This window comes from Ochotona princeps, chromosome 7 (genome assembly GCF_030435755.1).
Source record: "Ochotona princeps isolate mOchPri1 chromosome 7, mOchPri1.hap1, whole genome shotgun sequence".
In the NCBI taxonomy this organism is placed as follows: Eukaryota; Metazoa; Chordata; class Mammalia; order Lagomorpha; family Ochotonidae; genus Ochotona; species Ochotona princeps.
Window position 1 is genome coordinate 47,904,653 of NC_080838.1, and position 144,179 is coordinate 48,048,831.

The 144,179-nt window shown below is 40.1% G+C and overlaps 3 protein-coding genes across 6 annotated transcripts; 1 reads left to right on the top strand and 2 right to left on the bottom strand.

Moving 5' to 3' along the window:
- Positions 1-5,906: 5,906 nt before the first annotated feature.
- MTTP (microsomal triglyceride transfer protein) lies at positions 5,907-77,301 on the bottom strand. 4 transcript variants are annotated; one of them, XM_058667009.1, is made up of 19 exons: positions 77,251-77,301; positions 55,931-56,118; positions 55,147-55,213; positions 54,250-54,393; positions 47,820-47,927; positions 46,079-46,195; positions 45,676-45,815; positions 43,716-43,866; positions 41,166-41,323; positions 37,613-37,781; positions 34,108-34,215; positions 25,521-25,733; positions 18,965-19,176; positions 17,168-17,265; positions 16,947-17,068; positions 15,656-15,883; positions 10,783-10,907; positions 8,484-8,654; positions 5,907-6,981 (listed from the first exon to the last, which is right to left on the bottom strand). In XM_058667009.1, the coding sequence occupies exons 5-19, from the start codon at positions 47,847-47,849 to the stop codon at positions 6,813-6,815; spliced, it is 2,211 nt and encodes a 736-aa protein (XP_058522992.1). In that variant the 5' UTR covers positions 47,850-47,927; positions 54,250-54,393; positions 55,147-55,213; positions 55,931-56,118; positions 77,251-77,301; the 3' UTR covers positions 5,907-6,812. The 4 variants fall into 4 exon arrangements, with proteins under 4 accessions (XP_058522992.1, XP_058522993.1, XP_058522991.1 ...); XM_058667010.1 differs by having other exon boundaries at positions 55,124-55,213; XM_058667008.1 differs by having other exon boundaries at positions 55,108-55,213.
- A 1,446-nt stretch (positions 77,302-78,747) lies between these two features.
- On the top strand, positions 78,748-94,997 carry TRMT10A (tRNA methyltransferase 10A). The gene is made up of 8 exons (XM_004594306.3): positions 78,748-78,902; positions 83,767-83,960; positions 85,114-85,276; positions 85,675-85,746; positions 87,158-87,232; positions 89,532-89,681; positions 93,994-94,099; positions 94,549-94,997. The coding sequence occupies exons 2-8, from the start codon at positions 83,776-83,778 to the stop codon at positions 94,815-94,817; spliced, it is 1,020 nt and encodes a 339-aa protein (XP_004594363.1). The 5' UTR covers positions 78,748-78,902; positions 83,767-83,775; the 3' UTR covers positions 94,818-94,997.
- A 6,216-nt stretch (positions 94,998-101,213) lies between these two features.
- Positions 101,214-121,394, bottom strand: C7H4orf17 (chromosome 7 C4orf17 homolog). The gene is made up of 9 exons (XM_012929557.2): positions 121,285-121,394; positions 119,786-120,005; positions 117,032-117,244; positions 116,244-116,308; positions 112,722-112,865; positions 109,184-109,265; positions 104,744-104,933; positions 103,690-103,733; positions 101,214-101,553 (listed from the first exon to the last, which is right to left on the bottom strand). Exons 2-9 carry the CDS (start codon positions 119,910-119,912, stop codon positions 101,366-101,368), a joined length of 1,053 nt encoding a protein of 350 aa, XP_012785011.2. The 5' UTR covers positions 119,913-120,005; positions 121,285-121,394; the 3' UTR covers positions 101,214-101,365.
- Positions 121,395-144,179: the final 22,785 nt, after the last annotated feature.

The window sequence follows — 144,179 nt, forward strand, 5'->3', positions numbered from 1 at the left end:
TTGCAGCTTATTGCTTGGTGCCACAACTCAACACTGCCTGGTCCATTCCCAGATCCAGCTGTCAAGTGGTTCAGCAGGTATCAAGACCTAGCCTAGCCCAGCACGGGCTCCCGCACATGCCAGTGTGCTATGGCTTGGTTTGGCCTGGCCTTGCCTAATCTCTGCCACTGTCACTTCCATCCCCCAGAGTCAACCCACATACCTGCCAACAAGTTAAGCAACCTTGCCTAACCTGACCAACATCCAGCCCTGACTCACATGCTCACGACTGGGAGTGATGGCCTACCAAGGGAGTTCCCTAAGTTTCCCACCAGGTACATTCACAGATCTCACATGTGTCAGCGAGTGCTAGGCCTTTACCCAGTATCATCTGTCCTCTCCGCCCACCCCACCCCAGTATTAGCTTTTGCATGTGCTGGTGGACATTGCAGCTCAGCCTGCCCCATACCCAATTCCGGGGTGTGTCTATGGGTACTACAGCTTGGTCCAGCCTGACTTGTTCCCAACCCCAGTGCCCATGAGTGTAGATGAGTCAAGCCTTACTTAGCCCATCACCACCCCCAACCCTCAAGCAAGCAGCTGGTATGGCAGTCCCACGGGGGTGAGTCCATGATCCCTCACAGAAATCTGTTCCCAGCCCCGTTCTTTTGTGAACTGGTGTCATGGCCCAACCTAATATGAACCACAGTCTGCCCATCACCACCCCCAACTCTCAAGCAAACAGCTGGTATGGCAGTCCCACAGGGGTGAGCCCATGATCCCTCACAGAATCTGTTCCCAGTCGCAATTGTTTTGTGAACTGGTTAGTGTCATGGCCCAACCTAACATGGTCCACACTCTGCCCTGACACTCACTGGTGGGCCCAGAGGTGGATCCCTTCCACGTAGGACCCCCAGCCATAGCTTTCATGTGTGCCAGTAGATGGTGATTGATACCAACCAGCCCAGCTCTGGTATCCCACATAGGCGGGTGTGTTGGTTTGGCTCCAAAAGGTCCTCTCATTTCCCTCTTCTAAACCACCTAGTCTCAGCCCCCTCATTTGCCTGCAAGTACAGTAGCCTACTTGATTAAAGTCCCCCAGAAGTCACTGCTCACCTGACATGCTCTCCCTCAGCAGTCCTCCCTCCCACACACCTATAGACTCACTTCCCTGAGCAATCCACAGTACCCTATACCCACAAGACCCTGTGCTCCTAAGATCCCCAAGCCTGGTCCTTTGGTGCTGTGCTGTGCAGCCTGGGACCCTGTCCACGTACATTGGACCCAGACACACTCATGTGGGTCCCCAGACCCTATCTGCTATAATGCAGGCATCTGCCCCCCCATGTATCTTTAAAGAAAAAATAAAATAGAATAGGTAACTATGCTGGCACACTGAGATAGTTAACACAAATTCTGCATTAACCAGATCCAGAAAGCCTGCCACCTATTGGCTACTTTTCTCCCAGCATTTTTTTTTTTTTTTTTTTTTTTTTTTTTTTGCTACTACCACCAAGATCTGCACCTGCAGCGGCTCCACCCAGGCCCGCGGCCTAGGCTTCAAGGCTCACCGCAGTGGCCCTTCTATTCCTCCCAGCATAGCATCTGCACTTCCGCGGGTAGGTAGGGATGGGCAGGCTGCCCCCTCTCCACTCTCTTTCTTCGTTCTGCCATCTGCCAGCGACGGCCGGGTATGGGTCCGACGCTCCAGCACTATCCATTTTCAGGGCTAGTTGATCCGGCAGGTGAGTTGTTACACACTCCTTAGATTCCGACTTTCATGGCCACCGTCCTGCTGTCTATATCAACCAACACCTTTTCTGGGGTCTGATGAGCATCGGCATCGGGCGCCTTAACCCGGCGTTTGGTTCATCCCGCAGTGCCAGTTCTACTTACCAAAAGTGGCCCACTAGGAACTCGCATTCCACGCCTGGCTCCACGCCAGCGAGCTGGGCTTCTTACCCATTTAAAGTTTGAGAATAGGTTGAGATAGTTTCGGCCCCAAGACCTCTAATCATTCGCTTTACTGGATAAAACTGCGGGGTTGAGACAGCGCCAGCTATCTTGAGGGAAAACTTCGGAGAGAACCAGCTACTAGATGGTTCGATTAGTCTTTCAACCCTATACCCAGGTCAGACGACCAATGTATCAGCACCGCTACGGACTTCCACCAGAGTTTCCTCTGGCTTCCCCCTATCCAGGCATAGTTCACCATCTTTCGGGTCTTAACACGTGCCCTCGTGCTCCACCTCCCTGGTGCAGCAGGCGAGAAGGGCCGGTGGTGCGCCCTCAGCGGACCAGAGAGGCCTAGGGATCCCACCTAGGCTGGTGGGCGGGCCCCTGGCCCTTAACCTTCATTGCGCCATGGTGGCGCATTGTAATACTTGCCTAGGTACAATGCAAGCTAAGCAGTTGCCCATAGTTGGGGCCAAAATTATATTTCTATATATTATCAATGAACAATTGAAAAACCACAATTTCATTTTTAATAGGACGGAGAATAATAAAACATTTATAATAAATGTAGCAAAAGAAGCATAAAATTTATATCACACAGAGTAAAAGAAATGAAAGATTAATACATCCATCTCAACTATATAAACATCATCAAAAATAAAATAAATGTGCTAAATAAAATATAAATGAAAGATTAAAGAGAATGGAAATGTGTCTCATGTTCATGGAACAGGAGAAAATTTAATTAAGATGTAGATACTCTCCAAATTTATGCACAGGCTCAACACAAGATCTATCAGGAGCTCAAATGGCTTTTTTTTCAAAGTTGCCAAGTCAATGCTAAAATTTATATGGAAACTGAATGGGCTCAGAACAGCCAAAACATTCTGGAAACAAACGCAGTTTGTAGACTTACACTTCTTTATTATAAAACTTACTCCTTTTTTTTTTTTTTTTTAAGATTTTATTATTATTGGAAAGCCGGATATACAGAGAGGAGGAGAGACAGAGAGGAAGATCTTCCATCCGATGTTTCACTCCCCAAGTGAGCCACAACGGGCCGGTACGTGCCGATCCGATGCCGGGACCAGGAACCTCTTCCAGGTCTCCCACATGGGTGCAGTGTCCCAAAGCATTGGGCCGTCCTCAACTGCTTTCCCAGGCCACAAGCAGGGAGCTGGATGGGAAGTGGAGCTGCCGGGATTAGAACCGGCGCCCATATGGGATCCCGGGGCATTCAAGGCTTTAGCCGCTAGGCCACGCCGCCGGGCCCTATAAAACTTACTCCTAAGCAACAGTAATCAACACAGTATGGGACTGGCGTAAACACAGGGTTTAATGGAACAAAACTGACAATCTAGAAATGAATCTTCATATTCACGGTCAATTGATTGTCAACAAGAGTGCCAAGATGACTCCAAAGGGAAAAATCTTTCCAGGAATCATTTCTAGAACATTTGATTTGGAAATATATGTATAGAGGAATGATTTTGTCCACTATCCAATGCATGCTATACACAAAAGTTTAAAATGGATCAGATATCTACATGTAAGGGCTAAAACTATTCGACTATATTTCAAAAAAGTTATGGGAAAATGGAATTAAAAGATAAGGGATAATTAAAACAGCTTTTTAAATGCACATGCAGTTTTCATAAGAATTTTGCTTATCAATTTATTTTTCATTATTCAGTTCCATAGGCACATGGATTTCCCCTTCTGTCCCATAACCCCCACCACTATTTTTCTCTGTATTATTAACAATAGTATAGTCCTTCAGCAACAGTCATAAATCCATTATTCTGCTATTTAAGTGTATCATGATATTGTAGGTGTAAGACAATGGTACCAAGTCCAGCATCCTATTATCAAGACATATTTAACAGTCATATTTCATCTCTACTTCTGAACAAAAGATATATCTTTTTTTGCTGCTTAATATTTCTTTTTATTTTGCTTTATGACATAGCTTCATAGGCTCTGGGATTCCTCCAATCCCTCCGAAAAGCCCTCCCCCCATATTGAATTCCTCCATATTGTTACAGTAGTATAGTTCATGTCCAGTCATGATTCCTTTATTGTGGGCATGGACCATGCAAAGAATCCAGCATCTTATTATCCAGATAAATTCAACAGTTTCATTGGGAGACCATCCCTGGTCTGAAAGTAGAGCTGGCAGAATATCATCCCCTCCTATGGAAAGCCACTACCCAACTTCAACAATAATTCACAACATCGTGAAGTTAATTGACATGATACTGAGTTATCAATATGTTAGAACATGCAAGTTAAACGACGTATCTTAATTTCTTGGTTTTAAAAAAAAACAAAAACAAGACAAGCATTTTCTAAAAAAAGAAGAAGAAGAAGAAGAAGAAGAAGTGAAGAAAACATAGGAGTAAATAATGTAATCTTGAATTTGGCCATGATGTTATCAGCATGGCACTAAAGGCACAAACAAAGAAAAACTAACAGAATTTCACTAAAATTTCAAACTCACGTGTTTCATAGGATATTATTTAAAAAGTGAAAAGAGGGGCCTGGTGTTGTGGTATAATGGCTAAGCTGCCACCTGTGGTCCTGGCATCCCCTATGATCACCAGTTTGAGTTCCGGGCTAACTCTCCCTGTGATCCAGGTTCCCAGCTCCCTACTATTGGTCTGGGAAAGGTAGCAGAAAATGGTCCAAGTGTTTGAGCCCCTGCCACCCCACATGTGAGATTCAAATGAAGATCCCGGTTCCTGGCTTTGGCTGGCTCAGTCCTGGACACTGTGGGCCATCTGGGGAATGAAGCAGTAGATGGAAGTGCTCTCTCTCAGTTCTCCATGTGAGCATTTAATTCAATCAATCAGGTCAATATTTTGGAAGTAGCAAAGTATTTATGTTTGGGGCACCCAATCTGTCATGTTTAAGGAAATTATTATGCTACATTTTACAGAGACAGATATGCCTTGCTAAACATCTCCTAGCTAAAGTTCCTTAGACACTGTATCTTCCATCGATGTTCTAGACCAAGTTGCCTTCCTTACACCCATGCCTCAGACTTTGATTCTTTCTCTTTGTCAGTAATAGCAGTAGGGTGTCAGTTGGGAGCCATGAAAGTGTAATGATAATTTGTTCTCCAAGTCAAAGCTCCTTAAGAGAGTCTGATTGCTGCTACTTTATGTGGCACATCTTCCCAAGGGCTCTGGCCTCTCAGGTATGGTCTACGTTGCTACCAAATCCTAGTTGTGCCTGTGCCTGAGTTCAGCAATTGCAAGTGCTGAGATTCGAATGTGTCCTAGAAACTGAATCCCCATACACATGGTAACAATATTTGGAGGTGGGCTTTTTGGGAGGACATTAGGAGTAGATAAGGTCATGAAGGTGGAACCTCTGAAGGCCAATTAACTGACTTTTAAAAACACAGAGATTGAAGCTTATCCTTGTTCCATTAAGCCCTCTGCCATGCTATGATATAGTAAGGAGGTCCTCAGTTAGACACTGTGCAACCTAACACTTAGACATAATCCAATCTTTAGAACCATGGGATAAATAAACTTCTTTAAAATCACCAAGACTGTGATGTTCACTATGTTAACATATAATAGACCATGGTGGCAAAGAGCAGAGGAATGCTGAGTTTGAAGTAATGAAAGATAAAAGAGATTCAGTAAGATTTCCAATGTTTATTTCATCACACTTCCATTTTTGAAATTACAAACTAAAGTGGAACCAGCAAAACATCTATTTTATGTCTATGCTGAATGGGCAAATGGACACCTGTTATTTGCTTGAGGTTGATCTCAGTAAACACATCTGTTTCATTATTAAATATTGGAAAATGTTCATCATGGTTGTTTTAACTCATGCAAAGACATTCTTCTCTCAAAATTCATATTTTAGAAGCCCAAATCCACTGTTTTTTTTTTTTTTTTTGCAAGCAATAACTTCTCAATCTGGCTATTGTGCAGGTGGTAGTCAAACAGGCTAAAGTTTCTACCATACAACAGCAGAGACAAAGTGATGATTATACAGAGATGTGTTTGACAATGGACAGTGTACCTACCATATTACAATCACAAATACACAAAGTATTAAGAGGTATTACAGAGTTTCTGAAAGACATTTTTTTAGAATTCCTAGCTGCTCAGCCCAATGTTGCTGTAGCACTGGAGGTAGAGAGGTCTGATCTGCTATAAGGCAACCTCACTTTGTGGGCAGCAGAAGGGGGAGATCCTAAGTCTTAATTCTGGATGACTTCTATCTGACTGCTTAACAAAACTAACAGTAACAGGAGACATGCACAACAACTCTGGAACTTGCTACCAGAAGTCTTGCAGAAATCTTGAGCCCTCTCTCTCCCACAACCCCCAAAAGAGGGAGGGCAACAGAGTAGAGGGAGGTAGAGGAGGGAAGGGGGAAGGAAGAGCGAGGAGAATAAAACAATGATCTCTCCTCTCTTCCAAATAGTCTATACATTTATTTGGTAGAAAGCAAAGCATGCTCAAGGTTTTGCCAAGGGCTTCATATACATTGATGGATAATTATAGAGCAAAACTGGATTTTCCTGAGTATCTGGGATTTTGGTTTTGTTTTAACAAATGTCAGTTTCCTCTTAGAACAGAACCAGTTTCCCTCTGCCCAATGGTATTTGGGAAAAGCATCAGAAGGCTAAGAATATTGCTGAAAGTGTCCCATAATGATGAAAAGTGACAGTACAGGTAGTATGCTACAGGACCCAAATTGAATCAACTGAAGTATTTTATAGCTTTTTACAAAAACCTTAAATATGGGTAAATATGTAAACACTTTGCTCTTAGAGAGCAAGTACTCAGACATGTCACATTATATCCCTTTGGGGGAGACAAATTCAAGTGAAATATCACCGGTCAGTTTTAAAACCATCCACCAGTACTATCTGGTTGAGGGGCAAAGACCAACTTGCACATCTCAGAGTTCTCCTGATGGAGCGGGAATTCACATCCAGGCAGCACAGTCTCTTTGCCTCTGCGGGAGATGTAACCACGGCCCGTGGACAGCCTTTCATATTTGGTCTCAAGTTGCCTGCATAACAACAGCAGTGATAACACAATTACACATATTAACATCACCCCACACCTGTCCTACCCAATTTTCTGAGGATGCACTTGAAGCTTCTATTCCAGAACAATCTGAGAAAGGACACGTGTGCCAGGCACTACAGTACAGTTCTATTCCCATGAGGGAGGTGACTTTCTTCTATCCAGATTATATCAACTCTAGTTCAAATACCTGGAATGTGGAGTTTCGCCATACAGTTTTTGGAGAGCCATTAAGCTTTGCAATCTTTGCTATGTCTGCCACCTCTCATTCCAGAAACCCCACCTTGGAGACATTTCCCTTCTAAAGAGGTAAGGTCAGTCAGAGGAGGCTGAGAATGTGGCCAAACATCCCCAGAGTTCTGGTTCTAGTGATGTGTGGAACAAACCAGTACCTTGGGGCTGGGTTGAGGCTCACTCCACCTGCATTACTGGAAAGTTGATTTTATTTTGAATGCATTTATGGATATTTTTTTCTAAACATACATGAACATACAGCAGTGACAATACCTACTTTAATTATATTTTATCAGTTCTTATTCTATGAAAATATAACCTACTCATATGAGGGTACTTAAAAAGTTTGGGGAAAATGTGCATTATCTTTTTTTTCCCATGAATTTTTTGAAGTGTTTTTATATTTGTACTGAGATCATGGATGTATTTTTACATGAATCACAACATGTCAGTGAAGTGAAAATCTTAATTCTGATTTATTTATCAATGAAGATGATACAAGGTATGGCTTGCTATTTTAAGTATAAGGGTTATTTTTACAGCTAGACAGTGCTTGTCAAGGAGACCTTAACTAGTACTGAAAAGTCTGCTACCCAAACCCAAAGCATTCTAGCGCAATACAATAAGTACTGTTTCAAAGGCAATTGCCAGATCGAAGGGACACAGAGTAAATGAGGGCTAGGCTCTAGATGGAAGAGATGTAGAATTATACATCTGGTTTTTAAGATACTAGGAATTGTGTAAAGCAATTTTTAAATATTCAAAATTCTGAGCACTGAAATTTGAAATAAAACTTAAAGGAGGTTAAGCTCTTGTTATAAGGAATGCCTAGAAAATTGAGAATTCATTTGGACCCTTAAACAATGGTAAATGGATTTGCAGGTGTTTTGTTGAATTTTCTGTCCAGGAGACAATTGTGAAGTTACCAGCTGATACAGGCACACGTCATATTTTAGCTCAAACTACCTGGCAATTCCTATATAAATCAAACACTCTTGTTTCCTTGATAAGTTCTTTCTGAATTAGAATATGATACTATCTCCAAGAATAAACAGAGTAGCGATTAGATTTTCTTGGTATCCTAGGAACTGAATTACTAATGATATCAGTATTTTTTACTCCTTTGAGGAAAATTCATCTTTTAAGGTTTCTATTCCTTTCTTCTTTACCTTCAAGAGATGATTGAAATGGACTGCAAGTTCCTAGGGAGATGGGGTTGACCCTGGACCATTGCGTGAACCCCACACCTACCTGAAAGGAGCTTCAGCCTTGTCCATCTGCATACACACTAAGAACGGGTACTGAGAAAACTGCACCGTGGAGGTGAACAACAGGCCAGCTTCTGTTTCTGTGTTGATTTCCAGGCCGGCTTTCACAAAGGAGGAGTCCACTGTGATGTCGCTTCTTATGGCCACAGCCACCCTAAAGATTTGATGTTAACAGGAGACCTCTGTAAACATCACATTTCAACTGAGTCAAACCCACAAATATAATTTCACAAGGTCTGAGCTCCTGATGCTGTAAGGAGACATGTGAAGATCTGAGATGTGACCTACATGCACTTAGAGTTCTGCTGATGATCAGGACCTCATTGGTCCCAGAGGCCCGGCAGTGAAGTTTGCCATTCCCTGAGCCCTTAAGTTTCCATCAGCTACTACAGCACTTGATACAAGCATCCCCAGGACTAAAATAAGCCTAGTTCTCTCCCCAGATAGAAATAAGTGGCTTATCTTGGTCTAAATTCACCAAGAAGACACCTGGTGTTTATAAAAATTTCTTTTTGACTATCTCTGTGTTGGCTTCACTATAGCTATTTCAGTTACTTTCCTCAAATGGTCTTTCAAGACACTTCAAATATATTTTGTTTCAAAGACCCAGTCTTATCGTGGGCATTCATGGTGGGCTCTCCAGAGAAGGATACAGACAGGAACGGCCAGGTTACATGATGTGAATAATGATGAGAATTAACCCCACAACTGCTCATGAATGAACTTTCAATTAAACTGTGGAAAATCACTGCCATGATCCATCAGAGCCACACAACTACACTCTTTAAAAGGGTTACAATTCCTCTCATCAAATGAAGACCACTGCTCTGCTGACATCAGTGAGTACGTGGGTCAGAGGTTTAGTCTCAGAATCCCTTCCAGTACATTCTGATGCCTTATACTCCACAAAGGCTTAAGGAGAACAAAACAAGCAAGCAAATATATATGTGTACATACACAAATGAATGAATGAGTAACTGAAAATGAAAAATGAATTGATAACAGTAGTGATAATAGTAGAATATTGTGTTCTTTGTTTTAAAAAAAATCCATATTTTTTGTTATTGTTCCTGCTGTTGGTTTTCTCTGAAAATTATTCAAATGATTTTAATTTGAAGTAATTCCTGTTTAGAAAATACTTTAGTAATAGTGCCAGGATAGTTGATACAAAAAGAATCCCTACATTATACTTCTAGTTCCCCTGATAGGCAGTTCTGCTTTTCCTTTTGTTAATTCCTTTCAGTGCGTGTGTGGCGTTATCCTTAATGTTACATAGGCCATTTTTTGGCTGTTTGCAGTTGCTTCATTCAGAGTTGAAAATACATTAACAATTCTAATTTTATCTTTCATATCTCACTTTTACTCTACATTTCTAAATATCCAAAAAGACAAATCAATTGCATTTCCGTTTCTTCAGTTTTGTAACACACAGAATGTTAACTATCACCTTGGTTCATGAACATTTTTTTTTTACACTTTAAATATAGCACATTCACCTAGTCCCCTGGGTAAGTTAGAAAAACTAAAGAATCTCAGGAAAAAGAGGAAGGTGGATGAAAAACACACACGCTCCTCATAGTTAAGACTTGGATTCTGCACAGAAGAGATCATCTTTTAACTTTTATCCCCGAAGAAAGCAAAAGAGGAAAAGCTTTAAATCCCAAGAAGAATAATAAAGTAAAAATGTTTGCTTCAAAACAAGATTTCTTATCAGTACTGTTTCCAAGCAGGAAGGTTCTGGATTGAGTTGCAGTAAACCTTGTGTATTCCCCTGCTCAAAAGTGACAGTGACAGAATGACTTCCCACAGTGAGTTTTAATGACAACAAGTGGATAGAACAGATTTTGAAAAGTCAGATAGTTAGAGGCCAGCACGAGGGCTCATCTGGCTAATCCTTTGCATGCAAGTGTTGGCATCCCATATGGGCACCGGTTCATGTTCTGGCTAGTCCACTTCCCATTCAGCTTCCTGTTTAAGGCCTGGGAAAGCAGCAAAGGATGGCCCAAAGCCGTGGGACGCTCTACCTATGTGGGAGACAAAGAAGTGGCAGGCTCCTGGTTCCTGGCATCAGATTGGTTCAGCTCTGGGCGTTGTGACTATTTGAGGAGTGAACCAGCATATAGAAGATCTTCCTTCCTCTGTCCCTCCTTCTTTTGTAAAAAATTTTCCTTTCCAATAACAATAAATAAACTTTTAAAATGGGGGTAAGTCAGAAGCCTAAACAAGTCCCAAATTGCATCTCTGCATTTTTTTGTTTAGAGCATTAAACATATTGTACTTACCGGTTTTTCACTTGAGTTTTGGACTCACGATACCACAGACTGAACTCCATAGCACCTGAAATATCAATAGCTAGACCACCCTGGGCCTCGATATTGGCCTTCAATCCAGATTGCAACTGAAGCTCCTAGAAGCAAAAATAAAATCAATAAAAATTATACATGGGTGTATATATAAGATAATAAAAATAAGATTGACTACAATGTACTTACTACCATTCCCCTAGCCTGCTTCTCAACCCTGCACAAGTCACATCTTAGCCCATACTGTAGATAATGCCATTTGAGTCCTGTTGCTATTGGAGTCTTTCTTTACGCCAGCATTCTATTCTAAGCTTGATCACTAAAAGTAGTCTCTGCTGATTTGCCAATTTAATTAGTCAATTAGAACTATTAGGGAAGTGAAGTATTAACTGAGAAGGGGTTTTTGCAAATAGTGCCTCTGATCGGGAGAAACAATGGTCCTTAGAATATGGCCCTTTACAGAACAGCACTTGCATCACTCAGGTTAGAATTGCAGACTCTCAGGGTCCTCACATCTAGTGAACTAGAGACTATGAGAGCAGAGCCCTCGGGTGATGCACCCAATTTAAGCATCAAAAGACAAGGGAAAATGAGAACATCATGAGAAATCCAACAACAGCTTTTGGGAGCGGGAGGGGAGCTGGACAAAGTGATCCCTTGAGGTGTTTTAGCACTTCTTTAGTTACATGCAGTGTTAAATACAGAGAGCTGGGCCCAGCGTGACAGGATCCTCACATGGGTACAGGCTCAAGTCTCGGCTGCTCTACTTTCCTTCCCCCTGCCTGCGACCTAGGAAAGCAGTAGAGGATGGCCTAAAGCCTACCCTGCTCCTGCATGGAAGATCCAGAAGTCCCTAGCTCCCAACTTCATGTTGGTTAAGCCGAAGTTTTTGCAGCCACTTAGGGAATAAACCAACAGATACAAGATCTTTCTCTGTATCTCCTTCTGAGTCCACATCTGCTCTTCCAATACAAATAAATAAATCTTTAAAAAAATATATATATATATAGCTTAACTGGCAAATAAAACATAGGATAAAAAAATCATGGTGCCTTATACAAGTTGCAGAAATTACCTCAATTCAGCTAGCAAAGGAGGAGGGAGACAATTGAGCCAAGCCCTAATACCCTACTCTTTGATATTTGAAATGATATTGAATTAACAATCAATTTCCACATGAATTCAACAGCATCTTCCACAGGGACAGTAATCATTTACAAACACAGACCATCCTCAGCGATTTTGTGTTTGTCTGAAATCCATTGTTTTGTGCTGTTTGCCTGCATTTAGCCTTCAATTCTTGCACTTTGCATGTACATTAGCTGGGATGCTATTGGCTGAAAAAAATGTTTCAGCTGGAATAGAGTCATATTGCCTGGGGACAGTGTTGGGTGGAAGTGATAAAAATTCTTAGAAAAAAAGGCTCAATATCCTTACTTTTGATATTCCTCCAAAGATCCTCAGTTTCGGGCAGCTGGCAGCATAACCACTTTTTTATGTAATCACTCTACTCAGACCAAACCAAACAAAACAAAACAAAAAAACCCTAAATGTGCTCATCATAAATGTTATGACTTTACTTTATTGCAATAACTATGCTGATCTTTCTAAATGTTCTCCTTCCTTAAAAAAAAAAAGGGGCAGTAACTTCTGGGAAAAGGACTTAGTTTATTACCAGGTGAGCTCAAAAAGTAGTATTTTGGCACAAAGCTACTGAAGGACACTCTAGGAGGGAGATATGAGATTCTCACTGCTGTGCTCATGACAAATTAGGAAATAGCCCTTACGGATGTATTAAGTCCACAAAAAAATACAGTTGCTATAGCACACAGAGAATCTCATGCATTCTAACTAATGTGAAGAAACATAACTCCTCTGGAGAAAACCATAGTAGCCATACCTACATTTTAGCCTATGTTTGCGAATCACAGAACCAAGAGATCAGAACTCCCTGAAGCAGTATTTTATCTGTGATTGTTCTTAAAAAATATGCTCTGTTGTTAGCCCTGCCTCAGAAGTATTCCTTTGTTTGCATTTTTTCCTTTCTTCCCAATTTGAAAATCACAACCTTCTTAGTCCACCCAGCCCAGCAGAGTCCAGCGATGCAGACCATGGCCTATTCATGGATCATATGTTAGGCGCATGTCAGAACACAGCAAGGATCATGGAAAAGAACATTTCACATGCTTCAGACAGTGTGCCATTTGTGGGTACAGACCATTTCCATTGCACTGCTGGTTGTGAGGTCTGCCTTAAGCTTGTGGAAAGATTGCATTTCTTCCATCCAAAAGGACCTTGGAAGGAATCTTACATGCAGTTGGAGAGGAATTTTCTTGGGCATTCTTATTAAACCTAGAACACTGACTCCCTGCAGGAATGCTAAATCAAAGTTTTCTGTATGAAAGGGGCTAGTTCTAACTAGTGGGGTAGTTCTAACTTGTCAGACTGTCACTATGTGAAAAAGTTCTACATTTTGTAATTTATTTAGCCTTTTACCACGTTTCCTTGATAGGCAGTATATCTGAAGATTGGGTGGAAAAATCAGGCCCACAGGCTACATGTTGGACTCAGAATAAATATCTAGACTATCTCTAAGGTGGAAACTCTTTTTACTACCATACAAAACTATCACAAGCCCGTAACTTTCTCTTGGTATGCAAAGAATAACGTTCTAAGAAATATTTCAATAAAGAGCCCAGGCCATGTTCTTGTTTGACCCAGAAAGGGCATCTTTATTCAGATTCCTACCTACGAACTAGAATTTTGCATTTATAGCTAATGTGATCTCTCTGGTCTCAAAGGTGTTTTTTACTGCTCAGACAAGACATCTTGAGAACTCATCCCATTACTTGCATTGAGGATGGAATTCTCTTCACTGCCTAAAGAGAAGCCCCTTGTTAGACTGACTTTACCAGACAGCCTTCTCTGAAGAGTAATCCAATTAGTCAAAGACAGAGAGAGATAAAGAATATGCACACAGTAATTCCATCTGCCCTGGTGGCTGTGACACACTGCTCACTGCCAATATTTCCTTCAATGTCAGCACTTGACCTAGAGTGGTATGTGCCTCTGAAGCTAGGATGGCATTATTGGAGTGCTCTGCAGAGCCAGGGGCCTTACACGGCTTATTTGGATAATAGCCTCAGATCTGCCAAAAACTCCAACCTGACACATGCAGATGCTCAGGTTCAACAGCTACGGGATAAAATTTCCTATGGAATATGCCTTACCTTAGGTGTGCCAGCTTAACATGTAGAAAAAAAAGTCAAAATAATCCAAATTTAGTGTTAGTAAATTATGGCCTGAAGAGAGCCTGACCCACCTGCTGTTTTTGTCAATAATCTCATTGGAACACAACTGTACTAATTTGTTTCTATTTTGCTAGTAGTTGTCTTTGCTCTATAAGAACAGAGTTGTGGGGTTGGCGTGATGGTTCCCTGGTTAATCCTTCTCATGCAAGTGCCAGCATTCCATATGGGTACCAGTTCATGTCCCAGCTGCTCTACTTCCTGTCCAGCTCCCTGCTCATGTCCTGGGAAAGCACAGGAGGATGGTCTAATGCCATGGGATCCTGTCCCTGTCCCTGTGTGGAAGACCCAGAAATGTCTAGCTCCTGGCTTTGGATTGGCTTAGCTCTGGCCATTGCAGTCATTTGGGGAGTGAACCAGTGGATGGAGGATCTTCCTCTCTTTGTAAATCTGCCTTTTCAAAATAATAAGGAAATTTTTTTAAAAGAACAAAGTTGAATGATTACTTAGGAGAGTATGCAGGCCTAAAGTGTACAAAATTTACTTCCTTCCCTTCACATCATAAACTTGCCAACCCAGATCTGGAATACTACTTATAGCTGCAAAATTGTATAGCCTAATCCAAAACATCAGGCATGGTTAATGAGCACCTGGCACTCAGAGGTGGGGTTGAACTTTGTCCCCATGGTCCCCATGGTCTACTTCTTCAGTATTCAGTATTCTATGGCTGTCCTTAGAAAACTAAAATGGAATTATGTCATGTAAACTCAATAATTTGAGAGCTGTATTTCAAGCTGACTGGAGGATCAAGGGACATACTGGTTTCCTTTTCAATCATAATCATAGAAACAACTCTGATCAGAATATGCCTATGCTCACTGCAAAACTATAGTCACCAGCTTCCCTCCTAGTGGGTACAGAGAGCCATATGATACAGTTTGGGTCAATATAATTTTAGACAGGGCTTCCAAAAGAGTTCTTTAAGAAGTCAGACTTTGTGACCCCTTCACCTTCTCACCTATTCCCTTCTTTATGACACTGAGGATGCAGTGCTAGAAGTGAAGCAGCCGCTTGGTCATCATAGGGCAACAAGAGATTAAAAGTCACAAGAAAGGATGGCTGAACTGAAGGAAAAGTATGTGAATTCTGATGCTAGCTTAAATGTCTATACTCAGCATGAACTAACCACTCCCGAATATTTATCACATGACAAAAACCAAACTGTTTTATCAAGCCATTCTCAATTGTTTTATCTTCCTAATCACAATTATCAATTCCCCAAGAGCTACACCCTCTCTACTTTGATGAATCCTTAGTTGTCTTCCAAATTTCCTGTTTTTGTCATCATTGGCATTTTCTATTTGCTTTGAAGCAAGAAGCTTAATCAGCCAATAAATGCAAAAAAAAAAAAAAAAAGAGTGCTGTTCACATATAATAAAGGAGAAAAGCAGAATGGGCAAAATACCAAAGAGGATCAAAAGCTTAGTATGTGAACTGTATGACAAACAGTACTTGTCTTGTATCCCTCTAGCATACAGCACACTTGAAAATGTTCCCAGCATATGTTAGGTACTCGGTAAATACCTGAGGATGGAATGAATTACCTGTGAATGATCTATTAGCAGAATAAGTCCTTTCACGACACTGACAGGGTCACCAGACACTGACAACATTTTGGACATTAAATCGCTGTATCCGTTGAAAAAAGTGACAGGTCTGAGTTGAACATCAAACAGGATGGCTGACATGCCAGCATAGGAGTCAAGGTTTTCCTCCCCCTCATCAGGAGTGGCTGCTATTAAGGCCTCCAGCCCTTGGGCTTCAATGACCACCTAAGAGAAAAATCAGCACCGTGTTTAAACAAGCCCCCTGCCTGCTCTGCAAGTGATAAATGAGGCTGCTGAGCTAGAACTTTACAAGGAGTCAGAAACACAAAGATCTGTAGCTGCCTTGCAAAAGCAACAACAATAAACTTCTGTATTTCAATATAGGTGAGTTGGCTTTTTTTCCCCACCATTCAATCCTCAGAACCACTTCTTTGAGGTTCAGATATGACCCATTTTGTGCATGAGGTGCAAAAACACCTCTGGTTCATCCAGGTAGTAAAAGCAGATGCAGAATGCAAACTCTCGACTGCAAAAAGACCACATGCCATTCCATTTGGTGATGCCATGCAGGGGCAGAGATTATCTAGCAGAGGGCCAGCTAATGCCCTGCAAATAATTCATTATGGCCTTATTAAGCCAACTGTATGCAGGACCTGAAAATTAATGAATCTGTAACAGGCTAGTTTTTAAGCTTTTAGTGGCTCTCAACAGAAAAAGGGTTGCTGATCCATATTAAGCCTCTTCCTCTTCCCAGGACTGTCCTATATAATGGATCGATTGTCTTGGAGGGCCTCAGAAAGGAGATAGGGAGGTGTCAGGCCATCAAGTTAAGCCTGCTGCCTACTAATGGCATGGACCTCTCCAAATTGCAACTCAGATCTTTACATGTCGATCAGTGGGATGGGGCTCACACCCTGAACGGTACCACACAGAAGAATCCTACATATCCCCTGTACTCCTCACCCAGCCCCTTCACTGTGGGTGTTTGGCATCTCAGATGGCACATCAGAAAACAGATGGGGATTCCTCAGCACAACAGGGCATGGTATTCCGAGGACATTGCTATCAATGGGTGTGGTCATGTAATACTGATGAGAACTCAAGGTTTTACAGCATTGAAAGTTTAAATGGCTTTATTTAGAAGGCTACAAATGATGGAATTGTAGGCAACATGTTGACAGCAGTGACCATTAGTTTATTCTAATTACTATTTGCTTATGTATTTTATTTTACCTCAGACTAATGTCTTACATACTTTATTAAGCAAAATCCATGGAAAATGAATTACCTGGCTACCATGAAGATCAGCCTTCCCAAGGTACTGAAAGATGTTCAGGTTACTTCTCCGCAGAATGCCCGAGCCAGAGTACAGAATGTCAAGGCTGTACGTGGATGCTGAACGAGGACTACCTAATGACAAAGCAACACAACCCCCATGATTCAATAGCAGTTTCACAACACCAAGTGGATGAGGAGCATGGAGGAAGGGGCCCTGTGTGTGTTACATACGTTCTATGTAGCCAGTGTAGGCGGAGGAGGAGCCACTCTTGGAGAAGCGATCATAATTGTGTGCAACCATTTCTTTCAGAACGCGGCGGACCATTTTGCTGCAACACATAGGAAAGAAAAGCTGCACATTCATGGTAGTGGCTGGTTCCCAAGTCACCTTTGGAAAAAACCCAAATCCTCAGTGGAAAAAAAAAAAAGCGGGAGGGTGCAAATGTTTCTCATGCCTCTGTAAGGCTCGGGGAGGTGCCAGCTAGAGCGTGAGCATCAGGATTAGGGCTTTCCCATTCATTCCTCAGACATTTGAAATTCACTTTGGTATCAAAGTAGCATCAAGGAGAAGCTGCCCAGCGATGAGAAGGGTTCAGCACATGGGTGATGGGGCCTCAGGAATGGGAAACACATGTGCTGTGGAGCTTCATGCTTCTGGTGTTGGACAGTAAGTACATTCCAGGAAAGTCACACCAAAGTCCTACTTTTCTGCATCCTCCAATGTTGTCACTGGCTAAAGCATGTGTGAATATATTCCGAGAATTTCTCCTAGAGCTATGCAATTTTCAAATACATTAAGAACTCTGTAAAACCCCATGGAAAAAGACTGGCATTTGTGGCACAACATGTTAGGCCACTCCATTCCACGGTGTCATCCCATATTAAAGTGCCAGTTCAAATCCCCGTCGTTTTGCTTCTGATGCAGGCCCCTGCTAATGCATATAGGAGGCAGTAGATGATGATCCCTACCACCCATGTGGGAAACCTGAATAAAGTTCCTATGTCCCGGCTTCAGCCAGACCTAGCCCTGAGTGAACCAGTGGCAGGGAATCTCTCTCTCTCTCCCTCTTTCCCTCTGTTTTTTTCTCTCATCTGTCTTTGTCACTCTGCTTGTCAAACAAATAATTTTAAAAATACTGTTAAAAACATACAGAAACCATTGTCTTCTCTAAATCCTTACCCCATGCCTGCATATTTTCTATGAAATTAGTGTTGAGATCTTCCCACCTCTGATCACCTAACACTAAGAGTACCACAAGCAAGAAAATTATAGAAGAACAGCAAAACAAATATTAACTCAAGAAATCTAGACCTGGGTTTGAGGTAGAGAATTTTTGACAGGTAGCGTGGTAATTTTATGTGCCCACTCCTCTCCAACATTGTTCCCAGAGATGTAATGCTGTGCATGTAACTCAGGGGAAAAGCACATTCCTTTTAGTTTTGTCTTCAGTTTCAGTGAGGAACAGCTTTGTGGGAACCACTTTGAAGAGTACTATCTATCAGTAAATCTGGGAAGAGAGCCTAGGGAACTAGGTGGAAGTTAATCCAGCAAGAGTAACAGAGAGATGGAGTGTGCTGATCAGACTCTGCATTAGAGAAGTGCTAAACTATGGACCAGGCCTGTGGTTTTCAACTTAAATGGCAAATTCATTTGATCTGTGATAATTGGGGCTTTGAGGAATTCTGCCATTTGAAAAGCGAAGAAAGAAGACCACTTGGTGAGACCTTCACATCATTTTCTTGTGTTATTTATAAAAATAGTCCTGTTGAAAATGTAGTCAGTTTAAAACATTACTAAAGTTTGGCAATATATGTATCTATCAAACTGACTAGATTACTTCAAATAAAAATCATAGCCAAGATTCCATATCATAGAGACAAAGTAAACCTGTTTTACATTTGGCTTGCTTTGGTTTTATATGATATAATGCAGCATAATAATCATACCATCACTATTAATTACATGTGCTCTACATCAATAAATAAATAAGTTCAAATAAGCAGAGAGACATGGACAATGTGTCATACCTTGCAGGCATTTCAAAATGCAGGATATCTTGAATAAAAGCAAGCATGTATTTATTCATTTCTTTGGGAAGCTCCCCAATGGAAAGCAGGATGTTTTTTACTTCCATGTATGATGGATTGTTCTTTAAAATGACAGCAGCTGCCGTGGTACGCACAGTCTTTTCATGGACTTTATAGTTTTGGTGGTATATCCTGTTCAAGGTCTTCTTCACCTGTTCATCAAATACTCAAACTTAGTGTACATCTAGTCCATTAAAACTGATCTTATAAACAACTGATCTTATAAAAGCAATAGTGGATATTCACAAAACTATGCATTTCCCAGGTTTCTTTTCAATTAGATTGGGACTGTGTGACTAGGTCTGTCTTGTGGGCTATGAACAGAGCCAGTGTGGATTACTTATAAATTGAAGCCAAGAAGAGCTGTTGTACTGTCTTCCATCTCTTTCTCCCATGCTTGTGGTGAACTGGTGTCCACATATGCTTTACCCAAATAAGACACAAAACAAAGAGAGGGCAATTGGAACAGAAAATAAGATGCCCTTTGGGATGTCCACATCTCATATTATAGTGCTTGTGTTCAAATTCTACCTTTACTTCCTATCCAGTTTGATTCCAATAGGTACTTTAGAAAACAGTAGGTGATGGTTCAAATACCTGGGTCTCTGCAACCCGTGTGGGAAACACAGATTGAAACATTTGGCTTCCTTTAGACCCAGCTCCAGCTGTTGTGAGCAACTGAGGAGAGAACCAATGGACAGATGCTATCTCTCCTTCTGTCTCTGCCTTTTAAATAAGTCAAACAAATACACTTAAAATAATTAAATATGACATAGCATTGGAAATAAAATTCCTTTGATTAAGTGCTGAGATTTCAAGGTTCACTTATTATAGCAGTATAACCTGATATTGAGAGTTTATTTGGTAAAAGGAATTTGAGGGGAGAAGACAATATGAATGAATATTTCTATATAGTGAAGCACCTCAGAATCTTTCCTTTATACTTTTTTAGTATAATTTTTAATTATTCTTTTTAAAAGACACATTTATTTGAGATGCAGAGACAGAAGGAAAAAGAAAGGTAGTTAGTTCCCATCTGCTAGTTTTTTCTCCAAATGCCCACACCAACTAGGACTGTTTCATACTGAAGCTGAGAAATAGGAACTGAACATGACACCTACATGGGTGACAGGGACCCAAGCCTTTGAATCAGGACTTGTTGCCTTCCAAGATGCACATTAGCAAGAAGTTGAAATCAATAAAGTGCCAGGACTTGCATCCAGCCACTCAGACACGGTTATGTGGACATACCAAGTGGCATCTTAGCTACTACACCAAAGCAGGGCAAAGCATAATGGCAAAGTAAAGTGGAAAGTACAGAGCATTTCTGAGTAAACCATACTACTACATGTACATATCATGTCTCTTGGTAACTTGCACCCCAGTTTTCATGATTTGAATGTGTTTTCTAAAGGTTCAAGTGACAGAAGCTTGGTGTCGGTATGGTGGGTTTGAGGTGGTAGTACCTTTAAGATGGAAGGTCTGAGAGAAGGTAATTAGGTCATGCAGCACCTCTGAGAAGTGATTAGTGCAGGTCTTATAAGGATTGAATTCAGTGCCAGGAGCGTGAGATGTTATACAATATCCTTGCACCTCCCCTGAATCCTGAATGCTGGTAGCCAGTCTCAAACTTGGCTTCCACCATTGTAATGTTGTCTCACATGAGGCCAGAGCCACACAGATAGATACTATGCCCTTGACTCTGCATCACTGTGACCTAAATAAATACCTTTTCTTTATAAAGTACCCAGCCTCAGGTATTTTGTTATAGTGACAGAAAATGAACTCATAGTTCATTTTGATGAACTATTACATTTGATGGTCCTATATAACACATGTATGTAACATTATTTCTTCCTAAGAAGTGTATTACAATGAAAATACTCTAAAATAATCACATTTTGTGATAACAAATAATTTTGTTGGTTATTAGTTTTGTCTATTAATATGCAATGATAAGGTTTATACCAGGCACTTATAAACATTTCTTATAATTCTATTCACCTTTGCCTTTTCCTATCTCTCTGAAGTGTTAACATTATGCTTAGGTATGCAGGAGCTAAAAAATTCACCCAAGAATAAACAACTGGGAAAGGACAGAGCAAATATTTATATATAACTTTGTCTTAGTCAAAAGCCTTGTACTCCTGTTGTTAAGCTTTGTCACTGACCAACTTCATCACAAAACCAGTGTGAACATGTTTAGATACAAACTGGAAACAGCATTTGCAGTGTTTAACACTATTCAGACAGTTTATCTTGATGTTACCAAACATTCTCCTAATAAATATTTAATGTGTGGGGGCTGCAGGAGAGAGCATCTTGCTCGGATCCCAATCCCAGCCAACATGTGCTCATGCTGAGCTGGGCCCGGGCCCACCTGGATTCAGGGGCTGCTTCCTTTCCGGTGAGTATACCGAGAGGGGGGGTGTCTCTGGGACTGCATGGGTCTGGGGTCACCCACCGCCTTCATTGGGCAGTGGACAGGATTGGGGTGGGGCACAACCTTGGGCCTGCGGGTTTAAACTTCAGCAGCCAGGAGGCTGCTGGGGGCTGCAGGAGAGAGCGTCTTGCTCGGATCCCGATCCCAGCCAACATGTGCTCATGCTGAGCTGGGCCCGGGCCAGTGCACCAACTGGCGCCAGGCTGTGCCTGCTGGCCACCTGGCCAGGGAGCTCTGGAGTAATGGATGTTCGAATCGCTGCTTAGATAGCTCTAGGCTGACCCCACTGTTTCTGGGACCTGAGTCAATCGTAAAGATTCCCAATGCCAGTAACTCTTCCTTTGAAGAACTTCTAATCACTTAATAATGCTGAGCTTTGAACACCTATCATGCAAAAGATAAGCTCCGGCTTGTCTAGCAGGATATTTTTTTGCCTGACATGATGATGGTTCAGGAGACTGGTCACATTAGGCAGGGCCATAATATTAACTAACACTCTAGAACTTTATCCTGGGGTGGATTCTGTGCAGGATGTGTGGGCCACACCCTGTAGAAAGTTTAGCCCCACTGGTAAACCTAAAAGTTTGGGTGGTTATGGACTAAGCTAGGTGTGACCAAGGAGCCTGCCATCAATCACAGGCAAAGGGACCCGCCACAGACTGGACTGGGCAAGGCAGCAGCACCCAAATGTGCATCCTGAATAGGTTGTGGGGTGGGCCGGGCTGCAACATTCACCAGCTCATACAAGGCCAAATGGGAGGCCAGAGTACACCGGGCACTGGCCTAAAAACCAATGGCATGTATGTAAACTGGGTCTGGGAGTGGATCAAGTGAAGGAACTTGGGAAGCTCCCCTGGCGAGTCATAGCTCTCGCTGGTGAACACGTCGTCCAGATCTGGGGGTCGGACAAGCAGGGCACAGTAGCTCCAAAATGTGTAAATTGGTAATGGAACAGAATGTACTGGGCAGGACTGAGCAAACCTTTGCCTACAAGCAAAACTAGAAACCAGCATGGAGCACAGGTCATACCGAGCTAGGCTCTTGCACCTACTGGTCCTCAGAGCAACCACAGGCAGGTGTATTATTTATGGCTAGGAACGGGCCCAATCGGGGAGGTAAGGGGACACCCTAACTGGGTTGAGGTTCCCACCAAGGGGCGCATGTGCTGGAATGGGGGCTGCGTTCTATCTAGGAAACAGTTATAGTCACCCGAGGCACTAGTGTGGGCTGGGATTGGATGCACCAGGCCAGTTCAGATCCCAACACCATCTGGTGTCATGGAGAACCAGGGTAGATGTGGGACTGACTAGGCTGGGTCTCAATCCCCTACTGAGCCATGTGTGAGATGTATGTGGGTATGGACGAGCCATGGCTGGGCTGAAACATCCAACAACAAGAACCAGAATGGGGTGAAAGCCAGCCAGGAAAAGCCACTGTTCCTGCTAGGACAGGAGGTGAACTGGGTAGGGTTGGCTCAAGGACCCCCTGGCATGCGCAAAATCTGGCATTGGGAGGGGTTCTGATGGAGGAGCCTGGGCAACTCCTCTGGCAGGACACAGTCCCTGCAGGTAAGCGCAAGAAGCATGATAGGAAACAGCCCTGAATAGGCCATGGAAAGTTTCCCACTGGCACACATTTGGCATGGGTCAGGAGCAGACCAGGCTGAATCAGTTCATGTCATCCACTGGCAAATCCGATCACCAGAACAGAGTGTGGGATGAGCCGGGTTTGGTTGCGACAAAACAAGTACACATTATGGAATACCAGGGCGTGGTTGCCTGTACTGGATATGAATGCAGCACCCAACCAGCACACGTGAGATCCAGGAAGGGAGGGGCAGAACTGGCAGGGGGATTAAGGGGCTGGTCCCCTTGCTGGACAGCTACTCCCACTGGAGAGTGTGGGCTGGGATAGAGACAGACCAGACTAAGCAAGGCTACAACACCTGTGCGCTGCATGTGGACTAGATCAGGGAAAAGCCAGGGTGGGCTGATTATTCCTGTGGGTGCAAGCATAAATTAGAGTGGGTGAGGGATGTTTGGGCATAGCCGCAGCATCAGCTGGCAGGAGCTGGCACTGGGGACTAATTCTGTCAAGTCAAATCACAGAACCACCTAAAGAGTGCATAAACCGGGACAGAGAGACCTGGGAGGGAAAAAGTGGGTTCCCCCTTCTTGGGTCACTATTCTCATGGGAGGGCATGAAAACTAGGACGGGGGCTGGGATGGCTAGATAGAGAGGCACTCAACAACATCTGTGAGGGCTGGATGGTTGAGTTGGTTAGATAGAACTAAGCTTTAATACCCATTGACAAGTACCAGAGCCAAATGGGATGTGGGACAGACTGGTCTTCTGCTACACATACTGGCAAACCAGGGTAGGGGGCGGGCCTGGTGGGGGTTATTGTGGGTCGCCCCAACTAGGCTGCAGCTCCCACTGGTTGATGTAAGGGCCGAACCAGACTAGACTGCAACACCCATTGGTTCCAATACAACTCGGGACTGAAAACAGAACCAACCCAGCAATTGAAACCAACAGCAGATCGGGGTGATGGACTGTGCCGGGCCCTGTGCTTGCTAGAACATATAAGAAACTAGTCTGGGAATACCTCAAAGTTTCTTTGGAGATCTCCCCAATCGAACTGCTGGACTCAGAACTCTAACCAAGAAAAGACAGAAGACAGAACAGGTCAATCATTCATCTCAGCTATATGTTGGCAGCGAAATACTGGGCAAACGGAGACTTTATGATGGACCATATCAGTCAGTGGACGACCTCATCGAGCGAAACTGGCAGCGATTCATAACTGGAGAACTATTAAAACCACTTGAGCAAATATCTCAGAGCATGCCCCACATCCGGGACTTGGGGTGGGTGGGAAAACGGGTGGAGCTTCTCCCTCAATATCCCCCTTTACCTAAGATACATGATGGAAACAATACGGACATAATGGTATTACCCACTTCCCTATACCCCCTGAAGCTTTTTTTTTTTGTTCTTTAACCGTAATTAACTATGTAAAGACTGTCAACATAAATACAATAAAATAGATTAAAAAAATAAATATTTAATGTAGGTGTACACGTAATGTAAAAGTCAAGATACTTTTGAGTGCCATGTTTGTGACAGAGTAGGTGAAGTTGCCATTTAAATTGCCAGCATCTGTTGTTGTTGTTGTTATTCTGATTCATACTGGCTGCTGACCTTATTTCGTGGCTTCTCATTTAAGGGAATGTGTAGTGATGGAGTAATAGAGACTACCATATCCCAACGTGGAGATACAATGTAATACGTGTTTCTGCTTCCAAATAAAAGATGGACTGTGGGAAAAGTGTAGAGAATAGGATGCTGGACTGTTTGACATTGTCTGTACCAGCAATGTTGGGACTCACTTAAATAACAAACTGATGGAATCATGGTTCCATATGAAAAACTATACTATTGTAACAATGTGGGGAAAAATCAGTCAGGGATGGGATTTTGAGGGGGGTGGGGAATCCCAGACTCTAAAAAATTATACCATAAAATTCAAAAATTAAAAATAAGAATTAAAAAAATGCCAACATCCTATACTGAATGTCAGCTCTAGTATAGGTTGCTCTGAATCGGATCCTACCCCCTGCCACAGTAGGGGAGGCAGCAGAGGATGGTTCAAGTGCTGACATGCATATAGAAGACCCAGAATGAGTCCTAGGCTCCTGGTTTAAGCCTAACATTGCTCAACTGTGGCAGCCACTTGGGGAGTGAAGCAACAGAGAAGATCTCTCTCTGTCACTCCCTTTCTGCTTTTTTGTTACTCTGCATTTCATGTAAATACATATTAAATGCCTTTTAAAAAAATTCTTGAAGAGAATCTATTTCTTTTAATAAGAGACATGCTTCATGACATTGGATATTAACTCTTCAAAATATCAAGCTGTTTTTTAAAAAGCAACTAAAGAGCTACTGCTAAGCAGGGGAGACACTGAAAATAAAACAGAATGACTTGAGAGGAATTTGCTTTTGACATGTTTCTGCCTTCTGTTAATGTTGCAATATTCAGGGTGGTTTTACCTCATCAGTTATGAAAGGGACATCATATCTCTGGAGAGCGGTGGTAGCCAGGTGACTGATGGGGCCCTCCCCTGCCTCTGCATACTTCAGCAGGAGTGGGATGCCTTCTGGAAGCAGGGCATTCTTCAGAGCTAGCAGATACATCATGGTGTCCTCTTTCTTCTTTGTTTTTTCCAGTCCTTCCAGAATTAATTTCTTGGCTTCAACGACTGCCTATAAAGCAACACATCTTAGACATGTGAATGACTATACCTAAAACAAAACCTAGGCAAGAAAACAAACTAAAGGTTCAGAATGTTTCACAGTTGTAGCCTGACTGAGGCATATAAACAAGCGGATCAACTTGATAAAATGTAATGTTTCTTTTTTAAAAATTTGCATACTCTTTTTTTTTAAGATTTATTTTTATTGGAAAGTCAGATTTACAGAGATAAGGACAGACAGAGAGGAAGATCTTCCATCCATTGACTCACTCCCCAAGTGGCCACAATAGCTGCATCTGAGCCAATCCAAAACCAGGAGCCAGGAGCTCCCTCTGGATCTCCCAGATGGGAGCAGGATCCCAAGGCTTAGGACCATCCTCGACTGCTTTCCCAGGCCACAAGCAGGGAGCTGGATGGGAAGTGGAGCTGCCGGGATTAGAACCAACACCCATATGGGATCCTGGCAAAGTGAGGAATTTAGCCACTAGGCTACTGCACTGAGCCAAAAATTTGCATATTCTTTTTTCAAAAAATATTTATTGTTATTGGAAAGCCGGATATACAGAGAGGAGGAGAGACAGAGAGGAAGATCCTCCATCCGATGTTTCACTCCCCAAGTGAGCCGCAACGGGCCGGTGCGCGCCAATCCGAAGCTGGGAACTAGGAACCTCTTCCAGGTCTCCCACACGGGTGCAGGGTCCCAAAGCTTTGGGTCGTCCTCAACTGCTTTCCCAGCCCACAAGCAGGGAGCTGGATGAGAAGTGGAGCTACCGGGACTAGAACCGGCGCCCATATGGGATCCCGGGGCTTTCAAGGTGAGGACTTTAGCCACTAGGCCACACCGCCGGGCCCAAATTTGCACATTCTTAAGAAACAATTAATGAACACATTTACTTTCCAACATATTACAATATGTAAAACTATTTTAAAATTTACCTATAATTGATTATTCAAAAAACTCCCTATTCATTGAATTTCTTTTTGTTAATTCATTTTCTTATTTTAAAGGTAAACTGAAATAGAAACAAAGTTATAGACAAAGATAAAGTGAGACAGATTTTTTTTATCCAACTGGTTCACTCCTGCAGATGGCTGTAACAACTAGGCTGGAATGGGCCAAAGCCAGGATCCAAGAGCTCCACGTGGATGGGAACCAAGCACTGGAGTCATTACTTCCTGACTCCCAGCATCTGCATTCTCAGGAAGCTGGATGTGATGCAAAGCTGGGACTCAAACACAGACACTCCAAGGTTCTGAGGGTATTTAAAGCCAGATCTTAACCACTGAGGCACAGCTTCCCCCATTTGCCTCCTCATTTGCTAACTGCATTGTTAATTTCGAAAGTAACAAACAATAGACTATAGGTGTCATCCCACAACTTTTCTCAGCATTTACAGCTCAAACACAAAGTCTGGTTCTCATTGTTTTTAAAGGATTTATCTCATTTATTTGAAAGGTAGAGGGAGAGAAAGATGAAAGTGAAAGAGAAAGAAGCAAAAATTCAAAAATTGAAAACATTTTATTATTATCACATACCTATGTATAGACAGGCATTCTCTGATTGTGCAATTTCTCTGGGCAATAATGTGAGAAAACCTAACACAACTGCATTGTCACCCAGTGCATCTAGCCTTGAAACTATAGCTCCATGAATAAGACAGAAATATGTGCCTAAGATAATCCATTTTGGCATTATTTGTACAATATCATACATAGGAAATACTGAATAAATCACAATTCATAGACATTTGGAGTCCTAATCCCATGGTGTGTCTATTTCCTTTTAACCACTTTCACAGTTCCTGCAGGACAGTATACCAAATGCAGATTTGCAATCAGTATGAAGTTGGGGTGTTCTCTAGGACTGAAATAGTGACAACGTATCCACATTGGCCTTGCAGCAAAATCCAATTTAGGATGCCATCTAGTGCTAAAATAGCAGAAATGTCCAAAGCTCAGAGAAAATAAATGGACTTCTTAGAAGTTTGGAAGAACAAACACAAAGTCAGCTCATGAAGTTCATAAACTAAAATCAATCTCTCAATGTACAGGTGATATCATATGTCAAACAGCTTGAAAACATACACAGAACTATAACTTCAACTAATGAATGAATAAAGATGCCAGAAACCAAACACTTACAAAATATTTCAATTTCAAATATTCTCAAGGAAAATTAATTTTAACAGGACACAGAGAGTAAAATTTAACATATTAACAGGGAGCTATGAGAGATGAAAGTAATGCCACAAAGCAAAGCAAAACAGTAATCTTTCGACTGAAAAGTACACACAGAGAAAGCAGAAACACCCTGGAAAGCATCTGTATCAGAACAGATTGAGCAGAAGAAAGAATCAGTGAGTTGGAAGATAGACTGTTTGAAAATATTCACTGGAAAAACACAAGCAAAAAGAAACAAGAGGAATGAAAAAAAAGGTGTACGGAAAGTCTGAGAAAGCATAGAAAGCAAATATCTAAGTAGGGATTCAAGAGAGACTTGAGAAAGGCAAAAGGGCTAAAAAACATACTCAAGCAAGTAATAACATATGTCAAAGATCACCATTTTTATTCACTCAAATTTATTCTACCCAAGACCTATAACCAAGTTCTCCAATGCTTAAAAAAAAAAAAGACGCTTACAGCTGCAAGATAAAGGAAATAAATGACACATAAAGAGGTTCTATTTTGCCTGACTCTGAATTCTCAGTAGGATCCTTACAAGCCAAGGGAGAGTAGGATATTTTCATACTGTCGGGAAAAAAAAACTACCAGATAAGAACATTGAACCCAGCAAAAAGACATTCCCAGACAAAGATAGAATTTATCACCACCAAACATTTTTTTATTAACTATATTTATTTTGATGATAGTTAATTAGATGATAAGGGTCAAGAGCTACAAGATGGGTGACATCATCATTTTCACATTCACTTTTTTTCTTCCTGTATCTGGGGAAAGAGGGGGGTTGGGACAAGCAGAGAAGCCACACCCAGCCTCCTACACTGCACCCTGGGATGGAGGACAGCCACCTGACACAATTCTTATAAGAAATACTAAATAGAATTCTTCAAACTAAAACAATGAGACAATAATGGAAAGAAAATACCAGGAGGTAGCAAACCCATTGGCAATTATGCAAATTTAGAATGTTCTAGTATAGTAAATAGCAAATGCAAACTAATGTTCATATCAGAAGTCTGAATACTAAAACAATTTTTAATAATTATATTAATGGACACTAAATATAGAAAAATTTCTTATATTTGGAAGGTAGACTTAGCCAGAGAAGCAAGATAGAGAGAGAAAGATTTTCTATATGCTGGTTCACTTCCCAAATGACTGCAAAGGCCAGAGGTAAAGTGATCCAAAGCCAGGTACCAGGAACTTCTCCCAGGTCTTCTGCATGAGTGTAGGACTTGAGTTATCCTGTGCTGTTTTCCCAGGTCATAAACAGGCAACTGGATCATAAATTGAGCAGCTGGGATTAAAAAATACTGGCACCTATATGGGATGCTGGCACAGCAAGTTGGGGATTAGACTGGTAAGCCACTGTGGTAGCCCCACAATATAGAAAGATTTAACAGACACTAAAAACTCAAAATGTGAAGAATAGAGTACCTCTGTAGATTTATTCATCAGTATTGTTTTAAAGATTTTTATTTTTATTGGAAAGGCAGATATACAGAGAGGAGGAAAGACAGAAAGACTTTTCAATCCCCAAATGGCTACAATGGCTGATCCAAAGCCAGGAGCCAGGAACCTCTTCCAGATCTCCCATGCGAGTACAGGGTCTCAAGGCTTTAGGCCATCTTCTACTGCTTTCCCAGGCTATAAGCAGGGAACTAGATGAGAAGCGGAGCAGCTAAGATATGAACCAGTTCATGGGATCCTGGCACTTGCAAGGTGAGTATTTAGCCGTTTAGCTAATGCTCCAGGCTTTATCAGTATTTTTCTCTTTCTTTAATATTTATTTTATTTATTTGAAAGTCAGAAATACAGAAAGATAGATCTTCCATACACTGATTTACTCTCCAAATGGCTGCAAAGGCGGAGACAGGGGTAAGCTGAAGCTAAGATCCAGGAGCATCTTCTGGGTCTTCCTCATAGATGCAGGGATCCAAGCACTTGGGCCATTCTCTGCTGCTTTTCCCAGGCATGTTAGCAGGGACTGGGTTGGAAGTAGAGAAGCTGGGACTCAAAATGTGCCCACATGTGGTGCCAGTACTGCAAGATGGTATTTTGATGAGCTATGCCATCCTCTTTCTCTTCCTTCATTTCCCTACTTTTGTCACAATTAACTTTAAGCTGTTATCACTTCAAATTGCTTATGATGTTCAAAAGATGTTTTTGGTAAGCCTAACAAAGGAAAAATTTATAATAGGTTTACCATAAATATAAGCAAGAATCCAAACCCACTATTGTTTACTTTCAAAGGAACATTGTGAAGGGAGGAAGAAAGGAACTTCGCTAAAACTGGAAAATAAATATCAAAATGCAAGCAGTAAGACCTTATCTATTAATAATTACCCTAAGTGTGGATAGATGAAATTACACAATTACAAGTTATAGTAATTGAATGAATTTAAAAACAAGACCCAACCATGCGTTACTTACAAAAAACTCTCTTTAGGTGCCAGTGATGTGACTTAGCAAGTAAAACCATTGACTGTGGTGCCGGCTTCCCCCAAGGGTGTAGTTTTGAATCCCAGAAGCTTCACTTACCTTTTTTAAGATTTATTCGTTTTTATTGGAAAGTCAAATCCACAGAGAGGAGGAGAGACACAGAGGAAGATCTTCCATCCGATAATTCACTTCCCAAGTGGCCACAACGTCTGGTGCTGTGCCAATCCAAACCCAGGAGCAAGGAAGTTTCTCCAGGTTTCCCATGTGGGTGCAGGGTTCCAAGGCTTTGGGCCATCCTCGACTGCTTTCCCAAGCCACAAGCAGGGAGCTGAATGGGAAGCAGGGCTGCCAGAATTAGAACTGGTGCCCACATGGGATCCCAGCGCTTTCAAGGCGAGGACTTATGCCAGGCCCAATGCTTTACTTATAATCTTGCTCCCTGCTAACATGTCTAGAAAAGCAGTGGGAAATGGCCCAAGTCTTTGTGTCCTGCACCCATATGGGAGATCCGGAAGAAGTTCTTGGCTCCTGGCTTAGGATGGGCCCACCTCCAGTCATTGTAATCTTTTGGGGAATAAAATGGTGAATGGAAGAACGATTTAAGTAAATCAAATCATAACTGAAAAGAAAAGACATTACTCTGAAATACAAAAGAGTTAGAAATAAGTATAAGCAATTACATGGCAATAAATTCAACCTTAGAACCTCAATGGACCCTAAAGAACAAAAACAATCTTGAGCAAAATAACAAAGTAAGAAGTGTAACACTATGTCATTTAGCTACAATAATTAAAACAGCATAGCATTGGCAGAAAAACACACAAACCACTATACAAGAATGGAAATCTTGGAAGCGAACACATCTACAGGCAGCTGATCCTTGACAAAGCTGTTAATATTTCATATTGGAAGAAGAAAAGAATTATCGATAAATAGTACCCGGAAAACTGGGCATTCACATGCACAGAACAAAGCTAAACGCCCTATCTCTTACAGTGTACACAGTCAACTCAAATTTTAAAGATCTAAATATTAGACCTAAATCTTGAAACCACCAGAAAAAATATTAGAGAGATGCTTCATGCCATTGGAATAGAAAAGGCTTTTTTTCTTTGAAACCAAATTCCAAAGCATTAAAAACACAAGCAAAAAGACAAATGAGATTTCATCAGAACAATGAACTTTTTTAAGGTAAAGGAAACAAGTAACGGAGTGAAGACAATGGGAAAACATACTTGCAAGCCATACATATCTCGCAAAGGCTTAACATCCATTCTGTATGATGAACTCAATGCCAAAACCCCAAATAATCTAATTACAAAGTGGGAAGTTGGTCGAAGCAAACCTTTATTAAAGGAAGAAATACACATGATCATCAGTTATATGAAAATAGGCTCAATATCACTAATCATTAGGGAAATACAAATGAAAACCACAATGTAGTATCACCTTTTCAAGTTAGACTGTCTGCAATAAAAAGGCAAAATATAACAAGCACTGATAAGGATGTGGAGAAAAGAAAACTCTGGCATATTGGTGGTAAATTTGTAAAATCATTGTAGAAAAAAAAACCCTGAAAATAGAACTATCACATGAGCCAGCAATTTCACTACTGTGTATATATCCATAGGAAATTTGCCAGAGACATTTGAAAGCAACACTATCTACTGCAGCCACAAGAAAAACACAAGTACCCATACACTAGTGAGTGGGTAAAGGAAACATGGTACACATTCACAAGAGAATGCTATTTAGCCATTAAAAGGATGACATCTACAGACCAGTGTTCTGATGCATTTAGTTAAGCCAGTTTTTATAACATCAACATTTCATGTCAGAGTCAGTTCAAGTCCCAACCCAACTTCCTGCTAAGGAGCCTGGAAATGCAGTAGAAAATGGTCCTCCCTTGGTGTTCTGCCACCCATTTGGACCACCAGGATGAAAGGGTTCTTAGCTCCTGGTTTTGACCTAATCTAGATGTGCCTTGTATGGCCATTTGGGAAGTGAGCTTGCAGATGGAACATCTCTCTAGTCCTGTAAAAGTTAAAACTGGGTTGATAGTTAGCAGAGACCATCAAGGGTAGAGGGGAGGGAAGAAGGGAAAAGGTTATTTGACAGATTATAAGTTGTAGTTGATAAGAATAAGAAGTTATGGTATTCTATCATATACTAGTGTGCCAAAAGTAATAACTAATAGTACACTGTATATTTCTCTTAAAACATTATGTGAAAGAATTTTTGTTTCTGCCATAAAAAATGTTTGCAATGGAAATGTTTATCCTGATCGGACATTAAGCAATGTATACATGTTTCAAAATATCAAACAGTAATTCATAAGCATGTATAATTTTAACATGTCAGTTAAAACTCTTAAAATTTACTAAAAAGACTCTGCTTAAAATAACTCAAAATGGAAACAATACACCAAAACATGGTGCTAAATGTTCACATCTAACAAAGAGAGATACGTGTTTTGGTATAACAGTTAAGATGCCCACATCCCATATCAGAGTTCCTGGGTTCAATTCCTAACTCTGCTTTTACGGTTGCCTGGTGGTGTGCATCCTGGGTGGCAATAGGTGACTGCCACAATACTTGGGTTCCTGCCACCCATAAGTGAGAACTGGATTGGATTCTGGGCTTTTGGCTTCAGTACTGCCCAGCCCCAGCTGTCGCAAGCATCTGTGCTATGAGCCAGTGGATGAAAGATTTGTCTTTCTTCCCCTCCCATCTCCCTTATCCTTTACCTCTTCAAATAAATTAAAATTAAAAAGTAAACAAAATTTTAAAAAGAGAAGATCTCAAATAAACAACTAACATTAAATCTCAAAGAACTGGTAAAAGCAGATCAAAGTCCAAAGTTAATAGATGGAGGTAAACAATAAAGATTATAGAAGAAATAAGTAGAATCTAGAAAAATAATTCAAAATTAAAACATTTAAACAAATTTGGCAAGCCATTAGCTATACTAAGAAAAAAGACTCAGAAGCAGAAATGAAAGAGGAACAAATGATAATGCAGAAAGGTGAAAGATCATACGTCTAAATTATAGACAACTATTTACGAACTAGAAAATCCAAATGGAATAGATAACCTTTGTGAAATATGACCCACAAAGATTCAATCATGAGTTACCACAGACTTGGATGAGTAGGGTGTGGGAGCGGACAGAAGGAAAGGGGAAAGTTGCTGGGCACAAAGTTTAACTGAGCAGGAATAGGCTCCTGTGATCTGTTACACAATATGGGGACTATGGTTAGTAATGATGCATTTATGTCTTAAAAATATCTAAGAAACCAGCTGCTAAATGTGTCACCACAAAGAAACAGTAACCATTGAAAGTGACAGATTTGTTAACCAGTTAGATTCATTCATTCCAAAGAATATACACACATCAAAGCTCATACTCTACTTTCTAAATACATGTATGATTTGTCAAGGTAAAAATCAAACAAAAAAGCTGAATGCATATGAATATTCAATTTATATTGGTTGGGATTAGTCAATTATCCAGTTTTTAGCAAGTATTTATTGAATATTATCTGTATTGAGCAATTGGTGTTAAAACAATGATCCATCCTCACATGGAGCTTACACACCAGTGGAAGACAGAACAAAACAATGTGCAGCCGATGCGAAAATTATGTTAGAGAGCAAAAATTGCTAAGCAAAGAGAAGAGCAGGATAAAGGAATTAGGCAAGTCAAGAGCAAGCAGGATTATGTGCAATGATGTGATATATGAGATGAGATTGGCACTTACTTTGAGTTTGCAGCCTTCATTCTGACACAGCTTCCTGACAAGAGCTCCAATGACGATCATAACAGTTTCTTTGATGTCATTGCTCCCAAATGGACCCTTGAACTTACTCTATTAGACAAACAGGAATAATGGAGGTTACTATGATATGTAATTATTTGCAAAGAACCCTTTTAGATAGTGACTAAGCATCCTATACCTGAAGAAAATGTTTTTTCTTTTTTTCAGCTTTTTAAAACACTTTATTTATTTATTGGAAAGTCAGCATTACAAAGAGAAAGAAATAAGACAGAGATTTTTCCATTCTGTGGTTTCACTCTAAAAATGCCCAGATCAGTGTCAGCTGGGCCAGGCTGAAGCCATGAGTGGTAACTCCACCTTAGTCTCCTGTGTGGCAGTAACTCCGAAAATTTGGCCCTCGTGGGTTGTGTTCCAGACACACAACCCATGTCTGGAAGGAAGGAAGATGGGGAGAAGCAGAGGGTAAGAGGAACTCTGCACTCTGATGTCAGACACGCACATCTCACCCACTAACCTTGGCCTGCTGTAGTACAGTGCTGCCACCCCCACCCCAAAAAGAGACACTCTCGAGGAGTTAATCTTTAAATATTTACCAAATACCTCAAACTTGTGAATATTTTTTCAGTTTGGACAACTTCCGCAGTTTAAGTTTTTAATACACAATATGGTCAATAAACTGTTTTCAAAGTTTTAACCAATAATGACTCTTAAGGTAATGAAATCATCTGTCAAAATATATTTAAACACACACCCACACATCTATAAGGCAATGTTAGTATCTCACTGGTGATACACAAATATTGTAAGAAACTTCAGTTTCAGGTTATATATTTATATATACACACACAAAATATATATATTGCTATTTTCGATGTTAAATAAAATTGGAGAACAGTCTAAACACAAATTTAATAGGAAAGTAAACTACAGATGAAGAGAAAAAAAAAAGTGCATTCAAGAGTTCCATGAACCGGTCAGAGATCCTTTAGCGACCAACTCTGGATAGATTTTCCCATCAACCACAAGGCTGAGGGGACTGTGTTAAGGATCAGTGGGTGTCAGATGATATATAAAGGTGTTTTAGTGTAGGCGACATGCTTCCTTCCCTGAGGGAAAGCACAGAGACATCTGGTCTGCACCCGTTCTCCGCTGCCAAGATCAAATACTCAGAATATCTTCTGCAACAGTAGCTGTGTTACTATTAAGGCTAACAAAAATTCCTTTTATTAATCTATTCAAATACAACTACCATAATTAATAGCAGAAATATTACTGGACACAAGGGTTTTTCTTATTTCAGATGTCTCGACTTAATCAGTCTTCAACAGGACATGTTCAAAGAAAAACTTGGCTGTGGTACATAAATGAGGCAACTGGAAGATACACTTCCCTAATTAACAGCTGCCTGAGAAGCAGTTTGTCAATGATTTTTCATAACAAATATTAAGGGAGGGTGTGCAGTGTGGCAAAAGAGGAGGTGGGAACATTCTAGTGCCTACAGCAGCACGGACTGTCATTCATTGAATGTCCATGTGGTAATCTGCTCCCATAGGTGGAGAATTTAATATTATAATGAGGAAAGTTTACTTTAGGTCACAAAGATCTGACTCAAACTGGTTTGTCACAACTTTAACTGCCCTTTATTTTGGGTGATCTGCCCCCTGTCTGACAGAAGAATGTTGCAACATAAGCTCTCCTGGGACATCCAATTAAAAGCAAGTTCAGGATTGCTGGCTTCAGCAGCACATACAATAAAAACAAGTTCAGGAGCATTCGGATTCTCCAAGAGCATTCCTTTTTCCTTAATCTTACACTCTTGTTTACAAAAATAACATAGTGGAAAGTTAAAAGCTGTCAATTATATTGCCTGTATATTTTCTGGGATGTGTAGATCCATAAGGCAAAATTAATTATTCAGAAAAAAAGTAAAAAATACATCACAAACCTTAGTGCAAATTGAAATTCTCTTGCTTTCTAGTCTTTTTTTTATTGCAAAGTCAGATATAAGGAGAGGAGGAGAGACAGAGAGGAAGATCTTCTGTCCAATAATTCACTTCCCAGGTGACCACAACAGCCGGTGCTGCACCGTTCCGAAGCCAGGATACAGGAACCTCCTCCAGGTCTCCCATGTGAGTGCAGGATCCCAAGGCTTTGGGCCATCCTCTCCTGCTTTCCCAGGCCACAAGCAGGGAGCTGGATGGGAAGTGGAGCTACTGGGATTAGAACTGGCACCCATATGGGATCCTGGAGCGTTCAAGGCGAGGACTTTAGCCGCTAGGCCACTGCACCTGGCCTCTTTTTTTTTTTTTTTAAGCCCAATGTGTGGACCCTACTCCATTTCATCTTAGCCCAAAACTCTGTTGTACAGGAAAATTCTTAACTAACTAAAAGTCAATGCTTAGAACCTGTCAGGCAAATGTCATAATAAAATCTAAGAGTGTTTTAATCACATGCTATTTCCAGGTGAATGTTTGGGAGCACATGGAATCTATAGTACAAGATTGTTTTTAACCACCCCGAACTTATGCTTTATGACGCATCAGCTGTGTAAGACACAAAATATATTAATCTTCAGGACCTTCGTCTATCTAAGTTCAACAAGAGACTTTGTTTCTTCCCTTCTTTGGCTTTTAATTTTCTTCCTATTCTTACAAAAAGAAGAAAAGCAAATATAAAAATTCTGGTTCTCCCTATACAGATATTGGAAATAGAAAATGTTTTCATAATGAGTGAATACTCAGAATTCTGCTTTTGACACCCTTATACATTCATTATCCAGCTTTTAATAAATAGTCAATAGAATGTTACCCTTCCAAGTACTCTCCAGCCTGGATTCAATTCACTGGGCCAGTGTGCCAAAACAAAGCCTATAAATTTTCATGTATGGGTAGAAAGGAGCTGCAATGATTTTATCAAACTCTCAAATAGGCCCATTTCTCTATCATAATTGAATAAGCATACTTTTCAAAAAAATTCATGAACTCAAGGGAAGCCTAGCTTTTCTTTCTTGTATACATGCTTCATATTGGAAGAATTGTACCGCATATTTATGTATGTATATATGTGTACATATATACATACATATACATACATATGTATGCACACATATACACACATACATATACATACATATGTATTAAGTAATATAAAGATTTTAAATTCAAGACTAATCTTTAAAAATTATTTATTGAAGCATAATCACACTTCGCATCTTTTAAATATTGTCCTGAATCACATGACAAGAGAATGCTAACTTAAAATTTGCATATTTATTTGCCTTAATTTAGAATAGCAAAGACATTAAGTATAATAATATTTACTGTATAACTAATAACCAATGGATAGAAAACAGTACAAAACATCTGGAACATTCAGAGTGTTCCCCTTTGCTGCCTTCATTCTATCGAAGCAGGTTTTAACAACGGTTTACATTCTGTAGCACTTTATTAGCTGAGATCGTGTATTCTCCATGTATCCCTGGACTTACGATGAGGGTTCTCAGGAGTTCTTCACTGGGATGGGAGGCAAACCCACAGGCGTAAAGAAACCTCTCCTGGAGGATAACACTGCTGTCACTTTTGAAATCCAGGAAGTCCAAAATGGCTTCTAATGAGTCTGGGGTCTGAGCAGAGGTTACAGCATCCACCAGCTGAGGTCTGTAAAGAAGACAGAGTCAGGAGTGCCTAAGCTGTGCTACCACTCATGGATTCAGCACTGGCTTCACTTTCCTAGTGATTGTTTTATTTGAAAAAACAAAACAAAAAATTAAGACTTTCTCTGAAGAACCCACAATCGCATTTAAATTTCTTTCACACTCAAATTATCTCAGCATATACAACTAAATTCATAGTATTAACTCAAACTAAATGTAATTTGGATGTTGATAAATAAAAATTATGTAAGTAAAATTTTAATAAATAAGGAACAAATTCTTGTTTTTATAAGAATAATAATAAGAGCTGCAATCCCAAAGGTTAATTCTATTTCTCCATATAACTTTGCAAATACATACACTTCTCAAATGCTTAGGTCAGCAGCAGTAGTATTATTTGATGTACAGATGGGAAATTCTTTTTACTTTACCTTGTACCCAAGCAAGAAATTTTTCCTCTCTCTCTCTCTCTCTCTCTCTCTCTCTTTCTCTTTCTCTCTCTCTCTCAAAGTAAAGACCATAGTATAGGTGTGTATTCAACAAAAATGAAATGCATGGAAGCAGAATGGTACTCCTGTGGGAAAATTCGGGGCGAGAGATTCTGGTTATCAAGAATCTTTGGTTGGCCATTGACATGTATGACAGCCAAATGGGATGTGGGACAGACTGGACTAATCTGCCACACATACTGGCAAACCAGGGTAGGGGGTGGGCCTGGTGGGGGTTATTGTGGGTCGCTCCAACTAGGCTGCAGCTCCCACTGGTTTATGTGAAGGCCGAGTATGTGCTGGGCAGAACTAGGCTGGACTGCAACACCCATTGGTTCCAGTGGAAGTCGGGGCTGGAAACAGAGCCAACCCAGCAAGTGCAACCACCAGCTGATAGGGGTGATGGACTGTGGAGGGCCCTGTACTTGCTAGTACATAAAAGAATCTGGACTGGGAATACCTCAAAGTTTCTCTGGGGATCCCCCCAATCGAAATGCTGGACTCAGAACCCTAACCAAGAAAAGACAGAAGACAGAACAAGTCAATCAACCACCTCAGCTATATGTTTGGCAGTGAAATACTGGGCAAACGGAGACTCTATAATGGACTGTGTCAATCAGGGGATTCTTCGAGGACCTCATCGTGCTTGGAGTGGTGAGATTGACAGGGATTCATAACCGACGAACTATCACAACCACTTGAGCAAGAATCTCAGAGCATGCTCCACATCAGGGACCTGAGGTGGGTGGGAAACTGGGTGTGGCTTCTCCCTTAAAACCCCCTTTACCTCAGATACCTGAAGGAAACAATCAATATGGAAATAATAGTCTTACCCACTTTCCTACAGCCCTTGAACCTTTTTACCATAACTATGTTAAGATTGTCAAAAATACAATAAAAATAATAATTTTTTAAAAAGAATCTTTGTTTGAGACTATGCTGGTAACATCTCTGTCACTAGCTGTCATAATAATGAACATTAGTTTAAACATATGCAGCACACTCATACAAACACACCAGTATGTGCTTAGAACCCTATACTACTGTTTTTGAAAAAATTTAATATTTTTATTTAGAAGAAAAAGTAACAAAGAGTAAAAAACAGTGAGATTTTCTATCCACTGGGTCACCTTCCAAATGGGTGCAAAAGCCAGACCTTGCCCAGGCCAGAGCTAGGAAACCAAAACTATTAAGGTCTCTCACAGGAGTTGTAGGACACTAAGTACTTGGGTCATCTTGGGCTGCTTTGCCAGGTACATTACCAAGGAATTGGATCTGATATTAAGACAACTGCCTTGGGCCCAGCCTGATGGCTCAGTAGCTAAACCCTCACCCTGTAAACATCAGGATCCCATATGGACACCAGTTTGTGGCTCTGCTGCCTGACTACCCTTGCAGCTCCCTGCTTGTAGCCTGGGAAAGTAGTAGAGCATGGCTCCGAGCCTTGGGACCCTGCATTTACATAGGAGACCTGGAAGAAGCTCCTGGCTCCTCACTTTCATAGGCTCAGCTCCAGCCATTCTAGGCACTTGGGGAATGAACCAGCAGACAGATGATCTTTCTCTCTGTAAATTTATCTTCCTGTAAATCTGCCTTTCCAATAAAAGTAGATAAATCTCTTTTTTTAAAGATTTATTTATTTTTTTATTACAAAGTCAGATATATAGAGAGGAGGAGAGACAGAGAGGAAGATCTTCTGTCCGATGATTCACTCCCCAAGTGACTGCAACAGCCGGTTCTGTGCCGATCAGATGCCGGGAACCAGGGACCTCCTCCGGGTCTCCCACTCGGGTGCAGGGTCCCAAAGCATTGGGCCATCCTCGACTGCTTTCCCAGGCCACAAGCAGGGAGCTAGATGGGAAGTGGAGCTTCCGGGATTAGAACCGGCGCCCATATGGGATCCTGGCGTGTTCAAGGCGAGGACTTTAGCCTCTAGGCCACGCCGCTGGGCCCAGATAAATCTCTTTTTTTTTAAGATTTACTTATTTTTATTGGAAAGCCAGATATACAGAGAGGAGGAGAGACAGTGAGAAAGATCTTCCTTCTACTGATTCACTCCCCAAGTGAGCCACAACAGCCGATGCTATGCCGATCCAAAGCCAGGAGCCAGGAACCTCCTCCAGGTCTCCCAAGCAGGTGAAGGGTCCCAAGGCTTTGGGCCGTCCTCGACTGCCTTCCCAGGCTACAAGCAGGGAACTGGATGGGAAGTGGAGCTACTGGGATTAGAACCGGCGCCCATATGGGATCCTGGCACTTTCAAGGCGAGGACCTCAGCCACTAGGCCATGCCGCTGGGCCCAAAAATAGATAAATCTTAAAAGAGAGAGCGATATAGACAACTGCCTTTACCAATACAGTTTAAAGCTCTACAACTAACACAGAACCCCTAAATTATTTGCACATCTTCTAACTTCTGGTTTAAATATTTGTTTTTGAAGTCAGAAACTAATTTGTGGCTATTAATATGGAATTCTATCAGTCATTAAGTTTTTAAGTCCAGTAAATAACAAACAAAACCAAGAATAAATAGACTTTTCAGAGAAAAAAGCTAAATTATCTCCTTCTTGAGAAACTGAATCCTTAAAGCTTGGTAACTGCTACTGCTTATGACTATGCAACTTGGCTAGTTTCCACTTGTATGTAGGTTAGTAGATAGTTTCTGCATGCACACATAAAAGAAATGTTCATTATTGAGTCACTGTCGAAACTTGTTACTGAATTTTTGGTCATATGAGCACTAAACTATTACATCCACCATAACTGATTAAAAAAATGCACAAGACGGATGGGTTGGAGGTGGGGGAGTTGATATCAAAGGGGGTATTTCTTGCTTAAAAAAGAAAAAAAAACCCTAAAATGTTGTGCTGAGAGACAGTCCCACAAACAGTCTGAGTAACTTACAATATGTCTTTGCTCTCAGCCTGCAGGATCTGGAGGATCTCCTCTCTCTTCGCAGTCCTGAGGTGCTGGATGAAGCCCAGAAAGTGACCAACCGCCTCAGCTTTGGAGAGGTTGTCAGGCTGCAGGTGACTCCTGATGGAATGCCAGTGTTCTGAGAGCTGCAAAAGACAGCCAGAGGCTCAGACCCTAATCATCAGCCTGAACATCTATATTCACAAGGGGACCTCTCCCCAGAAGGGAAACTGTCCTTGTACAAGACAAGCAAATGAAGCCTTTATATCTTACCTCAATATACAGGATGGCTCCCAGCCAGTATCACATTCTCGTGACTCCCAGCAGCAAATACAGAACCCTGGGGATGCTATGCATGATTCATCCATAGGCAGAAGTCTACTACTGTTGAGCTTGAAGGAGCGTGGGCAATGATTAACTGGTTTCTGGGAATATAGATCATCTCAGGGCTACACCAAGGGATTGTTGTATCTGAGGCCAATGTTTGACTACCATGGTGAAGGTATGCAGAATTTTAATGAACAGTAGGATATTTCAGAAGTGAAAAAAAAATAGAACTGTGAAAGAACTGAACCAGTTTTGTAATTTAACTGCACTGCACTGAAAATAGTGCAATAGTTTGTGCTTTGTATTTTTCTCTCATGGTACTGTTTGTATGAAATTCAGTTTTACTATTCCTGAGATCTGATTTGCTCCTTGCCTGTGTCTGGTAAAGTGTCATTCAGATAAAGGAATTTTCACATATACACCACTCTTAGTCTGCCATAGTTCCGAAAGTAGTAAATAGTTGTAATTCTAATTAACGACATCTTTTGACTATGAAACAAGTGACAGAACTTAGTCCGCACAATTTACTAACTTTGTTTTGGTTAGGAATATGGTAAATACCACCAGTAGACTCCAACTCCCTAACTAATCTGCATGCATGGCTTTTAAATTATTCATTCATTTGAATAAGTTAATTTTCCAAATTTTAGCTACCCAAAATAAGAGGATACTTCAAAGCAAAATTCCAACTATACTTAGCAAAATATTTACTGTGTATCATGTCTGAGGGCAGACAATATAATACTATGAATTTAGAATTTTTTTTTCTTTAAAGAATTACAATAGTGGAACTGGCACAATGGCTCAACTTGCTAATCCTCCCCCTTCAAGTACCGGGACCCCATAAGCGAGTCAGTTTGTGTCCGGCCTGCTCCACTTCTGATCCAGCTCTCTTCTTATGGGCTATGAAAGCAGTGGTGGATGGCTTAAAGACTTGGAACCCTGCACCCACATGGGAAACCAGGATGAAGTTCCTGGCTTCAGATCAACTCAGCTCCAGCCATTGCAGCCCCTTGCAAAGCAAACCAGCGGATAGGAAACCTTTCTCTTTGCCACTCCTCTCTAAAATCTGCCTTTCCAATAAAATTAATCTTTTGTAAAAAAAAAAAAAAAAGATTTAAAACAGTGATATATTACTGAAACTGGAAAAGTTAGCTTCCCAATGACACATAGCTTTTATACAATGAATAATTATTCAAAGTCTTAGGTGGAAAATAATGCTTAATCACATAAAGCTTAATCACTGTGAAATAGCTCACTGAATAAGAAAGAAGGCTTTGTTTCATTAGTCATTTTCCTAAATTAATTTCCATCACATAAGATATTAGAAAATTATATTGGGACATTAATTGACATATTAAAGAAAAATAGAAAAAACAAAGTTTGAAAATGATGGTTTTGTGCTTCAAGATGTTTTGGTTTTCCCTTTAATTTGGTAGATTTTAGAAACTAATATGAATTCGTGTCTTGCACATTAAACAAATTATGGTATTAGTTCTCAGTGATTCCATTTTTCTGAACACTGCTAACTTCCAAGGCAAGAGTATCTCCTAGCAGTTACAGAGCACAAAGCCAGGGTTTGCCTTCTTGAAAAAAAAAAAAAAGGCTGCATATTAGGGAATGTTGAATTCAAAAGTCATTTCTAATGATATCATTTCAATGATACTGATCTGATGCATGCAACAAATGAAATTGCTCTTTGTTTAATTTAAAGTGTTTTCAGATAGTCTACACTTTGCCTTAAAAACAGGGTATTTTGCTTTAGTCTGTGATACAGGATATGGGGAGCATGGGAAAGACATGCTCCTTAATGGAGGCAGAGAGCTTACTATCACGTTTCAGTTCTCACAGCGATCCTCAGAGCACTGACAGTGTGAGTATTGCACCTGCCGATATCATTGCTAAGTGGCAAAGTAGCAAGATTCAAATCCGTTTCCTATACATTACACTTCCCTATCTTCATTAGGCCTTCTTTTCCCCTGAATTCTAGGTAAGACTTTTAAAAGGTTGCCCCCTTAAATCATAGTATTTATTTTCAGAAAATGTGTTACACATTGTTCAGGTGCATATTATTTGGCTACTAGCATCATAACTCCACGGTGGTTGATTGCTCTTCAGAAACTCTTTATAGAATTCACCAGTGTTATAATTGGGGACAAAAGAAAGCTAGAGTTTTAAGCCACGATTAATCTTACATTTGTTCAAACTTACAGAAAGGCAGCCTTTACACTCGCTCTGGAAGACCTGCCCCACAATGGGAATGGCTGTGTACTTTGAATCCACAGCTTTTATTACAGTTTCAACCTTTTTGCCAGGCATCAGTCTTGGGCCTGCTTCAGTCGTCTTCAGCTCTAATTTCTGCCTGCACAACAGCAAAGAGAAGTTGCAAGTTATAAACCTTCTTTTCAATGAATAGGATATTGATATTATTTTGGCAACAAGACACTAATTTATTCCAGTTGTACATGGCCATATCTTTCCAACTGAAATATTTGCAAAGGTAACTGAAACCCTGAGATAATTACCAAGGTGTTTTTGAAAGCATCAAATTTTCTCAAAAAAAAATTGAAACAGTTAAATCTGAATTTTTGGAATATTATAAGAGAATTCAGAGGAGAAACTTTGCCTGCAAACTGAACATGATACGTGATATCAGCCCTTCTGAATTTAGTCCAGCTTTCTAAAAGTGATTTTTCAGACTTTTGCATGTTACCTATTTAGTAAGATTGCTAACAAAGCTTACCTCCCAAAAACGGTTTAAACAATATTTTTGTCTGGCATGCTTTTCCAGAACCTGCCTCTCTGTTATCCAAAGTGGGGTCTGTATCCCTCTTCTTGAGCCTGGGCAGGAAGGACCCTGACTGTCCCAACTAACAGAAGACAGTGGAAGCAATACTCTGCATCTTTTAGGGCTATGTTCTGAAAGGAAATCCATCCTTCATGTGGCACACTATCAGCACATACACCTTTGGAACACTGAGAGAATAATGCAGTGATTGTTGCTCTTTTTTAATATACTGATACATTTGGGTTGCTGTGTTAAATAGCAGATATCTGAGAGACCTGAAAAGTGATTTAAAATGCTTATTTCATATAAAAATAATATAGATATTATATGAAGTAGGATGTGAGATTTTGTTTCAGATGAAACTTCAATGCAATTTAAAATATTTACAGTTTGAAGTACGCTTCTCCCAAGATTTTACATTAGGACTGGTTTCAGAGGAATAGGGGAAAAAAAAAACCGCTTATTTGTTTGAAAGGCAGAATGAAAGAGAGAGAGGAAGAGAGAGAGAGAGAGAGAGAGAGAGAGAGAGAGAGAGAAGAAAATGAATCTTCCTTCTATTGTTTCACTCCCCAAATGCCTATACCAGCCAGGAACAGGGACCAGACCAAAGCCAGTAGCCAGGAATTCAATCTGCATGTTTCCCATGGGTGCAGGAACCTATGTACCTGAGGCATCCCTGCTACCTTTTAGAGGGTGCATGCAACAAACTGGGAACAGGAACAGGGCCACGACTTGAACCCAGGCACTCTGGGATGGAATATGGGTATCTCAAACAACATCCTGACTACTACAGCAAACACCTGCCCTTAGTGCAAAGTTGGAGGCAATAGAGTAACATGTAGCAGAGTGAAACCATTCTTTTATAAATTGAAATAATAAAAACTCTTATTTTTGAAATTTCAGTTAATCCTGTTAGAAATATTCTGACCAGAAAAATGTTCTCAAGTGGATATCACAGTCTTTAGTACTTAAATGTTATAATTCTTACCACAAATTCTAGCACAAAACTTTTATGTCTTCGAACAATAATAAAATTAAACCTCTTCAAGAAGACAAAGATGAATGCCATCACATTTTAGCCTTAACAATGAAAACATTTAAAACCAAAATTGGAGAATGAATTTGGATAGTCAAGTAAGTTGTCTTTTTAAGATTTAAATCCTATTCAATGCATAATTGATTTTTCATGGAGTTCTATGCAAAAAACAAGTAGGTATGATGTACTATTATAGAGAATGTGAATAATCAAAGCAAAATATTAATCACTGTTTCCAAGGAACTAACACTCAAAGGAGAAAATATTTCACACACACACATCTACTTGCAAAGCACAATAAAACTCCAAATAACAGCAAAGAAATAAAAATTTCAACATTGTCTTACTTTGATACTATTTTCCCTGTGATGGTTTGAAGGAAATTCAGTCCAAAGGCATGCGTCTCTTCTGCCAGCACAGCTGTCACAAAGCTGTCTTCTATTTTATAGGTACTGACAGATGTGGCTTTCGAACTGACACCCAAGACCTAAATAAAGAAGTATCTATCATTGTAACAAGGAATCATCATTTTAATCTTCAAATCAAGGCACAAAGGAAACTATTTACACACATCTACAAAGTATTTGAATTGCATATATTGAATATATGCATATATTGAAAACACTACCACAAACTAAACATTATGAAAGCTTCCCAATTATATCATTATTTTATTTTTTATTATCTCAAATTAATCTCCCATAGGACATGATTATTTGAAGAAGTCACAGAAAGTGATACTGATCATACCTGATTAGGGGTTGAAAATCCAGATCTTGCTATTTTGCATGAATCCAAAGCCTTAATTTTGATCACACTGTCTTGGTTAGCCTGGTAAGTAACTTTACAATCCCCAGAGATATCTACCTAAAAAGAAAAGTGAGACCATAATGCTTGGGATCCTGTAGGACCACTTGAATTCTAATGGAAAATAGTTTAAAATCTGAGGTTTTTAATGTGCCACTGGAGGAGGAATGCCTCCTTTTAAAATAGGATCACAAGATAAAAAGGAATCATTCAAGGCTTCCTCTAGAGCATTAACTCTTATCCATCCTCTTGGAGTCTTATTAGCAGCTTCTCAATGTCCCAGGAATAACTTCTCTTGATGGCCAATAAGAATCACAGGGCCTTGCTTTGTAGCTGCCACCTATGACTCTAACCTCCTATATAGATGCCAGTTTGAGTCCTAGCTGCTCTACTTCTGATTCAGCTCCATACTAATAAAACTGGGAAAGTAACAAAAAACTCAAATACATGCCGGAGACTTAGAGTTACAGGCTCCTGGCTTCAGACTGGCCCAGCCCTGGCCACTTCAGCCACTGGGGAGTGAATCAGTGTATGAAAAATCAATTTCTCTCCCCCGCTCTCTCTCTATAACTACCTTTCGAATACATACATACATTAACACATAAATCTTAAAAAAAAAAAAAAAACCACCAAAACAAATCAAAGAAACAATGCTCCATAGGAAAGTCATTGCAAGGAAGGGGCAATTGATTTTTGATGTTGTATCTATGTGTATGTGTGTATGTTTTTTTTAAGATTTATTTATTTTTATTGAAAAGGTGGATATACAGAGAGGAGGCGAGGCAGAGAAGATCTTCCATCCACTGACTCACTCCTCTAGTGGCTGCAATGGCTGGAGCCGAGCTAATCCGAAGCCAGGAGCCAGGAGCTTCTTCCAGGTTTCCCAAGCAGGTGCAGGGTCCCAAGGCTTTGGGCCATCCAGGCCACAGGCAGGGAGCTGGATGGGAAGTGGGGCTGTTGGGATTAGAACCGGTGCCCATATGGGATCCTGACATGTTCAAGGTGAAGACTTTAACCACTACACTATCGCACCAAGCCCATGTGCATGTTACTTTGACTAGCTGGGTATGACTGGAAATTTTTTCAAACCATGAGGCTAATTCAATTCACCATTAACCCCATCAACAATTTGAGTTTAGGCAATTGTATCCCAACACAAACTACATTTAGGTTCTCTGAACTTTTTCCTGAATCTGGCCAGCACCTCATCTTGCCTGTAATTGCATAAATCCACCATTTCCTTGGCCCAACACTGCCATCAGATTTTCTCATCCACTCACAGATTAGCTGTATTCAGATTAGAAAAGTTGGATTTCATGCTTAACTCTAGGCTTGATATGAGGAGAAGAGGGGACAGTCTACTTGACTTCCCAAGTTTAACCTTAGCTTCCAACTTGGTGAACTAAAGGGAATTGACTGGTGCTTCAAGACACTGGCAATACATCTAAAAAGACTTGCTCAGGTCTTTCTCAAACCAACATTGCCATCAGATTTTTCTCACTCACAGATCAGCTGTATTACATTACCCTGTATTTAAGTAACAAAACAGTTAATTAAATGACATAAACAAGACTTGTTCATCCAATCCTCTCTCATCCTTTACCAAATAAAAATCCTAATTAAAAGCGCATAGCAACATTAATGAAAAATAATATGCTTAACCCTTACTAAAATGAGTAAATACCTCATTGCTGGTTCCGGAACTTAACTGCATCTGAAACAGGCTAGCCAATCCTCTCTTTAGGTTTTGTATGGCAACTGGCTCATTTTGATACGAGTAGAACTCTTTGACCTAACAGAAGAAAAAGACAAACACCAGTAAAGCAAAAATGCATCATTTATCAGCTCTGTTAGAAATAATTGGCAGGAAAAGTCACTCTGCCACTCTTCTCACTCTGTTAATTCTGGAAGAAAGAGATCTGCTACTTTAAAGCTTTGGTTTCTTTTTTGGTTGTTGTTTGTAAAAAGAAGCTATTTAAATTTCTAACAAAGTAGATTATCAAGATATGAAATTTAAAGAGGTCAGCAACCAAGGCTCTGATTTGATGGATATTGTGGAGGAAAGGAAGGAATGTTGGGACAAGCTGGAATTTCTGTGAAAACAGATGACCCAAGGAAAAAAAATAGAGAATACTGTCATTGAACATGTTCACTAAATTATCTACTTGTAATACTGTTTGTTAATCAAGCTGTAAAGTAATAGCAAACAAAAACAAAAATAAAATTAAAAAAAAAAAGGTTCCTAGATGAGATAGCATAGCTTCTGTAGATGGTGCAAAGGTCCAGGAAAAACCATAACGTGCAGGCTCAAAGAGGAGAATGTGGTCCACATCCTCTCGCTACATAGCTCATTCATGTTGGCTTAAGGAAAAAGAAGATACAGAAGGTTGGAAGCCCTAAGATTGAGATTCTGTTGCTATACATGTGCCAGACCTGCTTTGAAGTTTCCTTTAGAAGGCAAGGAAAAGAGGTTGAAATGAGGGTGACTGATTTGGCAACAACAGTAAGTGACCTAATTTAGTTTCATCCTTGATATTTATAGGCACAGGGATGATCAGAGAATGTTTTACCACTGCAATAACTTAGTCCATATATAATAAACAGGATGAAACTGCAGGTGGATTTCCAAAAACAAGTTGTTGCCTTTTACTCCTATTTTGATTCTAAATAGTATCACATGATTTAGAAATAGAAGATAGCTACATATTCCCTTTAAAAATTCCCAAGATCTATGTCATTATGGTTGAGTATTTCTACTAGAAATATTCTGAATGCCTTTTCTATGTACCTTTTAAAAAACATGATTTATTAAACAAAACAGGAAGTTAGTAATCATGCAATGAATTCAATTAATACAAGTCTGAATAATTCAGCCTTCATAAATCTCATGCCTTACCACATAAGAATATTTGCCTGAATTAGTCAAATTAGGTGTTCAAATCTCATAACAGATATGCTAGACACTTTATCTCACAATCAATTTTAGTTACTACTAGACGGACCTATGATTGTTGGAATAGCTGTGTTTGTCCTGGTTAAAAAGGAGCTGGAAAAATTACCTCAGTGTCTGAAAATCTATGGTATCATATTCCCAAACAAATCACTGGCAAATTCTTAGATCCAAATCTGAGTTTCTGACATTCTATTTTGAGAATTGGGCCTTGTTTCCTTCAGTAACCACAATTTAATTCCCCTATCAAATATTTGTGGGATGGTATATCAGGATAGCAAGACTGTCAGAGATTTCTAAGTGCATTGCGTAAGACCTGGGGCAGTCAGAAGCGCACACTCACTGGTGACAGACAGACACATGCTTAGGGCCTATGACTTACCTACTTTCAAAAGAAGTAAATGGAGAAAACAATAGCACTACCATCATTATCTCCACTTTCTTTGCAGGGTACAAAATGTGCCTAAACTGTTATGCTTTATCTAAAATCTTAGATCAATTCTTGAATTTCATCTTTTTGTCTACCCAAAAGATTGAGTACTCTTCTCTTATTGACCTCTAAGAAAAGCAGTTAGTGCCCTTTTGTTCCCTGACAGGCTGACCAATGAAACTATGAAACACACAGAAAAAAATGGGTTTTATCTCTTTGCTTGTTTTTATCATCTCCCTAGAACTAAAAAAAGATGGGCAGATTTCTTCATTTTCATAACTGCTACCTCTAGTGCCAAAACTCTACTTCTTAAATGTAAACCATTGAGATCCAAGGTGAAGATAACACTGGTATCATTCTTAGCTAAGTGTCAAGACTGTCAAAAAAACAATAAAGTGCCAGAGTCTCGCAGTTCAACCCACATGGCTGTCACAACAATAATCTTAAATTCATTATTTCACTGCAGGAACTGAGTAAGTTTTACTATAGTCAGGCCATAAAACTGATTATTTCATTCAATGCTGAAATGAATTCTGAACACCTGAGGGCACAGGGCTCTTATCTAAATTCAAGGTCTCCAGAGTTTCCAGGAACAGTAGTGAGTACAACCTAGTTAGAAATCTTCCATCTCCTTAGAATGTGTGAGGAAGACGGGAAGTATAACCTATCAGGATCATAACAGACTTGAATCAGCATTAAACAATAGTTAAATTACAAAGACATACAGGGGGAAACAAGAGCGATTCTGACAACCTCTTAACAGGAGGTCATATGCACAGAGCAGGGGGGGACCCCAGAGTGGAGCAGGTGGACAGGAGGAGGCTTGTATCCCAACCCTGAAGACTCAGATCCTCACCAAGGACTATCAGTATGGGCACCAAGGACTACATCCCAACAGACAAGGAGAACACTGGGAACTGGAGTGCCTTCGGAGGCTGAGAACTCCGAGGTCACCCAGCCCCGCTTGGATCTACCACTTGGGATGTAAGAGGCCCAAAACCTTCCTCGCAGGACCCAAGGTCATCGGAAAAACAGTCAGGAGCCCTGAGGGATCTACAGAAACAGAAGAACTGCAAACTTCCTTCGGGACTAGGGAGAGGAGCTTCTTCTGGTCCTTGCTCAGCTCCAGTTTCGGATCTCCACCCTCTCTTGCAATGACCATCAGGATCGCCCCGGAGGGCCCCCCCCCCAAAAAAAAATAGAATGGATAGAGAAATATAAGGAAAGCTTAGAACTAAACAGGAAACGATCAACATGGATCCACATACACCTTACTGTATAGGACACAAAGATTAGTTACTCCTCACTAGGGGATGGAAGATTTCTCTGCACACCCCTCCTAAAACTGTTTTGCACCTCAACTGTTGACAAAGGCCTAGTTAGATTTATAAGCCAGTTTAGACTATCCTAAACTCTACCAAGTGCAGCAAAATTATGCGTCAACACAATAAACTGCTAAATACTAAAATGAAAACAGACACGAGACAGCTGAATAGTGCCCTATTGCCACTTTAAGGTATATAGTAGCCGGTTTTATGTACAAACAAAAATTGAAGGGTCAATGAAGTAGTCACAGGATGTGGTTAAGAACTCGCACTGTTATAACATATTGATTATTCAATACCATGTCAATTAATTCCATAATGTTGTAAATTGTTGATGTTGTGCTGGGGCTTCTAATTGATCGGGACAATATTCTGCCAGCTCTACCTTCAGACCAGAGATGGTCTCCCCAAGAAACTGTTGAATTTATCTGGACAGTAAGATGCTGGACTCTACGCTTGGTATATGTTTGCAACAAAAGAATCTTGACTTAATTTGAACTGTAATACTGCAACAAGGTAGAGGAATCCACCATGAGGGGAGGGCACGGGGAGGGGATGAGGGAATCCCAGAGCCTATGAAACTGTGTCACATAATGCAACGTAGTTAATTTAAAAAACAAAAATGAAACTAAGCTTTTAACCCAAGCAAACCAAGGTGAGCGAGACTGGAGAAGACTGTTTTTCCTTCCTTCCTTCTTTCCTTCCTTCCTTCCTTCCTTTCTTTCTTTCTTTCTTTTTGAGAAGACTGTTGAGATGGAGCTGCAGGGACTCTTCCCACAAAATGTGGCAGAACAACTTTGCCTTGGGATCAGAAGGCCTCACTCCCTGAGTTTGCCTATTCTTTAAGGATAGGAGAAAAACTATATTAACTGGCCAGACAGCAAAAGTAAATGAAAAGCTTCCCAGCCAACATGGATCAGCAACTTCATCTTTGATGTGTATCTAAGGCATAGCACAACCAGGAAACGGCATGCTAGAAAACAACAAAGAAATAAATGTTGGTCTGTACAGTGCTTGAGAACTTTGAAGCTGTCACATTTGTTTTGGAGGTGTGATGTGTGTAGAAAAGCCATACTGCCGACTAAGAGCAAATCAATGCCTGGAGATGAGACAAGAGGCCAACTCAGCAGCCACTTAGTCCATCTAATCGATACAGACAGCCAAAACCAAAACATGGAAATCTGGTCATTATCCAGTTAATTAGATTAACACTTAAAGTTGAAAAAAATTCTGTGTTGTAACTTGAGGCATTTTCACTTGTCACTGTTAATCAATTTACCCAAACATTAAGATTTCCAAATCAGTTTATGATTTATAGGCAAAACTACAATTGCTGCTCAAGCACTTACATATGGGAAATGAGTAGGCATGAGAAAAAAGATGTGCAATGACTATGAACCCAAGCATTTTGATGGCTTTCTATTATAATGCAAACATGAGAGTTTCAGACAGGGAAGGGAGAGAGGAGGACCTCCAAGGACAAATGTATATGTGGATGAGCATCCTTGAAATCACAGAATTTTCCAGATGTAAATCTTGTTTGAAACTGAATTAAGACATGCTAAGAAAATTGCTTTACTCTGTATAATTTCTCACAGAGTAAGCTGAAATGATAGTTTGATGATTTTTTTGCCAATGATGTAGCTGAACACTTGCCTTCTTGGTCTCCAGGGTCAAGTTTTCTCCAACACATACTTTATTGTATAGTCAAAAGATAAGGTGATGTACTTTACCCTGTGACTACAGGAAACCATCACAGATCATGGCTGCTCCAGAAGGGGCACATGAGTATCACTGAAATAATGATGTGGCAGTTCCAGCCCAGCCTTTGAACAGTGAGGACTCAGTCCAGTTGCATGTGTCACAAAAGACTTTGCACTTAGCTGCCGCTCCAGGAGCTTTAAAATGATTGACTGTGATTAAAATTATAAATGTAATTAAAATTTTATGAATTCAGATGCCTTGCCACTTGGGAAGCCCAGAGAAGAAAATAACAGCAATTCATGTGAACTAAGTTAAGCCACATGCAAATCAATCAAGTTAACTGTCAGGGATGGAACAAGGAGTCATGCAAATCAACCAAAGAGATGGTCATTTTCCCAAATACTCCCCAGCCAGAAGACAGCTGAAGATAAAAGTTCGAGCATGGACTCTGTTTCCAGTCTCCGTTCCACCACTTGCCAGTTGTTCTTTCACTTGAATTCCTCATCTATCACAGGAGGAAGAAGGAGCAGCACCTGCTCCCTGGTGCCGCCATGAGAGTAGAAGTGATAACTCATGTAATTCCTCTGTAAGTGCTCAGCGCATTTGAGCAATTACCAAGTGACCAGGAAGCAACCCTTCACAAGGCTGATCTATTGTATCCCCATCTAACCTTATTCATTCCTTTTCTTTTTTTCACACAAAAACCAAGTGCCCCCCATGAGCAAGGTGTTGAAACATACAGATTGAAAAGTACATCTGTGTACAAGAAACTGACTCTGAATATGGACAGCAGAAAAATAGAAGATTATAATACATTATGGTAAATTCTTAGAAATAAGTCCAAATGGCACAGGGCCTGGGAGGAGATTGGGACAGGTTTCAAAGAACATCCCCTCACTCAATGCAAAGCATAGTTCTGGATGCTTTGGGAAGAAAGTGGGAAGGCACAGAGATGTGAGGGAGGGGCTTCAATTAGGAATGGGAAATTTCTCTACTGAAGTCCACAAAGTAAGCGAACACAAAGTGAGATGAGCCAAGAGTGAATAACAAAGTGCTACAGTGTTGTAAAGAGGCACGCTTATTTCTCTCTTGCAGTGAACTGCATGAAAGAATGAACCTATGAGCAAAGCCTGCAACATGATAAATACCTTGACAAGGAGAAGCAGGAAGAAGAATTCCTGAAGATGGTTAGGCATATTGGACTGTGGGAGAGGCCATGACATCATAATCTCTAATAACATTTACTAGAAAATCAGCTCTACTTCAGACAAGCCAGCACTTTCAAAAAGCTTTGTACAGATATTGATATTTTTATCACAAATCAATATCACTTAATAAGCTATGCCATTTTATTCTTACAATTTTTCTATTTCACTCAATTATGATGAGATGAGTTGCTATGTTACATTATCTTTTACTATACTTTCTAATTTGTTAAGGAATATACCTTATAATAACGTCTCTCATCAATACACATGTATTTTACTAAACAACTTTTCACAAAACCAAGAAACATAAATTGGCTAAAAATAGAGAATTCCAAGCATTGACTTTAATACTTAATTTTAATCCACTCATCAGTTCTCAAAATCATTCCATTTTCCATAAAAGTAATCATAATATGGTTACTTTAAATAATATCTGCTGAAGAAAAGAAAATTATGAACATGAACACAAATGATGTTGGGCCTAGAAACCCCTTTACCTTTCCATGGACGAGATGAAGGAGCACGGGTCTTTGGAGGGTTTCCAAGTTTTCCTTTCGTACAACTTGATGGGCACTTTTTCCTTTGAAGATGCTCTTCTCTCCTCTTTTTGGATTCACATTTTCCACATTTACATCATTTATCTGGAGTCACAGAAATAAACCTATCAGAAAAACTTCCCAATATCTGTCTCTATCACAATATCTTAAAGGATAAAATGGTAAAAGGATCAACAAAGCCAGTAATAATCTCTATCATTTTTCAATTCATGATTCATAGGACCTGCCACTCACTTGAAGAGGATGAGAATGCATTAGAAGTTAGACTGGGTGATTAGCACTTTGCCTGGTGTTTAGGACACCTGCATCCCACATAGAAATAGTTGAGTTTGATGCTAGCTCCTGACCACAGCTTCCTGTTAATGCAGATCCTAAGAGTCACCAGGATAGCACAAGTAACTGGATTCCTGCCACCCCCATAGGAAACCTGCATTAAGTCCCCAACTCCTAACTGGCTCATCCCAACCAGGCATTAAAGGCATTTAGAGAGCGAACCAGCAGACAGGATCAAATCTCTCTCTTTCTCTCTCTCTCTTTCTCTCTCTCAGTATCTATGTTGCTTTACCTCTCAAAAACAGCTTTTGGATTAGGCAAAAATGCAGCTACTTAAAGAACTCTGTGATTTCAGTTTTATAGTAAGTATAACTTAAACATAGGTATTTTGTGTCATTGTCACTTCATTTATTTTGAGCAGTTGCTATCTGCCTCGTTACTTTGCTTTAATTTACATGTCTGAAGAGATTCTTGTTCCATTCTATCACAACTATGTATTATAAGGCAGATGAACAGGCTACTCACTGAGAAGACTAATTACCAAGTCACCACATAGTAGTTTACTGTTCTACTGAAAATGCCTCAGAGAAGCAGATGCTGATGTTTTGATCCAACTTGGAAAATGTGACAGCTATCAGAAACACCCAAGGAAACAAAAATCACTTAGCAAATGTATTGCAGTTACATCCTGTTACAGAACACATCAACAGCCACAGTTCTAAAAACTTGCTCCTCTACATCTATTTCATAATATCAGACTAGGTTCTGTTAAAGCAAAACATAGAATCACCACCTATGAAAACTGAAAAAGGCCTCAAGAATATCTAACTTGATCTTCCTTCTCAACACGGAAATCTAAGCCACTGCAATGTGATCAAATATTGACGCTCAAAGGCATACCTTTTTCTGTCCCCAGGAAGAAAATACAATAAAATCACTCGTTCATTAGTGATACCATCTATTACATCAAAGAACTCAGGTACCTCTTAATTTATCTCATTTTTCAACCACAGTGATCTCATTTGTTTCTCACATGACACAGATTCTGGACACTTTACTCCAGAACATTTCGAATGAATCTGTTTCAGGAAACTGCTAATGACAACCAGAACTAGAGATCATACTTTGGTTACTGATCATTTGACTTCCTGTTTCAATCTTTTGGAAGATGAGATCTTCTGATCAGCAAACACTTATTTGTTTTGGAAATAAGCAACATACCATATAATGAAAAGCACAAAACAAATGCTATCAAATGGTAATGTTTGAAACACTTTGCTGACATCTAACTGTGAGTTTTGTTTGTCTGAGGGTTTGTATTTTGGGGCGGGGAGTAGAAAATGCCCACCGTGATTTGGATCAGTTGGTCATCATCTCCATCAGGATTCCTCCATCGTAAGGCAACATCCACATTAGATGAAATCCGGAAGCCCACACTGTCTTGGAGTTTTCCTTTGCTTCGATCAACAAAGACTTCAGTGGAATACGTGAGTTTGTACAGCTGGTCATTATTTAACGAGAGACCAGTGGTGTGACCTGCATAAGATAATAGGGATGCAAGTCAACATTTGACAGTGAGGCACCTGTTGGGCCAAACAATGTGCTGTCTTACCATCAGTTCAGTGGTGCTCAGTGACTGTTTAGTAAGTACCAGTTGAATGAAAGATGGTCCTACTGATCACTCTGCTTAATAGCTTCAGAAAATAACCTAATAAATAGACCTTGGTTCAGAAAATCTCAGTTTTTATCTAAAATCAGATTATCTAGAATTTCTTTTATTAAACAACATGTTTTAATTAATTGATATGGTTTTGTATTAATAATTGATTCTAACTGCAAGAAGAGGTTTTGCTAAGAATTATTTTAAAAGCCTAATTAATACACCTGCATTCTATATGGGTTTGAGTCCTGGCACCATTCCTGCCTCCAGTTTCCCAGTAATGTATACGCTGGGAAGCAGAAAGATAAAGCCCAAGTATTTGAGTCCCACTTCAGTTGTATATATGGTAGATCTGTGTGGAGTTAAGGATTCCTTGTTTTGTCTTAGCCCAACCTAGCTGTTGTGGGCATTTGGAGGAGTAAACTAGTAGATAAGCAATCTCTCTTGCTTTGTCTCTGTCTCTTGGCCATTTAAATAAATAAAATAATTTTTTAAAAACACTGATAATAACCATTTGCATTTACCATAAAATTTGAGATGCATGACAAGGTAATTTTTAATTAAGTAGTTCTTTAATTTGAATCTGTTTTACATTTAAGGTCTATTACTCCAGTGAAATTTATTCTAATAATCAGTAAAGTTTCTATTCAAAGTTACATTTAAAGTTTAAATTAACTGTGCCTGCATAAAATAATGTATTACTATAAAAATTTTAGTATGAACTTAAATTTGCCAGGGGCAATTTAACATCAAATAACATGCAAGTCAGTACTGGGAGCCAAGAAAATTGATACTCTGTATGAGTTCACACACTATCTAGTACAGTTTAACTGACCCTAAAGAAATGTAGAGTGCTACGGAGTTCTTCCCAAACAATGAAATTTATGTTTGCAAAAATCCACCTTGCAAAACTGCTATCTATGGATTTCAAGAGAGTATCAAGAAGGTTATCAATATTATTGGGATTGTATGTCCCGGGATATTAGCACTCACAACTGTAGATTTTTCCCTGCAAGAAATATGTATAAATGAGAAGAGCAAGAATGGGGTATAGTTAACAAGACCGGAATGAGGCAGCTGAGAAAGTATGTAAAATTACTTTGGAGAACCAGTATATTAAAAAAGCTTCTGGCAGCCAGTATTACGATGTGATACGGAAAGATGATGCCTGCAGTGTCAATATCCTTTAGGGGCACTGGTTGGAATCCTGGCTGCTCCTCTTCCAATCCAGCTCTCTGCTAATGTGTCTGGGCAAGCAGTGGAAGACAGCCCAAATGTTTGGACTTCTGCACCCGTGTGGGAGACCAGAAAGAAGCTCCTGGCTTCTGGTTTTGGCCTGGCCAAGCCCCATATGAAGAGTGAATTACCAGATGGAAGATCTCTCTGTCTCATGGTAACTCTCCCTTTGACTTAAATACATGAACCCTTACAAAAACTCAGTGAGGAAGGCATTGTTACCACTCCTACTACAAAAGAGGACTCTGAGGGGCCTAGTGACTAGATCATTTACTTGGGTCACCTGGAGAATCAGTGGTGGAAATGTGATCTGAACCCAGGCACCTGTCTCTAAAGATCACACCATGTGTGACCTATACTATAGTCCTTTAAAGCTTGAACTCAAATTCTTTTTCATTCCTAGGGAGTAAGCTAGTAAGCCTAGTAAGCTAGTAAGCCTAGTAAGCTAGTAAGCCTAGATTTCAGCCATTCTACTTGCTGACAGGCAATTTTCTAGCCCACAGGGCTTTACCAGTTAATAAGGGGGATGAAATTTCTACCTTCAGGGAGCTTGTTTTCAGGGAGAAAGCAATTACAAAATAACCTGATAAGCAAAGTATATAGTATGATAAAACTGTTAATAAAGAATACTGAATAGACAAGAGAATATTAAAGCAAAGCCTTCAGTAAGAAAGTGACATTCTGGGCAAAGGCGTCATGCTGGCCTTAGGGATTCCTGAAGGAAGAACACGCTCCCCTAATCTCCCCGTTCTACCATTCCCACACTAAGGGAATAGCAGGTGCAAAATAGCGTGGCTCATGAAGATGTAACATAGGAGCATCAGGAAGGCAAGGAGCCTGGATGTACAAGACACAGCAAAAGGAGATGAAGCCAAACAGATGCATACGAGAGCAGGAAGCTTGGGAAGGCACTTGCAGAGATCTGGAGCCAGGTTCTAAGACAGGAAGCTGCCTGAGACTTTTGACTGATGGCATTACATGATCTAACAAATCTTAAAAAAAGAAAAAAGAAAAAATAGCACAAAGATTTTTAGTAAGAGTCACAAAGAGCCAGAATGAAGAAGCAGAATATCCAGTATACAAGTATGTATCCACAAAAACAAATTATGCCAAGCTTTAAATCCAGAACAATATGAAGTTTAAGATTAAAAAAAAAAAAGACAAAGTCAGAAAAAAAAATAAACCTTAAAAGAGAGAGAACCTCCTATCCTTTGCTTCATTCATTTCCCAAAAGCCTGCCTCTGCTAGGGCTGGATCATGTTATAGCTGGGAACCAGGAATTAAACTAATTGAGCCTTTCCTAGGGGTCTAGAACCTGGAGCCAAGCTGGTATTTGTATCTAGGCACTCTGGTATGTGGTGTGGGTGTTCTAAGAGGCATCTTAATCACTGCACCAGACCAGCTGTGCCATCTTCTGTATTTTAGCTGGGACTCTGCAGTTGATTCAAACACTAGATTTCTAGCCAGCAAAGGTATTTTAGTTGTGGAAGCCATTGATTTATGACACCCACGATATTCCACACAGGTTATATAGGAGACACATGTTGTCTTATCTGATTCTCATAGGAATTCTGAAAGGTAAGCATTTTATGACAGCTGATAGAAAATGACTCCAGGTTCAACCAGCAGAGTAGATGCAAGAGTCGATGTCTAAATTTGCTGAAATCCAAATTTGGGGGACTGCCAGAAGTTCTGATAAAAATAGGTGAAAATTCCAAAGAAAGGTAGTTTTTCTTCACTCCCAAGGCTTCTAAAAGTATGATGTTCATATCTTTCTCATATTTACTTTATCAGTCGACAGAATATGAAAAGAGACACACTACAGATGAGCTGTTGATCATTAGTTGGAGGTAATAAAGCATAGGAAAGAATGGGTCTTGGTCTACCGAAGGCTTTTTCCAGCCCTCTGAACAGTCTAGAATGCCCACTTCTCTGCCTTATGCTTAGAAAGCACCAAGTGGCTCAAATGAATAGATGGTACTAAACACCATCCCTGGGATTTCTCGTTGGATGGTAAATACTTCGTTTCTGTTATTTGACAACACTGGGCACTGGAGCATGACCTGTTTATATTATAGACAATCTCCCTTAAAAGGCGTTTGTTGTTCGGAGTATACACAATGGATCTTTTTGGAAATGATATTAGGTATAATAAAAAGAGAAAATAATTCCAAAAGGAATTCTATACCTTTTCAGCTTGCCCCTTCTGGTGAATAGTGACCTAAGAGACATGAACCTCTCAGTTTCATCTTTTTAAGAAATTTGTTAAAATACCCATGTATCAAGCATAGATACAGCAGCACTTACTGGGTTGAGCAAGAAGATAAAGCAGAGGTAAATTAAGTGGGGAGATTTGAAGAGTTATCCCGTAATGATTAAGTAATGGGAAATGAAGTTGAAGAAACTAGAAAATTATAAGGAGAGAAAATTATCAGGTCAGAAGAAAGAGCAAAATCAAGGGCTAAAAAAAAGAGAAAAAAGGAAGATGGTTAATGCATTAATGCAAGCGGATTGATAAATAAGGGTAGGACAAGGGAATAAGAGACAGACTGGAAATAAGAAGTCATTCAGGCTTACACGTGACAAACTTAAATGGGAAGTAAAAGTGGTATTTAAAGACAACTTGAAGAATAGACCTAACATTACAGTCTAATTGAAAAAGCACGGAAAACTTCAGTTTTCAGAAAGTTCACACTCAGCAAGCCATATAGATTCTTTTCTCCTGAACCAAATTCCCCTCTAATCTGTTTCCATTTCAACCTGCCCTCAACATCCACTCAGATCTGAAGAGTTACTAGACAGTCACATTGGTAGCTTAAGTTAGAGATGAATCTTGAGATGATGCAAGGGAACCCAACCAAGATTAAGAATAACTTGAATATAAGGTAGACGCATTACAAGTCAATCATTAGAAGGCAAAGAACTTATAACTGAATCCTGCTATTGTAATACAAACAATCATACCATCTGGAGAGTAAGACTTGAGGACTGTACTTCATATTTATACTACTTATCACAAGTAATTGAACTCTGAAGCTAATAAAGCTTAACTTCAGGGGGCCCCTCACTTGCCAGGCTCCTTTAAGGACTTTGGAAGGAGACCCTGTCAACGTGTACACATTACCCTATCTTTCCTCAGTGACCTTGGCAAAAAGAAGATAATTTTGTAATCTTCTGAAAGGCAGCCTGTAAATTGCATACACTTCAAGTTAAAAAAATTACTGAAATTACACACAAAAAACTGTGGCTGTCACCTTCTAAATCACATGTCCCCCCAAGGGCCATTGATGTGTGTGTGTGTGTGCATGAGCACTTTAAAATCCGTTATAAATATATTTCGAAACATCAAAATGTCAACTTTTCTAATTTACAGAAAGGGGGAAAGAGAAGTCTACACTAATTATAATAACTGCTCTATTATTTTACTTAAAATAATAATGGAATAAGATCTGATATTAAATTATTTAAATCACTAATAATTCAAGTACTCATCAGTAATTGTACAAATAATAAAATAATAAACCCTTAATAGTTTTAGTCTGATGTGATTTACAAACCTTTACTTTTTTTATCCAAGACAAGTGTGTATCTTTAAGTTCTGCATATTTTAGAAACTGATGAAAATCTATTTAATTTTATTTATATAAATTTATATATGATTTAAATATTATTCTAAGTGAGTCATTTCATATCAATGAATTACAATACACTTTTTAAAAAACTGGACCCTAGTATTATGCTATGTATTAGGTCAATTCATTTTTAACAGTCTTTTTAAGAAACTCTAAAATGTGATTCTTTTACACAGTGCAACATTTCAAAAACCAAAATTTACAACTCAATTCATCTTAAAATAAGACTCGATAAAAATAAATCTCATACAATTTTCTGAAATCATTTCTCATGTGTCCTTAGTTCATGCTTTTTATGTGTGTGCTTTAAAATCAATTTCATCTTAAAAACAGAAGTTCTAACTAGCAACACTTTTTCCCAAAATCTTATTTCTTAAATCTGCAGCTTGTAGTTTTGCTTTTTTTAGTTCACTAACTACAACTATTCTATCACTTTTGAATGTTAATGGAAATAAATACATGCTTTATCACTTCATTCATAATTCTTTGGAAAATAAAAAGCCTTTTCCATTGAGTCTAATTCTTCTTGAAGTCACACTGCTAAGCAACCAGAATAAAATTTAAGAACTGGCTTTTTTTTTTAAAATATAATCTCTTTTACAATTCAAATGAAGGAGCTGTATTCTCTGTGACAACCACAGCAGGTAACAATAGCTGGCATCTTTCCCTTCTTTTAAAAACTAGATCATAAAGGCAAAATTGAAGAAACACTGGTCCCAGGGACTGAAACTCAAAGGATCCTCTGTTTTCTAATGTATGGAGGAATTTGAATTTGGTTTCACCGCAGTCTTGCTATCACAAATATTTCAAAGTTACAAGGGGTTTTAGAGATGGTTTAGTTAGGAACTCTTTCAATACACACACACACACATCTCCAAAGACTGAAAAAGTTAAGCAAAAGCAACACAAACTTACCTTTAACAGAAGCTGAATATGAGGAAATGAAGCAGAGAAAAAGCACAGCAAGAAGAATCATATTGAGCAGCCAGCAGCTACTGCATCCAGTTGCTGGTGGGAGTTACTGAGAAGTAGCCTCTTCCCAAGGCAGCCAGTGAGGGAGTGATCCTCCCCACATCCTGCAACAATCATGTTTATCTTTGGGGAAAGGTCAGATTCCAAACTCCAAAATCAGGACCAAAGCTTACTACAGGGCTCGCTATTAATGATTAAACATAGGTGGACTACAGATCGCAGTCTTTAACAAAAATTTTTTTTCACTTAAATAGAAAAATCAAGAAAGTTACTTTTGGGAACAAAACCAAACATTCTAACCTCCTATCAACACAGATTAGTGAAGGGACATTCCAAGAGAAGTGATAGGGACAAATCTCTGCTCAGTATAATTATCATGCCTGTCACATTAACTGCCTATCTTCACCTTGTACCACTTTATCTGAGACAGCAGTGAGGATTCTCAAATTCAGCTAAACTAAACTGAATTTCAACATCTTGTATGGTCATCCTTGAATGGGCTGTACTAGCTACACACTATTATTTAAAAGATTACTCCAAGTTTTAGGATTCAATTTTAAACTGTGAAATCCTATCACCAATTCAATATTATGTTAAAAGTCAGTGCTCAATATCATGATTCTTTTCTAGAACACTAAATTTGAACTTAAGTCTTCTAGACAACCAGAGTAGACTTTAGCCATTAGGCCAGAAAGTGAAATACAAAGCATAAAAATCTCCAAAATATATTTCCTCTTGAATTACGTATTTTTATATAAACTAAAAGATTAAAATTATTTGTTCTTCAATTGAGATTATAGCTTCATTTTTTATTGAATCTGTATGTAACTTAAGGCTAAAGTATCTAACAAAAATGAATTATGTGGTTGGGCACATAATTTTAGTTAAATACTAATTTTTTCTTGAGGTTAAACACAAAAAGTCATTCTGAGAAAGTAAGTTTTGTTGAAAAACGCTTTTTTTCTAAAATAGGAGTTACAAAGGTAAGGCAATATGAAAATACTTTATTGCTTTCCATTTGAATAGACTTGCAAGTTTTCCCACAATTTCCATATTAAGTACACAGGGATATGAAGTTATAGTCACTTACACTTTACCTACGTAACTATTTAAACCAAAGAGTTCTTCTGCATCATATCCAATGCTGTGAGAACTGCCTTTGTATTTTGAGGTCCACAGTTGCATAGATATGTAATGTCTGTGACTAGATGCTGTGATTCATGATACGTGTCCCTTTGGGTAAAGTACTATTCGTTGTCAGGTGCTTATCAGAGTCCAACCAATAAAAGACATATCACTATTGCCTAACAAAATAAATGCTGCTTCATATGGACATTTGATTTCCACTGGAAAGCTCCTATGAGTCACTTTGGTGGTTGTAAGTAACATCATTCTTTGCCTAGGTTGCCTTGTACCTAGGCAAGTGTAACACTGCTGGGTGGAAAAACAGGAAACAACTGGCAGGCATTCTGGACCTAGGTAATGCAAATTTGTGTTAATTATGTCAATATGCCAGCATAGTTGCTTATTCTTTTTTTTTTTTTTTTTTTAAAGAAATGTGGGAAAGGAGAGGAACAATGGGCTGGGACATGCCACCTCAGGCCCCAGGTTGGGAATACTGCAGATTGCCTAGGGAAGAGGGTCTGTGTTCCTGTTGGAGTGGGAGTGGCTGGTGGCATGTTTGCTAGGGAAGGAATGACTTCTGGGGTCTTCTACAGACTGGGCAGCAGCACTGGCAAGTAGATGAAGGTGCTGAGACAGAGTGGTTTAGAGGAGGGAAACAGGAGGACATGTCTGGATCAGGCAAGGCAACCACCCACATGAGAGACATTGGCTGAGCTAGATAGCATCTCCTGCTGCCTGATGACACACACAGAAGTTGGGGCTGAGGGGTAATGCCTGCAATTGTCAGAACAGGTGGTGGGCCAAGTCGTGCTGGGCCACAGCACCCACCAGAACACAAGAGAACCAGATGTGGGGTGCAGATTTTGTAGGGGACTTGTGGGGTTTCCTCTGTGGGACTGCAACACCTGTCAGTTTGTGTGGAAAGCTGGGTGGTGGTGATAGACCAAGCAAGGCTAGACAATGGAACTCACCTGACAGAAATCCACCTAACACTCATGAGATCTGGGGCTGTGAGGAGTCCAGGCTGTGCCAGGCTGTAGTACCTGCACACCCATGCAAAAGCAAGGACTGAGGCCACAACATGTCAAGCAGTACTGCTGCACCTGACAGCATGCACTGGATGCAGGGCTGGCTGCAGGTCTACTTTGGTACTTGGGAAAAGCCTCTACAAAGCCACAACTCTCAATGGGGAGCACAGAGATAGAGCTGGGGGTGGCTCAGGCTAGGCAAGTCTGCAGCATTCCTCAGAATTTTTGTGGGTCATGTCTGGAGACAGGCCAGACTGGGTCAGGCCATAACACTCACTGGTATACATGAGATCCAAGACATGGTGTGGGCTATGCCCAGTTGGGCTAGTCTGAAACACTTGCCAGCAAGAGCTGAGGCTGTGGACAGGTTGTACACCCACTATTAAAACACCTGCCAGTTGGGGCTCGGCAGCGTGGCCTAGTGGATAAGGTCCTCGCCTTGATCCCATATGGCCGCTGGTTCTAATCCCGGCAGCTCCACTTCTTCTCCTCTCGGTATATCTGACTTTGTAATAAAAATAAAATAAATCTATATAAAAAAAAAAACCTGCCAGCAAATGAAAGATCCAAGGCTGGGAACAGGACTAATAGGGAAACTGTGGACTCCCCTGTTGGGCTGCAGCTCTCACTGGAAAGCAAGAGCAGAGTCAGTGGGAGAACCAGGTTGGGCAAGGGTACAGCACCCACTGTCGTGTGTGTGGGCTGGGTTTGGGGGTGGGCCTGCTGGTGTTCACAAGAGCCAGAACAGATGTGGGTCAGTTAGGCTAGACCATAGTACCCACTGGTGAGTGCCAGGACTGGAGGCCAGTCATGTCACTCTTGACAACACCTACTGGCACAAGGGAGATCCACTGCTGGGAGCGAGCCTGGCAAGGAAAGTTGGGGAACTCCCCTTCCTGCTAGGCATAGCTCCTACTGGTGAACTTGGGCTATAAGCAGGCCAAACCAGGCTATAGAACCTATTGGCATAAAGTGAGTCAAGTGTGAAGGTGGGCCAGTCAGGGCTATTCCACAGCACACACTGGCATGAGGGAGAGCCAGGATAGCGTGCAGGCCAAGCCAAGTTGGACTTGGCCAGTTCACATAAGGGCTGGGGCTAGGGTTGGGAGTGGAGCCAGGCTGGGCTAGGCTGCACCCACTGGTGAGAGCTGGACTGCAGCGGGCCAGGCTGGGCCAGGTTATTGCTCCTGCTGATGAATGTTGAGACTGAGGACAAGCCATCTCAGACTGGGCCACAGCACCTACTGGTATGTGTGAAATTCAGGGCTAGGAGTTGTCCTGGTAGAGGAACCTCCAGGATTTCCCTGCTGTGCCACTGCTTCCACAGGTGAGCTAAAGAGCTGTGACTGGAGGTGGGCTAGACTGTGTTAGCCGGCCACACTTGCTGGCAAAAGAGGTTGCCACAATATGTGTGCATCAGCCAGGCTAAGCTGTAGCACCAGCTGGCAAGTGCTGGGGTTGGGTGTGAGTCATGTTGGGTTGGACCACAGTATCCTCTGGCAGGTACAAGATCTGGGGCTGAGAGCATGCCTGGCATGAAAACTGTGGGCACTCCTGTGCTAGGCTGTACCTACTGCTGGTGAGCACAAGAACCAGGGCTGGGAATGGGACACGCTGGACAAAATAATGGCACCCATTGATGTACATGAGGGTCCAGTGTTGGGGCAGGTCAGGTTGAGCTAAGCCGTCACAACTCCATGGATATGCAGGAAAGATGGATGGAATGTGGGATGGTCCAGGCTAGGCAGCAGTAGGAGAGGCTGGTATGTGCAAAAACTGGGCTGGGGGCAGGTCTTGTGGAGGCTACTGGGAGTCTGCATGACTAGGTTGCAGCACCCACTAGTATACATGAGGACTGAGTCTGTGGAAGGTTGGCTGGGCTGGACTGGGCCACAGCACCCACTGGTTCATGTGACATATGGGGTTGGGGCAGAATTGACCATGGAGCTGCATCCATCAGTATGTGCACTGGCTGCTTTAGGTGATGGACTGAACCTGACCCTGCACTAGCTTGTTCACACAAGAGTCAAGTCAGAGGTCACCACAGTTGAGGTTTCTTGGGGAATGCCCAACTAGACCACTGAACTCAGACCTTGGCCACAGGGAAAATCACGTTATGTGTGGTCTGACCTTGGAATGCATGTACTGGGACAGGGCCTCTTCAGTTGCTGATGTCTGTGGAGTGGATAGCACACCCACATGCACATGGGGAACATGAGAGCCAGCTCTTCTACGCCAGCAGAGGACATCAATTTCCTCATCAGAGAAAGCAGAACAGGTTGGACAATGTTCCTGGCCAAGCTATGCACTAAGGTAGACCTGTCAATCAATAGGCCTTGGGAAGAATTTCTCAACCCAGGTGCGATAAAAGCTACTTCTCAGAACTATCAAAACCACTTAAGTAACACCACTGAAACACTCTTCCCCACACTAGGGTCTTTAAGACATCATCAAATGACCTTCTCCCCATCCCCGGCTGCTGAAGTAGTCTGATTGAAAGGAGCAGCCTCCATCCCCCTCCTCTCCTGTGGACATATGAGGAAAAAAATGCAACATTTGTCCCACCCATCTTCCTCCATACCTGACCCTCCCCACCTTAATCAGAGGCCCATGTGGGTATGCATCCATTTAAAAAATATTAAAAAGAAAATAAAATTTCAAAAAAAAAAAGGTTCAGTAAAAATAGAAAAAACCCAGGGTTGGAGTGTGGTACAAACCCAGTAGGGGGTGCTGAAGGGGGCCCTCCTGCTGGGGCACTGCTCCCTTCATGAATACTAGAACCAGGGGCAGACCAGGCCGGGCATAGTTACAGCACCTGTTGGCCTGCATGTGAACTGGGTTGGGGGAAGAGCCAGGCTGGGCTAACTGACCATGTCCACTGGTGCACGCATCAGCCAGAGTGGGTACAGGCTGGTTGTGCTTTGCTGCAGCATCAGCTGGCAAGTGCTGGCAATGGGGGCAAGTACTGTCAAGCTAGACTGTAGAACCAGCTGGAAAATGCAAGATCCAGAACTGGGAGTGGGCCCAGGAGGGCACCTCTCTGATGGAAAATCAATGCTGGGAGTGGGCCTGGGTAGATTTGTATCTGCTGGCATAAGTGTGGGTTACATAGTGGTTTTACTTGGGTTGAGCTAGGTTGTAACACCCACTGATTGTATGAGAGCTGAATGGGGTGTGGGACAGGCCAGTTCTACCGCACATACTGGCAAGCACAGGAACCAGTGCTGGAGGCAGGCCCAGGGGAGGATATTGGGGGTCACTCTGACTAGGCTGAAGGTCCCGCTGGTGTATGTGTGCACTGAGTGTTTGGTGGGCATGGCTGGGCTGGGCTATAGTATCCTTTGGTTTATGTAACAAATGGGGCTGGAGAGAGAATTGACCCAGCAATTACAACTACTAGTGTGTGTAGGCTAATGTGGGTGACAGATTGAGCTGGACTCAGTACTGGTAAGCACACACAAGAGTCAGGTCTAGGATCACTTCACACGAGGTTTCATTGGGGATTCCCTCCCACCGCCCCGCCCACCCCCCCTCCCCCAGCTGAACCACTGGACCCAGAACGCCAACCATAGCAAGAATCACAAGATCTGTGGTTTGACCGTGGAATGTATGTGTCAGAATCAGGCCTCCTCAGTGGCTTAGACAAAGCAGTGGACAGCATGCCCAGGTACACATGGAGGATATGACAGTCCATTGGGGACTGCAGAGGACATCTGGTAGCATAGCAGAGAAAGGACAGCAGAACAAATTGGTCAACTACCCCAGCCTACCATTGACAGCAAATATATGGGTGAATAGAGACTCTGGGGTGGACTTTGGTCAGAAGGCAACTTGGAAGGATTTCCTCATCCTTGGATTGGCAAGACCAACATTTCAGAACTACTGAAACCACGTGAGCAGAATCCTCAGCACATGCTCCACATTGGGGACCCTAGGATGACAATGGGTGGCCATTTCCCATCCCTGGGTACTGGGGTGGCTGGCAAGCTGGGTGCGTCTTCTCCCCTAGTGCTCCCACTTCCCCCAGAAACAAGAAGAAAAGGAGAATTTAGAAACAATGGTGTCACCCACTTTCCCCTAATTCTCATTCCCACTCTGATCAAATACATAAACATCGTCAAAAATTAAAAAAAAAATACAGGAAAATAAACCTTAAAATCTAGATCCAATAGTCCTCACTGCTTAAAAAATGAGGTGGAATGCAGGTGGGATAATCAACTTTTTGCAGATGACATGAAAGTTTGAAATGGGACTATCTTTTAATAAGCCCATCACAGTATTATGGGTGCTATGGTGGAAAGCTTGATTTTTTAAAAAAAATTTTATGTTCAATGGGGAAAAGTTGAACATGTTGGGTTAAAATCAAGCCTCATACAGCTACTGCCATAAAATCTCTTTCGTAGTACATGATGTAAAACACTTGCTATGTTACCGTTTTGTGGTGATAAAGAGACTGTGAAATAAAGATGAATGACTAATTCCAAAGTACAGATATGTTTCTGTTAAATGTCAGGTTGTTAGGAGTTAACTTTTTTCATGGATTAAAAGATAAATGCCTTCACCCTACTTCCATTTGGACATCACCCTAACAGATACAGTAATTCAGGATAGTGATAGTTGAGGAAAAAAAAAAAAAGAAAAAGCATGTTTATAACCTCAGAACATTATCGTGTTTAGAAAGAAGCATGACACTTACCAAAAAAAAAAAAAAAAAACTCCTTAAGAAATTTAAAGATATTGCTAAACAGTCATATTACTTTAAAATCTAATATCATTTTCATTTCTACTAACGAATTGCCATTTTTAAAGCAACCCCAAAAGAAAACTGGGGGAACACAGCTGTTGTGCACAACAGGTGAGACATGGTTTGGGATTCTCATTTTACACCCCTAGCAGAGTGCCTGTGTGCAAGTCTGAGCCCTGATTCCATTCCAGCTTCCTGCTAATGTGCAGGTGATGGCTTAAATCCCCATGTCCTTCTGACTCACCTGGAAGGCTCACACGGAGATCTGGGATCCTGCCTTGAGCTTGGCTCAGTTCCAGTTATTCTAAGCATGAAGGGAGTAGGCTACTATGTAAAAGGTCAATCTCTTTTTCTTTCTCTTTCAAATAAAGAGCACTATATGGTAATGTTTTTCAGAAAAATTCTATTTGTTAGGCTATAGCTATTTTCTTATTTTATTTTGAATTTTTGAATTTTATGGTACAACTCCATAGAGTGTGAGATTCCAAACAACCCCCCCATTATTATTCCCCAATTGATTTTCCCCATGTTATTACAACAGTATAGTCCTTCATAAGGAGTTATAATTCCATTAGTCTGTTATTTAAGTGTGCCCCAGCATTGCTGGTACAGACAATGTCAGATAGTCCAGCATCTCATTGCCTAGATATGTCCAACAGTTTAACTGGAAGTCCATTTTTTATTTGGAAGCAGGGATTCATACTGCATTGTATCCCCACATCTGGACATGGCAGTCTCTACTACTCCATCATTAGACCTTCCCTTAAATGAGAAGCCACAAAATAAGGCCCACAACCAGTATGAATTAGAACAACAACAACAACAAAATTATAGCACCATGGAGTAGAAAAACACGCCAATGAATAGCCAATGCATGGGTGACGAAAACACAAAAGCCTCTTGGGTAAAATGATGCCACCATGTGATCCATGTAGGCAAAGCTATTCTATGCTACTAACTCTCTTAATGCAAAGGCAAAATTATAAATACACAACTTTTAAAAGTATGCTTCAAAATTATCTGAGAAAAATTTCTTCCTTTCACAAAAATAAGCTTGAGACTTATATGTGAGCCATTTGTAATGTAAGACTACAATGAAGATAGCAATTTTCCTACACAGTCATCAAACTTTACTTCTTCATACATGCAATGAGGTACTTGACAACCACCATAAAATGCTCACGGATCATGCCAGCCACCCTGGGAGAATTTTCAGTTGGCCACGAAAAACAAAGCAAAACAAAACAAAACAAAACAAAAAAACCCTGAGTTGCCAGCATTTAAACAAGAGAATTGATAAAGCTCTTCCAGTAGCTTACCATAAAGAAAATTATAAATTTGGATCTAAAAAATCTCTAAAACTGAAAAATTTGCAGATTCTAAAATACATGAATATAAACAGAAATACAATTTTCCTTTAAAATTCTGTAGCAGGGGACATAATTATATTTCACAAATAATCCTTAATATACAGGCATAACTATTTTATTTGAGGAGGTGATACGATTTTTTTTTAAGATTTATTTTTTTATTGGAAAGACCGATTACATTTATGGAGAGGACAGACCGAAAGATCTGTCTGCTGGTTCACCCCCCAAATGGCAACAATGGACAGAGCTAAGCAGCTCCAAAGCAGAAACTTCTTCTGAGTCTCCCACAAGGGTCCAAAGGCTTTGAACCATCCTCTACTGCTTTTTTGGGCTGTAAGTATGGAACTAGAAGGGAAGTGGAGTAGACAAGATACAAACTGGCACCCATATGGGATTCTGGTGCTTGCAAGGTCAAGACTTAGCCACTGAGCCATTGCACCAGACCCAGTGATTTAATATTAATAGGCCAGGCTCCAGCTTAGTCTCAGTGAGGCAGAATCCTCACACCATGTATGTCTTAATCCACGAGTCAGAGATGACACCTTCCTAAGATATCCCTGTGTCTTATCTGGGAGATGCCAGGATAACTGGATATTAAATTTCCCATGGAGGTACCATTAAATACCCAGACAGTTTCACTCATGTGAAAGCGTGACCTCACAGAAGAGGCTGAGAATGGGGTGGGCTCTCCTTTCACCACAGACCACAGCTGTGGGTGTTATTTAGGCTTCTCCCTGCTTCCCTCTCTCTTGGGGCAAACCTCTGACTCACTCTTGATGGGAATTTCTCAGAGTAGAGCATCCCATCCACACTCATATAATCACTCTTTCACTACTAAGTCCTGTACCTAAGATAAGTCTGCTTAGAATCATCTCTGGAAGAGGCAAGAACAGAGCAGAAAATTCATATGCAGATGCACGTATCAATACAAGCAGAAATCAATCAATTTAAGAAGTCACTAAAGTAAGAAGACAGAACATACTAATAAGAGGTCAAGAAAATACAGAGCATGAGTGGGGTAAGGGTGTTTGAAGAGAATACTTGAAGAATTTCCCAGAACTATTGGAAGCCCCTCTAACAGTTCTCCATAGCTGCTGTAACAAACTCACCACAAAATGAGTGCTTCTAACACCAAGGGTCTCATGTTATGGTCCTGAAAGCCAAAAATCTTACACTGGTCATACTGGGCTACAATCAGTGTTTGAAAGGTGGAGTACTTTCTCTGTGCTGCACAGGAACATCAATTTCCCTGCCTTTCCCAGCTTTTATAAGCTCGTATTACATCACTCTGATAAATTTTTCTGCTTGTTATTCCACTTAATCAATCCTTGTGATTAAATGGAGCCCCTAATTTTTTTTTTTATCTCAAGCTCAGCTGACTCACAACCTTGGTATCATATACCATCTTGGCAGACATTCATAGGTTTTAGGAACTGTTCATGGGCATGTTTAAGGAGCCATTTTTTTTTTTCTATCTGCAACAATCATATAGCCATAGGTTCAAGAGGCTCAACAAACCTGAAGCAAGGGACTGGCACTGCGGCATAGTGGTTAAGCTGCTGCTTACTCATCTGCATCTGTTGCCGAAACACCAGAGTTCATGTCCCAGATGCTCTACTTCTAGTCCAGTTTCCTGCCAAGGTGCCTGGGAAGGCAGTGGAATATGGCCCACATTCCTTTTCGGCCACACATGTAGGAGAGACAAGGATGAATTTTGTGGCTCCTGGCTTTGATCTGGCCCAAACCTGGCTGCTGTCGTCATCTAAGAAAGTGAACAAGCAGATGAAAGATACGTATTTTTTTCTCTGCAACTTTGCCTTTCACTGCCTGAATTTCACTACAGCCAGGACGGAGCCAGAGGGAAGACAGAAGCCAGGAATTCCAGCTGTGTTTCCCAAGCAGGTGGCAGGAACCCAGGCACTGGAGCCATTACTTGCTTCCTAGGGACGGTGGCAAAGAGCTTGATCTGAAACAGAGTAGCCAGGAGTTAAACTAGCACTCCAATAAACAGATGTAGGCCTCTCAGGTTTAATCACAGAATAAGATCCCAAGACTAATGCATTTTTAATCATGGTATCACAAAGACATTTCTTTGTGGCATAATGAAAAGTTGATGAGACAATGTTTGCTCCATGAGGATTGGTTCAATAAATTAAGATACATTAATCTAACATGAAGCCACTTAAAAAATAACACATGTGTGCTCATACATGTTTATCATATTTTATTAGAGTCATCTGCCAAACAGCAGATACAGTTTAAGATCTTTTCAGTTAAATTTAGACCCATACATTCTCATATGAGCCCAGAAAAAGGATTAAAATGTTCGCTGAAAACAGTATTATCCCTAGAGACAGAATTCCAGCTTATATTTTGTCACACTGCATGTGGTTTATTTTTTTTTAATTAATTGGAAGGTAAAATTACAGAGAGAGAGACAGAAACATTAACAGGGAGAGAGAATATTTCATTTGTGGCTTCAGTCTCCAACGTGTCCACAACAGCCTGGGCAGGAATGGGCCAAACCCAATATCTAGGAGCTTGATCTGGGTCTCTGATATGGGTGCACTGTCCAAAGTACTTAGGCCATCTTTCATTGCTTACCCAGGCATATTAGCAGGGAGCTGGGTTGGAAGTAGAGCAGCTAAGACCTGAACCAGCACCCATCTGGGATGCTGGGTCTACCTTTCACTCTTCCTTTACCCAATACACCACATTCCATTTTGCTTTTTAAATCTTTTCATTGTGTGTAACAGTTTTGGTTGTATAGTGAAAATCTTGATAGTACAGATTTCTTATGCAGCATGCACGCAGGCATACCTAAATAATCCCTAATGTTACCAATATCGTTAACTAATATCCCTATCTTCTTTAGGTTCCCTGATTTTAACTCATCTTTTCAATCTGTATCCATCTAAGAGGTACTGGAATTAGCTCTTGGGTATCCTCAGGTTCCTCTTCACCCTAAGAAGCATTGCTGATTATCTTGTAAGATGCTCCTCCATAGGAATTCTTGTGCTAGCTTTATCCTTTTTTCATTGGAGTAACAAGTTGGGAAGAGCAAGACCATACAGGCGAAGTGTCATTTTCATATTAGAGATATGTATTAACAATGCCAATCATAATCCTGAGAAATACCTTGAATGCTATGATCTTCAAAGTTGAAACTCCCAAAATCAAAATCTCTAAAGATCCCTTAAGACTAAAAATCTCTAAAGCTAAAACTCCCAAAATCATAATCCCCAAAGATTAAAAATTTCAAGTGTCAAAAACTACAATTCTTGTGGATAAAGGGCTACTTAAAAGGGCTGGAAAGCTGAGTGTATGCACTCACTCAACCATGTATGACTTCTGTCCCTGCACGTCCACATCTATTGTTATACTGGTTTTAAAACGAAACAAAATAATACAAAACAAAACCCCAAAATACACCTTTGAGATCTCTAGTGTTACAAAGCACTTTAAGATGAACTATTCTTAGGAACGCCACTATCAAAGAAGATAAATTTCTAGGATTGTCATTAAATCTAACAGAAAAACTAGCACATTAAACTTCGGATAATGTAAATCACCCCATCCTGATTTTTTAAATCAAATCTACAATCACATTTCTTCTGGATCCAAAAATTCCAGAACATATCCATTTATTTATGTATTGGTTACTGGAAAAAGTTAAACACTTTTTCAATGCTTATTTGGGGATTTTGTGGACTTTGTAAAAAAAAATGTATTTCAATGGAGTCCCCATGCCATGACAAGACTTGGAATAAGTATGATAAAGGCTTCTAAAACTGAATTTCACAATGTTACCAATAACATTTCTCTCTTTCAACAACAACAACAAAAAATTTTTAAGTAGGAACTGGCATTTCACCTACTAGTTATGAGTCTGGTTAAGATGTCCACATTCCCAACGGAGTACGTACGCACAATGCCCTGCTCGAGTTCCTTATTCTAGCTTCCCACTAATGCAGCTCCTGGGAGGCAACAAGTGACAGCTCAGGTCGCTGAGTCCCTAGTGATAGGAATGAGTTTCTGGTTCCTGAATTTGTCCTGGCCCCACTTGGACCATTGTGGCATTTAGGGAGCAAACCAGTGCTTCGGAGACCTGATTTTTCCTGCTTCTCAAGTAACAATAAATTAAAAACTAAATCCTTTTTTGGCTCAGTATGAAATTAAAACTGCTCATGTTACTCTCACCCCCACCTTCCTAGTCCCCTCTTGCTTATGGGTAACCTCAGACTCAAACACAGAATTTAGGTTTAAAACAGAGGCATTTATAATGACTGTCGAAAGTCGTTAAGTCCAAGCAGGTGGGGGAGTACATAAATGTATACACCTGGTTCTGCCTGCAGGTCCTTTTTTTTTTTTTTAAGACTGATTTATTTATTGGGAAGTCAGATATACAGAGAGGAGGAGAGACAGAGAGGAAGATCTTCCATCTGATAATTCACTCCCCAAACAGCCACAACAGCTGGAGCTGATCTGATCTGAAGCCAGGAGCCAGGACCCTTTTCCAGGTCTCCCATGTGGGTGCAGGATCCCAAGGCCTTGACTGCCTTCCCAGACCACAAGTAGGGAGCTGGATGGAAAGCGGGGCTGCCTGGACTAAAACCGGCATTCATATGGGATCCTGACACATGCAAGGTGGGGAGTTTAGCCACTAAGGCTACTATGCTGGGCCCCTGCAGGTCTCTTCTTACTTCATCTATGGGCCCGGCGGCGTGGCCTAGCAGCTAAAGTCCTCGCCTTGAACGCCCCGGGATCCCATATGGGTGCCGGTTCTAATCCCGCCAGCTCCACTTCCCATCCAGCTCCCTGCTTGTGGCCTGGGAAAGCAGGAGAGGATGGCCCAATGCTTTGGGACCCTGCACCCGCGTGGGAGACCTGGAAGAGGTTCCTGGTTCCCGGCATCGAATTGGTGCGCACCGGCCCGTTGCGGCTCACTTGGGGAGTGAAACATCGGATGGAAGATCTTCCTCTCTGTTTCTTCTCCTCTCTGTATATCTTGCTTTCCAATAATAATAAAATCTTTAAAAAAAAAAAACTTGATCATTTACAGCTCTACTTAATAACCTGGCCTGTCCACTGTCCAAATGTGGCCCACAGGCATTTTCTTTAGCCTGCTTGGTATTTATTTATTGGTGACCAACTCAAAAACCATTTCTGACTTTTAGTATATGTTTGCATACAGTTAAGATACACAACATGATACTAGGAATACATTTAGACAGTAACCATGCTGTCACAGTGACACACATTAACACTTCTGTCATCTAACATTTATATCCAATTTTATTGTGGCATCAATGGCTAGAATCTAGTAATTCAGCACACACAAATGTCACAAGCAGAATGACCTATAACCCTCAGGTTCACATTAGGTCTCCAGACTTGTTCATCCTTCACATTTGTTACTTCATACCCTTTGAGCAACAAATCCACATTATCTCTCTTCATGTTCCCATCTCTAATCCTAATGATTATTTTGTTCTCAATCTCTGTGTATCGCACTTGTTTTTATAACGATATCAATACAAATGAGAACATGCAACATTTTCTTTTTCTGTGCTTGGCTTTTCTCAGAAAAATATCCTCTAAGCTATGGCATGTCGCAAACAGCAGAAACTTTGTCCTTTATAGGGCTGAAGAATATTCTATTTTATATATACATAACACAAGCTTTATCCATTAAGCTGTCAATGGACACTTAAGTTGTTTCCATATACAGGCGAGTGTGAATCAAGTCACAGTGTCCAAAGGACCACAGCTATCTTTCCAAGGCAGTGATTCATTTCCTTTGGGTGTATGCCCAGAACAGAAATTGCTGGGTTGGATGATAGATCAATTTTTAATTTCCTTAGAAACTTCCATATGCTTTTCTCTAATGGCAGTTTAGAATTTATTATTTTTTATTTTGTTGTTGTTAAAGGACTATGCTATTGATTTTAATGGTTGCTTAGAATTTAAGAAGGGCAAATGATTGCCAATGTTTAAGACTACACAAGGAGACAGCACAACAGCTCAACTGGCTAATTCCCCACCTGGCAGTGCTAGCATTCCATGTGCACGCTGGTTCGTGTCCTGGCTGTTCTACGTTCCCACCAAACTCCCTGCATGTGGTCGGGGAGAGCAGCAGACGACAGCCCTAAGCCTTGGGACCCTGCACTGGCATGGGGGACCTGGAAGAAGCTCTGGATTTCTGGCTTCAGACTGGTTCAGTTCCAGCTGTTACAGCCATCTGGGGAAAGAACCAGCAGATGGCATTTCTTTCTGTGTATCTCCTTGTCTCCGTAAATCTCTTTCAAATAAACATTAAGGAATAAAACACTTAACAAACAAGCTCAAGTTTCTAACTGTTCTTCAAAAAAACTGAGATCTTGTACCATTAGGTTCACCTCCTTACTTGTAACATTACCAATTAAGATGGAAATGCACTCTGATTTGCTGACACCTTCCCCTCAGCTCTTATTTGTTAACTTCTAATCCTTACAGACATCACAGGTTTGTAACCCACAGATAACATTGTACCTTACCTTAAACTATAAATATGATTCTTCAATCTGTAACCAAACCTCTATCTTTTCCAAAATTAATTTTCTTGCACTTACACTACCTCCCTAAGTAACCAGAATAACAGAATCACATTTCCTTAGTCATTCTCCTCCTACCCAGAGCTTTTCAGTCATGCGTGGGAACTGTGATATGCTTAGGTCTTTGCTTTCATTGTCCCCAATAGTTTAACTTGTTGCCTTCCTGACATCCCAAACCTCCACCTACTCTCCAAAATGAAGCAAAATCATCCGGTCTCTGAAATTAGACTCATTGCCTCAAAGGACACTTAGGGCCTCTTTTCCATGTTAAGGAATCTCAATTACGTTACATGTCATCTAGCATTGACTTTTTGCTGATGAGGCTTGCAATTCCTCAAGAACAATGACCCAGATTAATCATCTTCATACCACTTTCAGATAAAAAAAAAAAAACCAGGAACGGGATGTGATAAATGTGCCAAATTACACAAGTCAGTGAAAAGATTATGTCAGATAAAAGATTTGTATATTTCATCTGCTTAAATTTATACTCCAGTCTTTCCTAGTACTTTTTCACTGTTTACTTCAGATTAATTCTAGAATCTTTAGGTTACACATCATGTGATTACAAAGTTAAATGGGTATGTAAAAAAAAAATGAACTGGTATCATCACTCTCAAAAAATATGAGAACTTAATAAAAAAAAACCTTGTTTTAAATATCTAGGGATGCCTGGTATTATTTCTGAAGAAATGCCTGATTATTTATAAAACATATCCCATAGGGGCAGCTGAACAGCTGTCAAAAGGCCTGGCACATCACAATGCCAGCCTGAATTTAACGACCTACATGTAAAGGGCTACATATCCAATTACTAATCCTTACTCTGCTACTCACTGCCCTGATATGGAGGCAGCTGAAAAAAGATGTCCTACTAACAGATCAGAAATGGATCTAGACTTCACTGCCAACGTCCAGAGAACTTTAGATTCGAGAAGAAGAGAAGCCATAGCAATCTGACAGCTGGAAGTTTTTCAAATGCGATTTAAGGGTTTAATGCAATTGAATGACTTTTTTTTTTTTTTTTTTTTTTTTTACAATTTAAATTCAAGGAAATTAGAACTCCTTTAGAAAATCCCACATTCTCAATTTAATTTTCTATTCTCTGAAATCTTTTACCGTGGTCGAAGTCTTCAAACATAATATAATTCAGGTAAGTTTCCATACTCAAAAGGCAGTCTTCTAAAAGAATCAAATCTCATTGTTAACCCTCAATTCCTGCAATAAGCCTGTATTACAGTGGGGTAAAATAATAAAAATAAGTAGAAAAGGAAAATCTACTGGCTTGTGTTTTATTTCTCTGAGTTGACTTGGTCTAAATATAGCAAAGAGATTACATAAGGTCAGGCAGCATAAACAATGAAATGTCACCTGACATTTTGCAAAACAGCACGGGAAGAATAGCTCAAGCAATGAATGGAGAGTAAAGCCCATGGTTATGCTACCTAAGCCATTTCAAAACGGTTTAGAAATTCTATATGTAAACTCATTTTGCTGTGAACTTGACTCAGGTTTTAAATATTTCCCACCTCAGTGTTGTAAAGATAGGTAATACTGGTAACCTTTTCCCGAATAATTCAGTCGAGCTGCCTTTCGTTTATCACTAAAGTGTCTTTCTTATTCCCCATTTTATATTTTTACTAAGGGTTATCTTAGCCCTCTCGTAACGGATATACAGACGAATACGTGCCCACAGCCCCCAATTACCCTCCGAACGCCACTTACACTACCTGCCACTCCTAAACTCCATACCTGCCCCTTCCAAGTCCCGCCCCTTCCGCCAGCGCGTCCGCAGCTGGCGCACGCCGATGACGCAAGGCGCAGCTGCCTCCGCAGCCTACACCACGCCCCCGCCTCTGGGAGTTGAAGTTTCCAAGGGGCGACTCCTGCACCGCGTCCAGGAACATTCCAGAAAGACGTTCTCCGCGAGCTCTGCCGTCTTTAACAGCACGCCAGCTCGGTAAATCTCCTGGAATTGCCGCTGGTGCTCGGCTGTTCTTTGATAGCTTTTGTAGGCCTCGGGCGCGCCCGCCATACTGCCTTCCCCTGGTAGCGAGGGCTTCCGGGGGAAAGGGGAGTGGGACCGTGGCGGTGCCCCTAGCTTGTCTCCTGCGGTCGGAAGTGGCGTCGGAGTGTGTGCGCCTGAGCCCTGGGGCCGCGCTCTGACTGGCTGGCTGCCGCCTAGTCCCGCCTCTTGAGCGCGTCCGCGGGCCGGCCCGGCCGCGGCCTGGGAGGGAGAAAGCGAGGGGGCGCAGGCCGCGACCTGGGAGGGAGAGGGCGAGGGGGCGCAGGCCGCCCGGGGTGGGCGTCTCAGGGCGTGTGCCTCGAGCATGGGGCGCTTAGTGTGGACTGGGTTTTGTAAAGACGACGTCTGGGCTCTGCAGGACGAAGCCACGTCCTCATGCTGTTTTCTTGGGGAACGTGGCCAAGACGCAAGGGTCCGCGTTAGCGGGGACCACTTTTAAGGAAGTTGAGGTGTTGAGTGCATTGAAATCCTCTGAATTCAAAATCGAAGGGTTTTAGAAACGTTTTCATTTCTTATATTTTATTGCAGAGCTGCAAAAATGGTCATTTCTTTTTTCTTAAGAAAACAAATGCAAAAAGCAATTTGCCCCTCTCATGCCACCCCTGGAGCTTTCACTGCTGTAGGTTTCCCTGACTTTATTTTGTGAAGGATAAGTCCTTCACTGTCGCTCCCAAGTCATTAATTGGGCTCTGCAGGCATGCCTGCCTCCCTTTGGAACTTTCTGGAAAGAAACGAGTGAAGTAAGTCACCAAAACTGTTCATACCCTGTGACAAAACTCTTGAGGTTTTCCAAACAGTTGATTGATTCATGATGTGTCTTCCCAGACGTAGTAAGGAAGCTTGGAAAGTGAGGGAGGTTTTTACACATTCCTTTCATCAGTTGTTAGTCTTGTAAGTCCATCTGATACTCAGTACCTGTGAATGAACCACACGTTAAAACAAAGCCCACCGTTGCTAAGTTGGAGTTTCTCTTTAAAATTGCATTCTTAACTATGTGTGAAAATCGGGTTTAGTGAGTGAAAATATATTGTGAGTCTCAGCATATGTGAGGGAAGAAGACAAAAACGCCGTGCCTTGGAGACTTCCTAAATTATGGCCCATCGTGAAATAATCAGAAAGAGAGTGTATTTAATAAAATGCCGGATCGCTTAACAGGTAGCCCTAAGAAGTTAGTACTCAATGAAATATCTGTTTTGTAGGCAGTGAGAGTTGAGAATATCTTCGTATGGAATATACCCTGCAAGCAGCAATTTAGTATCAAGGTTGCGTTCTTTTGCTGTTCGTTTCAGTATATCTACCTTAATTTAAAGCTTGAAAGAATTCTCTTGGTGTGGTGTGTCTTGTAACTGTGAGTAGTTTTAAAACAATCGTGGTGCTGATGTTGACTAACTTGTTACTTTTTCCTGTATTTGTATCCTGTTTAAAGACAGCTGTACTGTGACAGGGAGAGTTAAATTTACTGGGACTTCTTAGGAAGAGCAAACGCTCCCCCTGGTGCTCACAAGATATGGCACATCATTTAGCCTTAAAAATTTTCACATTATAGAATGAATCCACACTTGGAGTATTTAAATACGGAACTAGCTGGAACTGATGCTTGTGATAAACGGAATTGTGCTCTCCTAGAGTGTTTGCTGAAGAGAGTCCTTTGTTTCCTGTGAATATTAAGTTTGCAAAGGTCACTAGGCCTTCTGGATACATGGACTTATGAATTTTATTCAAATCACTAAGTACAGAAAGTAAATATAAAGCCTGGGGATCATGGTCTGTATTCTTAAAATGTATTTTCTTACTTTTTTTGCTGAATTAACCCTGTCTCCATCTCCTTAAACACCTCTCTACCCCCCACACTTGCAGACTTGTGTAATCTGTGAACACAAAGGTACACCTTAGTGCTGGTTAGTTTCTGGCTTGTGTCTCTCTCATCCTGTATTGCAGTCTTAACTGCTTCTCCATTACTCTTCTGTGTCCCGAGTCAGGTTGTCAGGTTATCTTCTAATTCATCGGGTGTCCCTTGGACTCAAGGTTATCTAGAGTTTGTCTCATCTGTTGACATTGTAAGTCTATTTCTTAGTTGTCCTGGGGAATCTTTCTCACGGGTCTTGTGTTAGATTCATCTTGAAGGAGATAATTGCCTCCCCCTCCCTAATCATGTCTCTTCCTACAGCTGATTTGTATCTGCAGGGTTTGTGATTTTTCTCAGCCAGGATCCAGTTTCATGTTTCAGTATCTTGCAGATCTTACGTGTCTAGTTCAGATTGTAGTTGGGTAGTTTAGTAAGCTTATACGTCATTTCATGGTTAGCTACGATTGTGACAGAAAGTCTGTATCTACTGCCTTCTGGCTTACCAAACTTAGTTTCTTACAACCTGTGGTCTGTCTCTACTTTCAACTCTTTTTTTTTCACGGAACATGTAGGTCCACCCACTGCTGGTCTCAGTATACCTAGCTCTCATCCCCTGCCTTACGTTAGTAGTATTTCCACTTTATTAGAGTTGGGGAAACGTAAAAGCTGCCTTTACCCGGCAGATCCAGCAGGTACACTGTCTACCCACTTCTTGTTTCTGGTTTGAGAGACACTGTGCTTTTTGTTTGTTTGTTTCTCCTTTTTTTATTTCATCTGGCTACCATGTGTTCTGAGACAGGCTGCCCCATGGCACCAGCTTTGGGTAAATATCTCTAGGGATATTTGTGTTGGGATTTTTAAAGTTAGTCACATAGCAATAAATTTAAAATGTAAATTTAGTGACAGGAAAAATTTAAATTTTTCTTAGGTTTTAGTCCCTACTTCTGATTGCCAGAACCTTCTGCCATCAGGCTTGAAACAACACAGCACTTCCGCACCCTGTGTGAGCCCTCCTCTGCTGTCCGTTCTATCATTTTGTGTTGGGGGAGGTACTAGATTCATATCTACAGTTAATCCTAACTCTGTCACTTCATTGTTTATTCTACTACATGTTTTGAGTATATTGCTTGTGCTAGATTTGTTCTGGGTTCCTTGTTTCTTAGGAATGGTTTAGTCATTTTGAATTATAGGGAAGTTATTTAACCTCACTGTGTGTGAAGATAAACCTAACTTTTTCAGGTAAGCATAATATTCATCTTATGGGGTTATGTAAGGATTAAATTAGAGTAAGCATGACAATAAAGGTTTGATATTTCTACTTTTATTACTTTTGAAAATAAATTACTCATTTTAAATTTAGAATTATAGAGCAGAAAAACAGAGAAAGATCTTCCATTTACTGGTTCACTTGCCAAATGGCCACAGCACCCAGGGCTTGACTTGGTTAAAGCTGGGAGCCAGGAGCTTCATCTGTATATCCCATGCTGTTGCAGGGGCCTAAGCACTTCTATTGCATTCCCAGATACATTAGCAGGAGCTGGATTAGAAGTGGAGCAGTCAGGACTCCTAACTGTGGCCCATACGGGATGCTGGCACTGAGGGTGGTGACTTACTGCACTGCACCACAATACCAGCCCTGAAAAATTCCTTGTCCTAGTAAGGTGACTTATTTGCTCAATCAGTATGTAATCAGCAAGCATGGATCACCAGTCACAGTGGTCCCGGCAGTGTCATGCTCAGCAAAAGTAGAAAAAGTAGACATCCTGTCTGCCCCCATGGGGCTTTCAGCATAAACTCAGGCTGACATGTTGTTTCTAGGCAGTGTTCCTCTCAGAATGGTGAACACTTGTGAACTCCTACCCAGCTTACTCAATGACCATTTCCTCTTCCTGGAAATTTTGTGAACTTTTAAGATGCCATTGCTTTTTGCTGCTGCCTCTAAAGCACTTTGTAAGATTTCTCTTCTCTCAAATTTGGTGAACGAACTTTCTAAGTTTGCTTAATTATACTCATGTGTCCTGTTGGAAAAGAAAGCAAGAACCCTACAGTAAAACTATTGCTTAGATTATGCTCAGTGAAGGTTTGTTTCCTACTATTTAAAGTATGGGGTTTTCTTGTACAGCATAGCTTCTAACACCTGAAAGGGTGGGAACTTGGTACGGGAGAGGATGAGGTTTTGTTTCAGACACTAGACACAGGAAATCAAAGTGGACATGTGAGACGGGATTTGAATTATTGATACGGACTAGAGAAATCTCTTCAGAGGTGATTATTTAGAGGTAACAATCCAAACTTCAGGTAGTAAGGGAAAATAATGACTTGTCACCGGCTTCCCCCAGTTTCCAGTGTGTTAGCATGTCCAAGGGGGGTAGGCGGAGAGTGCCCCTGAAGGGGGTACAGTCTCAGCAGAGTGGCAGGGAAACAGAAGCTGGCAGATGACTCAGGAAAGTTAAGAAACTTAAAATCAGGGCATGGTTTTTGAATATCCCATAGAATTTACAAATAGAGGTCACTGTGCATTGATCATAAGTTTGAAAATTATCTTCTCATGATGTACTTAAATGTAATTTGTGATAGACAAGATTCTGCCTGTAACATGAAAAGGTAGAGATTTTTTTTTTCAACTGTTGTGAATTCTTTTTATAGGAGTAGGTGAACCTTTTGGCTTTTCTGAAGATCCACTTTAACCTTTCATTACAGAATTTTGCATTTCACTCTTTTCTAATTGGAGGGTTTTTTTTTTTAATGTAAAACATGCCCACACTTATTCTATAAATTCCAATTTCAGAAAATCTGAATGTTGAAAAAAATTTCCCCCATAACTTATTTGGAAATAAAACGTTACCTAAGGTACTTAAAACCATTGTGGTCTTTAGTAATCTCTGTTAGTTATTTACTTTTTTTTGTCTCATTAATTAGTTGTTTGTCAGAAGTTGCTCTTGAATTTTTCAGAAGCACCAAATGTCATCTGAAATGTCACCAGCATTTACTGAGCCTTCTAGTGTTGAAAGAAAGGAAGACTTAAGTGAAGGTCAAGAGGAGAGCCAGAAGCCAAGAGCAGGTGAAGGGGCTGAATCAATGTCGAAACGACAAATGAAGAAACTAATAAAACAGAAACAGTGGGAGGAACAGAGAGAGCTCCGCAAGTATGTGTGCCAAAGTGTTTATGCTCTGCCTGTTGAGAAGTACGGGATCTCTGATTTGGTGTGGTATTCTGAAAAATTGAGTAGCTGTATTAATAGCATTGGGGTCAGGTATATCATGAGCTAACTTGTCAGCCCTGTGTAGGCTTTGAATTGTTTTTAGTAGCGTGGACAAACTGGCACTCAACACGTTTTCTCACTCAAAATTTGTGAATAGCAGCATAGTTTTCAAACAACCACCTCAGGACATTAATCTATTTTTTTTTCTTGCCAGTGTAACAGAATGCTTAAGCCGATTTTATGAAGGGAATAAGTTGATTTAGCCCATAGATATGGAGGCTGAAGATCCAGACAGCGCAATGTCGTTTGTTTGGTTATTCCTTGGCTGCGTCAGACCCTGGCAGATGGCCATGATGTAAAAGTATGTGGGAGGAGAGACCATACCACAAAGTAGGAAACTTGAGCCGACGAGGATCCCATAATCTCTTCTAAGGATATGCTGCCGGAGAGCACCCACTAGGATCTTGCTCATAAAGTCCATTACACCCTAGAACCTCCACCCAGGGAATCAAGCTGCCAACACAACACGCGAACCTCTGGGTTCAAACCGTGGCCAAACCATAGCAGGGATTTACTTAGTGTTTGTGTCCTAGATACTGATTCAAAATAACTGACTCAGAAAGACCAAGTTTTGGCCGAATCTTTATTTTGCTCGAAGAGATGCAGGAAAAGTAGTTAGACGAAAGTTGTCATTGTATAATAAACTATAGTTGATATGGATTAGAGAAAGCGTGTGTGCGTTTTGCTTTTTTGAACTTTTCACTATAAAAATTTTGTATGAACATGGTGTAGTGTATTAACAATGAAAGTAAAATTCACCATGACTATCAAATTTAGTATTTATAAGATTTTCTTAGGGCTAGTGAAGGATCTAGATAGAAAGCTTTACATTGTTTCTCTAAACTTTGTTAATTCCTGTCTACAACTTTCATGGATAGAAGGTCTATATAAAATTGCTAACATTTGACCATTTTTGACTCATAGAATTGACAATATCGTGTGATTGAACTTGATTTTACAAAAGTAATTATTCCTTTGTCTTTTTGGAAGTATCTTGTGAATATCTGAAATAAGTGATGTTAATTTCTAATTTCAGACAAAAGCGGAAAGAAAAACGCAAGAGAAAAAAATTAGAGCGACAGTGTCAACTAGACTCAAACTCTGATGGAAGTGACAGAAAACGTGTGCGAAGACATGCTGTTCACAGCACACTCCGCCTTGTCATTGACTGTAGTTTTGATAACTTGATGGTATTAAAGGTATAGTGAATCAGTCAGAAACCTGTAGGGGAGATGGGTTGAGTCATTCTTGTTGTAATTTGTAGTAATACTTCCATAGAACATTATGTATTAAAGTGCATCTTAAAGCAAGTTTTTGTCAAGGCATGAGAATAGTAATCCTATGGCTCTGCAAGAGTTTTGTTGTTTTTTATGAGGTGTTTGTATGATCTAATATTTTATATGGATAAAAAAATCTGTAATGATATTTCATTTGCAGAATTTTAATAGTAATTTTATTAAGATGTAAGGAAATCAAATGAGAATTACTCAAATGAATTTGCACTGTGATCTCCCTGTGTTTATGCTGTTCCTAAAGATCATGGAATGGCCACAGATCATTTCATTAACTCTGCTTTAAGACTTGCACTCTGTTACAGGACATTAAAAAGCTTCATAAGCAGATTCAGCGATGTTACGCAGAAAACCGGCGGGCCCCACACCCTGTGCAGGTATGACTGAAATTTTAAGACAGGCTCTAATGTCGTAGTTTACATTTTAATTCCAGCTATCTTTGGAAGAGTGTCACAGATACACTTATTTGCTGACTATTTGAAAAATGTTTTCCTTAATAGAGGAAATGGGATGAGGGATGTATGAGAACTCTTTGTATTACTACCTTACAGATTCTGTTTTGTGAATTTGAAACTGAGAAATAAACTGTAAAAATGTTGTCATATAAAAAAAAGATGAAATGGCACCTGTTTTCACATGTCAGAGACCCTTTGCAGCCTTGTTCACACAGCCAATTTACCTCTGTGGCTCTTCATCAGAGCAGCTGCACGTGTTGTCATCATAGTTCCTTAGCTTTTAGTTCCTTGCAGCCTTGTGTCGGATAGACGAGAGGTATCTGGGGGAGGCACAGCCTGCTGTCCACCATAGGTGATCTCTTCTTTACCTGTTGTATAGATTTTGTTTGCTTAAAGGAACTTAGTTTTGAGTAACTGATAATTTTGAAAGGTATTTCTTAAGCTGGGAGAGGGAATGATTTGTGAAAATTAATAAATTGAGTGCTATTACGGTTTTTTTTTTTTGCTTAAGTTCCAAGTGACCTAAAAATTAATGCTGAAACTAAGAACAAGTAGCTGCTTTTTTGTTTGTTTTTAAGATTTATTTATTTGAAAGAGTTATAGAGAGGGGAGGAGGGACAGAGAGAAATCTCCTATCTTCTGGGTCACTCCAGAGATGGCCACAGCAACCAGGGGTGGACCAGGCCAAAGCCATGATCCAAGGCCTCTTCCAGATCTCCAATGTGGGTGGCAAGGGCCCAAACCCTTGGGCATTTTCTACTGCTTTCCCCAGGTCATTAACTGGGAGCTGAATAGGAAATATAGTAGCAGGCACATGAACCTGTTTTTAAGTGTACCCTGGGGGCTTAAGCCACAGTTTTACCTGGGATCAGAGTTTAGAGTCAAAGAAAACTAGGAAGATTTTAGACGGATAAGAAAATAGCAGAGGTGGCAGAACAACAAAAAAAAGAATAGTTATTGAAGCATCACATGATATCCAGTAACATAAAAATATGCAGTTTTTATATGTCAGTTGAAAAAAAAAGAAAGGTATACTGGAAACTTAACACGGAAGCATGAAGTTTACAGAGATGTGAACGTTACTGGAGAGGCAGATTATGATTATTTGAGACAAGTTGGATGAAAATGTAATTGAAATGTTGAAGTTAGTAGATTATGAGGTACATGCCTCCAAACAGATCTAACCTACCCCAGATTTAGTGCTCAGCAACATGCTATGAATTATTTTTCTAGATTGAGAATAAACATGTTGTATATTTTATTGCTGATCAGGTGAGTGTGAGAGAAAGTACTGAATTTAAATAGTCACTTGGTCTTTTTGTATACCTACCAGTTTTACTTAACGAGCCATGGAGGCCAGCTGAAAAAGAATATGGATGAAAATGACAAAGGATGGGTCAACTGGAAGGTAATTAAGACAGCTTCTCAATTCTAAGTGGTTTTTGCTTCTTAAAGTACACTTTTAATCTAAATTATTGAAATATAGCAGTTTTTGAACTCTTAATAGAGTTCAGAATAGAGTTGTGTTTGCTTCCATTAAATCCTAAAATTCTTATCACCACTTTATACCTTGTTTTTCAAGATTTATTTGAAAAAGTTAAGAGAGTTATAGGGAGGAAGAGGTAGAGATCTTCCATCTGCTGGTTCGCTCTTCAAATGGCCACAATGGCCAGAGTTGGGCTGGTTGGAATCCACGAGCCAGGAGCTTCATATGGGTCTCCCCTTTACCAGGGGCCTAAGTATGTGGGCCATCTCCCACTGCTTTCCCAGGTGCATTACCAGGGAGCTATATGAGAAATGGAGCAGCTATGACTCAAACTGGTACCAATGTGGGGTGACAGTGCTGCAAGCAGCAGATTTAAGCCACAGTCCCAGCTCCTATAACATGTTTTTTTTAATAAAAAAAAAGAATTTTAAAGTTGCTTGTATAGTTTCTCCCTAGTGAACTAACTACATATATTAAGTACATTCTTTACACTAAAATTCAGAAGTGTGCCTATATCCTTTTTCTTCTAAATCTGCACTGTTTAATATTAGACTTCTATAATATAGTCTGAATGGTGAATTTAGAGGTGCTGTAAATGTGAAATACATAATAAATTTCACAAACTTAGTATCCAAAACAAGAGAGAGAGAGGGAGGGAGGAGGGAAGAGAGAGAATATAACATTTTTTCCCTGGGATTAGTTTTTTGGTACAGTGAGGTTAAGCAGGTATGACTTGTAGCATGCTGGCATGCTGTTTTAGAATACAAATTCAAGTTCTAGCTATTGTGGTTTCAATCTGGCTTCCTACTAATTAATATCTTAGAAAGGCAGCAAATGATGTCCCATGTGCTTGGGCCCCTGCCAGCTGTGTGTGACATAGGAGCCACACTCACTAGCTCCTGGCTGTGGTCTGACCAGTCCCTGGCTGTTACAACCATTTGACAGGTTTAACTACATATGAAAATCCCTCTGTCTGCCTGTCTCTCTCTGATGCTCTGCCTTCCAAATAAATAATCCTTTTCTGTAAACCTCCCTGGATAATTTTTAAAATATTATATTTGACATGATACCATATGTGGCATACTGTGTTAATATATTACTAAAATTAATTTCATGTTATAAAATCTGGCTGGTAAGTAGTTCAAAATTATATATGTGGTTGATAGGGTTTTTTTTTCCTATTGAACCAAATTGTTCTCAGTCATTGGTAAAGATGACTAAATAGATTGACTTTAGATACAATCCTGGAGGAATTCTGTCTTATTCAGAGAAGTTCTTAATTATTTTTACACTTTTTTTTTCTTTTCTCAGAGTCAGTTCTCAAAGTGACAAACTCCCTCTCACAGGCACTAGTTTTATACTTTTTGCAAATGAAACATTTTGAAAGGATTTTTACATTTGTAAGTGCCAACATAGCATGTCTGCTTTATGGAGACGTAAGTGCGATGGGATAGGCATACTGTTTTTGTGACTTAGATTTATTAATTGCTCCATCAGCTTTCTAGAGAGAGTGAGATTCACTGGTTTCATAATTGTTCACATCCCTCTTGGGGCCTTCATTAAGTATATAAATACTATATGGTTATTTATTAATAAGTAATTGATTTTTAGTGAGTCTGTTTTATTCTTCATTTCCTTAAAACTTACTGGATAAATGTCACTTGAGCCTGGTGATCTATATCCTTTTGTATAATTAGTATGTTTGCAAAATCCTGACTGCAAACTAGTTTTCATAAATGTAGCATTACAGAGGGAAAAGCATGGAATGAAATCTGTCAGCATTTCCCTTTTGATGATTCATATTTATAGAGGGAAAGTAATAGGAGAAGATTGGCTGGAGAACAATGGGAACGAAGATATGCTAGTTTTATTTGAAAAGAGATAAGATTAGAAAGGTAGTCTCCTTTTCAAGGAAGAGTTACTAAGTTAAGAAGTGTGAATTTTATCCTCCAGAAAAAAACAAACAAACAAGGAAACCTTGAAATTTGTGTTTTAGAAAGTGAGTCCACTGTCAGGGTTTGAGGGTAGAGGTTGGAAGAGTCTGAGGCCAGAGAGAGGAAAAGAAATTAGGAAGTTGTATACATAATTGAGCTATGAACTGATAACAGATTTTAGCCTTGGGTTCTGAATAACATGAATACATTTTGACAATTTTTTTCAAGCCTTATTTCAGATTTTTTTTGGATGGATTTGTTAATTACTGACCTTCTGTATCTTAAAGGATATCCAAATCAAACCAGAACACTATACTGAGCTCATAAAGAAAGAAGACTTGATTTATCTGACATCAGATTCACCTAATATACTGAAGGAATTAGATGAATCAAAGGCATATGTGATTGGAGGACTAGTAGATCACAACCATCACAAGGTAGTGTTTTTTCACTTTTGCAGTTGTTTGAATTTATTGATATTCCAGCTCTCTAATAGTAGCAATAATAATAATAGCTCATCCTTCTTGAGTGCCTACTGTGTTTCAGTCACATGTTGATAGAAGATGATGCTGATCAGTTGCTAAACCGCTGAAATTTACAAACTTTTAAAAAACATGATTCCCATAGGATGCTGTTTCATTTGTACTTTTTTTCTTCTTCCAATCCCATATCATCACCTGAATGAAAAATTAGAGAAGTGCACATTCTAAAAGAAAATATAATCTTGTATTTTTTAGAATAGTTGCAGTCAGTTGAAATTTAAGCAGTTGGACATAGCCACCAATTGAATAGTGTAGCTCTGGAATTTTTCACAATGATCTCTTAGCCTTCTCTGTTCTTGAGGAAAGTTCTGTTTTTGATTGAGGATTAAAAAACCAAAATTTTCTTTTATGTGTATGTTTCCATGAACTAAAAAAAAAACATTGTTTTTTAATTTTTATACATTTTATTATTATTATTTTATAGTACAGTTTCATATTCCCTTATCCCCTCCCCAGTTCCCTCCCTCCCCCCAGTTCCTCTATATTATTACTAACATATAGTTCTTCATACTCAGTCATATGTCCATCATTGTGGGCCTGGACAATGGCAGAGAGTCCAGAATCCTATTGTCAAGATCTAGTAAACAGTTTCATTGTAAGTCCATCTTTGTCTGGAAGCAGAAATGCATACCACACTACATCTTCACATCTGAATGTTAGTCTCCATTTCACAGCTACTGTACATCCCCTTAAATGAAAAGTCATGTTTCAAAATCAACAATAGAAAGAAAAGAGGAAATTTACAATGCCATGAAATGACATGTTACTAGATATGACAGTCTCCATTACACAACTACTGTACATCCCCTTAAATGAAAAGTCATGATACAAAATCAACAAATAGAAATTTACAATGCCTGAAGTTAAATGACATGTTACTAGATATGACAGTCTCCATTACACAGCTACTATACATCCCCTTAAATGAGGAGCCACAAAACAAAATCAACATCTGGGAGAAAAAAGAAATTAACAACACCAAGAAGTTAAATAACATGCTATTAAATGACTAATGTGTAGCTGAAGAAATGAAAGTCAAGAACCTTCTTGAAGAAAATGATGCCACTGCATGATCTACGAGTCATTGAATGATTTAATCAGAAGGAAGTGTTTTGAAGAGATGAAACTAGCAGAGAATAACAAAACTTATGTGATATAGTTTCTGCTAATCTTTGTTGAAGTGTGTCTCCTCCAGACAATAAGCAGATGGGTTTTGTTTTTTAATCAAGTGTACTACTCTATGATGTTTGATTAAGCTTAAGCCATTTACATTCAGAGTTAAATATACGTGGGTGTTACATTGGTCCTGTCATTTTAGCAATGGGTTGTTCATTGGTTTAGTCTTCTGTTGTCATTTTACTGGGATGTTCTTCCTGTTTGCCTTTGGTTTTGGTAGGTGCTATTCCTCTTCTCTGCCAAGAGAACATCTTGAAGTATCATTTGTAGGGCAGGTTTGGAAGAGGCAAATTCTTTTAGCTTTTCTTTACTGTGGAAGAATTTTATTTCATTTTCAAAGACAAAAGAAAGCTTTGCTGGATATGTTATCCTGGGCCGACAATTTTTTTCTTTTAGAATCTGGAATATGTCACTCCATTCTCTTCTTGCGTGTAGAGTTTCTTGTGAGAGATCTCCTGTAAGCTTAATTGGCTTTCCTTTATATGTCAATTGATTTTTTTCACGTGCACATTTAAGGATCTTTTCCTTATGTTCAATTGAAGAGAGCTTAACAATCATATATCGTGGTGAAGATCGCTTTTGGTCAAGCCTGTTGGGAGTTCTGTGCCCCTCCTGGAACTTGTTTCCCAGTTCTTCCTCTAGATTAGGGAAATTCTCCTTTATTATTTCATTAAATACGTTTGCAAACTCAGCTTTTCTTTCTGCACCTCTGGGACTCCCATAACTCTTATATTTGGCCTCTTAATAGTGTCTTTCAATTCTTGAATACTTTTTTTGGCCTGATCCAGCTCTGCTTCCAGCTTTTTGTTTGCTTCCCCCTGATGACAGGAAATACCTTCCAATTCTGAGAGTCTTTCTTCTGCCTCCTTGATTCTATTTTGGAGACTCTCCACTGTACTCTTAGTTTGCTCTACTGTGTTCTTAATTTCTGATATACCAGCCTTGATTTGCTTTATTGCTTCCTTAAATTCTTTGAACTCTTGCATAAGCTTCTCATTGTTGATCAGAATCTTTAAAATGAGTCTTATGGCTTCTGTGTGCCCCATTTTCTCGATGTCTTCCTCAGTTAACTCTGACGTTGGCATAGGGTTTTGCTCCTTTGCAGGAGAGTTTTCGGCAATATTCATTGTGCCTTTGTCTCTTCTTTTGCTCTTGATCATTGTACTTCTTGTTAGCAGAGTCTTCTCCTTGGGGTAGGTTTCTAAGCTGTGTCACCCACAGGGCTACAATGCGATTTTACTTATTGCGGTTGGTACACAACTTTTCTTGCAGCCACTTGTGCCACAACCTCCAGCAAGTTCCAGGTCTGGGTTCTTATATCAGATTTCCACTGTGGTCTCCACAGCCCCAACTCTTGGCTCACCACTCACCACCTCCTGTGATACTGTGCTGAGTCTGCACCGTTGTCTCTGCAACCTTTCTCCCACTTCAAGTAGGAGCAGGTCCCAGGATTAGAGAGACACCAGGTGTCCTATATAATTAGGTTGTTGGTGGCGCTGATCTTGCTGGAACCTGTTGGACATTAGGTCTGGGTGCCACACGGACCTATTTTGACCCGTACGATGACACAGTCAGTATTATTTTCCTGCAGGACCAATGCAATCTCATACCTCAGCAAGTTCTTGCGAGATTAGCACACGCGCAGTTCACTGTTGTCCCCTGCAGTCCCAAAGCTATTGCAACAGTGCCCAAAATGGCGCCTGCCGTACAACCACTAAGGTTCTTGATTTGCTGGCCGTCAGATCCGAGGACTATCCCAGATCTGCCCTGAGTGGAACCCGTAGAATGCCACGTCGTTGCAGTTCACCCAGACAGAAATGAGCTCACTCCCAGCTCAGCACATGCTCAGTCCTCTCCCTTGCCCTTTCCTCCTTACGCAAAATGGCGCCCAATTCAGCTCTAGGGGGCTGACTGGGCTGTGAAATCCACTCTGTTCTTGCACTGCCCGTCTGAGATCTGCTGCTCTGTCTCTGTTCCTGGTCAAATCAAACGGACCAGCAGAACGGACAGTTCTTTGTCTGGGTTCACCACCCAATCTCCCAGTGAAAGTCCCTTCCCACCTGGTTGCTGGTGGATTTCCGGCTGCTGTGGAGTTCAGATCGCCGTGCTGGAATATCAATCTCTGCAACACCACACCGTTGTGTCCACTGCTTTCCTGTGTCTGTCAGTCTCCAGGTACCCCTCTGCTGTTCTGTCCTTTCCTATTTCCTGAAATATGTCCTCTCTGCTTCATCCTGGTTAAATGTTTTTCCATCTGTATAAACGTGTCCTTACCCTATTCCGCCATCTTGATTCTCCCAAAAAATATATATTGTTTTGAAAACATCTAAAATATTAAAATCTGTAATCATTATTTGAATGTATAAACTACTGGTTGGGAAATTGAGATTTGCTCTCTTGTAAACTCTCATCTTGTGTCCATTTTGGTCCTGGATAGGCATAGGCATCAAGGTTTGTGATTGTAAAAAGAGCTGAAATTCCTGTTCATAATTTCTTTGTCAGAAGTGGAAAAATAACAGTAATGGATAGTTTAAAATTGTTTTTTTAATTTTATTTGTTTGCTATTTGTGACTCTTAGTTTTATGTATTTGAAATAGTTTTATGTTTGTTTTGCTCCTGGGAAGAATAATGATACTTTAGAAATTTACTTTGACTGTTTTAGTCAAAGTAGAATGATGAGGTGAGATAGAAGAATAAAAAGATTGGAGTCAGGAAGCAGGTCAGCCAGGTTTGTTTTTTTTTTTGTGGTTCTGTCACTAAACGATCTTTGAAACAGGGCAAGAAATAGAATTTGTTTGGTTTCCTCATTTGTAAATTGAGGAGGTTAAAACAAGCCTCGGAAGCGCTCTGACTAAACTTACTGTCAGGAGAATGTTTCCAAAACAGCACTTAAATGGTGTTCCCCTCTGTTTCTCTCCCTCTCTCTCTCTCTCTCCTTTTCTTAGTCATAAGCTTTGAACTAAATTCTTTTCTGAGAACTAGTTATACTGTCAGAGACTTTAAAAATAATTTGACCTCCCATGTGTTGTAGGGAATCACGTATAAACAAGCATCAGATTATGGAATCGATCATGCACAGCTCCCCCTTGGACATTTTGTGAAGATGAATAGTCGGAAAGTTTTGGCAGTTAATCATGGTAAGCTGTAAGGTCGTAAACTAAAAATCGCCCAAGTGCGCACTATGAAAAAGAATATTTCATTTCAGATTTGGAGAAATAGGAAATAATATACCTTGCCAGGGACACAACTATAAAAAAGAATATAATATTTATATGACAGTAATTATAATGCATATTTTAGAACATTTTTGCAAATGTACAAAATGCTTAACAATTTTAACTTCAATATCACTGGTCAGAGATACTTTTTATTAACTTTTTGTTATGTTTCCATCCTGTTCTTTTTTCCTATACATGCAAGGGTACTTACTAAGTTTGCTAAGAAAATGTAATTAAGAGCTTATTTGGGGGAAGAACACTATTAGGGCAAACTTGCGTTCTTAACGCAAAGGTAATGTATTCTAAAAGGCAGTCTGAAACAGCAGTGAACTTGGCTAAGAAATGAATGGAGTTTGTCTTTGTTACAGTGTTTGAGATTATTCTAGAATACCTGGAATCAAGAGATTGGCAAGAAGCATTTTTTACTATCTTACCCCAAAGGAAAGGAGCTGTTCCTACAGATAGAACATGTGAAAGTTCTTCCCATGGCGAGCAGTCTGCCCAGGCTGAAGGTGGATGGGACAGTGATTCCAGTGAAGGAGAGGATGGCAGAAATGAACTAGATTCACCAAACACAGAAGACAAACAGGATAAGGAAACCAGCTCTGAGTCTACCGTGAGTGCTGCACCACACTGATGCTACCTGTACTTTTAGCTTAAGGGAAAAGTTAAGAAGAAGTGAAACATTTCATAGGAAGTTTAAATTGAAAGAAAATTTTATTTCTCATTTCTGTTGCAAACTTAAAAATTTTGTAAGTTGAATGATAGTATAAAGTTCTTTAAGCTCTGTAAGAAAGAAAATTTTGCTTTTTGCAGCTCTTGCAAAAGAAGACTTAAATATGTGTTTTTTTGTTTGTTTTAAGATTCAAGAGTTTCTGGAGAATGTTAGGTAGTCAGCATGCCTGCATTCTCTTGGATTTGCTGGGACTGCAGTCTTTAGCATGGTTTAAAGTTCTTTACTTCCTTTAAGTTTGAGTTTTCTTAGTTTGTATTCTTAAGATTGTTTTCCTAGGCTTTTACTCCTTGAGTGTGGGGACAGGAATTCTCAGATGTCCTGTGAGTCTACCAGGATGCTCTGTATGGGAGGTTGCCTTTTGTGTGCAGGTTTTTACGTTTAGTTTTGAAAAAATATTCTAAGAAGCATCAGCTTGATAGACAAAAGAATTCATTTCTTTTGGATTACAGAAACCATGTATGCTTCACCTTTGTGGTGCCCTCTCGTGGTTCTGAAGTAATAGAATCTCTTTAATACCTCTTTTGCATTCCTATTATGCTGATAAATTATTTTGAATACAAAATTTAGTTTTTGAAGGCTAGATTATTTTATAAAACTGCTACTTTTGAGGGAACAATTTTGTCTTTACCTGAATTTAAAATGAAATAACTCTTAGCAGCTACTTTTTCTTTCTATGTATATATTTTTTTTTTACCACAGAGTATTTATTGGCTCTTAAAGTGAATAAAGTTTAAATGTGCTTCAGCTTCTTATATAATAATATTTAAGGAACATGTGTGTTTCTTAAATAATGACACATGAATGGAGACATGCATATCATATTTGCATCTGTTTATCCACATCATGAGTGATTCTTAATTAGTAATTGATAATAGGAATAATCTGTATGATTTATGTGAGTGGTTGTGTTGAAAAGCACTGAGAGCATTTTGAATTTCATGAACTCCCAAAATTCAAAGTTAAACATGTATGTAGAAAGATTGTGTGGGAAGATGCAGTGAAAGGTGCTGTTTTGGAGGTGGTATGGTGAAATAGGAGGCAAGCTGCTTTCTGTGACACTGCTGGTTTATGTCCTAACTCATGTCTGATCTAGCTCCCTGCTAATGGCCTGGGAAAAACAATATGTATTTGAGTGGGAGATTGCCACTGGATCTCTGCCTGCTTTGCCTATGTAGCAGGTCATAGGTACAAGGCACACTAAGTCCCTGGGGCAACCCCCTGACAATGGTTTCAGCTAACTGAGCCCTCAACCTGACCTAATTGCTGGGCATGCAGTGAGAGCAGTGGGCTGCACCCCAATCTCTCTTCTCTGTCCTTGGCTGAACTGTACTGGGACTTCCTCGATGAGCAACTCTTAGAAGTCGGATGCAACCCACAGCCTACTTGCCAGCCACTTGTGGTGACTGTGACCTGAGGCATAGCTTCTAGCCTATGTGCTGTGTGTGACTCAGGGCCTACCTGCCTGTGACCTGAAGGCACAGCTTCCCTCCATGCATGGGGAACATGACTTGTGACTTGGTTGTAGAGTCCAGATAGACATGGCTTCTAGCCAGTTACAGTGTCCTTGTTGGGTGGGAGGATTGTTTGGGAATGCCCTCTGCCTTCCCCTTCCCAGTCTGTGTGAGTCGTGCTCACTTTACAATAAACAGACATGCTCCATCAGACTGTCTCCGGAGGTTCTTGTGATGGAGAACACTTTCACCTCACCCTCCTCCATCCGGGTCTGGAAGGTTTTTGTGATGGAGAACACTTTCATCTCACCTCACCTCCCCCCGGGGGTCTCGGAGGCCTGCTGGCAGGATAAACCCCTGAAAAATTTGGGTTCCTGCCACCCACATGGAAGACCCAGATGAAGCTTCTGACTCCTGACTTTAGCCTGGCCGAGAACTGGCCTTTACAGTGTCTCTTCCCCCATATCTCTGTAACTCTGGATTTCAAAAAAATAAATTCTTTTAAGGGTGGGGTTTCTGTTTCAGTTTCTAAACATAAGTTACAGAAGTGACCTGTCGGATGAAGTACTTGTTCTCTGTCACAACAGCAGTAGTAGTTTGAATAATGGAAGTCTCTATTCTTAATGTACAAAAATTGTCATTTTAGAAAGTGTAAAACTCACAGTATGTAAGTTATATTTCTACACTGAGTAGAAAGAATATTGATTTCAGTATTGCTGTTCATTGTCTTTTATTTTTTGTTGTATTATTCTTAGTAATCTATTACAGTTACCCATTTTAATGAAAGATATGTAAATAAAAACAAGCCTTAACAATATTGAAACAACTGAGTTTATATCTCATATATATATGTCAGAGGTTCAGATATTTCTGAGTAAATGTGATTTACTGGCAGGGAATATTATGCCTTTTATTTTTTATGGAAAGGGCCAGTGCTTAATCAGGAAGATGAAGAAAAATTATTACAAACATTGAATATTTTAATATTTACTAATTATAAATGGCCCTGGATTAGTTTCTATTGATTCTGTAACAAATCACTACAGACTCAGTGACTTAAAGCAACAAAAATTAATTTAGTTCCAGAGGCTTGAAAACCAGAAATGAGGGCCCAGTGCAGTGGCATAACAAGCTAAGCTTCTGCCTGTGGTGCTAGCATCCTGTACAAGTGTTAGTTGGAGTCCCAGCTGCTCCACTTTTGATCCAATGGACATTGGAATGCAGTAGAATACAGCCAAGTAATTGGACCCCTGTATCCATTTGTGAGGTCCAGAAGAAGCTGCTGGCTCCTGGCTTGGGACCTGCCTACATCTAGCTATTGCAGCCATTTGCAGAATGAACCAGTGTGTACAAAGATTTTCTTTCTTCCTTCTCTGTCTCTCCATCTCTCTCTAATTACCTCTTCCTGGCTCTCCCTCTCTCTCACTTTAAAGAAATCTTTTTAACGGAAGTCTTTAAAGTAAAAGCAGGAACCCATTAAGGAAGCATCCCTGCTAGCCTGCTCCTAGCTGTGTAGTCGTTGCCACGCCCTGGTGTTGCATTGCTTATGCTTACAGTTGCATGTTGTCATTGTCTTCGTCACCAGTGTTCATCTATTCTGTGTCTTCAGTATCTGTGTCTGTGTCCAGATTCTCCTTTTCTTAAATGAACATTGGAGGACAGTTCCTCCATCATCCATCGTGACATCATGTTATCTACAAAGCCCTATTTCTAAGTAAGACATGATGCTTCCTACTCCAAGTCCACATCTAGGCTGTTGGTGGCAAGAAGAGGACAACCTCTGTTCAAATAGCTAATTTCTTAAATATTTAAACTATTGGTTTTTAAAAAATTACTAGGTTTTTTTCTCACTTTGGTATGTCTTTCTGTCAGCATCATTTAGATATGAGTTAAAATTCTAGGAAGTATTAAAGTCACATGTGCTGGTAAATACATTACTCAAGTAAATGCATCAAAAGGACATATGTCTACTGAAATAATGGAATTTCTTCTCATTTAATTTTTTTCAATAAACTTCTGGTCTTCATAAAGCAAACTTATTTTTAAAGAAAGGAGTATTCTTCAGTCTGTATATCTGTAGAATTTGAAAAATACTCAGAACAGCAACAGAAAAAAAAAAGAAAGCAATTCTTTTTTTTTAAAAAGATTAATTTTGTTTTTATTACAAAGTCAGATATACAGAGAGGAGGAGAGATAGAGAGGAAGTGGAGCTGCCGGGATTAGAGCCAGCGACCATATGGGATCCCAGTACATTCAAGGCGAGGACCTTAGCCACTAGGCCACGCCACCAGGCCCAAAGAAAGCAATTCTTAAGAAGAAATGTCTTGGGCCTGGTGCGATAACATAGTGGTTAAGATCCTTGCCTTGAAAGCCCCGGGATCCCATATGGGCACCGGTTCTAATTCCGGCAGCCCTGCCTCCCATCCAGCTCCCTGCTTTTGGCCTGGGAAAGCAGTCAAGGATGGCCCAAAGCTTTGGGACCCTGCACCTGCGTGGGAGACCTGGAAGAGCTCCTGACTCCTGAGTTCGGATTGGCTCAGCACTGACCATTGTGGCCGCTTGGGGAGTGAATCATCGGACGGAAGATCTTTCTCTCTGTCTTTCCTCCTCTCTGTATATCTGACTTTCCAATAAAAATACATAAGTCTTTTAAAAGAAAAAGAAGAAATGTCTTTTAGGAGGTGAGTGAACAATGATGAAACCCATAAATTACTGATGATCACAAGGTGAAGTGATGTAGTGATGTTTCACTGCATAGATGGAGAGTCCTTGAAATGATACAGATAAAGGACATGAACTCTGCATAGTGCCTAGAGAGTATGTACAAACAACAGGAGAATGGGATAGGAAAGGAAAAAAGGGAAAAGGTGATGAGGATTAATCACAACAAAAGTCTGGTAGTCAAACTTAGATCTCAATTTGCATATAGATGCTTTTGTGTTTTCCTAGCTCATTTGCAGATACATTTAAAAAAATGGGCCCAGTGCAGTGGCCTAGTGGCTTAAGTCCTCACCTTGCATGTGCCAGGATCCCATATTGACAACAGTTCATATTCCCGGATGCTCCACTTCCCATCCAGCTCCCTGCTTGTGGCCGGGGAAAGCAGTAGATGATGTCCCAAAACCTTTGGACCTTGCACCCATGTGGGAAATCCAGAAGAAACTCCTGGCTCCTGGCTTCAGATAGGCTCAGCTCTGGCCATTGCAGCCGCTTGGGGAGTGAATCAACAGATGGAAGATCCTCCTCTGAGTCTCTCCTCCTCTCTGTATATATTTCTGATTGAATAAATAAATAAATATTTTTTAAAAAATAAGATTATTAGTGAAAGAAAGTGACAGAGAGATCTTCCATCCACTGGTTCAGTCCCCAGATGTGCATACAGGTGGACGTAGATATATGTTCCCCCACACAGATATATACATGCCTGAGAAATTTATCATGCTGGTTGAGCTTCCCTGCTCCAAAAATCTGAGGGTAATAAAGCAGCCCACATACAGACCGGACATAGTATATAATGTGGGCTGGTACATTGGACTGAACCCACAGGGGCCCTCCAGCTACCCTATTCTGATCCAGCTATCTCAGTCCCTTTGATCACCTGTGAGTGCAATGACTCAGTCCATGCAAGCCCCCAGGAGTCTTTATACATGTCAATCCCTCAGTGGCTCCATCCCCTATTGCACGGCCCCCTGCAGTAGTTGTGAGGTGACCTTGAATGGCATGTGCCAGCACTGGCAGAGCAGGTACTCCATCTCTCTGTCCCCCCAGGTCATTAAAATTAAAGAATAGGCAGCGATGCTGGCACACTGGTAAAGTTAACAGGGGGTTGGCATTAACCAGGTCCAGAATGCCAGCCAGCTTTTCTCCTAACAGTGTAACATTTGCTAGGTACAAGTCAGCCAAGGCAGTTGCCTACAGCTAGGGAAAGAACATTGTTAAACAGGAAAATTACACTGGAAGAAGCATTTTAAAAAGCCATGTGTGGTCCTGGATGCTCCACTTGTGAACCAGCTCCCTCCTGATGCGCCTGGGGAAGTAGTAGATGATGGCTGAAATGCTTGGACCCTTGCCAATCATGTGGGAGACCCAAATGGGATTCTAGGTTCCAGGCTTCACTCTGGCCCAGCATGTAAGGTCACACAACTTCAGACTGTCTACATGGGTGACTGAGTCAGTGGCATTTTTGCTTTGTGGTCATTCAGAATTTGTTCTATTAACAATTTTGTCCAGAATGTATCACATAATTTTCAAGGTATATGTTTAAGGCATATGTGAAACATAATTGAAGTTTCTGTTTAGATTTGGGTCCCATCCCCAAGATGCCTTATTTTATGTATGCAAATATTCAGAATGTCAGAAAAATTAAAATAAACTTTTAGTCTTAAACATTTCAGATAAATATTCACCTGTTTCTCTTATAAGTATTCATACAAACTTCCTAAGTCAATGGTTGGTTAATTTGTAGACACACTCATGCCACATTCTAAAAGAATAAAAGCATTGGCCCAAGAATATTTTAGAAGTTATAGCTTTGGTTCATAAAGCTAAGGAACAGCATGCTTTTTCTGATTTTTTGTTTGCTTAGTATTCTATTCTTTATGATGATAGTTCTTTTCTACTTGCTATTTGTTAACAATACTTAATGGAATATTAAACATGTGCTATTTATATGTGTGTACGTGTATATATATATACGTGTATATATATAATAAAATAAAAATTATGGTTATGTATGCTTTTTCTAGTATCAGAACCCCAAACTATGTACTAATAATAGTGCAAGGACAGAAGTATAGAAAAAAACATTTCTTTCACATGTGGTATTAAAATTAACTGTAAGGAAAAATTATCTCCATTAAAATTTATTTATTATATACAGGTGTTTTGGGATTTACCTCCATAAAGAGAACCACTTCATTTTTTTAAAAATGATTTTGTAACAATGTTAAGTTCCTTAAGAAAGGATTTTCATGGTGTAGAAGTTACACTGTTGTATATTCAAGGGTAAAAGGCTCTTTGGGGATATAAATTGTGTCCTTGTTGTATACTCCTTGCTGATCCTGATTTTGCTGATCCACTGTCCTGAGTATTTGGCCTGGGAGGAGATGTGGGCTTGCTGAAATATTCAGAAACCGGTATTTTCATCTTGCTTCTTGTTAGAAATATCTGGGACTTTTGCTCAGACCCTGAATTTGGAAAAAATGTAAATGAAATAGTAATTGAAACATTGAATATAACTTCTGTCATATATTATAGTAAATGAGATACTACATATGTACATTGTATGAGATATTACATATGTATAATATGTGTATATGCATGTATAGGTAACACTCCAAATTCCTGAAAGAATCTATTGTCACCTTCCTTTTTTTTAATGAGAGATTGATTCCATAACATGCAAAGCATATTCTTTTAGAAGCAAGTATGATTTTGGTAGTGATGATTTAGAGAGGATGATAAGAAAGGGTGGTAGGCAAGAATGAGACCAGTGAGAGCAAAGAGATCTATGTTCATCACAAATAAAACAATAGATAAGCATATTAAAACAAGTTAGTGTACTTATATGACTTTTGTAACATCTACATGACCAAACTCAAGCAGGAGTAGGGATTTAGGGAGATGCTGAGTATTAATATAGAAAGAGGGGTATAATTTAGAAGATTTGTACATACACACACACAAGTCCACATATCAGAGTAAAATACAAGAGGAACCTACTGGTAGACATAAAGTTAAATAATAGAGACCATTACTGTCTTGAGTGTTTTAGTTTTACAGTGAGGAAATAGATAGGAGAAGCCAGACACAATAGATGGTGTTTAGAATTAGAGCCAATGAGTACTTCCTAATTTCCATACTTCACTTATTGACTGTTAGCATAAAGAACCTTCTTAGGGTTTGGCCAACCGTAATGAAACCTGCTGGGATATAGAGTGACTGCAAGGAACTCTAGGTGATAGCTATAAAATGCCTACTGTGAGAAGGCCTTGTTGGGAATAAAGACACTGATTTTTTTTTATTAATTATTTTGCATTATGTGACAGTTTCATAGGCTCTGGGAATCCCCCCACCCCTCCCCTCCCCTCCCCCCCAGTGGATTCCTCCACCTTGATGCAGTATTACAGTTCAAATTCAGTCAAGATTCTTTCCTTGCAAACATATACCAAGCATAGAGTCCAGCTACTTATTGTCCAGATGGGTTGAACAGTTTCTTGGGGAGACCATTTCTGGTCCGAAGTTAGAGCTGGTAGAATATCATCCCAGTCAATTAAGAGTCCCAGTATAACATCAACAGCAATTTGCAACATTATGGAATTGACATGGTTTTGAGTAACCAGTATGTTAAAAAAAAAAAAAAAAAGCAAGTCCTAACCGCAACCTATGATTAGCTCATTGACATTTCAATTTTAGTTTATATTCAGGACCGGCTGCTATATACCTTAAAATGGCTATAAGGTACCATTCAGCTGTCTCGTGTCTATTTCATTTTAGTATTTAGCCATTTGTTGTGTTGAAGTATACTTTTGCTGATCTTGGCAGATTTCAGGATAATCTAGACTGGCTCGTAACTCTAACAAGATATTTGTAGACATTTAAGGTGCAGAACACATTTTTTGGGGGGGAGGGGGTGTGCAGGAAAATCCTCAACACCATGGTGAGGAGTAACTAATCTTTGTGTCCCACCCAGCGAGGCATGAGCCAATCCACGCCAGCTCTTTCCTGAAAGACACTGATTTTTGAGGCTTATACTTCATAGCTGTTCTTCTATAGTTATGGCTTGTTATTTGTTATTTGTTATTATGCTTGTTGAAGTAGATATTTATTTAACCTAGTAGTTGAGACTCTGTGTCCCATATTGGAGAAACATGGGTTTGATTCTCAGCTTTAGCTCCTGATTTTAGCTCCCTGTTAATGCTGGCTCTGGGTGGCCGTAATGATTGCTCAACTAGTTGGGTTCCTGCTATCCACAAGGTTGACCTGAATTGATTTCTCAGTTCTTGGCTTTGGCTCAGCCCAGCCACAGCAGGCATCTGGGGAGTGGACCAGTGGATGGGAGATTCTATCTCCCCCTTTTGGGGAGAAGAAGCTGCTTAGTGATGAGATACTTTGCCTTTCAAAACAATGCAAATTTAACTCAAATTTGTCTCTAATAAATTCAATAGACACTGCCCCTTAAGAATTGATCTGGAAAACATTATTATTATATTTTACTTTTTTTTTCTTTAAAACGATAGATCCTTAACATTTAGACTTATAAATAATTAGTACTTACTGATTTCCTTATATCAACTCAGTAATTATCACAAACTATACTTAACCTTTTGATATTTCCTTATTTCCTTCAGATCCTTGACTTGACACTCTAAATTGAAGAAAAATGAATTTCAGAAGTGATTTTGTAGATTATACAGAAATTGAGATTATATCAGAAATCTCAGTGTAATACGTATCTTAAATGTGCTACCCAGCTTCTGTTTATTAGTGCAAGTAGTATTCGGTTCTTTTCCCAATACAACATCTTTTTACTTTGATTATCATTAATATATCATGCATTAGTTACTAAGGTAGAATGACCCTTACTATTCCCCCAGTTTCTACTTTTATGGAAACTGATGTAGAGAGAAATTGTACTTCAAAATTCTTCTGTCTTAATGCTTTCCAAAGTGACATGTTTTGTGACTATTTTCTCTCTGTGTTACTTAATTTTCAGTTTCAAAACTCAAGATTCTCTCTCCATGTAATAATACCCTGTCACACATTCTTTCACCATGTTATATGTACATAATAAATATCTTATTCATCTTCTGTTATTGAAATTACAAGGTTTAAGACAAATGTCCCTGACATAGTTTCCAATTCTCTTAGTCTTTTTTCTCTAGGAACCACTAGAAATATGCAAGAGAAAATTAAGTGAAGCAGTGATCTGCATCTTGCATTACTTTGTATAGAAAATGATAACAGTATGGTATGAACAAATTTGAAAATAATTATAAAGTACATTTTAGAGTTCCTTTTTTTTTTGCTTCTGTTGTTAGTTATATAGTGCTAGTTTAAAAAGAAGAAGAAAAGGAAAACATGTATTTTGTTAGCTTTCCAGGTAGCTCCCTAGGAATGCAGTGTCCATAGTAGAATGAGAATCTCCCTGAAAGCAGTTGGCAGTCATAGCCCCTACAAAAATGCTCTGAACAGTGAGATTGAAAATAGTCATCATAGTACATTTCTGACAATAGAACAAGACAAATACCCATTACAGGTTTTTAATGAATAAAAAGGAAAGTTAATAATTTGGCATGCTTTGCTTTCTGAGAGAGAAAACAGATTCAAAGTTTGTTACATACCCAATCCTCGTGGATGGCCTTGCATCTAATTTACCTGGTTGGCTGATGTCCTTCTCTAGGTTTGGTCAGCACTTTGGGTTTTGCAGGTGAATTTGGGGGTGATTTAACCATCTTTGACCTTCCAGTCTCTGCGGCTGCTTCCACCTTGGTATTTCTTCTTAGGTGGGGCAACAGGTTTACCTCAGCCAGCTCAGAATGAATCACAGCTGAGACCCACTCTTTTTCTAATTTAAAGAGAAGAGAAGGAAGTAAAAGGGGGCATGGAACTGTCTTCATCAGTTCAGCTGGAAACATGGGAATACCCCAAAGTGAGAGAGGGAGGAGGTCTCTCTTTGTGGATAGGTACCCTTGTGTGTGTAGGTTCCAGGTTAAAGTTGGTTCCCTTCAACCTGGTTTCTGTTTACCAATGGTCCTTTACAGGGTTCTTAGTAGGTAACTCACTTTAGTACCTGTCCATAAATGGCAATGTAATTTTCTAAAATAATGAGTATAAAAGCTACCCCACAGGCTACTGCCAAAAACATAACGGTAGTTATATAACATAAGACTTTCTATACAAATGTAATAAGTATAGTGGGACCTGTTAAAATACAACAGTTACATAAGTGGTTATAAGCATATCTAGAAAGATTATATAAAATTATTCATTCTTGTTTTTGCTTGTCATTGTTATCTCTATTCTTTTCTCCCAATAAGCATTTATTTTTGTATGATGTATTAAATGTCCCATCCTTTTAAAAAGGAAACAGAAACAGTATTTGTCTTCCAAATAGTCTTCATTGCCTGAAAACTCACCTTAAATTTCTAGGGTAAGGTGCTGTTTCAAAGTGTTTCTCACTTTAAAAACATTAATATTTTCCCTAATGCACTGGTCTTTCCTAATACTAATTAATGCAGTGGTTATTGGAGTGCCCCTCCAATATCAGCAATATCAGTATCCCCTAAGAACTTATTAAAAAATGCAAATTCTGTGGAGTGCCTTCGGAGGCTAAGTACTCTGAGGTCATCCACTCCCATTTGAATCTCCCACATGGGATGGAAGAAGTCCAAATCCCTCCTCGCAGAGCCCAGTGTCACTGGAACAACAGCCAGGAGCCCTGAGTGGGCTACAGAAACAGAACAATAAACTCCGTTCAAGACTAGGGAGAGGAGCTTTCTCTGGTCCTTACTTAGTTCCAACACTGGATCCCCACCCTCTCTTGCAATGACCATCAGGGTCACCCCGGAGCCTCCACCAAAACAAAACAAAACAACAACAAAAAATTAGAATAGACAGAGAACAACAAGGAAAGCTTAGAACTAGACAGGAAACGATCAGTGGGGACTCACACATACCTTACTAGGTAGGACACGAAAATAAATTACTCCTAACTAGGGTATGGAGGATTTCTCTGCACATCCCTCCCAACAGTATTCTATATGCCTCAACTGGTGTCATATGCCTTGTTAAAGCTATAAGCTAGTTTAGACTCCTAAAATCTGCCAAGTTCAGTAAAAATTATGCTTCAACACAAACTGCTAAATACTAAAATGAAAATAGACATGAGACAGCTGAATAGTATCCTATAGCCATTTTTTTATTGATTACATTGCATTATGTGACACAGTTTTATAGGCACTGGGATTCCCCCCACCACTCCTTAACCTCTCACCCCATGGTGGATTCCTCCACCTTGTTGCATTACCACAGTTCAAATTCAGTTGAGATTCTTTCATTCTTTCTTTTCATAAAGTCCAGCATCTTACTGTCCAGATAAGTTCAACGGTTTGCTGGGGAGACCATCTCTGGTCTGAAGGTAAAGCCGGCAGAGTATCATCCCGATCAATTAAAAGCCCGACATAATATCAGTAACAATTTATAACGTTATAGAATTAATTGACATGGTATTGAGTAACCAATATGTTAAAAGAAAAAAAAAAAAGAATGCAAGTTCTGAATCACATCCTGTGACTTCTTCATTGACATTTCAATTATTAGTTTATGTACAACCGGGTTCTATACACCTTAAAATGGCTATAGATTACTATTCAGCTGTCTCATGTCTATTTTAATTTTAGTATTTAGCAGTTTATAGCGTTGAAGCATGATTTTGCTGAACCTGGCTGTTTTTCGGGTAGTCTAACTCTATAACTCTAACAAGACATATGTCAACAGTTTAGATGAACAGTTTTAGGAGGGGTGTGCAGAGAAATCTTCAATACCCTAGTGAGGAGTAACTAATCTTGGTGTCCCACCCAGTGAGGTATAAGTGCATCCCCGCTGACCGTTTCCTGTCTGGGTTCCTTGTTGTTCTCTGTCTATTCTAGATTTTTTGTTTGTTTCTTTGTTTGTTTTGAGGGGTTTCTGGAGCGATCCTGATGGTCATTGCGAGAGAGGGTGGGGACCCAAAGTCGGAACCAGGCAAGGGCCAGAGAAAGCTCCCCTTCCTAGTCCCGAAGGAAGTTTACTGTTCTTCTGTTTCTGCAGACCGCTCAGGTCTCCTGGTGTGGTTCTGATGACCTTGGATCCTGCAAGGCAGGGTTTGGACTTCTTCCATCCCATGTGGTAGATCCAAATGGGGGTGGGTAACCTCAGAGTTCTCGGCCTCCGAAAGCACTCCAATTCCCCGTGGTCTCCTTGGCAGTTGGGATGTAGTCCTTGGTGCTCCTACTGATAGTCCTTGGTGAGGATATTGGAGTCTTCAGGGTTGGGATACAAGCCTCCTCCTGTCCCCCTGCTCCACTCTGGGGTCTCCCCCCTCACCCCCGCACTCCATGCATATGACCTCCTGTTAAGAGGTGGTCAGGATCGCTCCTGATTCCCCCCCATATGCCTTTGTAGTTTTACTATTGTCTAATGCTGATTCAAGTCTGTTGTCTATGAATTACCATTTATGATCCTGATAGGTTATACTTCCCGTCTTCCTCACACATTCTAGGGTGATGTGAGATTTCTCTGCTCTCCCTCCCCATTACAGAATAATAGGGTATTAAAAGTAAATCAGGTTTTACAGTTCTTTGATGTAGATCATAAGCAGTCTGACTCACATTGATTGTTGATTCATAGATTACATCACATTATCCTATTGCATTAGATACAGGCTGTTTGAGGTTGAAATAATATTACAATATACAGGTACTATTTTCCGGATTGACATAATTTCATCTTAAATTAAGGCAAACGTGGTATTTAACCTTTTGGGATTGGCTCATTTCCCTTAGCATAATGGTTCCTATAGCCATTTTAAGTTAGAAGCCAATTGTATACAAACTATAATTGAAATGTTAATGAAGTAGTCATAGGATGTGGTTAAGAACATTGTCTAACATATCAGTCACTCAATACAATGTTAATTAACCCCATAATGTTGGAAACGGTTGTTGATGTTAAGTTATGGCTTTCAATTCGTTGGAACAATATTCTGCCAGCTATGCCTTCAGACCAGAGTTGGTCTCCCCAGGAAACTGCTGAATTGAGCTGGACAATAAGATGCTGGACTCTATGCATGGTACATGGTTGCGATGGAAGAAACAAGACTGGATTTGAACCGTAATACTGCAACAAGGTGGAGCAATCCACCATGGGGGGGGCACGGAGAGGGGATGGGGGAACATCAGAGCCTATGAAACGATGTTATAAAATGAAATGCAATAAAAAAAATTATATTTATATATATAAAGAAAAAAATGCAAATTCTGGGGCCAGTTTTGTGGCACAACAAGCATCCTTTATGAGCTCTGATACGAGTCCCAGCTGCTCTGTTTCTGGTCCAGCTCTCTGCTAATGCGCCTGGAAAACAAGCAGAAGATGGCCCATATGCCCGAGCCTCTGCCACGCATGTAGAAAACCCCAATGGAGTTGCAGGACCCTGGCTCTGCTCTGACTTGTCTCTCTTCTCTCTCTTCCTGCCTTCCAAATAAATAAATATCTTAAAAATATGCAGCTTCTCATGCCCTCCCTCCAAGTTTGCCTTCATCTGATGACCAGGTTGGTTTGAGAGTAGCTACTCTGACATTTCTTGCTTGAGAATGACTTGTGTTTTCATGAAACAGGATACAAAGGACCCATAGAAGGCTGGGAGATGTCTGAGCTGCTGGGGGCGGGGGAAGGGATTGGAGAAGGGATGGCCAGAACTGTTAAAGTGTGAAATTTGGAAGGCTAGGCTGCTGCCATACACACCAAAGGAAAGATTCTGTGTTTGGGGCTCACATCAGGGCAGAGCATGTGCTCAGGAAGAGCCCAAGTGTATGGACTGTGGAGAAGCAAAGTGTTCTGTACCACTCAGATGAGCTCAGTGTGAAGCGTGCTGAAGTTGGAGCTCATGAGTGTCTAGGTGTCCATGCAGGTGGATATACAGGGTGGTGATGATTCAGATGCCGTAACACTGGGACTATTGCAGCATTATCTTTGAAAATCCCAGGTGGAAAAAGTCATCTTTCCAGTTTCTGACAACAGACTGTGTTCAATGTTTGTAGATGCTCATCTTAATCTTACCTTTTGTAGTTGCATGAAGCAGCCACTGTAGAACTTCTGCCAGAGAATCAGTATGTAAAATGTCACAGAGCTTTGCCAGGATCTGACAGGGAAGATTAGAGTTTCATAATGAGCAAGTAAATGATTTCCTTTACCATCTCCAGAATCTTCTCTTCCCTCACATTACTGTACATGATGCACAATTAAGTCAATTAGGTTTTCAGCCTGGAATCCAGATTTCAAGTAGTGCACTATAAAGTTTTGGTAAATCATTCCCATTACATTTAATAGTTTAGCTTAGGCAACACAGTGTGTGTCTCTTGTTTTGTCTGTTCAATACCAACATCTGCTGGCAGCAGCATTTCACTTCTTTGGGGGAATCAATCCTTTCCCATTGCACCATTGGGTTCTAGTAGGTATCTGGGCATCAGGGAACCAGTCTCACCAGCACTGCTCCTTATCCACAGGGGAGAGGGAGAGATCAGAACCGAATTTGTCATTGCACATCAGTTCCTTCAGCACAGTGCATAGCTTAGAGGGACAGGAAGATAATTGCCTTTAGTCATTCAGAACCCTTCCTTGAGAATTTTCTTTTTAAATCTAGACTATAGGCTGAAGTGTAAGCAATAGTGCAGAAATGTCAAGTAATAATTTTGTTAAAATGGTCTTAAGAGCAAATAAAAATACAGGGGATTATTAAGTAAGGACTTACTATGCATTTTCCAGTTTGCACTTTAATTTGTGTCTGCTGTTGTAACTGAGACCGCCCTGGATTTCCTATCTCTACTTGAGTCCCATGTACTCTGCCTACTAGATGCATCCACTTACATAGACTATACAAGGGTACTTTAGATACAATCTATACAAAACCCATGTTTCTTTCCCTAAAACCCACTCCAAACTTGCTGTTCTACTGGTTCCCATGTATCAGTGTGTAGTATAACACACATGAATTGTCCCAATAAGACCCTGGGATCCCACCAGGGCAGTTCCACTCTCCTTTTCTACCATATTGTGGCAAACAAGTCATTAAATTCTACTTTCTCAACATTTCTCAAATCCCTTCATTTCTCTTTATCCTCCATTGCCTCGATCAGGTGTGCAAAAATCTTAACACTGCAATATCCATCCTTCTAGGCTCTGCCTGAATTCTTAAATTATTATTAACTCTAGAAATATTTGTATCAGACATTGATCTGGATTACTGAAGATATAAATATGAAATTCGAGCATTGAAAAATTCACTACTTTTGTACAATATTTGGTATGATATAGCAATATTAAATATGAATTTAAACATATAAAGTTAAACTTGATCTTAATATCACAACTTCAGTTCTGAGTGTATTTCATGACATAGAACTGTATCCACTGCAGTCTCCTGGATTGACATTGTTCTAGAATAACAAGCCTGAGCTCTAAGGATAAGAGTAGAGATTTCCATAAATGTGTTACTTCCTTAATCAGACTGTGAAATGGAACTTTGCATCTGCTCACGCTAAGGGGAAGCTCCTCCCTCACTGGACGTACCAGACTAGGAGTCCAGACTAAGGGTCCACCCTCAGTTTGTAAGTTGTAGCAAAGAACATGGATCAGTACTGTCTTAAAAGGCCTTTTCCCTTTCAAGTCACGAGGTCAGATCTGGCAGAATTCATGACTCCAAAACTCTGTAAAGAATGGCTCTGGAGGGCCCGGCGGCGTGGCCTAGCGGCTAAAGTCCTCGCCTTGAACGCCCCGGGATCCCATATGGGCGCCGGTACTAATCCCGGCAGCTCCACTTCCCATCCAGCTCCCTGCTTGTGGCCTGGGAAAGCAGTTGAGGACGGCCCAAAGCTTTGGGACCCTGCACCCGCGTGGGAGACCTGGAAGAGGTTCCAGGTTCCTGGCTTTGGATCGGCGCGCACCGGCCCGTTGCGGCTCACTTGGGGAGTGAATCATCGGATTGAAGATCTTCTTCTCTGTCTCTCCTCCTCTCTGTATATCCGGCTTTCCAATAATAATAAAATCTTAAAAAAAAAAAAAAAAAGAATGGCTCTGGAGAACAAAACAGAAGTTAAACCGCTGGCATACAAGCAGCCAATAGAAGATCTTTTCTGTCTCTCTGTGTCTCTGCCTTTCAAATAAGATAAAGTTTTTAAAAAATCAAATATAAAGTGACAGGTTTTTTTTTTCCTGTTCAGTACTTTAAAATGTCACTCCATGTCTTATGGCTTATACATTTTTTCCTTAAAGATTTTTTTTTTAATTTGAAAGAATGATAGAGTGAGGGGAGGAACAGGGAGAGAGAGTGAAAAACAGATCTTTTATTTGCTGATTCACTTCTAAAATGGCTACAATGGCTAGGTCTGGACCAAGCTGAAGCCAGGAACTTGGAACTCCATCCAGGTCCCCAACAGGGGTGTCGGAGGCCCGAATACTTGAGCCACCATCTGCTCCTTTCCCAGGTATTTTAACAAGAAGCTGCATTGGAAGCAGAATAGCCAGGACTTGAGCCAGCTCTCCAGTATGATATGCCAGCATTACAAGCATCAGCTTAGGCCCCACAACACTGGCACACTTATGCACCACAACACTGGCCCCCCACTTCATGTTTTCTAAAGAGAAGTCGGTAGTCAGATGCTAGAGAGATCAAGCTGAACACAGAACTATGTCTTAGAACTCAGCTTGGTGAAATCTAACACTGCAGACCCTAACGGTCCTTGTTCTCAGCCCAGTACCTGCAGATAGAGGCTCATGGAAAGACATGTCCTTAGTTGATCAAACTTGTAACTGGCCTGCATCATCTATAACTGATGACAGTGTCAGATCCTCAGCAGCATGGCCTTTGGAACCACTCCCATGCTGTACTGCACTGGTCCTGGTAGGCTGTAGGCTTCTGCACTGGTCCTGGTAGGCTACAGGCTCCAGATGTGATTTAGCACTGGGATGTTGGAGCTATGAGATTCTTCACCCTAATCTTGCAGCAGCACAACACAAGAGTAATTGTCCACTTGGGGGCAAGAAATGAGGTATGTGCCATGTCATTGCATAGGAACCTGTGGCCAGTCTCTACATAGCAAGGCCCAGAGCTAGGCAGAATCTCATATTTGAGGACTGGCATTGTGACAGTGTAGCTGGTTAAGTGGCTGCCTGTGATGCCAGCATCCTATATGGATGCAAGTTAGAGTCCCAGCTGTTACACTTCTGATTCTGCTCTCTGCTGACATCGCTAGGAAGGCAGTGGGAAGTGGCCCAGTCCCTGGGCTCCCACACTCATGTGGGAGAGCGAGGTTAAATTCTTGGCCTAGCCTTTCCCACCCATCATGAAAGATGAGTCAGCAAATGGAGTGTTCTCTCTCTGTGGATCTCTCTCTTTAACTGTGTTTCAAATGCAATAAAAAAATATTAAAAAGTAAATGAATCCTATGCCTGAGTAGAGACCAGTGACTATGGATGGTGTGTCTACCTGACTCCCAGGAGTGGGCTTCAAGGAAAGACTACCCCTTTTAGGAATCCCCAAAGTTCAACTGCAGATCTATAGCTTCATGCTGTTCCCAAGTATGGATTAATTGCCTCTTACTTTGATTTCCTGATCCAGATAGTTAGGTATGCGCACAGTGCTCTCTTTGACTTCCGCCTTGGCAGCCATCACTTCAGAAGAACACGAGCCAGCAGCAGAGCTTGTCTTTGGGGGTGATGGTGGCTTTGTGACCTTAATTTCTTCCTAAATCAAAATAACAAAAAGCTATGCATTTATATCCACTTATATTTGTATGAAAATGAAGTGCAAGAAAATGGGAAATATTGTAGTTAATAAGAAGACAAGTGAAAGTAAAAAGATGTTGTTTTGTCAATCTCTAACCCGTATTTATAGTTGGAGACAACAAATAATGTTTATGCTAACTTTTAGTAAAGTCACTTAAAGACCCTTGTTTAAGCACCAAGATAATGCTTTTTAGGTGTGTAATGTGTAACTTTTATTTATATTGCAATTCCACATAACAGCCATCCTGTGACAGATGAGATCTGCCAGTGAATTGGAAAGATTTAAATGGGTAGGAAACGACAGCTAAGAGGTTTTATGCTTTGAAACCATTGCAGGGTGCAAACTGCTTCCCCCTTCCTCTGCTAACAGGACATAGGAAAGCTAGTTTGAGTGTAAATACTCTGTTCACAATTTATAAAGCAATAAAGGTTTGTGGGATCTTTGAATCCAGGAGGAGATTTATAGAGGCCTCAGGCATGTGCGCCTGATCCAGGAAAGCTTCTTAACAACCGGTTCGATCAATACATAAAGTCACTCAGGAAAAAAGTCAACACCTAGGGCTGTGATCATGCTCATTGCCAGACCTCTAGAGTTGGACATATAATGAAAATAAAGCTGTATTTCTTCCTTTAAACATTGATTATGAAGACTTAGCTTTTTTTTTTTCCAGCGGGGAGCGAGAGGGAGGAATGGGGGTGGATAGGAAACACATTTTTGTCCAAACTTTCCACTGAACATACCTGAATGTCTTTTTTAAAATAAAAGAACAAGCATGAATAAAACATTAGGTGAAGGGGAGGTAAGACACATATATCCAGTGCAGTAGCTATTTTTACCCTATGAAACCATTTGATCTCATAGAGTGATAGCTTTGTGACAGATCTTTAAGGGCCCTGATGGACAGGAGTCAAACCATGCAGCCCAAATAAGGACCACATCCTCAAGATGAAGAGGACCTAGAAGTGAAACAGTTTTTGAAGAGCTATAGTCTGAGAGACCTGGAAAAAACCTGGCTCCTAGCTTTGGATTGGCTCAGCTCTGGCCATTGCAGACAACTAGGGAGTGAACCAGCAATGCAAGATTTCTTTCTCTCTCCTTCTCTCACTTACATTAGAAAAGAAATTATCTCAAAACGATGACCTAAACTTCTCTATGTACAAGCCCAAGTCAACAAAGTGATGGAAATAATCAATGATGTTAGAAATAATCAATGAAATGAAATGTCAGTTCTTTAAGGAAATCAGTAAAACTCATGAACTTCTAGCTGGACATATCAGGAAAAAAATAATATTGGGAATTACCAATTTCAGGAATAAGAGAAGGTACATCCCTGAAGATTATAAAATCATACGAAAAGAAAGTTGTGAACAACTTCATTTCACTAAATTCAGCAACTAGATGAATGGAAAATTCCTTGGAAAAATAAACTACTGAAGTCCACTAAAGAATAAAACCTGAGTAGCACACATTTAGGAAAAGGAACACTGTTGTTTCTAACATTAACCTAAAGAAAGGTCCAGTTCAAGGATGGCTTCACTGAACAATTCTAAGCTTGTAAGAAAGAAATATTAATTCTAAATGAAATCTTCCATAACAACAATAATTCCTTCTGTAAAAGCAGCATTAGATTGGTACGTAATCAGAAAAAGACATGATAAGAAAGTGACAAATATTCCTCAGGAACATAACAGAAGATGCTCAACATTTTATGAAATTTGGTATATAAAAATAACCCATCATGATCAAGTGGGATTTTTATCAAAAATTCAAAGTTAGTCAATGTAATTCACACATTAAGAAACCATAAAGGCAGGAAAAAAAAATTCACCTTCCCATTTCTAGGTAATACTTTCAGCACATTAGGAATAAAAGTTCCTCAAACATAAAGAGAAAGCACCTGTGAATAATGTAAGTTTATGTTAGCCGTAATGAAGAAGGTCTGAATACATCCCATCTATGGTCGAATACAAAGCAAGAATGTGTGCTATCATCACATCTATTCAACATTGCACATATCATTAAGGTATGATAAACATCAGCTGGATTTGAAATTAATATAAAAAAGATAAAAGTTTGGATCTGAGGCTGACATTGTGGCACAGGACGTAAAGCTGCTGCCGACAATGCCATCATCCCATATGGGCACTTGTTCAGGTGCTCTGCTCCAGCTCATTGCTCATGTTCTGGGAAAGCAGCAGAGGATGGCCCAAGTGCATGGGCTCCACAACCATGGGAGACTTGGGTAGAGTTCTAGGCTTTGGCCTGGCCCAGCCACAGCCTTTTCAGCCATTTGGAGATTGAACCAGTAGATGGAAGAGCTCTGCCTCCCTGCTCCCCCAATGGTTACAAAAAAAGAAAAGTAAATAAATAAATAAAATTTAAAAATAAGCCTCAGGTTAAAAGGCCATATTTTCAAAATACACATGTGACAAAAAATTTCTATCTAGAAAATATGAACTTTTACGGCAGGAGAGTCCAGCAAACCCAGTTTTTAAAAGTTAGTGTAAAGGGCAGCTATAATGGCAAACCAATTAAGTAGTTTATTTCCTGCAAAATCAGTGTCCCATATTGGTTTGCCAATTCAAAAATCACAGTAAGATACCACTGTGTTCCTATTAGGATGGTTAAAACTAAAAAAAACTTTTTTTGCCAAGTTTCGGGAGGCTGTCAAAGGAAATACATATGATTATATACCGCCAGTGGCAATTTCACACGGTATAAATAAACACTTGGTAAGTAAATCGGCAGTTTCTTAAAACTTCAAACACAAAAACTGGTACACCAATATTTAATTGGCTTTGTCCAAAATCAGAAGCAACTCAATAGGTGAATTGGTAAAGTGTGGGAATGCCATACAATTAAATACCACACAACATAATTGAATGCTATTCAGCAAGGAATGAGCTATTTATTGAGATACAAAACAACAAGGATGAACCTTAAAATCATCATGCTAAGCTCAACCATATATATGATTTCATTTATATAAAAGCAGAGTATTCCATAGCAATCTTTACTGATAGGATACAGATAAATGTTAGCTACTTGGAAGGTAAGGGTCATAAAGGAACTTCGAGGTGACAGGTGTGTGCATCCCTTTGATCTCAAGGTGGTTTAACAGGTGTGTGTGCATATTTCCCAAAACACATCAAATTGTGCTTGTTTACTATGTGATCTTATATCTCATTATTGATACTTAAATAGAGCTATAAAATATGGTGACTTCAGAAAGCTGTGTGAACAAAAAGAGAGGAAATGATGAAAAATGATGGAAAAAAATGAGGAAATGATGGAAATCAAACTAAATATATAGCTGGAAACAAAAGGAGTTTTTACCTGTTTAATTACTAAAGGATTTTCACTGGAAGTTTTGAAGCACTCTTTGATTTTCCTAATGGGCTCTGAAAGGAAATTGAAAGAAAATATATTTAAATTAAACTAAAAAATTCCCAGCATGTGATGTATATGTCAGTTGCTGAACAAATCAGATTCCCCATAAATTTAAATTAAGGAAAATTCAGGAGTCTACTTAAAAATATTAGGAAACTTATAGACAGAATTTAATTATAACAATGTAATTAAAGTGTGTTGATATTAAAAATCAATTCTATGCCCAAATTGTTGATGTACAATGCTTTATTAATTTGGTTAAAATTTACTTTAACAAATTTCTGTCTAATATTGGTTTTTTTTTCTGTTTTCTTGTCTATAACTGCTACTTCCTCTAATTATAAGACAATCTAGGGACTGGTATTTAAATCAAGAGTTTGGTTGCTGCTTTGGATTCATCACATATTCAAGGTTCTGATTCGGGTCTTGGCTTCTTTATTTGCAATCAAACTTGCTAATTCACACTAGAAAGCAGCAGATGATGGTTCAAATACTTAGGTCCTACCAGCCACATACAAGACCCAGAAGGAGTTCCAGGACACTAAATTTGGTTTGGCTTAGCCCAGTTTTTAAGAAGTGAACTAGCAGATGATTCTCTCTTCCAGCAAGAACATTGTATGATTACTTTAAAATCACTGCTACTTTTTAACAGTCATGCAGATCCCACTTTCTCCATTTATTGGCAAAAGGCCCAAGGAAACATTGAAACATTTCATCAGTGCAGAGGGACTCACCAGAATGGGGCCTTGGGGGTACTTTGACCCAGTTTGGGGCGGGTGACACTCCTCTGCCCGGGCTGTGCGGCACTGTGGTGCTGGGTGGTGGGTCACCGCACTTGGAAACTGGTTTCTCTTCCTTCTCTGTGTGATTAAACTGACCAACACCCCACAGCGTTCTGAGTGCAATCTCGTCGTCATTGACAGTACAGATTGGAATATTATTCAAACCTCAGTAGGATGAAAAAAACAATCAGAATTAGATTTTTGGCAGGTTTTCTTTGAAAGATCAGGAATTGCTCAATCAAAATTGTGAAATAGATGTAAAATGTTGGATTTCAAACTGTGTAAATCATGGTTCAAAGGTCATTCTTTGAAAATCAGTATAGCCAGTTTTGTTTGCACACCTGCTTCCTGCCATCTGGTCACCACTGAGAAGCCCACATCGTTAGCCACCATCTGGACGTCCAGCAGATTAGACCTGCTTTTATCCCAGATTCTTTGCTTTCCATGTCTGACTAATGACAAAGGGGGTTGTACCAGCCCTGTTCAGTGACATTAACTTTCACCTGTGGAGAGCATCTAGAATTCATTTATGTGCTGAAAGAAGGTTAAAAGCAATTGGATTGAGGGCTAAGCAATGGATCCAGCAGGATCATAGGGAAAGGAGGAAGGAGAACTGGATAGAGTTTCTTCTTTATGTATGACTTCTGGATTCATTCACTCCATTACAACAGCTAGGTGATTTGGATTCAGATATAGCATTTGGTTCAAATGTTAAATTATAGCCAGATAATCTTTAATAATAATGCTAATCCTAAATCATGTGGAATTGGACAGCTTAGAAAATGGGGCTGAGCAGGGCATTGGTCTCTGTGGCTCAGTGGATTGTGTAAGGTACTAAGAGGTGGTTGCTTTGTCTTCTAAGGAGCGGGCATACAAATTCCTGGACAGTTTTTCATAGCTGCTCATTCTGCCCAAACTCCCTGTAGTACTGCTGGTCCTCCCAACCCACTTCTTACATGTCTGCTCAGATAATATTACAAGGTCTTTGCTGGCAACCCTGTCTGACATGTACTCCTTCCCTCTATCCCCCGATGTACTCTTCTTTTTCACAGCTTTGTCACTTATGATGTATCTGTGTCGCATGTCTGAGCTGCACTATGGTATGAGCTGCTGAAGTTAAGGGACTTGGTTTTCTGTTTTGCTTCCTGTTGTATTCTCAGTTCTCAGAAGTGCACTGGACAGAAGTTGGATGCTTTGTGATTATTTTTTGAATGAGTGAATAACAGAACCAAGCCTAAAGTTTGTATTTAGTCCGTTACATAAAACTGATCAAATGTGGGGAGAGCATTGCCAGTATCTGCTGAGAAAGCAGCCTGTGTGCCCTATGAAAATGAAGCTGAGAACTGATGCAGCCATAACCACTAGGTTAGACTCAGGCCAGTCAGATATTGTAGATGACAGGATGGAAGAAAAACACAAAGTAAATTTTTTTAAAAAGTGTCTGTGGCACCAATGAGCTATCCAATCAACTCAGGCCTAAAGCCCATCTTGATGCTGCATCTCCAGGTTAGCAAAAGCAATAGCCCATCTCTGTTATACTAACCAGTTTGATTTATCATTCTGTTACTTATAACGGTGACTGTGCTTACTGATAATGCTCATTGGGTTTGTAAAATGAAGGCTAGGGAACTTTATCAAGATAGTTTATGTGGGAGCATGGTAAAAAGGCAGGATGCAGTGGGTTAAAGAGTAGCTCAGGGGCCAGTGTTGTGGTGCAGTTAGGCCACTGCTTATAATGTTGGCACCCGTTATGGTCCAGCCAGCTGCTCTGCTTTTCAGCCAGCTTCCTGCTGATACCATGTGAAGGTAGTAGATGATAGCAGTTGGCCATCCATGTGGGAGACCAGGATGGAGTTTCTGGCTCCAGGCTTCAGATTGGCCCAATCCCAGCTGTTTGTTGTCGCCATTTTTGGGAGATCCCTCCTTCTCTTCCCTTTCCCTCTACCATTCTTTCTCTTCAGCTCTTTCAAATAAATCTTGAGAGAGGGTGAGAGAGAGAAAGCTCAGAGAAATAAAGAGCATGAATATAGATATTTCTTGACTGAAAAAAATATAATTTCCTTAGTGTCATATACAAACCTCTCTAAGTCTCGCCCCTGATCCACTTCCTCCCTAGTTCCAAATATCCCTTCTCTTCTCCTCACATGTGCCATAGCAGGCTCAGTCTCCAGATGCTCTAGGCTGTGGGAGCCTGGCTGTTCCTTCGTGTCCGTTGTCTGTGCATGTAGCGCAGTGTAGGCATTCTTACACAGTTATTCATAAAGCATCTGTTCCTAGGCAGTCCATGTCTGAGACCAGGCTCTTCTCTGTATTTTCACTCCAGATATATATTCATTGAATTAATGAATAAATAAAGGAATGAATGAATAAAGAGATGATCAATATCCACCCCTCTAAGTATTACATCTGTATTGATGATTCCTGAATGTACACCTGAGCTTCTGGTTTTCCATTTGAGATCCAGCCACTTCCATTGGAATGCCTGGGGTAATTACATGCAGGATGCCTACCACTCTGCCCTAGCAATCAAGCAGTCTTGGGGGTAAGTAGTCAGGCTCTTGCTGTGGCCATACCTGGTTCCAATTGTCAATGCCTATGCCTCACCTGTGATAAACATCTTGAATGGCAGCTCTGTGTTTACCCACCAGAATCATCACATAGTCCATACACAGACAACATACTTCCTGGGATCTTATGTCCCCTTACCTTTGATGTGACACACTCTCCTCGGGTGAGGTGTGTTCCTGACCAGAAAACAACTTCCATTTCTGGCTGTAATGCGGCTGCCTTTGCTCTCAAACTGAAGAGCAGATGTTGGGGGTTTGAAATTCATGCTGCTAGCTTGTTGATTTTCCCCTCTGCACCGTTGACAGAAAAATTTATGGGGCCTAACGTGACTGGCCTCACATCCAGCTGTGCTAAGACCCTGCAATCACAGAATGAAAGCTTTTCTGACAAGAGGCTCCCAATGTTTTCTTAATCACCAAACATTTCTCCATTTTCTTTCTTTTTTTTTTTTTTGCACTGACTTTTTGCTCATATTGAAGCAATGTGAGGCTATTTTGCTTTCAAATCAAATTCTAGTCAATATTGAAAACAACATTTTATATATGTGGAATATAAAGTTTATCTTCAGAGAAATCTTATGCATGAAAAAAATCAAAGCACATATTTTTTATGGCATTTAAGGTCACTTTGTTGGTTTACCAACCAAAAAATTACATAGTATCAATTTTGATATAGCTAATTTTCAGATGATTTAAAAACACAATACCCATGAATACACTATATACTAAATGAGGCCTGTTCATGTTGTCCTTTAAAAACCAGCATTTTAAATTTGTTTTGTCTCCTGAAAGTATGGTAAAACCTGAAGGAGGAAAATAGTCCAAAGACTGTTATTGCAGCTACACTATAAACACTAGAGGATCTTTGCCATGTCATTGCTTATAAAACTCAGTGTTCTTTCAATCATTCAGCTAGCATTTATTAGACACCTACAGAGTCATAGGCCCAGGACATGGAAGATAACACTGATGTGGCAGACGCCCCAGCCTGGAATGCACCTCACTCAGACCTTCCCTGGCTTCTCCCTTCCTTCGTGGACCGTTTCCCCCAAAGGCTTCCTGCCCTTCTGTCCAAAGAAATCTCCACCGCCAGCTCAGCCTTCATTGCTCTCCCGCCCCTTTCCCTTCTCATGCTATCTTCATCTCCCTGACATTTTTAACATTTATTTTTCTCTCAATAATCTACAAGTTGTGTGTGTGTATATCTCTGTTGTCCCAGTATTTGGAAAACGGTCTGCCACAAAGTGTATGCTCATTAAATATTTGCTAATCGAACGGAAATGTTTTTCACAGAATCAATATTTTTCTACCAAATTCTCAGTATATGTTACTCATATGATTTATCAAAATTAGGTTATTTCTGTAAAAGACAATGTCATATGTCCTTAAAGAAGGCTTAGTTAGCTTTGTCTCAAAAAGAAGATGCATTTAAAAATCACTAAACAATACCCAAAATTATCATAATGATGAATTAAAAAGGATATCTGAGCATACAAAGCATTTCCTGATTGATAGGAACTCAAAGCTGTAGATAGCCCTCCAGCCTTAAACAGCCCAGACTGAAGTTTTGTTGGTTTCCCTAAACCCTTGTAGTTACCTGTGGAATTTTAAATTGAGACACAGCCTAATGTCTAATACCTCCAAAAGAATGCAGCTTCTCCTTCCAGTTCCTCCCACTCTCACTCCATGGTGCCTATGGGGCTCCCTGGTTAAGATGCCCTACATAACTTAGCAACATGGCAACATTCCTTTAGAGAGATCTGAGTTCCAGAACCTCTTCAGCCATCGTTTCTCTCAGATCCCCAGTTACCCACAACCCAACAAAGCCATGTGGCAGAAAATGGCTTTCCCCAAATTTGGACATAGAAAAGTACTATATCAAATACAAGAGAAAAATGGGAGAGAAAACAAAAAGAATTACAGATCATAGTGATAGTGTTCCCACACTGGAGGTTCAGAAACACCATGTGATGTAATCAACCCCTGCTTGTTAATAACCCTTTGTCTATAATCCTGGGAAGCAGAGACTTTTCTAGTTATTATTTGTTATCTTTATTTAGTGTAGGGCTAATTTTGTGAGTATAAAGTGAATTGAAAACATTGTAAAAATTAAAAGGAAGAAAGGAAGGAGGAGAGAGAATGGATGAAAGGGAGGAAGGATGGGTTAGGAAGTATTGTACTCTTCAAACTGAATATATGAAACAAAGGGCGGGGGGACCGTGATGAAGTATGAATGATTTTAAAGTTTTCCCAATCTTTGTGGATGAAACACATCGTTTTGGTCATCAAGATGTCCAAACCGGTGATTTGTTAAAATAGCCTTTAAAAAAATGTTGAAATATTAAGTAAAGATGATAGAAAATAAGGTGCACAGAAAGGCATGGTGCTTACCGCTACTTTTATTTTCAGAATACACATGATTGTGGATTTATGAGTAGCAGTGTCTGGAAGCAGCATAGGTAATTTCTGAGAGTGAAACACAAGTTGAATATAATGCAAGGATGAAGCCCAAGTCTGTTTATCTGGCTAGCACTGCGCAGATTCCACCTGACAACCTCCGTGTGCCTGTGACTCCTTTATGACATACACCTCTCGGCTTTACTATATTTTCTAGGGAATTTCATTGATTTTCCAATGTCCTTTTGGCATTTAGAGATTTTCATTCTATACTTTGGATATTTTTTTTAACACAGCTAATATCAGAGACCGGATGTGGTGCTTTAATCAAAATATACATATATTTCCCCTTCACCTAAAGGAGTTCAACAGCCATTACTGGTTTGGAAGTCTATGGATTTCGGTTGTGATTATTTACCTTCCTTAATATTTAGCTTCAGTTTTTGAAGTTATCTGTTGCTCAAATGGTTTCTGAAATTTCAGTCATCTGAAAAGCAGGGAACAAGAGGACAACTAAGGAGCTACTGGCAGACAAGGGCACATACCAGCTAGTTCTCCCTGTGTAAGGATCTTTGCATGAGTCCTAGATAATACTTTTCAGTTGCATTTTGCAGTACTAGCCACAAGAGCAGAAAATGTAACTTCCTAACACTCTCATCCCCTGCTAAAGTGGGGGTTGGAGAAGGGTTTCGGCGCAGTGCTTATGATGTCACTTTGCAGGCCCGCACCCCATGTTGGAATGCCTGAGTTTGGGTGCTGGCACTCCCTCCAATTCCACCTTTCTGCTAATCTTCACCCAGGCCAGAGAGCTGGTGCTGACGGCCAAAGTAACTGTGTCCTGCTGCCCAAGTGAAAGACCTGGGTCAAGTTCCAGGCTCCTGGTTGCAGCCTGGCTCAGTTCCTGCTATTTGAGGAGTGAACTGCTGGATGTGAGTTTATTTTCCCCTTCTGCCTTCTAAAAAGTAAATAAAGGAATAAGTAAATAAATTTCAGAGACATAGGGGAGCAAATGCATACTGAGTTGGAAACAACACTGTGTACCAGAAGCTCTGACATCAGCACCATCTACATCTCTATGGCTTTCCTTAGAGACCGCAACTAAAAGTAAACATCTGCCTGGCCGTGTAGCTATGTTTCTGCCATATTCCCTTTATGAAGACCCACAGGGTCCCATTTTGTCTCATTATAAAGAGAAATGATACCCATGTCTTGTCTGGGAATAATCTTATTTCTGTCAAAACTAAGGGACTGTAGCCCTCAGGGCAGCCAGGTATCCTTACTGACTTTGATGTGAGGGGGATTTCTTGGAACATGTGTGCAGATTTATGAATGGCAATTAGTGATTCCTAAAACACTGTTTGGGGAATGGTAAGTAGGATATTCCACAGGTATCTGATTGTCCACCAGTATTTGGAGACCCATTACAGATGTAACTCAATGAGTTACATCTCCTCAAAAGTTGTATGTTAAAGCACCAACCCCTGATGTGACTATACTTGGACACAAATTTTATAAGGAGGTAGTTAAGGTTACATGTAGTCAAAAGGCTGGGCCCTAATTTGTGCAGTTGATGTCCGTTTAAAAGGAAGCAAACGTGTTCATAATTATGTAATTATCACGGATTGTCTCTTTTATTGCTATTCGATGTCCTTCTTCTGCATCTGAGTTAACATCTGTTTTGTTGATGTTGGTATAGCTGCTCTGGGTTCCTTGTGGTTGTCGTTTATCTGATACATTTTTCCTTTCAGTATCTTGATGTATCTCCACATTTACAGTGTGTCTCTCACAGACAGAATACAGTTTGATATTACTGGTCTCTTCTGCTTGCGTTATGAATTCATTCAGTTATATTATTATTACTAACATAATTAAATTTACAATGACCATTTTACTTTTTGCTTCTTTGTATCTCATGTCTTTTTGCTTATTTCTGTATTCCTTCCTTACTGGTTTTTTGTATTATATGAAATGACAATGACAAATATTTTCTCATATAACTGTTCTATTTCCTTAATGATTTATTTCCACACTGCTTTTTGAGTTCATTTTTAGTGACTGATCTTACATTTTTTTAATTGTTTTTTGATACAATTTAGTTAGCAGTGGGCTCTCCGCTCCCCCTCCCACAAACATCCTCCCTTCCCCTCTGTTCTCCCCTCTAGGTTCATAATGTGTGTGTCCATCGTGAATTTTCCCAAGTCCATCATACTTCCACAGGAGTGTCTCCCAGCCATGTAAGAGAATAGATTTCATTGTTGGTTAACTCTTGTATTCTGGGACCCTAATGTAGGTACAGTGAGGATTAGGTCTTCGTTATTTATCGGCAGTACCAATAACAGTTTTAAGTGGACACTGACTATCTCAGGTGGTTATAAACAATCCACCTCTTGTGGATGGTTGATTAATGAGTTACATCACAAGTTCTTGTTACATCAGGTACAAGTAAATATGAAGTAACATTGATTAACACAGAGTAAGATTCACATGTGGTCTCTAGATATGATATGATATGATATGATATGATATGATATGATATGATATCAAACATACGATATCTGACCTTTGGGGATTGGCTCATTTCCCTTAGCATAATGGTCTCTGGTTTGGCCCATTTGGCCACAAAGTAATGCATTTCATTTTTTTTAAAATCACGCAGTAGTATTCCATAGTGTCGATGAACCACAGTTTCTTTATCCAGTCCTCTGTAGATGGGAATTTAGGTTGCTACCATGTTCTTGTGATTGTTGTTTGTGCTGCATTTCTCTTATTGCCAGGGAGCTTGAGCATTTTTTCATGTGTTAGCCATCTGAATTTGCTCCTTTGTAAAGTGTCTGCCCATTTCCTGTGCCCATTTCTTGACTGGTTTGTTTGTTTCGATGTTATTGTTGCTCTGGAGCTCTCTGCATATTCTGGAAATTAGCCCTTTGTCCTCTGTGTAGCGTGCAAAGATCTCCCATTCTGTTGGTTTCTTTTTGTTGTTATTGTTGATTGTTTCCTTTGGTCTTACGTATATCTTAATCAAAATAGCTTCAGATTTATACAAAAATCTCAATAAGATGTAGAAATTTTCCTACTATATAACTGCAGGCTTTTGGATCAACACGTAAGAGACCTTTTAAGATGCTGGCATGCCTTATCAGAATTTCAGCTATCTGCTAATTCATATCTTGGAAGGCAACCGATGATGGGTGTGGTGCTTGGGTCCCTGAAACCCACATGGGAAAGTCAAAATGAATTTTCTATCCTGGTCTAGCTCTGCTACTGCAGGCATTGGGAAATGAACGATCAGAAGATGACTGTGTGTGTGTGTGTGTGTGTGAGAGAGAGAGAGAGAGAGAGAGAGAGAGAGAGAGAGAAACAGAGAGAGAAAGAGAATGAATTAATTAAAAGAAAACATCATTCCAAATATTCTTATAAGGCAGAGCTGCTAACAACACATTCTCTGCTGCTTATCTGGAAATGTCTTGATCTCACTTTCATTTGTAAAAGATATGATGGATGAATATGCGATTCTTGACTCACAGTAATTTTCTCACATTTTATCTCATTGTTAATATTGTGTTTAATAATATTTTTAGATTTACAAAAAAACACTTGTGACATAATAATACAAGGAGTATCCCATATACCCTTTACTCAATCTCTCCTGTTAATGTCTACTTCCAGTTTTTGTTGTGCACATTGAATTATTACCCCACTACTTTCTTGTCTAAATTATGTGTTCCAAAGTGGTCTGTTAATCTTGTGAGGATCCTCTTACAAGTCACTTTTCTCTTACTCTCAGAATCTCCTTTCAGTGTTTTTAGCAAAATGGATCTGAGTTTATCCAACTGAAACTTGTTGAGTTTCTTGGCTGTGCGGATTACTGTTTTTCTTTAAAATTCCCCCTCCCAAAAAATAAGTAAACAGCCATGTGAATTCCCCCCCAAATAAACAGCCATGTGAATTCCCCCCCAAAAAATATAAAATGAACACCCTTTGAATTCCCCCCCAAAATTAAAAATGAACAGCTGTGTGAATTCCTCCCCCTCAAAAAAAGCAGCCATGTGAATTTCCCCCCAAAATAAAATAAACAGCCATATGAATTCCCAAAAAATAATAAAAATAAATAAATAAATTTGAATATTTTAGACATTATTTTTTGAAACTTTTTTCTGCTCCTTTTCCTCTCCCCTTCCTACTGATGCTCCCATTACATATTTTAATATACTTAATAGTATCCCACATTTTTCCATGCATGTAGTCTTCATTTTTTTCTCAAGTTCATTTTTTTTCAAATATTTAATCTCTGTCTTCAAGTTTGGTCATGCTTTCCTTTTGAGCCTCTCCAGCATTTTCATTTCAGTTATTATGCCTCTCACTTCCAGAATTTCTATTTTTAAATATGTTTTGTAATTTCTATCTCTTAGCAGTAAACTCTGACATAATATTGGCATCTTACTTTCTGTTATGGTTTAGGGGTACCTGAGGAAGTATGCAGAAAATGAGAATAGGGCTGGGTTCTCATGAATGGATCAATGCTGATATAAAAAAGCTTGCACAAGTTGGGTGTTCTTTCTTATTCCACCCTGCAGCTGACATCAGATTCTGGCAACTTAATATTGGATTGTGAGAAATTTGCATTCTTTACAAATTGCTCGGACACAAGTGTGTGGTCGTAACAGCACAACTGAATTAAAATGTCCTTCCTTAGTTCATTATTCATATTTTTCTTTAGTTATTTCAGTATATTCACGATTTCTAATTTGAAGGCACCGCGTGATAAAACCAACAACTAGTTTCTCTATCCTAGGCAATATTTTTAAAGATTTATTTTATTTTTATTGGAAAGTCAGATATACAGAGAGGAGGACAGACAGAGAGGAAGATTTTCCATGCATTGATTCACTCCCCAGGTGGCTGTGCTGCACTGATCTGAAGCCAGGAGCACGGAGCCTCTTCTGGGTCTCCCACGCAGGTGCAGGGACCCAAGGCTTTGGGCCGTCCTCGACTGCTTTCCCAGGCCACAAGCAGGAAGCTGGATGGGAATCGGGGCTGCTGGGATAAGAACCGGCACCCATATGGGATCCTGAGCACATGTAAGGCGAGGACTTTAGCCACTAGGCCACGCCGCTGGGCCCTCTCTTAGGCAATTTTTTTTCTCTCTTCTGCTTCAGGTAATGAGGCCTAATTTCTTGATTTTTTTTTCACATCTCATGACTTTTTAAGAAAGCAGATATTTTAAAATGTTGACTGAAATAGATCAAATGACCTATCATAGTCCACAAGCTGGGAAATAAAAATAAACATAGCTAAAACCCAGTTCCTTGAAAAATTTATGATGGAGGCTAATGTATTTCTGCCTTTAATAAAAGTGAAGTCTAGAATGTGTTGTGAGAGATTTGTCAATGAGATACACAATAATTCTTTGTGTTTATTGTTCCTTTTTGGGTTATGGACAGGATTTCTGACAATATTGAATAATTACATTATTCCTCCAGTTTTACCTCAGTGTGGGAAAACATGACCCCGTTTCTTCCCTAAATACAGTATTTGTAATAAATTCAGAAAGCTGTCCTTAATTATTCACTTATAATTTGCATCATATGCTTGCATTGATTAATCATATGTGCTCGTTTCCTTTCCTTTTACTATCCTATCATGGTATTTGGAATAACAAGTGATAGCACCACCAGCTTTACCTGTAAAGGAAAAATGAAAACCCATCTACAACCATGAAGTGCCTTTAATGTGCACCACGTTAAGGGGACTATCATTTGTCAAAGCTGAGGCAGCTGCTCCAGTGGAGAGCAAGCCTGTTTGCCAGCGTGTAGACATCCTGTGGGTTATGGGGTAGCAAAACGACTTTAATGATGGCCTGTTTGCCAGCGTGTAGACATGCTGTGGGTTATGGGGTAGCAAAACGACTTTAATGATGGCCTTTTCCCACCTGTCATATTTGCTCGCATTTAGTGTTTACCGAAAGTAAGCCAAACTTATCTTTGTGATTCCTCTGTGATTGTTTTTAAAATGCTTAAGATACAGATGAGGGTAGGGCATGATGTCCTTTTTTTTTTTTTTTTTTTTCTTACATGGCTGCCTTCTTTATCCCCAGTATGGGTTCAGTGATTTGATGAGCTGTCATAAAATGAAAAGTAGGAACAAAGTGTTGCAAGTCAGCTTTCCTTATTGCTTATCACATTTGAGAATATGTACATTGATTTATATCTCTTAGTATCTGACTTTTACTTATGAAGTGTTTGTTTTCTTGTACACACAAAAAGAACATATGATAAAATAGCACAAGCAGTTAGAGTTGACAATGGAAACTCAATTATTAAGATTCCTGGCTGTGTCTCAAAAAGTAGGGCAGCTCCCCTACGATGCGAGGGGTAAGTGCCAGAATTTCTAGAAGACTCCTGATATCCTCAATACCACAGCGTTTTATTTTTAATACACATATGAAGAAGCTAAAAAGTTTATATTAAATAAAGAAATAAAAAATAAGTTTATTGTAGTGCAGAAAATTCTAAACCTATGCATATGAGGAGCATTCAAAAACCTCTTCAAAATATATACTATGAAAAATGCAACTTTCCATGAATATTTTGAAGTACCATGTATGCATACCTATGGTATGTCTTAGTTTATAACTTAGGCACAGTAAGAGAGAAACATCCATAGTTAATTATAAGGTTAAAAAAAACTTTAATAATTTGCTACAATTAAAATTATTTAAGCTTATGATTTTTTTTGAATTTCTGTAGCACTGCATGCAATATTCTCAAGCAAAGTTTGCTGCAGGTAACTGAAACCCTGGAGTGGCATCATGGGCAAGGCAAGGCTGGTGTGCTCGGAGAGGTGCAGCTTCTCTTCCGAGGTGCTGCTTTTACAGGGTTAACTATTTAGAAGAAAACTGAAATGTGGGCAGCAAACGTCCACTATTCTTCTGTATTTACCTTAGGAACTGAAATACAAATATTTCAGTCTAAGTTTCTAAAGTGGGGAATAGAAGAGAGGGCAGCCCTTGCATTTGTCTTTTGTCTCCATTGATACCTGCTTAAGATATTATGCCCCAAATTGTACACTTGATCTTAGCCAAAAGGCCGAGAAGCGATGAGATATTATGCCCCAAATGGTAAAGTACATCATTCTATCTGTCAAAAAATAAATCCAAATGTTACTTGTTTTTACAAGTCTCAAGTCTGACACAAATGTGTCACTTTATAAACTACCTGTGGTCCACTGTTAGCCAGGCATCTTGCATGATCACTTGGCTGGTATGAAATAAAAGTCTCCAGAAATACATATGAAGAAAATACTAATGATGTTGACTCTCTTCCTATCTTAGAATAAGGCAAGCACTTCTCAGTCAACAAGTTTTGTTTATTATAAACACATGTTGGGGATGAGATTTTTAAAAATAACTGTTTCTTCTTAGAGCAATAATTGGAAGTAACTGTTACCCTCTTCAAGGATAAGTAGGTTTGGTGCCCCTTCCACTTCAAACAAGAACAAAGGCAGGAGATTTGAAGGAAATGGTCATTGCTAGTTGTTTTCCCCACTTATTTATTTTATCAGAATTGCTTAGCCTAACCTTGATTATGAGGAGTAGTCTGCATAGACATTTATATGCATTCCCAAGAAATTCTTGGATACTTATTGATAGTTTTCTTTCTTGGTGAACCAATGAACAGATAACAGGAACTGGATGCATCATGACTTGGTTTAGTGGAAAATTTTCAGTTTTCTTTATGAGGATATAATATCTAGCAAATGTTAAATGTGTAGCCACTGCTATTCATTGGTTCTAAAATGAACAACAGAGGATTGAAATTTGTCTTAAACACCTTAGGGGAATTATACTTCAGGAAAACCTTACAGACTTATTTGAAAGTCAGAGGGACAGAGAACTTCCATCCTTTGGTTCACTGTCCACATGGCTGCGTTTGCCAGGACTGAGCCAAGCCAAGGCCAGGAACCTGGAACTCTAGCTACATCTCCCACATGGGTGGCAGGGGCTCAACCACCTGTGTCATCTGCTGCATTCCCACATGCATTAGCAGACAACTAGATCTGAATCAGAGAATGTGGGACTTAAACTGGCATTTCCATGTAAGATGCTAGCATTGCAAGTGATGGCTTAATCCACTACGCCACAAAGCTGGCTCTAAGAATAATACATTCAGTAATTGTAATAGTAGATTTTGACATTTCTATAGGACAGCTTTTTCTGTTGTCTAGTGGTTGGTATTACAGTGTATAGCATTCTGAATCAAAGTTCCTTTGCAAAAGAAAATGTTCTTTGAAATATTTGATCATTCAAAATTATTGACTGGAAACATCATCTCTTTCCAAGATGAATGAGATCCACCAAGCATTGTCTCAACCAGTATTGATATCTGTGCCTAGGCCAAACCTCTTTCTACTTGTGTTGCCTTTGATCAGGGTGGAGTTGGCCTTCGCATGATTGTGGTTTGCAAAGTACCTGGCACTTCCAGAATCATTGGTGCTGACATCAACAGATATTAATATGAGAAGACCTGTCTCTGCAAGCTACCAAGTGTGTCATCAACGAGATTCTGAGAAGCTGTCCAACAGCTACACATTGAAACGACTGGTGACAAAGTAAATTATTCCTATGAACCCAGACGGAGCATAGAGACAAGTACACTGCTCCTGTACTGAAGTTCTTAAAATAGTGGGATTTTTGGTTGAGTGTTCCACCTTCAATGAATGGTGGGAATCTATTTTTTAAATAGTTATTTCTTTTACTTGAACATCAGTTACAGAGGAAGAGAGAGATCTTCACTCCCCAAATATCTGCAACAGCCAGAGCTGGGCTGGTGTTTAGCTGAGAGCCAGGAGAATGTTAAGTTTCTCATATGGGTTCAGTAACCCATGGACGTGGGTCACCCTCCATTGCTTTCCCAGGTCATTAGCAGGGAAATGAATCAGAAGTGCTGTACCAAGACTAGAACCATTGTCCATATGGGATGCTGACACTGCACACGCAGGGTTAGCTTGCTATACCACTGTGCTTTGGCCCCAGAGAATCTATTTTTTTTTTTTTCTAGTTGCAATTCAGGGTTGGGATGGAGCCTTTGAAAAGGTTTGAATACAGCCTCTATGGAGAACAGGGATCCTTTTCTCACTGTTTCTACCTTGGTATTTACAGTGAGAAAAAAGTGACATAAGACAAGGCAGCCATTACCCTTTCAAAAAGGGAATAGATTTCTTAAACACCTCTCTCTTCCTTAATATATTCACCATCTGAAACACATGTTCTTTTTGTATCCAGAAGATAATTTGCTAGCATTCAAGCCGAGCATTCTACTATCTTAACATTTCATTTTCTTACTAATGCTTGTCTGTGGTGAACTTAGCAGAATTCTTCTTATTCAAAAGATGTCTTTCACTTCTCTTTTCCTTTATTCCTGTTTCCGACATAAGAATTAAAGATCAACCACGTGAAAGTAATGTATACACAGAAAAAACAAGCAGCAACCTAGCCACAGGTGATATGTGAATGTGACATGTTGTCCTACTTGAAAGCCCCCCACCTCTGAAATGTCTGATTGTCCAGCCCCAAAGGAAGTCCTCACCACTGCTGTGAGTAGCTGATCTTTCCTGCCTTTGTTATTTCCACTGATGCTAAAATACTGCTCTTTGAAGAGTTGAGAACAAACATAGAGACGTCATTCTCAGAAACCCAGGCATGAGGGCAGGGCCTTCCTAATGAACACACTGTTTTTCAACTGTGGCTCTGAATGACAGGGTAGGAATGGGCAAGATTCACCTGAGAATTCTTGGTGCCAAGCAGGAGCCACCTGAGCTTCAGGAACATGATCTACCTTATCAGTGTAACCAAGAGCCTCCCAGCAGCTGTGGGTTAGCAAGGCTCTGGGCTCTACAGGGACAGACATAAATCCCTTGTGCAGAAATGCACTCCATTTGTAAGCTGAAAAAAAAATCCCACAGATCATCTGAGACACGAGAGATTTTGTATACACATGCATACAGGTACAGTGCTGTGAAACAAGGTATCACAAGCTCTAAAGTAGTGAAGTTAATAAAGCAACAATGATTCAGGCACTGGCCTTGGTATTTGCTATCCAACCCTCACCCTGCATCTCCAGGATCTTCCCATAGGAAGAAGACATGGCAGTGGGATGGAGGGGGGTGGGGGGAGGCACTAACATATGATCCAGGCAGAGATGACCAAAGGTAACTGTTTCCTGGGAGACTTCATCTACATAACTAGACAACCCTTGCTTGCCTTCCCTATGTCTCCCCCTAAACCCAGAACCCCCTGTCGGGAGTCTGACACTGCCTTAGCTTAGGCAAGTGATAAACCTGTGTGTTTCTGATTTTGGTACTTATTGTTAGCCTGTTTGAAAGCTTAAACTGATAAAAGCATGGGAGTAAAAAGAGTGCATTTAAAACCTCCTTATAGACATAGTTTTATGGCAGGTTATAGTCAGCCTAGTACAAAGTATTCCTAGGGTTATGGATGTTTTAAATAGAATGGTGTGACAGAGGACTCCAAGTGAAAGTGTGTGTGTGTGTGTGTGTGTGTGTGTGTGTGTAATCTTTGAGTCTACTGCTGTTGTTTCCTGTTGAAATCCAGTGAGCAAGATCCCCAGGGTCGCACAGAAGTGGGAAGACCTGGTCTCACGCGGAGAACTGACAGCTGTGCTGCTCCATCACCCCGAGAAACGGCGCAGCTTCTGACACTTGAAACACATTGAAAAGAGCTGCTTGTTTCTCACTAAGGCACAACGTTACTGTGGATTACCAACCAACATAACTGGAAAGAAACTGTCATGCATTTGCTTTTCCCCTCCATTGGCAGTCTCAAGAGAGTGCCCAGGATTAGTCATGCTGTGAAGAACTGGGCAACTGGCACGTCCGTCTCATCAGTACCATCCAGTAACACCCCAACCCAAGATGGCAGAAACCAGCTCAGCCATCAGAGCAGACAGCACACGGGATGTGAGCCTGGTCTTCCCTGACTGGCAGCCTCCGAGCGTGCGTCTTCCCATCCGCAGAAGGCCCTGCAGTCTAGGTGTCTACTCTGCCAGATGTCTTATGGCCAAACAGCCCCATGCACACTGACATATCCCTTAACGCAGAGTCTGTCTTCCTGCATGGGCACTTCTGTACAGCTTGTGGAGCCGTCCCTCCACCTCCTTGGACAGAGCAGCCTCCGGAGCCCAAGGCCATGCTTTGACTCAATAAAATCTCAAGCAGCCTGCTTTTAATTTTGATAGACAGTACTATCTGTTTCTATAGGCGATGTCACAAAAGGTGAGATTCATCTCATTTAGAACTCAAAGTACAGCACTTTTCAGTGTTTCTTTAGGCTCTAGAAGTGCTATCTTATTTTCCAGGGGGAAATGTTATGATTTTGATATTTAGGTGCCAATTTAAGAAAAAGGCTAAATAGCGACCTCTGCTATTTGGACAGCCAAAGGAAACATTTCGCAGATACTGGAGAGTTAGGATGACATTTCACTTCTAATTGAAAACAAGAAACTTTTTTTAAGGAAAAAAAAAGGTGACTACTTAGGAGGAAAGGGTGCTGGCATGCATCTTTGCCAAAAGAGCTTATTGTTTATTTTATAAACATATTTAAATGCTATATTAGGGTAGTGGGGTAGTGGCTTGGGAATGGAAAGGTATTCTAAGATTGTTTTCCAAAACCCAATATTGTGAATTCAGCTCTGTTTATTCTCTTCCTTTCGAAGAACTGTATCCCTGTCATGGCAGTTAAAGTACACTGTTGACCACTAGGTGGCAGCAAAAGGCTGTCTACAGACATTGCAGCGCCCAACTCAGCTTTGATGGGGAGCCAGAACAAAAGCTTGTGGAGGTCAGAATTGCTCTGTCCATTCAGGTCCCTCACTATTAACAAAACCCTTTGGAGGCAAAAAGTCAATGCAGGCTCATGTGTAACGCTTTCAATAAGGTCCTGTTGATACAGCGGAGCATTCTTCATGGGTGGTCTCCACTAGTGCAACTGACATTCTGCGTCTTGGTATAGTCATTTACTAGCAATTGACTTTGATGATTTGCAATTGCCACTGAAGATAAACTATACTACTGTGTCCCAGGATAAGCAGAGTAAACGATGAAAATTATTGTTACGGGAGCCAGCACTGTGTCACAGTGGGTTAAGCTGCCATTGCATTTTAGGCCCCAGGAGCAAGGGTTGGAGCACCAGCTGCCTGCTGATGCACTTGGGAAGGCAGCAGAAGATGGCCCAAGTGCTTGTGTCCCTGCCACCCACAAGGGAAATCTAGATGGAGATCCTGGTTCCTGGCTTCAGCCTGGTCCAGCCTCAACTATTGTGGCCATTTGGAGAGTGAGCCAATCTCCCTCCCCATCCTACTCCCATCTCTTTCAAATAGACAGATAGATATTTATTCCTACAAAAATATCTTACAGACTAAAAAAAATCCTGCAGAAATTTGGGTTACACTGACTTTTAAGTTGCTGCAGGCTGGTCATCTGTACAAGAGTGTTCTCCCTCCTAGCAGCTGCAGAGGGTCACCTGGGGCTTCTGTCAGGGAGACTCTGTAGACCTCTGTCATGGAGATGTGCAGTTCATCCTCTGTAACAGCATCACACATATTCACTGAGTGAACAAAGGAATGAGTCTACAGGACAGGTGCAGAGCTGGTGAAATGCAGGGCACCACCCTCGAGGGCCCCTTCTTGCTGAATGCAGGCTAGGGAAGGGAGCCCAAGGAAAGGAGAGGTACAGGAATTTCGCAGCAGGTAGTAGCAGCCACTGTGCCTTCAGGGAAACTGCAAATGGGACATTGCAGTGACCCTGCAGGACCTGGACATTAACTCTCCCTATGCAGAAATCAGCACCTAGAACATTTCCCCAGGGAACACCAAGTTCATCAACATCTGATGTCAGGGCTTTCACCTAAATTGAAGAATCAGATCCTAACTCTGCCTCAAGGGCAGATGTTAGCCTCCCATATCCCAGGGTATTTTCAGTATCTGCCTTCTGATATGATGTGTCTCTTTAGCTAGGGATGAGAGGAGGGTTGTAGGTCACAGTCACGGATGCCTCTGCCTGGGGTGGCCCCAGTGCCTACTGGGCTGGGGACTGGTGTTCATTGCCCAGTGAACATCAGAAGCACCTGAGGAGCTTTCTGAAAATTCTGCAATCTGTAAAGTAGGGCCTGGAGTTAATTTTCTAAAGCCTTTGTTAGCAGGTTGAGGCAAGGCCAAGATTGAGAAAAATAGCACAAAGAGCCAGGCCTTAAGCAAAGACATGCCCTTCAGACAGAAGGCAGCCGTTGCTCTCCTGGGACCAGCCACCCTGTGCACTTACCCGTACTGCCACCATTTAAGCATCAAAATCCCTTCAGGCTCTATATTATTAGTGGTTGCTTCTTCACTAATTGGTACATAAATTGTTGCTTTTCTTAGTCTTTACTACAAATCCACCTTGGATTGTTTGGAAACATAGCTTGATTGTTGGCCACACTGAATGGTTTCCTTGGCAAGGCAGGATGGGCGCGAGAGAATTGCATAGAGCTTTCAGCAACCCATTTGCTTCTGGGATATCATTCCTTACATTTAATCTCTTTGCAGAAGATCTAGTTAACCTTCTAAAGGAGTTCCCCAGGAGTGATGAATTAGTTGGCAAGATGAAGGATAACTCGCCTTAGAATGTTTTATAGGAATCCTAGATATATTTGGGAATGAAAGGTGGGAAGTATTTCTCTTCTCCGTCTCTCTCCCCCTTCTGTCCAGCAGGTCCCGAGACCACCAAGGGGTGAGGCGACAGTGCTCTTCTGCAGCAGAAACACTGGAGACAAACTGGTGGTGAAGAATGTCCATTTATTTGAGAGAAGTCATAAGTTTATATAGGAGAAATGGGCAGGCAGAAGGGCGGTCCTCACAGCACAACAACATTGTGACTGGCTAATAGATATGTCTGTCTCTCTGGACCCTCCAATGAAGTTAAAGATCAGGAAGCACAGGAAGCACAGCCAGTTGTATCTCAATGAACTAAGGCTTGACTTCCTAGAGTTGTTTGCAAGGGAAGTCCTAACAGAGCAGGGAAGAGAGGCTGGGATGCAGTCGATCACTCTTGTTGCATGCCCAGCGAACAGGCCATGTTGGGGTCTGTTAGTCAAAGGCACAGTGCGCCATGTGCCTATGGCCTCCCATATGGGCTAGGCAGGTGGAGATCCAGGGGTGATCTCCACACCCCCTGCCAGCATGTGATAATCTTTGGAAAAGCATTCAAGTATTAACTCCAGCAAGGTCTGTTAAATACCTGGAGCAGTCAAAGGGCATCCTACAATCTAGTTTCTGTTTTAAAAGATCTATCTAAAGGGTAGAGTTACAAAGAGAAAGAGACACAGAGATATTCTCTCTGCTGATTCACCCCCACCACCACTACCAATGGCTGCAAAGACTGGGGCTGGGCAAGGCCAATGCCAGAAGCCAGGAGCTTCCTCTGGGTCTCACACATGGGTACTCCTAAACTATCCTTCACTGTCTTCCCACTGTCTTACCCAGCAGAGAACTGGATAAGCAGTGGAGCAGTCTGGACACCTGGTGGTGTCGCAGGCAGTGGCTTGATCGGTTGCACCACAATACTGACCCCCTTCCATTTTCCACTTGTATAAAATGAGAACCTTTAACTTGCCTAATTGTCCAAACCTACCAGATGCAAAACATTGTCTAGGTGCAAAGGGAGGAGATAGAGATCAAATATACAGACTAGGTCATCTAGGAACTTAAGTTACAGTTAATTCACAGTTAAAGTATTCATTACATTCACGTTTCTCTTTTTCTTCTTCCATGCTAATTGTTCCATTTCTGTATCACTGACACATGACTGACATATAGCATTGGACAGACAAATCAGAATCTCCTGTTTTATAAAATTGTCCTTTGTGAACCCGTGAGCTATACAGATCCTATTTTGTTCCTATATTGCACTAGAAATTGTAGCAAAAGAAACCAGTTTGTTAGAATACTTGTGAACACTAGCAAAAAAAAGTTATGATCTAGCAGAGGTGTATGTCAGATCTAGTTCATCCCTGAATCCCATGTATTATCTGATCATGGAATCATTATTTAGTATCTCTGGGCTGCATTTTTCATATCAGAAAAAATCTACACAAGATAATATATAAGGCTTATAATCCTAGTATTCAATGGAGATCATGCTGGGAAAATTATAATGTTAAATGTATCTTCTGCTCATATTTGTAATAGGGAGTCTGTATTTATAAAGATATAATTAAGACAGATATAAATGCTTTTATTTTTATTGCAAATTTAGATATACAGAGAGGAGGAGAGACAGAGAAGGAAGATCTTCCGTTCGATGATTCACTCCCCAAGTGAGCGCAGTGGCCGGTGCTGCACTGATCCAAAGCTAGGAGCCAGGAACTTCTTCCAGGTCTTCCACATGGGCGCAGGGCCCCACGGCCTCTACTGCTTTCCCAGGCTACAAGCAGGGAGCTGGATGGGAAGCAGGGTTACCGGGATAGGAACCGACACCCATATGGGATCCCAGCACATTCAAGCCGAGGACTTTAGCCATTATGCCACCACATTGCGCCCAAAATCTCCGTTTCAAATAAAAATAAATAAATCTTTAAAAAGGAAGGAGCCTTGGAGGACATTAAGTCTTCAATATTATCAGATTCACACTGAGAAAAGCATTATTGTGAGGCTGAATTTTCAAAAGATGTATATGCCAAATTTGAGTATTAATTCTTTTATGGGTACTTGTGTATTGTTAAGGAGCTTTTATACTGGTTGTGAAATTAAATCCATTTTAAAAAATAGATTATTTTAAAAGCAATAATATGTTTTACAAGGTACTTTAAAGAGTTCATAAAGAATAAAATCAAGTTATTTTGGTGTGAGTATTGTAGTCCAATGGGTTAAGCTACTGCTTTGGCGGCCCACATCCCATATAGGAATGCCTGAAAAGATCCAGTTTAATTTCTGTTTCTAATGTGGCTTCCTGCTAAGGTGTACCATGGGAGGGCAGCAGGTGAGATGACTCAAGTCCCTGTTGCCCATTTGGAACATCCGGTGGGAAAGCTTGGCTGCCACTCAGGGTTAGCTATTTGGGCAGCGAATTGGCAGTTAGAAGATCTCTCTTATAAACACAAAAGCTGATCTATGAGTGGGAAGAAATACTGAAAGAAGTTTTTTAGTGGAAACATTTTTTAAATCATGCAAATGTTTTTATGACATTCATTTTCTGGGACTTTGTGAGGATGCCTTGTATGAGTGGATTTCAAAATGACTGCATCAACAAAACTTATGATTCAATTTGATTTTGTCAATTTGTAAAGTTTTATTTACTTATTTTCCTTTGTCTTGTTTTTAATTACTTTTTAACAGACTCAGTATGATTTGTAGATACAATTCTAAAAATGATATTCCCTTCTTTCGATCTCTGTTTCTACCTTTATTAAGTTTTGGAGTTAACATATTTTAAATCTACACTGTAGTAAAAGGCTTTCTACTTCACCAGATAAGAAGTGTTACAGGTAAAATGCAAAAATACTCTAGATAAGTGAGAATGCAAAAATGGCTATAATAATAATAATTGAATGGATAATGATTAGTTAATGCAAATACAGTAAAGTTTAGAGTTTTCATAGATCTTTAAAACTGTAGTATTTTGTGTAAAATCATCCAGATATGATCTGACTGCTAGAAATTTTAAAAGAAGTTATTAAAACACAAGTACAGTGGTGCTTCAAAAAGCTCAGCAGTCTCTCTGACACTGTATCTTTCAAACAAATAAATATATTTATTTTATAGAAAGTTAACAAAAACTCAAACCAATGATTAGTGTGTATATTACACTAGTATATTACACCTTATAGAAAAATCAGTCCATAATTAATTAAGGATCTGAATCTATGACCTTAAACTATCAAGTTCCTAGAGGAAAACATTGAGGAAAACTGCTAGAAATGGGTATGAACAAAAGTTCTTGAAAAATATCCACGAAGCCCAGGCAATAAAGGTAAAATTAAACATAGAATTATATTAACCAAAGAAGATTTTACACAGTAAAGGAAACATTTAGCAAATTGAAGCAACAAAATGAGAGAAAACACTTTTAAATTATGCAACTGATAGAGGAATCTTATCCCGGATATGTAAGGAACTCAAGAAACTTAACAAAACAACAAACAGTCTAGATAAAAAATGGGCAAAGGATATGAATAGGAATTTTTCAAAGTATGGAATTAAAATGGCCAACAGGCACATGAAAATATGCTCATGTTCACTGGTCATCTGAGAAATACAAATAAAAACCACAGCAAACATCACTTCATCCAAGTTAAGAAGACTATCACTCAACATTTAAAAAATAAATAAATGGGTCAACGATGTGGAGCTAAATGTACCAAAATACACTGTAGGTGGGAATATCAACTGGTACAACCATGATGAAGGCAGTAAAGAGACTCCTCAGAGACCTGAAATAGTTGTGACATATGACCCAGCTATCACACTCCTGGGAACAATAAGGGATCATAGTGAATAAAATTAAACAGTTGTAAAAATAAAACCTTATAACATTTAAAGTAATTATTAAAGTGAATTTTCATTAACACTTATTTCACACTGTAATTTTTCCGCACAATAATAATGCTGTTGGTAAATTATCATACATACTGATCTCTGGCTCCCATTCCTTAGAACAAGAAGTATTAGGGAGGACGCTTGAGGAGTAGAGCACAGATGAAGTAAAGAGATTGGGGCTCGGATTCACTTGGAAAGACTCAGAGGCACAGTCCCAAGAAGGTCATGAGACTGCCATTATACAAACAGGCAACTAGAGTGTAGGAAGATGTATGTAGTGGGCTCACTGTGGGCGGGCTCACTGTGATCAAAGGCTTACCAGAAATTCCAACAAGACTGAATCAGATTCCAGACAACAGAAGTAGCAACATATGTACTTGTACCTAAATCCAGAACTTGAAAGTCAGTCATCAAAAAAACTCCATCTAGGGGCCAGTGCAGTGGCCTAGCAGCTAAAGTCCTCACCTCGCAGGATGCACCAGGATCCCATACAGGCGCCGGTTCTAATCCTGGCAGCCCTGCTTCCCATCCAGCTCCCTTCCTGTGGCCTGGGAAAGCAGTCGAGGACGGCCCAAAGCCTTGGGACCCTGCACATGCATGGAAGACTTGGAGGAGGCTCCTGGCTTCAGATCAGTGCATTTCCAGTCGTTGCAGCCACTTGGGGATCGGCGGTTGGAAGATTTTCCTCTCTGTCTCTCCTCCTCTCTGTAATCTGACTTTCCAATAAAAATAAATAAATCTTTACAAATTCCATCTCAGTTTAGAACAGTAAAATTAACCAATAAACTGGGAGAAAATACAAGAAATGCCCAGTTGAGTTTCTGGTGCAAGATACTGCCCTTCACTGGCAAAGTTTGCCAAATTGAGGAATGAATGACTTAATTATACTTGACTGAATGATTGCATAGACTTTCAAACCTTTAAGTTCAGGGAATAAATTGAGGAATTGGAATTCTATTTCTAAAATTAGAACTGCCAGATCACCTTTGAAGGAACTTCAATTAGACTGATACCAGGTTTCTAATCAGAAGCCCTACAGGATTTGAAAAATAAGGACACATACAATATACCTATTTTGAGTCATGAGTACATAGAAAATGCAGACACTTAACTAAGACAGTGATTGAATCAGTAATAAAGATCCTCCTGACAAACAAAGCCCAAGACCAGATGGTTTCAATGCTGAATTTTACTAAACTTTCCAAAAGAACTAGTTCCAATTCTTCTCAAACTATTCAAAGCAATTAAAAGGGAAGCAATCCTCCCAAATTGCTTCTATGACAGCACAGTATTAATTCCAAAACAATTTAAAAAATACAACAAAGAAAGTGAATTGTAGACTAATATCCCTAGTGAACACAGACGCAAAAATACTTCACAAAAGATTTGCTAATCGAATCCAACAACACATCAGATCACTTGCCCAGACCAAGTGGGATTTGCTCCTGGTATGTAGGGATGGTTGAACATACACAAATCAACAAATGTGATACACTACATTAACAAATTGAAGAATAAAAAGTATATGATTACCTCCATATGCGCAGAGAAAGCATTTGATAAAATAAAATATCCTTTCACAATAAAAACCTTAAATAAATTGGATATGGAAGGAACATTTCTTAACACAATTAAAACAATATATGAGAAAACTCATAGTCAGCATCATATTGAAAGAGGAAAAGTTGGAGATATTTCTACTAAAATCCGGAGCCAGACAAAGATGTCCTCTGTCCCCACTGCTATTCAATATAGACCTGGAAATTTTAGCTACAGCAATTAGGTCAGGAAAAGAAATAAAGGGTTGAAAAATTATGCAGGAGGAAGTCAAGCTATCTCTGTAAATGACATGATTCTCTATATAGCAGAAGCAAAATATTTTTGAGTACTGGAACTCATAAGAGTTTGGTAAAGTTGCAGGATATAAAATCCACATGCAAAAATCAATAGCTTTTGTATACACAAAGCATTCCATGGCTGAGAAGGAACTTGTAACATCACTCTCATTCACAGCAGCTGCAAAAAATTTTAAATACTTTGGAGTAAATTTAACCAAAGATGTGACAGATCTCTATGATAAAAATTATAAAATATTAAAAAAAGAGAAGACACAAGAACATGGAAAAAATCAGTCATTTTAGTGGATTGATAGAATTAATATCAACATGTCCATACCATGAAAAACATTTTACAAACTCAATGTAATCCCAAACAAAATATCTAGGGCATTCTTAGATCTAGAAAAAAATGCTAAATTCCTATGGAAATATGAGACCACGAATAGCTAAAGCAACTTTAAACCATGTAAACAAAGGTGGAAGCATCACAATATCAGACTTTAAGACATACCACAAGGCAGCTGTAATCAAGACAGCCTGGGACTGGCACAAAAATAGAGATGAAGATGAATGGAAAGAATCAAAACACCAGAAATGAATCCACACATCTATAATCAACTAATATTTGCAAAGCACACTGAAATCAACCGATGGAAAAACACAGTCCTTTCAATAAATGGTGCTATAGAAAATTTGATCTATGTGTGCAGAAGTATGAAACAAGTCCCCCTATCTAACCTCTTATACAAACATCAACTCAAAATGGATTCAGGTGCTAAATGTATGACTTGACTTCATTAAATTATTAGAGGAAAACATCAGGGAAGCTCTGCAGGACATGAGCATAGGTAAAAGACTTGATGGAAAAGACCCCAAAAGCACAGGCAATTAAAACAAAAATAGACAAATTGTTTATATCAATTTGAAAAGTATATGTACTGCAAAGGAAACTGTCAACAAAATGAAGAGGTAACCAGCAGAATGGGATAAAACATTTTAAACTATACATCTGATAAAGTTTTAATATCCCACATATATAATGCTGGTGAGGTTGTGGAGGAAAAGGCAGCTTAATATACTGTTGGTAGAAATTTAAGTTAATACAATCATTATGAAAGGCAGTAGAGAGATTGTTCTGAAATGTGAAAATAGATCGATCATATGGCCCATCCATTGCACTCCTGAGAATTTACCTAATAGCGTATGAAAGAGTTATTTCTACCACCATGTTTGTATCTGCTCTATTAATCAGAACTAAGATATAAAGTCAACCCACATGGCCACCTGTTGGTGACAGGATACTACTCAGCCATAAAATTAAAAAAGAAGAAAGAAATCTTGTCTTTTGCAACAAAATGGATCCAACTGGAGGCCATCATTCTAAGTAAAGAAGCCAGTTCTCAAAAGACAATGCTTTCTCAGAAATGTGGTAGTTAATACAGAATATAAAAGAAAGTATAATAATGAAGCTGACATCTTGGGGTTTGATTGTTGTTTATACTCTGTGTATATTCCTTTGGAGCCACAGTTGTTCTACCTGTTGAACATTATGGTTAGTGGTATATTAGGGTTGTTATAAATTGAAAGTAAAAAAAAAAAATTGTAACCATTCTTCTCGGGTTTTGAATGTAAAATTTTTTTTAAAAACTTGTTTTAAAGTGGGAACCTCCTTGACGGGTTGCAACTCCCATAGCTGAGCATGGGACCCAGGGCTGAGGAGGACCTGGCTAGGCAGTGGTAGCACCCATTGGCACGCGTGTGAGCTGGATAGTGGGGTTGGTTGGGTTGAGCTAGGCTTCAATTCCCATTGATGTGTACAAGAGCTGAATGAGATGTGGGACAGATGGGACCAGTCTGCTGCACATACTTACAAGTACGGAAACCAGGACGGGGGCGGGCCTAGTGGGGGTTAGTTGAGGATCACTTTGATTAGGCTGTAGTTCCTGCTGGTGTACATGAGGGTCAAGTGTGTGGTGGGTAGGGTTGGGTTGGGCTGTAGCACTCTTTGGTAGCATTTTTTAGTTTGCAATTGCAACTACCAGTGTGTGTATAGGCTGATGTGGGTGACAGAGCTGGACCTGTATTGGCTAGTACACACAGGAGTCAGGTCTGGGATCACTTCAGATGAGGTTTCTTTGGGAACCCTGCAACTGAACTGCTGGACTCAGAGCTCCAACCATGGGGAGGATCACAGGATGGTGGTATATCAGAACTGTGGGGTGGTATATCAGAACTGGGCCTCCTCAATGGCTAGACAGAGCAGTAGATGGAGTACCCAGATATACATGGAGGATATGGCAGTCCATTGGGGCTTGCAGAGGACATCTAATACCATAGCAGAGGAAAGACGGCAGAACAAATTGTTCAACTCCTCCAGCCAAGTGTTGACAGAAAATATCTGGCTGAATGGAGACCCTAAGGTGAACTATGTCACCAAATGGACCTTGAAAGGATTTACTCATTCTTGGAGCAGAAAAATCAACAGCATTTCAGAACTATTGAAATCACTTGAGCAGAACCCTTGGAGCATGCTTCACATTGGGGACCCTGGGATGACACTGGGTGGCTATTACCCATCCCCATGTACTGATTTGGTTGGGAGGCTGGGTGCGGTTTTTGCCCTTCCCTCCTCTGTTTCTCCAGATATAGGAAGAACAGAAGGAAGATTTAGGAAACAATGCTCTCATCCACTTTCCTCTAGTCCTTGACCTTTTCA

What these genes read in the sequence shown, in the direction of transcription:
- MTTP (XM_058667007.1), bottom strand. Translation starts at nt 62,086, where the DNA reads ATGATTCTTCTTGCTGTGCTTTTTCTCTGCTTCATTTCCTCATATTCA. An exon ending in TTCATCTCGTCCATGGAAAG is followed by an intron (nt 47,928 to 54,249) that starts GTAAAGGGGTTT and finishes TTCTTCTGTTAG; the next exon opens with GTCAAAGAGTTCTACTCGTA. An exon ending in CTACACTGGCTACATAGAAC is followed by an intron (nt 17,069 to 17,167) that starts GTATGTAACACA and finishes CTTTGTCATTAG; the next exon opens with GTAGTCCTCGTTCAGCATCC.
- TRMT10A (XM_004594306.3), top strand. Translation starts at nt 83,776, where the DNA reads ATGTCATCTGAAATGTCACCAGCATTTACTGAGCCTTCTAGTGTTGAA. An exon ending in GAACAGAGAGAGCTCCGCAA is followed by an intron (nt 83,961 to 85,113) that starts GTATGTGTGCCA and finishes TTCTAATTTCAG; the next exon opens with ACAAAAGCGGAAAGAAAAAC. An exon ending in TAGATCACAACCATCACAAG is followed by an intron (nt 89,682 to 93,993) that starts GTAGTGTTTTTT and finishes CATGTGTTGTAG; the next exon opens with GGAATCACGTATAAACAAGC.
- C7H4orf17 (XM_012929557.2), bottom strand. Translation starts at nt 119,912, where the DNA reads ATGAATTTCAAACCCCCAACATCTGCTCTTCAGTTTGAGAGCAAAGGC. An exon ending in GAAGGACATCAGCCAACCAG is followed by an intron (nt 103,734 to 104,743) that starts GTAAATTAGATG and finishes TCTTCAATTTAG; the next exon opens with AGTGTCAAGTCAAGGATCTG. An exon ending in AAATAAGGAAATATCAAAAG is followed by an intron (nt 101,554 to 103,689) that starts GTTAAGTATAGT and finishes TTCCAAATTCAG; the next exon opens with GGTCTGAGCAAAAGTCCCAG.